Below are 144,179 nucleotides of genomic sequence, written 5' to 3'. Positions count from 1 at the left end.
TCATAAGGGACTGACATCTCTGACCTCATTCCTGACGTCATGCATCCCTATATAAGCCGAGGACATTTTCCTCTCCAGTAGGAGTTTTTGTAACTGCAAGACGCTGAACACTGTTGTAGCCTTTCTGAACACCCAAGAGTCAACTATGCCTGTATTCCTCTGCAACTCTACTGAGCGTAGGCTTTCTGCCCAATTATCAATCGGTAAGAGTTTTGACTGTTCTTGTGTGCTTTAACAGTAGCGCGGGGATTTTAGAAGCAATCTAGCGCTGGCGTCATTGTTCTTGTTTTCTTCCTTTTTCCATATTAAACATTGTATTATTTGCAAAAGTGTGCCTGTTACTGACTCGCTTCGAACCCGGAAATTTCGTAAAACATTTTGGCGTTGTCGGCAGGATAGTATTACTAGGACAGTATTACTAGGATAGTATTACTGGGATTGTGTTAATACTAAGTGAGCCGTAACAGAATAACGATGTTTAAGAAACTGCGAAGAACGATGTTTAAGAAGCTGCGAAAATTTATTGTGGAAGAATCCGAGGAGTCTATCGATGGAACGGTAGTAACTCCTGGTTGGGAAAAAGAACCGTGGAACGGAATCGCGTCGTGTTTGCGCGAATGCGGTGGTCGTCCCGAATCATGGAAGGATTCGCTAGGGGACAGTACTGCGCACGATGTTAAAAAGGTATTGTCGTCCGTAGGGATTCCGGCTAAAGCGTTGTTGGGTGGGGTCCAACGACGCATGTGGGTCTGCGCTACGGCGTGGAGGATTCAAACGGAGAAATTAGAGGACGCTGAACGAGAGGCGTCACAACTAAAAGTACAATTGGACAACTGTCAAAGTGAACAAGGCATTTTAGAGGAAAAAATTAAATTGCTAGAATGCCAACGAGATCGGTTACACCGTATGTGTGAACAAGCGGTTCAGTGCGTGGGGCGTTTACCAGCTCGAGAGCGCAAACTCTCTCGAAGGCGCGCTGATCCCGTTAAAGTACGGGCATTTGTGGCGTCCTCGTTAGAGAACACCAGTTCGTGGGATCCCGAAACGTGGGATGGGGATATTTGGAATGCGCAAAGCCATGGGAATTATCAGGAACGTCCCATATCCCGACGACGACAGGTGGAACATATTCTCCCACCGATTCGCGAGCAAATGGTTGATCAGGATGGCGCTCCGCTGCTAGACAGGGATGGTCAACCTCTTTATCAGGAAAGACAACGTGAACAGCCTGCTCCTGAGGTATATAAGTCTATCGAAGATTATACTTCCGAGGAGGTGATTCATTTGAGTTCCAAATTTCGTCAAAAACCTGACGAACCTTTGGACTTGTGGATTGTTAGATTATTGGAAGAAGGAGCATGGCAGGCTGATATTGACATACATGACGGACATCGATTTTCTGGAATGTCCCGCGATCCCGTGGTGAATTCCGAATTTCGGTTGTACGTTCGTGCACTGGGAGACGAGGTTCGTGCTGTGGGAAACGTGTATGCTCAAGCCGTGTCGATGCGCTATCCCTCTCCGTCGGATTGGCCCCCTCTCGACCGGGAGTGGCAGACCATAAGAGAAGGGAAACAGCGCATGTTGCGCATGTGTGTTCGCGAGGCTTTGAGGAATGGGGAGGTGGAGATAGTTCAAGATATCCCGGTCCCGAAGTCGGTGCGTGATGCTATGATCAAAACTGCGCCACTGGCTTATAAATCACTGGTTTTAACCCTGGTGAAGTGTCAAGTATGATGTCCGAATTAGGGAGTTTAGGGAACTGGGAGGTCATCCGGAAGGAGGCTCCTCGCCAGTCAACTAGTCCTCCTCCTCCCAGGCGAGACTATCGAGTCTCTCCAGCGGCCAGAGGGCCGTCTAGGAGAGACTTGTGGAACGCTCTTTTGAAGGCGGGAGTGCCGTTTAGAGAGATAGACTGTCTCCCCACTCCGGAACTGAGAAAACGGTGCAAGAAAAAGGGGATTAAGGTCAGTTGTTTAGAAGCATCCTTCGGAACATCACTGAAGGAAATGGAGGAGGTGCTGCGGTCGGTTTTAAGAGAGGAGGGGCGAGCAGTTCCGACAGCTCCACCCCCTCCACCCCTAGAGTCGGAAGACTCCTCCTCTACTTCTGAGGACGACGGATCAACAAGGGTGCGGTCAGTGAAAAAGAGCAAGCGAACCAAGGACAAACAACATCAACATAAGAGAAAGGAACAAAGGGGGGAGAAGGTTTCTTCCCTCTATCCTAGCCTCTTGGATTTGGAATAGGATGGAGGCCAAGCCCCACCTTTTTCCATCAGAGCTCATCATTCCAATTGGTCAGGTCATGACACGCGACCTCATGTGAAAATGAAGATTCATTGGAAGAATTCGGAACAAGAAGTCCAAGCTCTGGTGGACACAGGGGTGGAGGCCACACTAATTTCTAAGATCGCGGAAACCGCCGAATTACCAGTTCGAGCTACTCCAGGTTCGGCTGGTCTTGACTTACGAGCCCTTGAAACATGCACTTTAGTTCCCGCGATACCTAAAGTAGTTTCAACTGGACTAGGACTTAAATGTCCCAAGGGATACTACGGGCACATTTTGCCTAGGTCTGGGTTGTCACTTAAAGGGGTAACTATACTTGCGGGAGTCATCGATGCCGATTACCAGGGAGAATTGGGGGTTGTAATGTACAATTTGACCTCCGAGCCGTTCATTGTAAAATCTGGCGATAAAATCGCACAACTAGTTGTAAAACCGTGCAATTTCGACACAGTAGTCGAGATCAATCCGCCCAATGTAGTTGCATCCCGAGGGCGAGCGGGATTTGGCTCCACTGATCAACCTGGAGCCAAAGTATGGGTAAGACAGGAGAATGGGCCTCCGCGGCCCGCCGAAATAATAGCACAGGGGAAAGACGATGTAGTTACTGTGTTATATTCGGGGGAAACAAAATGGGTGAATGTTCCGATACAAAAATGACGCCTTTGCCTATCCTGGAGCATTTTGATCTGTTTTTTGTTTTTCAGCTTGGTGGTTGGTGTGGTGTGGAGGCAGGCGATTGTAGCGCCTGCTGGAAGATCGCAACGGTACTATGCTCCTCCGCGTCGCTGGTGGTGTCGGATCATGGGCCACCATCCTGTGTGTCCTTCTGTATGGTGGATGAAGAACGCAGAATCTTTCGGGAGTCCATCCCAGCTTCTGACGCTATATAATCAACCGTTTCGTGGTGGATGGTTCGTGAGGTGTCCTACCAGGGGGTGGTGCTACCTCAACTTCAACATCACTTCCCCCTGCCCGATAGCCAAGGGAACTGACACGGAGAACAGGGCTACTCCCATAGTAGTCGCGGGATGCCTCATCACTGTCACCTCTGAAACACCGGTCTGTATATGGAATCTCAACAATCGCACATGCCACTCACAATTTAATGGCACCAAGTGGATGGCCAAGGTCACCACTGACCTATGGCTCTCGAACAGCACTGATGTACGAGGGGTTGGGTGGTTTTTATGGTCTCCTGCTCCCCCGGACCCCTCTGTATTTCGTTAGACCTCAAGGAGAATGGTTTAGCCCACAAACCAATCTTACTTATGACTTAAAAGGCTGCGACACATCGGACAAAGGTATTGCATGTATGAAAGAAGTAATGTATCATGAAGCATGTTTTAATGCGACACAGGCATTATGCGATTGGCACGTGGAAAAACCTCGAGACCTGCTATATCAAATAGGACCCCACTCCGTTTGCCTAGCCACTATGAAACCACATCCACAGTTGCCTAAAACACCGTTTTCGGGTTGTCTGAATGATGTACACTTTTTCACTTGGAATAACCAAATCTACCAGTTAACTAATTTTTCTTGGGGCCAGCGATTGACTATGGCCCAGTGGGAAGCCTTAAGACTCCCTTGGACAATAACGCTGGAGCGCTTTAGAGGCGCCCTAAACCGTTCCACGTTGCTACAAAAAATGATTGAGAAACACATTTCTACCATTTCCAAGCTTAAAGTGTCTACATTTATAGCCCGTAATGAGGTGGTACATGCGGCCAAAGAGATAGAACAGGATTCTGCTCATCATTGGTGGGATATATTTACTGGCCTGTCTGCAACTGCAAGACAATATTTCGTACCTCCGATGTTCATATTAATCATTGTGCTCAGTGTACTCACTGCTATGAATATATGTATGTTTTGTTTTATTCGGAAGGTAAAACAGTCACTATCGAACAGGATGTTTAATCTAGCATATCAATGAGAATTTTGGGGATAATCGATATTGGTTAATTGAGGGGGTGGTGGATTCAATCCGGGTCAAGGGGTGGAATGATGGGATAAATATACCCGGAATATATGCCCCGGATTGAATTAGCATTATTGCATTGTTTCTCTTAGTTCCCTTGGTGACCGTACCGTATTAGAGCTTTAGCGCCTCTGTGATGCGTAATTACAAAGAATGACTTTGCTTCCTCGCCACTTTGATGTATCTGTGATGTGGGATTACAAAGACCTGTGTAACAAGGGGCGAGTAGCGCGTCCTCTTTGAGATAAGGGACTGACATCTCTTGTAACAAGGGGCGAGTGGCTCGTCATAAGGGACTGACATCTCTGACCTCATTCCTGACGTCATGCATCCCTATATAAGCCGAGGACATTTTCCTCTCCAGTAGGAGTTTTTGTAACTGCAAGACGCTGAACACTGTTGTAGCCTTTCTGAACACCCAAGAGTCAACTATGCCTGTATTCCTCTGCAACTCTACTGAGCGTAGGCTTTCTGCCCAATTATCAATCGGTAAGAGTTTTGACTGTTCTTGTGTGCTTTAACAGTAGCGCGGGGATTTTAGAAGCAATCTAGCGCTGGCGTCATTGTTCTTGTTTTCTTCCTTTTTCCATATTAAACATTGTATTATTTGCAAAAGTGTGCCTGTTACTGACTCGCTTCGAACCCGGAAATTTCGTAAAACACACCTACATCCCAGTATGTGACGTAATACAAAACACGATGTTTACTCACTTTCTCGTCAGTCCCATGGTCCCACAGTAGTTGGGCTTGTTTTGGCCAATATCAACTGGTGAATGGGAACCTTTTGAAACCCCAAAAAGGCTCACACGCCACTCCCAGCAAGATTTTTCTGCAGCCGTTTGGCTGGCGTGATGTGAAAAATAAAAGTATTAATCCGCAAAATCAGCTGACTCCTTTGTCCTTCTCATACAACAGTATGGTTGTATAGTGAAGAGGACTCCTTCTCCCGTACACGTCACAGCACCCTCTTCCTCAATGCAAGACCGAAGCTGGAAGTCTGTCATTTGCGTAGCGCGGGATTAAAAAAAATTGAATAAATGTTTCGATCGCTTTTTCACACATCCAAGTGGTCATTTTTAATGTTATGCGCATGCAAAATTTGCCAGAACACCGGCAATGTGCGGCGAAATGTGAAACGTCATTTTTGCACTGGTATTATTTGGGCGCTTGAGTAGAACAGGATGGACAGAAGGACTCAACATTAATTTGTCAAATTTGCGCCCCAACCCAACAAGCTCTAACACGAAAAAAAACCTCAGGAAAAAAAATGACATGAAAATACTGTTTCATAGCAGATCGTATTAAATAGTCATTTTCCCCTGGGCACAGATTAGATCAATTTCGCTGCCGTGAAGTCCAGCTAGTCTCTTGACAGCTTTCTTGCCCACCCCCTCGACGTCTCCGTAGCTCAGCCTTTGCTCGCCTTGTAGTTATTGGTGAAAGAAATTTAAACTACTGTAAATTAATACTATGTCATAGTTAGTCTCGAGTCTGTTGAGAAAAGTGCACTAAACCTTGCTCACTGGATTTGTGTGGTGATTTTGTGCATTTGAGTAGCATATGATTGGCTTCAGAGAATGAACCCTGACTAATACTCGCTTTCAGGGCACTCTGCCCTCGTTTCCGTGTGTGGCGGAAAACTCAGACGAAGACGCGACAGAAATTAAACAAGTCTCACCTCCTACAGCTTCTTCAAAGAGTAGGGGTACTAGAAGTGTTTTTCGGCCAGCATTCACCACTGCTGTAAAACAAGAATTCCCGTTGAGCTAGGAGTGCCATGTTTGTGTCCCTTCTCAGTTCTTTTAATTCCAGCACATTAGTTGGCCGGATGGGCGGGGCTGCACCACACACCTGTGCCGCATCAGGAGCGCTCATTATTTAAAGACTCCTGTCACCTTACACGAGTGTCGGACTATTGCATCGTTAATTGCTTACCGCTGTCTGCATCTCGAGTCTCCTACCCATACGTATGTATTTTTGTGGTACGCTTTGTTTTGTGACAGTAGTTTTATTTGGACTTTGACATTTTGTTTTTGTCTTTTCTGGCCTTCGATGCCTTCCCCTTATCTCGCTGACTTAGTTCGGGCCTCTTTTTGTTTGTATTTTTATCTCGCGTGTTCTGGCGTGCTCCCTTAGTTCCCTTTTAAGTAATAAATTCTACACATGACTTGTCTGTGTCGGATCCATATTTAACGGCTCGCCGTTCCCTATCAAGAAGACGCTAGAGGCCTGGGAGCATTAGGGAGGTCGTCGTCCACCAATCCCCTCCCGTTCCATGTCCCTCACCACCCCACCTGTTTTTCACTCAGACCTGAACCCCACCAGTCCTTCTCACAGTCTCCCTCCTCGCCCTACCTTCACCTCCCCACTGATCCTTCTACCAGTCTCCCCCATCTCTGCAGCACTTAGTTTATCACAAAAGGGAGTACACCTATCAGATTTCTGCAGATATTTAAGTATATGTTTTCATGGGACAATACTGACAAAATGACACTTTGACACAATGAAAAGTAGTCTGTGTGCAACTTACATAATAGTTAAGGTGACCCTCTAACTTAAATACATGTAGGCTCTAATAAACCACAATTGTACTAAAATATGTTGTTAGAAACAAAATGTTAAATCAATGGCAATATTTTATAATATTTAGTACATATTTTGACCGTTAGTTGGCGCCATGGTTTGCGGGCTCGCAGTGATGACGTAATTGGGATCTTTCCAAATGTGTAGCGTGTTCAGCAATTGCTTATTGCTGCCTAAACTCGTGAAGTAAATGTCACGATGTGCTGCTTTTGGATGCAATTTCCAGTCAAATGGAAACAAGGGGAGTGAAGTGAGTGGTCAAGGTGGAATTATTATTTTTAGTGAATAAATGTGCATAAGTGGAAGCTTCTCCCCTTTTTGGTCCCTGTATGCACGTATCCTACCCACCACGCGTTACAACTGGCGCCCGAACATTTTTCCTGGATCCTCAGTCAGGTAAGGGATCAGTCTATTTTCTGGATCCGATGGTCCCACCGCGTCTGCAACATTGGTTTCGGATCTGTCCATTTTTTTGATTCGTCGGTCCCACAGTGGCTTTTCGGATCAGTCTATTTTGTGGAATCGACGGTCTGATCGCGGCTGCAACATTGCTATAGGATCGGTCTAATTCCTGGATCTTCGAGTGGGTAAAAAAAATGCAGATTTGGTTTACTATTGCTATCTTTTTTGTTGACTATTCTTCGTGGGAGTTTTTTCCCAAATCATACTAAATAATTAAAGCACTGTGGCACGCTACAGTGACGACAGTGGCTCTGACGTGGACCTTAAAACAATGTTGGAGTTCGTCAGGGAACGCGTGTTTGCGTACTGCTGAGCTCCCGAGTGAAGAGTGGTCAAGGTGGAAATATTATTTTTTGTGAATAAATGTGCATAAGTGGAAGCTTCTCCCCTTTTTGGTACTTTTATACACGTATCCTACGTACCATGCGTTACAATGTACGAGACATGGATTACACAAGGTGTGCTCTTTGGCCTGTACTGTATGTAAAGCACATGACAGCTCTGGATGCTAACAGTCTACATAATTATATTGGGATAAGTTTGAAAACGCAATATGCTTACCTTGAATATCTGCTCATAAAACCGAAGTTACCAACAGCATACACTCTCGCTCCCAACCGGAGTTCCCAACAGCACTCTCTCGCTCTGTTGCCATTGAGACTCACTTGCAGCGAGTGCATCACCAGTTTTGCCCAACTTTTGTCTTATCAGGTATTTGCTGCACGTATTTTTCCCTGAAGCTTGTCTTTTGAACGACCGACCGTGCTGTCCTGCTCTTCACTTTTCAGATCTGGTTCAAATAGGAAGGGTAGAACTGACGACATGTTGGGAACTTGGGAAAGCTAACGAGTGACACGCTGGAATTCCGGCAACGTCACGCACAGCAACGTAACAAGAATGGCGACCTATCACTTAAAATAATTTTACCAACTTTATTAAAACAAAAACATTAAGGGGGGTTTTAATATCAAATTATTATAACTCATAATAACGTTTATTTTTAAGAATTACTTATTTTCCCCTTAAAATAACTAAAAAAAAAAAAGCCATTAATATCTAAATCCCTGGCAACAAAAGTGAGTACACCCCATAGAAACTACGTACATCCCTAAATGTCCATATTGAGTAATGCTTGTCATTTTCCCTCCAAAATGTCATGTGACTCGTAACAGGAGTGCTGTCAGCCAGGGACGTTACCAGGGGGGGTTGGCAGTGCCCACCTACGGACACGCTCTGCCCACCCAAAGAAAACTGGATGTAGGACTACTGTCAGTCTGGGCACAGCATTTGGTTTCCCTTTCATATAGTACTCAAGTGTTCTAAGTTTTAACCTTTGCGTTGTGACAAAAAAATGAAATGTTGGTTTTGTTCCTAGGGGGCGCTACACATATTTACGCATATAGATTTTTTATTTTTTTTAATTTACATTTTATCACAGATTTCACCAGTGTTCACCTGGCTGTTGAGTTTGTTGAGTTTTTTTAAGCATTCTGAGGGGGTCAGAGGAGGGCTCAAAGCGTCGGCGGGACAAAGAATGACTGCTAGAGGGCGCTACATAGTGTATTTGGAATTTGTCTTTACACGGTATCAAAGATTGCAACTGTCTTGACCTGCCTGCCAATTTTGGTGTAATTTGAAGCATTCTAGGGGGGTCAAATTGAGCTCAAAGGGGCTGCGGAACAAAGAATAACTATTATAATAATAATAAAACCAGGACAAAGTATGACTGCTAGGGGGGGCTACATAGTGGTGGTGTCGACAATAATCGATGCGGCGATGCATTCCGATGCGGGGCATGGACGATTCGATTCAATGCGGGCAACAAGCTGAATCGATTCAGCGCATTTTAAAATATATAACTACGTTCAAAAATCTTCCCTGCGCAATTCCGGTGATGCAACGGATTTGGTTTCCTCATTTGTATTATTATTCTCATGTTTAATTTTTTACACACGCATAACTCGTGGTGGTCAAGTTTCCCACCAACCTCGTAGAAGCCAAAACGTCTCCAGATGTCTGCTTTCAATGTCTTAGGTGCATCAACAATCTTTCTCGCTCCCTCTTTCTCTGCTTCAGCCATTGTTATGTTATGTCCTATCTCTTAGAGGTTAGATCTTGTGCCCAAACCGTTAAGCATTCACGTTCGGGTCGGGCCGCCGCGCCAACTAATAAAGTATAAAAAAAAATAAAAAAAAATAAAAAAAAAAAGGGATAAAACCGAGAGCAGTCTCTGTGTATTGTGCATTTGCTTGTGCACGCACATGAAAGCCGTGGCGCTGCCAGCTTTTTCTTCTTCTCCTCCCGCTGTGGCGCTTGCGATTCGTTACGAAAGACACTTTTATTTATGCACACAAAGGCAACAGAAATGTGATCCTTTTGAATCTTCTCTGTGTATCTGCAAAACCGTTTTTTTTTTTTTTTTATTAAACTTCCCCAGCATTATTTCGTTGTGTAAATGCTTTTATAATGATCATAAAAATAAGTAGACTATTTAAACATTAAGAAAACTTGCGTTTTTTTCTGCCAACTCAAAGATATGAAAATACATTGCTGCTGCGTTTTTTTCCCCCCGCGTCACTCCAACAAATAAAATAAAAAAATCCGGGTTTTTTGGGCTGGGCCTGACAATCTAGTTAATAGTGACGGGATCTGTCGTTCACTTGAGTAAACGAATCCATTCCGGATCGTTCAGTAAAAAGATTCGTTCAAACGAATCGTTCAACGAATCGTTCGCCCCCCTCATCTCCCTCCCCGCCCAAATGAATCGTTCGGTTAGTGAACGGGAAATGACGTTGCCGAACGAATCACCAAAGACCGCTTCGCAGTATAACTGAACGGGAAGTGACATTGCTTGGTCCCTCCTTCTCTTCCACATTGACCACTCGTCGTAGTTTCAGAAATGAGTGACAGGCGATATCATTCTGCTTTCACAGACAGCCTCGTCTCCCTCCCGCTGCTGCAAAAGCGAGGGAGAACTTCCGCGTCGTCTGTCCTAGTTCTATGGGCTCAAAGTCATGGCTCGTGCTTGCATTTCGATTGAGGACACGGTTAAACATTTTCCTTTTGTGGGGGGAGCGGGGGGTTGGGGTCGGGGGCGCACGGACTTTCTTTAGCATGTTCTTGATCACATTTACAATGCTGCTTGCTACCAGCCAACGCAGCATGCTTGCTGTCACGAAAATAAAAATAAATTGAAAGTTTAATTTCTAAATATGGAACGACCAACACATCATATTTACATCTCACTCTGTTGTATTTTTGTTTTTATGCTCATCACTATTATTTTTAGTCACTTTTGTTAAAACTATAAGTGTAAATAGCTAGTTGTCGAATGTGCTGCTCTGAAATAAAGACAATACTACATTTTGATATTTGCCAGTTTAATTGCCAATCAGTATTAAGATGATCGTATTGAATTTTTGCACTGGTATTAATAAATAAAATAATCCGGTCAACTCCCCTGTCGTCCCCGCATCTCAGCTCGTCAAATGCTGACGAGAAATGATTGCTTGCTCTTTACGATGTTGCCTTTCTACCCTCATTAGTCTGTTAAGAAAAATGTAGACATATTGCGACATCTCCCGTGTTTGCGTGCGTTGTTTTGGGGCGCTTGAGTAGCGCATGATCAGGACGGATTGACATAATTTGTCAAACCAACCAACACGCTCTGACACGAAAAAAAAAAAATAAAACACTCGGGAAAATTGACATGTATATACAGTTTCATTGCAAATCAGTATTATGGTGATCGTATTGAATTTTTGCACTGGTATTAATAAACAAAATAATCCGGTCAGCTCCCCTGTCGTCCCCGCATCTCAGATCGTCAAATGCCGACGAGAAAATTGTTTGCTCTTTACGATATCGCCTTTCTACTCTCATTAGTCTGATAAGAAAAATGTAGACATATTGCGACATCTCCCGTGTCCATGTGCGTTGTTTTGGGGCGCTTGAGTAGCACATGATGGACGGATTGACATAATTTGTCAAACCAACCAACACCTGACACGAAAAAAAAAAATAAAACACTTGAAAAAATGGACATGTATATACCGTTTCATTGCAAATCAGTATTATGGTGATCATACTATATATTCTTTTTTTCTGTGCACATATGAGGTAAATATCGCTGCCATGAAGCCTCCATATAGTGACGGTTCTTTGCCCCCTTCATTGCCGTCACGCGACCGCAGCTCAGCTTTTGCTTGCCTCGTAGCTACCCGTGTTTTAAATTACTGTAAATTTGATAGTATGTCGTAATAGGTAGTCCCGAGTCTGTTGAGAAAAGTAGTACACTAAACCAGGGGTTTTCAACCCAGTCCTCAAGGCACACTGTGGGTCCTGGTTTTTGTTCCAGCCGATCCAGCAGAGACAGTTGAACCAATGAGGCTTCTGCTAAAACAAGCCACACCTGACTGCAATCAACTGATTGCACTTGTAAAACACCAGATTGGGGAAAAAGTGTTGTCATCTTGTTTGGTAAGAATGAAATCCTGCACCCACAGTGTGCCTTAGTGGAATAGGTTGGGAACCCCTGCACTAAACCATGCTCGCTAGATTTGTGTGGTGTTTTTGTCTTTTTGAGCTGCATTTGATAGGCTCCACGTTAACAAATATGTGACAAAGTCCTTTCCTTTCATTTTTTGATTCGTTCACCGCATAGTCATTACTGGAAAGTCAAGTTAGCAGCAAGCTAGGTCAGGAGGCGGAGGACCGAGTCACTGAACGGGAAGTGACAAAACTCAGTCTTGCCCCCCTGCCTGCACGCTGGCTGCTCATTGGCCACACGTGGAAGTGAGTGACATACGCCCTGATTCTGTTTCCGGTCCCTCCCCTGCCCGCGATGAGGCTGGCGTCTGATTGGTCGTGTGCGATGTCAGAAGACGCTGCCGCTTGCTCAACGCCCTCCCACGCAGTGAACAAGCACCAACTTCATAGAACGAATCAGTGCAGATGGTGATTAGTTCGGTCTCGTTCACCCAAACAATTCGTTCAAAAAGAACGAATCGTTCGCGACCGATACAACACTAGTCCCTTCGCAAACCCGGAAGTGTGACGTAGGCAACAGAAGACTACCCACAGCGAGCATAGCAGCAACAACGATGTCAGTGATATTTCCACCAAAGGTAACCATTCAGGATCGCTCTTTCGTGACGCTACTGATGGCAAAGGCTCCCATGAAAGATGAACTACAATTAATCCCTACATGTTTGAACCTGAGGCGTCAGATGACGCCGATTTACTTGACACAGCAGATGGCGTCATGACGCCAATTGACAGCGCAACACTTCACGAGCAGGATAGTGAGTGGTAAGCCTAAATCCAGCATCGTGTTTTTTTTTTTTTTTATTAGAGAGAATGCGATTACATGGTAGTATATTTTTCCACGCTCTCCACATAGCTAAAACTGGATATTGGGTAATGGGACAGCTCCTACTGATCTAAATATGGTAAAGCTAGCCCAAATGTGGCTAAATGAATGATATGTTATTGATTTTTCAAAATAAATGACAAAATGATTTTATTTTCCAGGTGTTGCTGTAAACCGTCAAGTAATTACCCTTCCAAGAGTATACCTGTGTCATCAGGAGATCCCAGACGTGAGAGCCAAACTTGAGGAGGCTGAAGCACTGACAGGGGCATGAATTACATTTAAAAAATAAAACCATAAATTGTAAACAACATTGACACATTTTGTTGACTGTTTAATGTATTCTATTGGTATATATTTTAATTATATTACATTCTGAAAAAAATTCAATAGGCCACAATCAGTGTTGTTAATAACGGCGTTACAATATAACGGCGTTACTAACGGCGTTATTTTTTTCAGTAGTGGGTAATCTAATTAATTACTTTTCTCATCTTGGCAACGCCGTTACCGTTACTGAGGACGGAAAGGCATGCGTTACTATGCGTTACTATATTGGTCGAAAAGTCTGAGGGAGACTGACTCACCGAGACGACAGAGCAGAGCAGGAGTGTGGAGGAGGCAAGAAAGTTGTGACGCCGAACAAACGCGATGCTAGGTAGCTCCAATAACACAATACATGTGGTTGCCGATAGCCTTCAAACTACGCACGCATGTTATGGTAGATATGGTAGACATGGTAGATATCACATGTACTGTATATAGATATAACTAGATGCCAAATGACAGACACTAAATGCGTTAGTAGACAGCCGCCATCTTGAAGCAGTAGACTTTTTAGGATGGCTCTGTTGTAGAGAACCTTCCTAGCAAACCTAAGTAACTTTTTATATAAAATACTTCTAAATCGGCAAAATCTTGACTTGAATCTGTCTTTAAATGATGAAACAGTTTTAAAACGTTCATATGTCGAAAGTAGAGCGAAGGGAACTAATGCAATAATGGGAGCAATTCTAACAACTTTTAACACTTGATTCAGGGTAAAGAGTAAATTAGGGTAAAGAATTGGGCTCGGGCCAATTGTACCAAAAACCTTCACAAAAAACTTCACATAGTGTGGCCAATGTTTTTTTTTTTTGTTTTTTTTTAATTGAGGAAAAAAAAAAAAGTAATTATCACCGATTACTTTGCCAAGTAACTAATTACTCTTACATTCAGGTAATTGAGTTACTAACGCAATTACTTTTTGGGAGAAGTAATTTGTAACTATAATTAATTACTTTTTTTCAGTAAGATTAACAACACTGGCCACAATAATAAATGATACCAGATTTATGTTGAATCAGCATCAGCATTCGCTGTCAGATTGTGACAACATATAAGCTAAGTTACACCAAACACACAATGGCACACATCAAAGAACATAAATTTAGTAAGCAACACAAAGTTAGGATAGCAACGGACTAGCGCCACATTGAAAAATGATCGTGGCAGTGGGAAATATGTATTTACTCTTTTCTGTATTATTAAGTGTTCTCTATACAAAGATAATGCATTATCATTAAAATGTGAAGGTATTTTTTCTTTTAAAAATGTGTACTGTATATATGACTAGTTTATGATTTCATCTCATCAAAATTTGCTACATTTATTTCTCCTAAGTAATCATCATCTGATGTCGCAGACAGAAGAAATTCAGCATCTGGCAGGCCTCATAGGATCTCTTCAGTCGTCATCGCTGGACACAGCATCACTTGGGTCATCATATGACTCGACCCACTCTCTCTTGATTTTGGGAAACTGGGTGGCGACTGACTTGCAACGCTTTTTTCATCGTGTTGAGGGTTTCCACCGCTTAATTTTTAATGTTTGGCTTCCTGGAGAAAACAAAAACAAAAACAAAAAAATCACAGCAGCATGAAAATATTGGATGAATCCTAATTTTAATTTAATAATAATTTCTTGGTGATCATAATGCCCCAGTCAAAGCAGCATCTATTTGATGCTATTGTTCCCTCTTCAAACAGGAAGACCTTGATGTTGAAGTATAATAGTTATTGTTTTATTGAGATGTATTTGATACATTGGGCCTGGCAGAAGATTGTTTAATATATAGGCTTAATATTTACCCTGTGACAGGCCAAAAAACAACGAGCCAAGGACCTATTTGGTGCTGGGAACATTTGAATTTACATAATACCTATTGATATAGTCATAAAATCACATGAGTAGACCTGTCAGCAAACCTATCTACTTATGGCAGGGCAACAGCAACAAAAAAAAATGTCGCACTTCAACAAACAGGCAGTAGGAGTCCCCCTCGTTTATCAACAGAAATGCATTACATTTTAGAATCATAAAAGCCATTAAGGATCTCTACTTACGTATTTGTAAAACCAAGGTTGCCAAGGTTTTCAAAGCTGTTGTGGCTGAAATGATGAAAACAATGAGCCGATTGGGGACCCGTATGCATGCTCACAAAAACGGTCCAAACCTTTGCAGGAGAAGTTTTTTTGGACCACTCCTAGAGTCTTCCTGTGAGCAATTCATCGCTACTCATCGAGATGGCATGACAAATCCCGCGAGTAAAACCCAGAAAAGGTTTGCAATATATGGCGAGGATAGCGTGGTGCTATATTTCCGTGTTCAGAGTGGTGGTGACACTGACGAAGCTTCCTGGAAGTTACGTCATGAGGTAGCGGCCGGCAGGACGGCGCGTCCCTCGTTGCTATGGTGTTGCTATGGCCATAACTCAAAAACTACGCAGTCAATTATTATTTTTTCTTTTTAATGTGACTTTTTGAGACCGCGAATGATGCATTTAATACAATTCAACTGAGTAAAACACTCAAGAGCGAAATCCAAAAAGCTCTTCAGCTGCCCTTTAATGTATCACTTAAGCATGACAACCTATTTAGATATGTTTCAATGGCTTTTAAACAAGCAGTCAACTGAGTGTAAACTTTTTTTTGGGTCACCCTGTATATGTTTGTTGAAAGGGTGTTTTTACTATGAAACGACACCTACTATGAAAACAAAGTGAAACTTATTACAGCCCAACTCTGGTGATTTTCCACAGAAAAACATTTGGAGTTACGGCCTTGAGCACTAGCTCTAGCTGGTACAAGAGGGAGTCAAATCAGAAAAGGCAGTCACAGATACTCATTGTAAATTTTCAAAGGAATACAGTGGGGCAAATAAGTATTTAGTCAACCACTAATCGTGCAAGTTCTCCCACTTGAAAATATTAGGGAGGCCTGTATTTGTCAACATGGGTAAACCTCAACCATGAGAGACAGAATGTGGAAAAAAACCCCAGAAAACCACATTGTTTGATTTTTAAGGAATTTATTTGCAAATCATGGTGGAAAAAAAGTATTTGGTCAATACCAATGGTTCCATCTCAATACTTTGTTATGTACACTTTGTTGGCAATAACAGAGGCCAAATGTTTTTTGTAACTCTTCACAAGCTTTTCACACACTGTTGCTGGTATTTTGGCCCATTCCTCCATGCAGATCTCCTCTAGAGCAGTGATGTTTTGGGGCTGTCGTTGGGCAACGCGGACTTTCAACTCCCTCCACAGATTTTCTATGGGGTTGAGATCTGGAGACTGGCTAGGCCACTTCAGGACTGTGAAATGCTTCTTACGAAGCCACTCCTTTGTTGCCCTGGCTGCGTGTTTGGGATCATTGTCATGCTGAAAGACCCAGCCACGTCTCATCTTCAATGCCCTTGCTGATGGAAAGAGATTTTCACTCAAAATCTCTCGATACATGGCACCATTCATTCTTTCCTTTACACAGATCAGTCGTCCTGGTCCCTTTGCAGAAAAACAGCCCCAAAGCATGATGTTTCCACCACCATGCTTCACAGTGGGTATGGTGTTCTTCGGATGCAATTCAGTATTCTTTCTCCTCCAAACACGAGAACCTGTGTTTCTACGAAAAAGTTCTATTTTGGTTTGATCTGACCATAACACATTCTCCCAGTCCTCTTCTGGATCTTCCAAATGCTCTTTAGCAAAACCGCAGACTGGCCTGGACGTGTACTGGCTTCAGCAGGGGGACACGTCTGGGAGTGCAGGATTTGAGTCCTGGCAGCGCATTGTGTTACTGATAGTAGCCTTTGTTACTGTGGTCCCAGCTCTCTGTAGGTCATTCACTAGGTCCCCCCGTGTGGTTCTGGGATTTTTGCTCACCTTTCTTGTTATCATTTTGACGCCACAGGGTGAGATCTTGCATGGAGCCCCAGATCGAGGGAGATTATTAGTGGTCTTGTATGTCTTACATTTTCTAATAATTGCTCCTAGAGTTGATTTCTTTACACCAAGCGTTTTACCTATTGCAGATTCAGTCTTCCCAGCCTGGTGCAGGTCAACAATTTTGTCTCTGTGTCCTTCGACAGCTCTTTGGTCTTGGTCATAGTAGAGTTTGGAGTGTGACTGACTGAGGTTGTGGACAGGTGTCTTTTATACCGATAATGAGTTAAAACAGGTGCCATTAATACAGGTAACGAGTGGAGCCTTGTTAGACCTCGTTAGAAGAAGTTAGACCTCTTTGACAGCCAGAAATTTTGCTTGTTTGTAGGTGACCAAATACTTATTTTCCACTCTAATTTGGAAATAAATTCTTTAAAAATCAAACAATGTGATTTTCTGTTTTGTTCCCCCCCCCCCCACATTCTGTCTCTCCTGGTTGAGGTTTACCCATGTTAACAATTACAGGCCTCTCTGATCTTTTCAAGTAGGAGAACTTGCACAATTGGTGGTTGACTAAATACTTATTTGCCCCACTGTATAAGTAGCACACGAACATGGATACAGTCTCACATGCAAGCATAACAAACACATACAGTGGGGAGAACAAGTATTTGATACACTGCCAATGGGTTTTCCCATTGACTGTGTATCAAATACTTGTTCTCCCCACTGTGTAGTTTCACAGCAGCTAATGTTTGTGTTTTTATAAGCATGAATAAAACATTCTTTCACACCCATACATTCAGGACCTGCTTTTCAGACTTATAATACAAACTTTCAGCATAACATCAAGTTTATTTACTTTTAACAATGAAACCCCACGCCATTCGTTAAACCGTACGGCACCTCGCTTGAGTAGGTGGAAGCTCCCCGTCCACCAGGTTTCATTAGAAGATGCTGATCTTCTCTGATCACTTGAACTATGTAAATTTCATGCCACTCTAAGAAATTTACTTTCCACTCACGTTAGAAGTATCCACTAGTTGAGTCAAAGTTTGCAGGAACCTCTTGAACTATCTGGAGGAATCAAACGTTACGCGGTACACACATGCAAAAAAAGAAAAAGAATTAAAAAAAAAAAAAACTCAAATCTGGCGCGACTGTGCTTCTACTAGCCTAGTGCATCTGTGTATGTACATCTACACTGCTGGCCAAAAGTATTGGCACCCCTGCAATTCTGTCAGATAATGCTCAATTTCTCCCAGAAAATGAAGAATCATGTGATGTTGCTCTACTTTGTGTAATTAACTGTACTTGTTACTTACCTGTGGCACATAACAGGTGGTTGCAATAACTAAATCACACTTGCAGCCAGTTAAAATGGATTAAAGTGGACTCAATCTCTGTCCTGTGTCCTTGTGTATACCACATTGAGCATGGAGAAGGGAAAGACGACCAAAGAACTGTGTGAGGAAGCATGGGCAACCCCAAGGCTACAAGTCCGTCTCCAAAGAACTGAATGTTCCTGTGTCTACCGTGCGCAGTGTCATCAATAAATGTAATAAATGTAAAATGGTGCGCATTATAAACGGGTACAGGGATGGAGACAAAAATATAAAAAAAAAAATATATATATATATATATATATATATATATAAAGGCCGATTTTTTTTTAAATTGACACGGCCATGTTGTGTTGAAGAAACGTATGCGGCGATCCGTTGCCAACTATTACGGTACGGGACGTCACCATTTTGTTTCGGTTGTGGCGAGCTAGGGAAGGAGTCTGAGGCGGAGTATCAAACAACGGAGCTAATCCGCGTTGCTTTATTGACATTTAGGCTGCAACAAAATACGGTAGCAATGTGTCTCACATGCAACCCGCGGAATATAACTATCTTTCCGGCTGTTCCCTCGACAAAATACCCCCCCCCCCCCCCCCCCAACCTCCCCGGGAACTATCCAACGTGCCAACATAAGTTCCGCCGGTGAATTCTGTTATAACTCGCTACACGGTTGTTGTGTTCATGTAATATAAGAGTCCTATAGAGGGCGCTATCCCAAGTGCTGTGGCAGGATAGAACTAAGAGTCGGGGAGAAGAAGTGTTCAGTGCCTGCAATAATAAATAAAGCTGCGTCCTGTTCTGTTCAATCCTACTGTGTGGTAAATGTCTAATAACCCCACACAACAAAGTGGCGACGAGGCAAGTAGTGAGGACGAAATGGCTTTACTCTCCTTGCAACCTCCTGCGGTTTTCCTGGAGTGCCCGGGTGAACCAAAGATCGCATTCGAAGCGTGGAAAAAGTTGTACGACAACTATTTGCTTGCTATCGGGGGACATAACTTTCCCGCAGAGAGGAAGAGAGCCTTGATTATTCACTGCTTGGGAACAGAAGGACAACGAATCTACAGCACTTTGCCACTCGATACTGATGACTTCACAGGGACTGTGAGCGCTTTGGAAAAATACTTTTCTCCGAAAGTGAATGTTGTCGCCGAGAGGTACCGTTTTCGCCAGCGAGCACAAGCGGTGGGTGAGTCTACAGATCACTACGTTGCGGCATTGCGTGAGCTCGTTAAACATTGTGGATTTGGCAACATCGAGAATGAGATGCTGCGCGACCAGATTGTAGAAAAGACCAACAATCCGCGCATACGTGAAAGACTGCTAATGGAGGAGAATTTGACTCTAAAAAGAACACTGGACATAGCTCAGCGTATTGAAGCTGCTCTAGCCAATGCAAAGGCCATTACGGAGAGCGATACTTCAAAAGATGTTGCCGCGGTGCACGTGAAAAAGAAGGGCAATTTCAAAACAAAGTGGAGCAAGTCAAAGATGGACGGGAAAAGCAAGTCAAAGATGGACGGAAAAGGCAACACATGCTACCGTTGTGGGTCAGAAAACCATCTTGCTAATGATAAATCTTGTCCTGCTAAAGACTGCAAATGTAAAATGTGTGGAAAAATAGGGCATTATTCTCGCGTTTGTAAATCCTCTGCTAAGCCTGTAAATGAAGTGTCTAATGATAGTGATGACGTGATTGTGCCTGAAATTACTGTCTTGGCTGTGAACAGTGGTATCGACATTTCTAAGTTAATGTGTACTGCTACTATTACTGCACCTACTGCTCAGGCTTGTGATATTGAGATGCTTATTGATACAGGGTCAGGTGTTTCTATACTGCCTAGTGATGTGTACCGTAATCACTTTAGTTTGAGTAAGCTAAATGAACCCAAAGTGCAACTGGTTACATATTCTAAAGATAAATTGAATGTGTTAGGGTGTCTTAAAGCTGAAGTTACTTACCATAACAAGAGTGCTACTACTGATTTTTACATTGTCCAAACGGGAACACCTATACTTGGTATGGACCTTGTTGCTGCTCTTGAGTTGGAGATAAAAGGAGGACAGTTGCTATCTGACAGTGCTACGGTCTGTGCAACCCTTCATCAAACTGACGCCTCAACCAAACAAACAGTGAAAGCTCCAGTTGCGTTTGGATGTGCAAAAGACTTTGTTCACAAGGTAAAGATACGGCCAGAAGTCAAGCCAGTTCAACAAAAGCTCCGCCGATTACCTCTTTCAGTGCGTGATGCTGTGTCAAGTGAACTAAAAAACCTGGAAGAAAACGGAATTATCGAGAGAGTTGATGCATCTGAGTGGGTATCCCCAATCGTAGTCACCCAGAGGAAAACTGGTGGCATTCGTATGTGTGTGGACTTGAGGGAACCGAACAAATCTGTAGTTGTAGATGGGCATCCTCTGCCGTTGATTGAGGACATAATGTCTGAGCTGAGTGGTGCTGTAATGTTTTCTACCCTAGATCTCAAATCCGCGTATCATCAACTGAAGCTGCATGAAGATAGTAGAGGGCTAACTGCTTTTGTGACACACGACGGACTGTTCCAATATTGCAGAGTTCCATACGGTCTTAGCTCCGCCCCTGCCGCGTTTCAGAAGATGATGTCAATGATCCTCAGTGGACTTAAAGGTGTACAGTGCTACCTTGATGATGTCATCGTCTATGGAACTTCTGAAGCGGCGCATGATGAAAATTTGAAGGCTGTGCTACGTAAAATAAACAATGCAGGCCTGAGACTGAACATGGACAAATGCAAATTTCGTCAAACTACTCTGAGTTTTCTTGGCTGCAAGATTGGCCCGGATGGTCTGCTGCCAGATGATTCTCACGTAACTGCAATTCTGAATGCTCCGCCTCCTACTGACCTTGCTACACTGCGCTCATTCCTGGGGCTGACAACCTGGTACAATAAATTTGTTCCCAACTATGCTGATGTTGTGGAGCCCTTAAGAGCTTTATTGAGAAAGAACAGTACATTTAAATGGAATGATGACTGTCAAGTGAGTTTTGACCAAGTCATACGTCTGATTGTGAACAGCCCTGCACTAGCACTATTTGATCCCGACAAGTCTACCATAGTATCTACTGATGCTTCCGACTATGGACTTGGAGCCGTCCTTACTCAAATGGACAACAATGGTGAAGAACGTACTGTGGCTTTTGGCTCTCGCAGTCTGTCGGATGCTGAAAGAAAGTATTCCATTGTCGAGAAGGAAGCGCTAGCATGCGTTTGGTCTGTTGAAAAGTGGCGAACATGGCTCTGGGGAAGAAAATTCCTTCTGCGCACCGATCATCGAGCGTTAACTACACTCCTCACGACCAAAGGGGAACAACCGCGCTGGCCTAAGGATAGCCAGGTGGTCTGCTCGTTTGATGGAGTTTGACTATAATGTCGAATATAGAAAAGGATCACTGAACAATGTTGCTGACTGCCTATCGAGACTCCCACTACCAGAGACGGATGCCGCATATGCTGAGAATGTAGAGTCTGTTGCTACCATTCTCACTGACCTAAGTGCTGTTTCTGAGGATGACTTTCAGTCCGCCTGCCGCGCCTGCCCGGTGCTAACAAAGCTGCGCGCTCAGATAAAGAGGGGCTGGCCTTCAAAGAAGATAGCGCTTGATCCTGAATTACAGCCCTACTATCTGATTAGAGATGAGCTTGTGGTCATTGAGGACTGTGTCATCAGAGGTACTCATCGTTTACTTGTGCCTGAGTCCATGCAGAAAAGGCTCATTGATATCGCTCATGAGACACACCATGGCATTGTTAGGACAAAACAACGCCTCAGAGAACTGTATTGGTGGTACAAGATGGACTCACAAATACAGACATTTGTTAAAAACTGTACAACCTGCCGTCAGAACGACAAAACAACCATAACCCATGATGCTCCGCTTCATCCTGTACCTCTGCCAGCCGCTGCCTGGGAGAAGGTTTCAGTGGACATTGTGGGCCCGTTCGAGATAGCACCTGCTGACTGTAGGTTTGCTATAACACTAGTCGATTACTATAGCAAATGGCCTGAAGTGGCTTTCACTCCCCGTACTGACACCGCTACTGTGATTCAGTTCCTGACCAATATTTTCTGTCGAGAGGGGAATCCAAGAGAGCTGGTCAGTGATAACGGACCTCAGTTCGTCTCCACTGAGTTTGCCGAGTTCCTCAAGAAAAGGGAGATTATACACTTGAAATCATCGGTATACTACCCGAGAGCTAATGGTGAGGTAGAACGTTTTAACCGTGTTATCAAAGACTGTTTACAGTCCGCTACAATCCAAAAGCAACCATGGAAAACATTCCTGAGAACATTCCTGATGGACTACAGAGCAACACCTCATTCCACCACTGGAGTATCCCCTTCAGAACTGCTCCATGGACGTCGAATGAGAACAAAGCTGGTAATTAAAGAGATGCCTGTACCGTCCACAGATGAGCACACTATGCGTGAAAGAGTCAAACAAAAACAAATAAAATCAAAAGAATACACAGATGCTCACCGACATGCCAAAACAACAGCATTCCGGCCTGGTGACCAAGTTCGGGTAAGGAAGCCATGGAAAGTAAAGAAAGGAGACCGGAAGTTCACCAAACCAATGACTGTTGTGGCCAGGAAAAGTTCTAACAGTTACTTGCTAGATGATGGACGAGTCTGGAACACCTCACGCTTATCCAGATTGCCGGAGTTGAACCCAGAACCTAACTTGGACAATGCAATGGACTGTATTGAGCACGGGACTGACAAACCACCTGATCCTGAGTCTGGTTCTGCACCTAGGCCTACCAGGAATAGAAAACCACCAAGTTGGACCAAGGACTTTGTCATGTTTAAATGAGTGCAAAGGAATGCCTTATTTGTTTAACAGTTTAAGTTTGAGTTTTTGAGTTACATACTAAATACTGAGCAGTATACGTGAATGTTATTTTGATACATTGAGAGCTCATGGTATAAGAAGTATCCTTTGTTGATAAGGGGAAGATGTTGTGTTCATGTAATATAAGAGTCCTATAGAGGGCGCTATCCCAAGTGCTGTGGCAGGATAGAACTAAGAGTTGGGGAGAAGAAGTGTTCAGTGCCTGCAATAATAAATAAAGCTGCGTCCTGTTCTGTTCAATCCTACTGTGTGGTAAATGTCTAATAACCCCACACAACAACGGTAATACACTCTGATTGGTGGAATGATTTCGTCTGTGTTAAATTCTGCTTTTTTCAATCTTCATAAAGCACAGAATTTAGTTTCTTGAACTCATTTGAGTCAACGTTTATTGCAGCTCCGCAACTCGGACCGTAACAAACGTAACACAACACAGACTTTCTGTGTCCGTCAACTATACAGGGTGACCCCAAAAAAAGTTTACACTGCCATAATACAACTTAAATGCCATGTTTATTCATTAGGGCCCGAGCACTAAGCGTGCGAAGGCCCTATTGTTTTGCAAAGGATTATTATTATTATTATTATTATTATTATTATTATTATTATTAGGGCCCGAGCACTAAGCGTGCGAAGGCCCTATTGTTTTGCAAAGGATTATTATTATTATTATTATTATTAGGGCCCGAGCACTAGGCGTGCGAAGGCCCTATTGTAATGCAAAGGATTATTAGGGCCCGAGCACTAAGCGTGCGAAGGCCCTATTGTTTTGCAAAGGATTATTTTTTTTTTTATTATTATTATTTTTTTTTTTTTTCAGGGCAAATGAAAACGGCCAATTTGGAGGCCTGAACATGCACGAAAAGTCACCAAAATTTGCACATACGTCCGGAAAATTGTAAATTTCGATAATTTTGCAACGTTGCAAAAAAATATAACAAAATGGCTCAGTGGCGCCCCCTTGAAATTTTAAAATTGGCCTATAACATTAGGGTCTGTCAGCGTAGAGCAATGAAATTTGGGGGGTCTATACCTTGTCCAAAACCGCTCCAAAAAAGCATTTACACGCATATTCCAAACCCAACAGGAAATCGGTTATTTTGGATCAAATATGAAATTTTTATCGATTTACAGGGTGCACATTTGAGACCTTTTCGCCGAGGGAGTTAGTTGGATCATCTTCAAAATTGGTGAGACTGTTCAGGAGACATATGAAATCTTAAGTTTTGAAAATGGTGCGTTTTCATTCACGGGTCTGACCTGGGCGTGGTGCCAAAGTCGACCATTTTTTCGGCAAAATGACAAATTCAGTAAATGACTTATAGTTCCTTGACACAACGTTCAATCTTTTTCATATTTGGCATGTATGTGTGGTATCCCACCCTTAACACGAGTGCATTGAAATATTACCCATTAGGTCTAGCGCCCCCTAGTGAGAACAGGAAATGCCTTTTTTTACGAGACAGGTTCCTCCTCCAAGGGAAAAAAATCTGTTGACCTCAAACCTGCATCAGGGGAGCCTTAAGACCTGTGTTCAGGTGCCTGATGAAAAATATTGAGGTTTCGTTGAGGCGGAGGGGTCCAAACAGGAAAGTGAAAATGAACGTCAACAATTTGTCACGCAAAAAACTTTGAACAGTCATAACTCGGCAGATATACAACATATCTGCGCCAAACTTCCCGTGTTTGTTGAGAGTCATACCCTGAAGGTTCTTGTAGGGGTCATTTGCATCAACTCTACAGTGCCAACTAGTGGCGACAGAAAGAAGTTTTAAAAAAGGCCTTTCCTATTGGGTTTTTTCAACATAGAGCAAGGAAATTTGGGGAGTAGATACCTTATGCAAAACTGATCCAAAAAGTCTCTTGCACCCATATTCCAAATCCAACAGGAAATCGGGTATTTTGGATCGAATGTGAAATTTTCATGGGTTCACAGTAGGAGTTTACATTTGGAGGCTTGAATATGCACAAAAACTTGTACAAATTTGCACATACATGCGGCTTTAGATAACGTTCGATAATCTTGCAATGTTACGAAAAAATGTAGCAAAATGCCTCAGTGGCGCCCCCTTGAATTTTTCAAAAAGGCGTTTCCTATTAGGTTTTTTTAACAGAGAGTGATGAAATTTGGGGAGTCGATACCTTGTGCAAAACTGCTCCAAAAAGTCTCTTGCACCCGTATTCCAAATCCAACAGGAAATCGGGTATTTTGGATCGAATGTGAAATTTTTATCGGTTCACAGTAGGAGTTTACATTTGGAGGCTTGAACATGCACGAAAACTCACAAAAATTTGGACATACATGTGGCTTTGCATAACGTTCAATAATCTTGCAACGTTACGAAAACATGTAACAAAATGGCTCAGTGGCGCCCCCTTGAAATTTTCAAAAAGGCCTCTCCATTTAGGTTTTTTCAACGTAGAGGGATGAAATTCGGAGAGTCGATACCTTGTACAAAACTGCTCCAAAAAGTCTCTTGCATGCATATTCCAAACCCAACAGGAAATCGGGTATTTTGGATTGAATGTGAAATTTTTATCGATTTACAGTGTGCACATTTTACACCTTGGCACCTAGGGAATTAGTTTGATCATTCTCAAAATTGGCGAGACTGTTCATGAGGCATATGAAATCTTAAGTTATCAAAATGGTGTGTTTTCATTCACGGGCCTGACCTGGGCGGGGTGCCAAAGTCGGCCATTTTTTCGGCAAAATGACAAATTCAGTAAATGACTAATAGTTCCTTCACACAACGTTCCATCTTTTTCATATCTGGCATGTATGTGCGACATCCCACCCTTAACACGAGTGCATTGAAATATTACCCATTAGGCCTAGCGCCCCCTAGTGAGAACAGGAAATGCCTTTTTTTACGAGACAGGTTCCTCCTCCAAGGAAAAAAAATCTGTTGACCTCAAACCTGCATAAGGGAAGGCTTAAGACCTGTCTTCAGGTGCCTGATGAAAAATATTGAAGTTTCGTTGAAGCGGAGGGGTCCAAACAGGAAAGTGAAAATGACTGTCAACAATTTTTCTCTCCAAAAACTTTGAACAGTCATAACTCGGCAGATATACAACATATCTGCGCCAAACTTCCCGTGCTTGTTGAGAGTCATACCCTGAAGGGCCTTGTAGAGATCATTTGCATCAACCCTACAGCGCCAACTAGTGGCAATAGAAAGTCACTCGTTTTTCCAATACATGTCCAGTTCTTTTCAGGTTGGTCATTGTAATTTGAAGACCTATTGTAATACTTATTTACAGCCCATGTCCACGTGTCTCTGTCTGTTGCCGTGACGACCCTTTATTCGCCATTTAAAGGAAATATTTTTTTTCAAAGACTCAGGCAGCTTATATAGCCACAATATTTGGCACACTTCGTCGAATTGGCCCAGTTAGAAGATTAATTTTGGTTTTGAATAAGGGCTTGGCTGCACAGCTCAGTAGTGGCTCCTTTTTTGTAGTACTCTCTCCAATAGGGGTTTTTATCTCTTGGGTGTGGGAATGTAAATAGGCGACTTTCGAGCATGTTATGTTCTAATGAGATGATTAGAGAGGAGCATCTGCCAACACCCTGACCTGCACACAGTCCGAGTTGCGTGACGTCCGAGTTGCGCTAGATTGCGAGGGCCCGTTCAGTCCTGCTTGCAGGCCTAGTTAGGGCCCGAGCACTAAGCGTGCGAAGGCCCTATTGTTTTGCAAAGGATTATTATTATTATTATTATTATTATTATTATTATTAGGGCCCGAGCACTAGACGTGCGAAGGCCCTATTGTTTTGCAAAGGATTATTTTTTTTTTTATTATTATTATTTTTTTTTTTCAGGGCAAATGAAAACGGCCAATTTGGAGGCCTGAACATGCACGAAAAGTCACCAAAATTTGCACATACGTCCGGAAAATTGTAAATTTCGATAATTTTGCAACGTTGCAAAAAAATATAACAAAATGGCTCAGTGGCGCCCCCTTGAAATTTTAAAATTGGCCTAGAACATTAGGGTATGTCAGCGTAGAGCAATGAAATTTGGGGGGTCTATACCTTGTCCAAAACCGCTCCAAAAAAGCATTTACACGCATATTCCAAACCCAACAGGAAATCGGTTATTTTGGATCAAATATGAAATTTTTATCGATTCACAGGGTGCACATTTGAGACCTTTTCGCCGAGGGAGTTAGTTGGATCATCTTCAAAATTGGTGAGACTGTTCAGGAGACATATGAAATCTTAAGTTTTGAAAATGGTGCGTTTTCATTCACGGGTCTGACCTGGGCGTGGTGCCAAAGTCGACCATTTTTTCGGCAAAATGACAAATTCAGTAAATGACTAATAGTTCCTTGACACAACGTTCAATCTTTTTCATATTTGGCATGTATGTGTGGTATCCCACCCTTAACACGAGTGCATTGAAATATTACCCATTAGGTCTAGCGCCCCCTAGTGAGAACAGGAAATGCCTTTTTTTACGAGACAGGTTCCTCCTCCAAGGGAAAAAAATCTGTTGACCTCAAACCTGCATCAGGGGAGCCTTAAGACCTGTGTTCAGGTGCCTGATGAAAAATATTGAGGTTTCGTTGAGGCGGAGGGGTCCAAACAGGAAAGTGAAAATGAACGTCAACAATTTGTCACGCAAAAAACTTTGAACAGTCATAACTCGGCAGATATACAACATATCTGCGCCAAACTTCCCGTGTTTGTTGAGAGTCATACCCTGAAGGTTCTTGTAGGGGTCATTTGCATCAACTCTACAGTGCCAACTAGTGGCGACAGAAAGAAGTTTTAAAAAAGGCCTTTCCTATTGGGTTTTTTCAACATAGAGCAAGGAAATTTGGGGAGTAGATACCTTATGCAAAACTGCTCCAAAAAGTCTCTTGCACCCGTATTCCAAATCCAACAGGAAATCGGGTATTTTGGATCGAATGTGAAATTTTCATGGGTTCACAGTAGGAGTTTACATTTGGAGGCTTGAATATGCACAAAAACTCGTAAAAATTTGCACATACATGCGGCTTTGGATAACGTTCGATAATCTTGCAATGTTACGAAAAAATGTAACAAAATGCCTCAGTGGCGCCCCCTTGAATTTTTCAAAAAGGCGTTTCCTATTAGGTTTTTTTAACATAGAGTGATGAAATTTGGGGAGTCGATACCTTGTGCAAAACTGCTCCAAAAAGTCTCTTGCACCCGTATTCCAAATCCAACAGGAAATCGGGTATTTTAGATCGAATGTGAAATTTTTATCGGTTCACAGTAGGAGTTTACATTTGGAGGCTTGAACATGCACGAAAACTCACAAAAATTTGGACATACATGCGGCTTTGCATAACGTTCAATGATCTTGCAACGTTACGAAAACATGTAACAAAATGGCTCAGTGGCGCCCCCTTGAAATTTTCAAAAAGGCCTCTCTATTTAGGTTTTTTCAACGTAGAAGGATGAAATTCGGAGAGTCGATGCCTTGTACAAAACTGCTCCAAAAAGTCTCTTGCATGCGTATTCCAAACCCAACAGGAAATCAGGTATTTTGGATTGAATATGAAAATTGTATCGATTTACAGTGTGCACATTTTACACCTTGGCACCTAGGGAATTAGTTTGATCATTCTCAAAATTGGCGAGACTGTTCATGAGGCACATGAAATCTTAAGTTATCAAAATGGTGTGTTTTCATTCACGGGCCTGACATGGGCGGGGTGCCAAAGTCGGCCATTTTTTCGCCAAAACACCGAATTCGGAAAATGACTGATAACTCCCTCATACAACCTTAAAATTTTCAAAAAGGCCTCTCCTCTCAGGTTTTCAACGTAGAGCAATGAAATTTGGGGAGTAGATACCTTATGCCTAACTGTTCAAAAAAGCCTCTTGCACCCATATTCCAAATCCAACAGGAAATCGGATATTTTGGATCGAATGTGAAATTTTTTCGGTTCACAGTTGGAGTTCACATTTGGAGGCCTGAACATGCACGAAAACTCACCAAAATTTGCACATACATGCAACTTTGCGTAAATTTTGATAATCTACAAAAAAATTTAACAAAATGGCTCAGTGGCGCCCCCTTGAAATTTTCAAAAAGGCCTTTCCTATTAGGTTTTTTCAACGTAGAACGATGAAATTTGGCGAGTCGATACATTGTGCAAAACTGCTCCAAAAAGTCTCTTGCACCCATATTCCAAACCCAACAGGAAGCCGGAAATTTTGGATCAAATGTGAAATTTTATCGATTTACATTTGAGACCTTGTCGCTGAAGAAAATAGTTGGATCGTCTTCAAAATTGGTCAGACTATTCAGGAGACATATGAGATCTTAAGTTTTCAAAATGGTGAGTTTTCACTCAAGGGTCTGACCTGGGCGTGGTCCCAAAGTCGGCCATTTTTGGGCAAAATACCAAATTCAGAAAATGATTAAAAACTCTGTGATACAACGTTCAATCTTTTTCATTTCTAGCATGTATATGAGATATCCCAGCCTGAACACGACTGCATTGAAATATTACCCATTAGGCCTGGCGCCCCCTAGTGGGAACAGGAAATGGCCTTCTTTACGAGACAGGCTCCTCCTCCAAGGGAAAAAAATCTATTGACCTCAAACCTGTTTCAGGGGAGCCTCAAGACATGTGTTCAGGTCCCTGATGAAAAATATTGAGGTTTCGTTGAAGTGGAGAGGTCCAAACTGGAAGTGAAAATGACCGTCAACAATTTGTCTCGCCAAAAATTTTGAACAGTCATAACTCGGCAGATATGCAACATATCTGCGCCAAACTTTCCGTGTTTGTTGAGAGTCATACCCTGAAGGTTCTTGTAGGGGTCATTTGCATCAACTCTACAGTGCCAACTAGTGGCGACAGAAAGAAGTTTTAAAAAAGGCCTTTCCTATTGGGTTTTTTCAACATAGAGCAAGGAAATTTGGGGAGTAGATACCTTATGCAAAACTGCTCCAAAAAGTCTCTTGCACCCATATTCCAAATCCAACAGGAAATCGGGTATTTTGGGTCGAATGTGAAATTTTCATGGGTTCACAGTAAGAGTTTACATTTGGAGGCTTGAATATGCATAAAAACTCACCAAAATTTGCACATACATGCGGCTTTGGATAACGTTCGATAATCTTGCAACGTTACGAAAAATTTTAACAAAATGGCTCAGTGGCGCCCCCTTGAAATTTTCAAAAAGGCCTCTCCATTTAGGTTTTTCCAACATAGAGTGATGAAATTTGGAGAGTCAAAACTTTGTGCAAAACTGCTCCAAAAAGTCTCTTGCACACACATTCCAAATCCTACAGGAAATCGGGTATTTTGGATTGAATGTGAACTTTTTATCGATTTACAGTGTGCACATTTTACACCTTGGCACCTAGGGAATTAGTTTGATCATTCTCAAAATTGGCGAGACTGTTCATGAGGCATATGAAATCTTAAGTTATAAAAATGGTGTGTTTACATTCACGGGCCTGACCTGGGCGGGGCGCCAAATTCTTCCATTTTTTCGCCAAAACACCGAATTCGGAAAATGACTGATAACACCCTCATACAATGTTAAATCTATTTTAAATCTGGCATGTGTGTGAGGTATACCAGCCTGAGCAGGACTGGATTGAAAATTTACCATTTGTGCCTGGCGCCTCCTAGTGGAAACAGGAAATGCCCTTTTTTACGGGACACACTCCTCCTCTAAAGGGAAAAAACCAATCTACCTCAAACCTGCATAAGGGAAGCCTTAAGACCTGTCTTCAGGTGCCTGATGAAAAATATTGAAGTTTCGTTGAAGCGGAGGGGTCCAAACAGGAAAGTGAAAATGACTGTCAACAATTTTTCTCTCCAAAAACTTTAAACAGTCATAACTCGGCAGATATACAAGATATCTGCGCCAAACTTCCCGTGCTTGTTGAGAGTCATACCCTGAAGGGCCTTGTAGGGGTCATTTGCATCAACCCTACAGCGCCAACTAGTGGCGATAGAAAGTCACTCGTTTTTCCAAAACATGTCCAGTTCTTTTCATGTTGGTCATTGTAGTTTCAAGACCTATTAAAATACTTTTTTACGGCCCATGTCCACGTGTCTCTGTCTGTTGCCGTGACGACCCTTTGTTCGCCATTTAAAGGAAATATTTTTTTTCAGAGACTCAGGGAGCTTATAGAGCCACAATAGTTGGCACACTTGGTCGAATTGGCCCAGTTAGAAGATTAATTTTGGTTTTGAATAAGGGCTTGGCTGCACAGCTCAGTAGTGGCTCCTTTTTTGTAGTACTCTCTCCAATAGGGGTTTTTATCTCTTGGGTGTGGGAATGTAAATAGGCGACTTTCGAGCATGTTAGGTTCTAATGAGATGATTAGAGAGGAGGATCTGCCACCACCCTGACCTGCACACAGTCCGAGTTGCGTGACGTCCGAGTTGCGCTAGATTGCGAGGGCCCGTTCAGTCCTGCTTGCAGGCCTAGTTATTATTATTCTTCTTTTTTCAGGGCAAATGAAAATGGCCAATTTGGAGGCCTGAACATGCACGAAAAGTCACCAAAATTTGCACAAACGTGCGGCTTTGCGTAAATTTCGATAATCTTGTGTCGTTTTGAAAAAATGTCAAAAAATGGCTCAGTGGCGCCCCCTTGACCCTTAAAATTTTCAAAAAGGCCTCTCCTCTCAGGTTTTCAACGTAGAGCAATGAAATTTGGGGAGTAGATACCTTATGCCTAACTGTTCAAAAAAGCCTCTTGCACCCATATTCCAAATCCAACAGGAAATCGGATATTTTGGATCAAATGTGAAATTTTTATCGGTTCACAGTTTGAGTTTACATTTGGAGGCCTGAACATGCACGAAAACTCACCAAAATTTGCACATACATGCAACTTTGCGTAAATTTTGATAATCTACAAAAAAATTTAACAAAATGGCTCAGTGGCGCCCCCTTGAAATTTTCAAAAAGGCCTTTCCTATTAGGTTTTTTCAACGTAGAACGATGAAATTTGGCGAGTCGATACATTGTGCAAAACTGCTCCAAAAAGTCTCTTGCACCCATATTCCAAACCCAACTGGAAGCCGGAAATTTTGGATCAAATGTGAAATTTTATCGATTTACATTTGAGACCTTGTCGCTGAAGAAAATAGTTGGATCGTCTTCAAAATTGGTCAGACTATTCAGGAGACATATGAGATCTTAAGTTTTCAAAATGGTGAGTTTTCACTCAAGGGTCTGACCTGGGCGTGGTCCCAAAGTCGGCCATTTTTGGGCAAAATACCAAATTCAGAAAATGATTAAAAACTCCGTGATACAACGTTCAATCTTTTTCATTTCTAGCATGTATATGAGATATCCCAGCCTGAATACGACTGCATTGAAATATTACCCATTAGGCCTGGCGCCCCCTAGTGGGAACAGGAAATGGCCTTCTTTACGAGACAGGCTCCTCCTCCAAGGGAAAAAAATCTATTGACCTCAAACCTGTTTCAGGGGAGCCTCAAGACATGTGTTCAGGTCCCTGATGAAAAATATTGAGGTTTCGTTGAAGCGGAGAGGTCCAAACTGGAAGTGAAAATGACCGTCAACAATTTGTCTCGCCAAAAATTTTGAACAGTCATAACTCGGCAGATATGCAACATATCTGCGCCAAACTTTCCGTGTTTGTTGAGAGTCATACCCTGAAGGTTCTTGTAGGGGTCATTTGCATCAACTCTACAGTGCCAACTAGTGGCGACAGAAAGAAGTTTTAAAAAAGGCCTTTCCTATTGGGTTTTTTCAACATAGAGCAAGGAAATTTGGGGAGTAGATACCTTATGCAAAACTGCTCCAAAAAGTCTCTTGCACCCATATTCCAAATCCAACAGGAAATCGGGTATTTTGGGTCGAATGTGAAATTTTCATGGGTTCACAGTAAGAGTTTACATTTGGAGGCTTGAATATGCATAAAAACTCACCAAAATTTGCACATACATGCGGCTTTGGATAATGTTCGATAATCTTGCAACGTTACGAAACAATTTAACAAAATGGCTCAGTGGCGCCCTCTTGAAATTTTCAAAAAGGCCTCTCCATTTAGGTTTTTCTAACATAGAGTGATGAAATTTGGAGAGTCAAAACTTTGTGCAAAACTGCTCCAAAAAGTCTCTTGCACACACATTCCAAATCCTACAGGAAATCGGGTATTTTGGATTGAATGTGAACTTTTTATCGATTTACAGTGTGCACATTTTACACCTTGGCACCTAGGGAATTAGTTTGATCATTCTCAAAATTGGTGAGACTGTTCATGAGGCATATGAAATCTTAAGTTATAAAAATGGTGTGTTTTCATTCACGGGCCTGACCTGGGCGGGGCGCCAAATTCTTCCATTTTTTCGCCAAAACACCGAATTCGGAAAATGACTGATAACTCCCTCATACAACGTTCAATCTATTTTAAATCTGGCATGTGTGTGAGGTATACCAGCCTGAGCAGGACTGGATTGAAAATTTACCATTTGTGCCTGGCGCCTCCTAGTGGGAACAGGAAATGCCCTTTTTTACGGGACACACTCCTCCTCTAAAGGGAAAAAATCAATCTACTTCAAACCTGCATAAGGGAAACCTTAAGACCTGTCTTCAGGTGCCTGATGAAAAATATTGAAGTTTCGTTGAAGCGGAGGGGTCCAAACAGGAAAGTGAAAATGACTGTCAACAATTTTTCTCTCCAAAAACTTTGAACAGTCATAACTCGGCAGATATACAAGATATCTGCGCCAAACTTCCCGTGCTTGTTGAGAGTCATACCCTGAAGGGCCATGTAGGGGTCATTTGCATCAACCCTACAGCGCCAACTAGTGGCGATAAAAAGTCACTCGTTTTTCCAAAACATGTCCAGTTCTTTTCATGTTGGTCATTGTAGTTTCAAGACCTATTAAAATACTTTTTTACGGCCCATGTCCACGTGTCTCTGTCTGTTGCCGTGACGACCCTTTGTTCGCCATTTAAAGGAAATATTTTTTTTTCAGAGACTCAGGGAGCTTATAGAGCCACAATAGTTGGCACACTTGGTCGAATTGGCCCAGTTAGAAGATTAATTTTGGTTTTGAATAAGGGTTTGGCTGCACAGCTCAGGAGTGGCTCCTTTTTTGTAGTACTCTTTCCAATAGGGGTTTTTATCTCTTTGGTGTGGTAATGTAAGAGGCGACTTTCGAGCGTGTTAGGTTCTAATGAGATGATTAGAGAGGAGGATCTGCCACCACCCTGACCTGCACACAGTCCGAGTTGCGTGACGTCCGAGTTGCGCTAGATTGCGAGGGCCCGTTCAGTCCTGCTTGCAGGCCTAGTTATTAGGGCCCGAGCACTAAGCGTGCGAAGGCCCTATTGTTTTGCAAAGGATTATTTTTTTTTTTTTAATTTATTTTTTTTTTCAGGGCAAATGAAAACGGCCAATTTGGAGGCCTGAACATGCACGAAAAGTCACCAAAATTTGCACATACGTCCGGAAAATTGTAAATTTCGATAATTTTGCAACGTTGCAAAAAAATATAACAAAATGGCTCAGTGGCGCCCCCTTGAAATTTTAAAATTGGCCTATAACATTAGGGTCTTTCAGCGTAGAGCAATGAAATTTGGGGGGTCTATACCTTGTCCAAAACCGCTCCAAAAAAGCATTTACACCCATATTCCAAACCCAACAGGAAATCGGTTATTTTGGGTCAAATATGAAATTTTTGTCGATTTACAGGGTGCACATTTGAGACCTTTTCGCCGAGGGAGTTGGTTGGATCATCTTGAAAATTGGTGAGACTATTCAGGAGACATATGAAATCTTAAGTTTTGAAAATGGTGCGTTTTCATTCACGGGTCTGACCTGGGCGTGGTGCCAAAGTCGGCCATTTTTTCGGCAAAATGACAAATTCAGTAAATGACTAATAGTTCCTTGACACAACGTTCAATCTTTTTCATATTTGGCATGTATGTGTGGTATCCCACCCTTAACACGAGTGCATTGAAATATTACCCATTAGGTCTAGCGCCCCCTAGTGAGAACAGGAAATGCCTTTTTTTACGAGACAGGTTCCTCCTCCAAGGGAAAAAAATCTGTTGACCTCAAACCTGCATCAGGGGAGCCTTAAGACCTGTGTTCAGGTGCCTGATGAAAAATATTGAGGTTTCGTTGAGGCGGAGGGGTCCAAACAGGAAAGTGAAAATGAACGTAAACAATTTGTCACGCAAAAAGCTTTGAACAGTCATAACTCGGCAGATATGCAACATATCTGCGCCAAACTTCCCGTGTTTGTTGAGAGTCATACCCTGAAGGTTCTTGTAGGGGTCATTTGCATCAACTCTACAGTGCCAACTAGTGGCGACAGAAAGAAGTTTTAAAAAAGGCCTTTCCTATTGGGTTTTTTCAACATAGAGCAAGGAAATTTGGGGAGTAGATACCTTATGCAAAACTGCTCCAAAAAGTCTCTTGCACCCATATTCCAAATCCAACAGGAAATCGGGTATTTTGGATCGAATGTGAAATTTTCATGGGTTCACAGTAGGAGTTTACATTTGGAGGCTTGAATATGCACAAAAACTCGTAAAAATTTGCACATACATACGGCTTTGGATAACGTTCAATAATCTTGCAATGTTACGAAAAAATGTAACAAAATGCCTCAGTGGCGCCCCCTTGAATTTTTCAAAAAGGTGTTTCCTATTAGGTTTTTTTAACATAGAGTGATGAAATTTGGGGAGTCGATACCTTGTGCAAAACTGCTCCAAAAAGTCTCTTACACCCGTATTCCAAATCCAACAGGAAATCGGGTATTTTGGATCGAATGTGAAATTTTTATCGGTTCACAGTAGGAGTTTACATTTGGAGGCTTGAACATGCACGAAAACTCACAAAAATTTGGACATACATGTGGCTTTGGATAACGTTCAATAATCTTGCAACGTTACAAAAACATGTAACAAAATGGCTCAGTGGCGCCCCCTTGAATTTTTCAAAAAGGCCTCTCCATTTAGGTTTTTTCAACGTAGAGGGATGAAATTCGGAGAGTCGATACCTTGTACAAAACTGCTCCAAAAAGTCTCTTGCATGCGTATTCCAAACCCAACAGGAAATCAGGTATTTTGGATTGAATGTGAACTTTTTATCGATTTACAGTGTGCACATTTTACACCTTGGCACCTAGGGAATTAGTTTGATCATTCTCAAAATTGGCGAGACTGTTCATGAGGCATATGAAATCTTAAGTTATCAAAATGGTGTGTTTTCATTCACGGGCCTGACCTGGGCGTGGTCCCAAAGTCGGCCATTTTTGGGCAAAATACCAAATTCAGAAAATGATTAAAAACTCAGTGATACAACGTTCAATCTTTTTCATTTCTAGCATGTATATGAGATATCCCAGCCTGAACACGACTGCATTGAAATATTACCCATTAGGCCTGGCGCCCCCTAGTGGGAACAGGAAATGGCCTTCTTTACGAGACAGGCTCCTCCTCCAAGGGAAAAAAAATCTATTGACCTCAAACCTGTTTCAGGGGAGCCTCAAGACATGTGTTCAGGTCCCTGATGAAAAATATTGAGGTTCGTTGAAGCGGAGAGGTCCAAACTGGAAGTGAAAATGACCGTCAACAATTTGTCTCGCCAAAAATTTTGAACAGTCATAACTCGGCAGATATGCAACATATCTGCGCCAAACTTTCCGTGTTTGTTGAGAGTCATACCCTGAAGGTTCTTGTAGGGGTCATTTGCATCAACTCTACAGTGCCAACTAGTGGCGACAGAAAGAAGTTTTAAAAAAGGCCTTTCCTATTGGGTTTTTTCAACATAGAGCAAGGAAATTTGGGGAGTAGATACCTTATGCAAAACTGCTCCAAAAAGTCTCTTGCACCCATATTCCAAATCCAACAGGAAATCGGGTATTTTGGATCGAATGTGAAATTTTCATGGGTTCACAGTAAGAGTTTACATTTGGAGGCTTGAATATGCATAAAAACTCACCAAAATTTGCACATACATGCGGCTTTGGATAACGTTCGATAATCTTGCAACGTTACGAAACAATTTAACAAAATGGCTCAGTGGCGCCCCCTTGAAATTTTCAAAAAGGCCTCTCCATTTAGGTTTTTCTAACATAGAGTGATGAAATTTGGAGAGTCAAAACTTTGTGCAAAACTGCTCCAAAAAGTCTCTTGCACACACATTCCAAATCCTACAGGAAATCGGGTATTTTGGATTGAATGTGAACTTTTTATCGATTTACAGTGTGCACATTTTACACCTTGGCACCTAGGGAATTAGTTTGATCATTCTCAAAATTGGGGAGACTGTTCATGAGGCATATGAAATCTTAAGTTATAAAAATGGTGTGTTTTCATTCACGGGCCTGACCTGGGCGGGGCGCCAAATTCTTCCATTTTTTCGCCAAAACACCGAATTCGGAAAATGACTGATAACTCCCTCATACAACGTTCAATCTATTTTAAATCTGGCATGTGTGTGAGGTATACCAGCCTGAGCAGGACTGGATTGAAAATGTACCATTTGTGCCTGGCGCCTCCTAGTGGGAACAGGAAATGCCCTTTTTTACTGGACACACTCCTCTTCTAAAGGGAAAAAATCAATCTACCTCAAACCTGCATAAGGGAAACCTTAAGACCTGTCTTCAGGTGCCTGATGAAAAATATTGAAGTTTCGTTGAAGCGGAGGGGTCCAAACAGGAAAGTGAAAATGACTGTCAACAATTTTTCTCTCCAAAAACTTTGAACAGTCATAACTCGGCAGATATACAAGATATCTGCGCCAAACTTCCCGTGCTTGTTGAGAGTCATACCCTGAAGGGCCTTGTAGGGGTCATTTGCATCAACCCTACAGCGCCAACTAGTGGCGATAGAAAGTCACTCGTTTTTCCAAAACATGTCCGGTTGTTTTCATGTTGGTCATTGTAGTTTCAAGACCTATTAAAATACTTTTTTACGGCCCATGTCCACGTGTCTCTGTCTGTTGCCGTGACGACCCTTTGTTCGCCATTTAAAGGAAATATTTTTTTTCAGAGACTCAGGGAGCTTATAGAGCCACAATAGTTGGCACACTTGGTCGAATTGGCCCAGTTAGAAGATTAATTTTGGTTTTGAATAAGGGCTTGGCTGCACAGCTCAGTAGTGGCTCCTTTTTTGTAGTACTCTCTCCAATAGGGGTTTTTATCTCTTGGGTGTGGGAATGTAAATAGGCGACTTTCGAGCATGTTAGGTTCTAATGAGATGATTAGAGAGGAGGATCTGCCACCACCCTGACCTGCACACAGTCCGAGTTGCGTGACGTCCGAGTTGCGCTAGATTGCGAGGGCCCGTTCAGTCCTGCTTGCAGGCCTAGTTATTATTCTTCTTTTTTCAGGGCAAATGAAAATGGCCAATTTGGAGGCCTGAACATGCACGAAAAGTCACCAAAATTTGCACAAACGTGCGGCTTTGCGTAAATTTCGATAATCTTGTGTCGTTTTGAAAAAATGTCAAAAAATGGCTCAGTGGCGCCCCCTTGACCCTTAAAATTTTCAAAAAGGCCTCTCCTCTCAGGTTTTCAACGTAGAGCAATGAAATTTGGGGAGTAGATACCTTATGCCTAACTGTTCAAAAAAGCCTCTTGCACCCATATTCCAAATCCAACAGGAAATCGGATATTTTGGATCGAATGTGAAATTTTTATCGGTTCACAGTTTGAGTTTACATTTGGAGGCCTGAACATGCACGAAAACTCACCAAAATTTGCACATACATGCAACTTTGCGTAAATTTTGATAATCTCCAAAAAAATTTAACAAAATGGCTCAGTGGCGCCCCCTTGAAATTTTCAAAAAGGCCTTTCCTATTAGGTTTTTTCAACGTAGAACGATGAAATTTGGCGAGTCGATACATTGTGCAAAACTGCTCCAAAAAGTCTCTTGCACCCATATTCCAAACCCAACTGGAAGCCAGAAATTTTGGATCAAATGTGAAATTTTATCGATTTACATTTGAGACCTTGTCGCTGAAGAAAATAGTTGGATCGTCTTCAAAATTGGTCAGACTATTCAGGAGACATATGAGATCTTAAGTTTTCAAAATGGTGAGTTTTCACTCAAGGGTCTGACCTGGGCGTGGTCCCAAAGTCGGCCATTTTTGGGCAAAATACCAAATTCAGAAAATGATTAAAAACTCCGTGATACAACGTTCAATCTTTTTCATTTCTAGCATGTATATGAGATATCCCAGCCTGAACACGACTGCATTGAAATATTACCCATTAGGCCTGGCGCCCCCTAGTGGGAACAGGAAATGGCCTTCTTTACGAGACAGGCTCCTCCTCCAAGGGAAAAAAATCTATTGACCTCAAACCTGTTTCAGGGGAGCCTCAAGACATGTGTTCAGGTCCCTGATGAAAAATATTGAGGTTTCGTTGAAGCGGAGAGGTCCAAACTGGAAGTGAAAATGACCGTCAACAATTTGTCTCGCCAAAAATTTTGAACAGTCATAACTCGGCAGATATGCAACATATCTGCGCCAAACTTTCCGTGTTTGTTGAGAGTCATACCCTGAAGGTTCTTGTAGGGGTCATTTGCATCAACTCTACAGTGCCAACTAGTGGCGACAGAAAGAAGTTTTAAAAAAGGCCTTTCCTATTGGGTTTTTTCAACATAGAGCAAGGAAATTTGGGGAGTAGATACCTTATGCAAAACTGCTCCAAAAAGTCTCTTGCACCCATATTCCAAATCCAACAGGAAATCGGGTATTTTGGATCGAATGTGAAATTTTCATGGGTTCACAGTAAGAGTTTACATTTGGAGGCTTGAATATGCATAAAAACTCACCAAAATTTGCACATACATGCGGCTTTGGATAACGTTCGATAATCTTGCAACGTTACGAAACAATTTAACAAAATGGCTCAGTGGCGCCCCCTTGAAATTTTCAAAAAGGCCTCTCCATTTAGGTTTTTCTAACATAGAGTGATGAAATTTGGAGAGTCAAAACTTTGTGCAAAACTGCTCCAAAAAGTCTCTTGCACACACATTCCAAATCCTACAGGAAATCGGGTATTTTGGAGTGAATGTGAACTTTTTATCGATTTACAGTGTGCACATTTTACACCTTGGCACCTAGGGAATTAGTTTGATCATTCTCAAAATTGGTGAGACTGTTCATGAGGCATATGAAATCTTAAGTTATAAAAATGGTGTGTTTTCATTCACGGGCCTGACCTGGGCGGGGCGCCAAATTCTTCCATTTTTTCGCCAAAACACCGAATTCGGAAAATGACTGATAACTCCCTCATACAACGTTCAATCTATTTTAAATCTGGCATGTGTGTGAGGTATACCAGCCTGAGCAGGACTGGATTGAAAATTTACCATTTGTGCCTGGCGCCTCCTAGTGGGAACAGGAAATGCCCTTTTTTACGGGACACACTCCTCCTCTAAAGGGAAAAAATCAATCTACTTCAAACCTGCATAAGGGAAACCTTAAGACCTGTCTTCAGGTGCCTGATGAAAAATATTGAAGTTTCGTTGAAGCGGAGGGGTCCAAACAGGAAAGTGAAAATGACTGTCAACAATTTTTCTCTCCAAAAACTTTGAACAGTCATAACTCGGCAGATATACAAGATATCTGCGCCAAACTTCCCGTGCTTGTTGAGAGTCATACCCTGAAGGGCCATGTAGGGGTCATTTGCATCAACCCTACAGCGCCAACTAGTGGCGATATAAAGTCACTCGTTTTTCCAAAACATGTCCAGTTCTTTTCATGTTGGTCATTGTAGTTTCAAGACCTATTAAAATACTTTTTTACGGCCCATGTCCACGTGTCTCTGTCTGTTGCCGTGACGACCCTTTGTTCGCCATTTAAAGGAAATATTTTTTTTCAGAGACTCAGGGAGCTTATAGAGCCACAATAGTTGGCACACTTGGTCGAATTGGCCCAGTTAGAAGATTAATTTAGGTTTTGAATAAGGGTTTGGCTGCACAGCTCAGTAGTGGCTCCTTTTTTGTAGTACTCTCTCCAATAGGGGTTTTTATCTCTTGGGTGTGGGAATGTAAATAGGCGACTTTCGAGCATGTTAGGTTCTAATGAGATGATTAGAGAGGAGGATCTGCCACCACCCTGACCTGCACACAGTCCGAGTTGCGTGACGTCCGAGTTGCGCTAGATTGCGAGGGCCCGTTCAGTCCTGCTTGCAGGCCTAGTCTTAGAATTAGAATTTAATCACAAATTATACATTATTGTAAAGAACATGTACAGTACACTCTATTTTTCAATGTGTCCTCCCTTTAGTGTCACAACAGCCTCCAGGCGCCTGCGGAACGCTTCTTTATGTAGGATGCTGTCATCTTTTCCCAAGATCTAACAATGGACCTCTCCAAGGCTGCCACAGAAGTTTGTGGCTTCTTACAGGCACTATCCTCCACAGTTGCCCATATGCTATAATCCAGGGGATTGAGATCTGGACTCTGGGGTGGCCACATATCACCTTGTCAATCAACTTTTTGGTCCGCACAGATCGGCACTTCCAGACCCAGGTTTTCGTGAGGCTGTTCCAGTACCTTTCAGCTTCTTTTTAACTTTGTAGACTGCACATCTGGATATTCTCAGATTTGCTGCAATCGCAGTAGGTGTCAGACCGGCACGCAGCAATTCAGGTACAGCTAAAGTTTTCTTCATTTTCAGCAGAAGCACAGGAATTGTAGAGACGAGAGATTACCAGCTGCATTGAGTGACCTTAATGTATCACTTAAGCATGACAACCTATTTAGATATGTTTCAATGGCTTTTAAACAAGCAGTCAACTGAGTGAAAACTTTTTTTTGGGTCACCCTGTATTTGTCCCTCGGGAAACTCAAATCCAAATAACAATAGTTCCTATTGTTACATTCTAGTCAACAGCGATGCGCTCTTCTAATTTCCGACCTTATTTTACTGTATCAATCCATGGAAGAAACATTTATTCATCATGATGAAACGAGCAAGTTATACACCAGCCTTTTAAAGAAAAGTCACATCTGTTTTGTTTTATCCTGGATTCTGGTAAATTGAAGAACTTGTCAGATCATATTACCGTACATATTGTCAGTTTACGGTAATGTTTTAAACTACCAATGTGCTATGCTTGTGCTGTTTTTCACCAGTCAGTAAAATGAAATTTCTGTATCTGTACACGAGCTCTGTTTTCTTGTATTCTTCTATTTATTTGTGCTAAAATTAGGGTGCGCGTTATACACGGGTACAATAATTTCCCCTAGATTTTACAAGTAAATTTGGGGTATGCGTTATACACGGGTGCGCTTTATATTCGGGAAATTACGGTAAATGAAAAGGGACTCTATAGTAGGATACCTAGAAAGACCCCACTTCTGACCCAGAGACATGAAAAAGCCAGGCTGGAGTTTGCCTAAACCTACCTGAGAAAGCCAAAAACGTTTGGAAGAATGTTCTCTGGTCAGATGAGACAAAAGTAGAGCTTTTTGGGAAAAGGCATCAACATAGAGTTTACAGGAAAAAAAATGAGGCCTTCAAAGAAAAGAACACGGTCCCCACAGTCAAACATGGCGGAGGTTCCGTGATGTTTTGTGGCTGCTTTGCTAACTCTGGCACTGGACTGCTTGACCGTGTGCATGGCATTATGAAGTCTGAAGATGGGTCTTCCAGCCAGGCCCGGCCCAGGACATTTGGGGGCCTAAAGCAAAATAATGCCAAAGGGGCCCATATTTTTGGCCCACCATTTCGTCACAGTGTACTTTGAAACCCATAGATGCAATCCAACCCATATGTCCATATTTTGTATATTAATCAGATTTTGTTGCATTGCATACTTCAGACTTCTCACCCCAAATGATTGTCAGTACTTACAGTAGGTGGCGCCAAACCTTTTTCTGATCGGCATACTACTTGATAATAATGTCCGATATAAATTAATTGACTATATCTACGCTCTCCAGTCCAAATGCATATTATGCCAATATTTCGTTTTACCACAATCAGCGGAAGCCGTACATTTGCCGTTGTCAACGGGCAACAATTGCTAGGCTTTACTCTATTCGCACCGGGCCTTCGCCCTGCGGCTAATGACAATTCCCATTACGAAATATTGACAAGCTCAGCTGACAACAACGTTCAAGTTGGCGTGTATTGCACAACAACAACATCAACAACATGCTCTATTACTTTGAAACTGTTGTTTCTTTTCTTCTCAGATTTTCTTCTTTCGTTTCTCTGCTCCAGAAGGATAAATTCTCTTCGACATATTCGTGCATCTATTTTCCAAGCAAGTTTGAGCACCAATCATCGCAAGGCAGGTTCAACGTCACTCCCCAGGTTGCCAGGTTGTAATGACAAGAAAATGGATGTTTGCATAGATAAACGGCAATGCGCGCCACATTATTCACGATGCTCTATTAACAACATATAAAATGAGGTTTCCGGATTGGGGGCCCCCTAGTGGTCAGGGGCCCAAAGCAGCTGCACAGTCTGCATATAGGCTGGGCAGGCCTTGCTTCCAGCAAGATAATGACCCAAAACACACTTCAAAAAGCACTAGAAAATAGTTTGAAAGAAAGCACTGGAGACTCTAAAGTAGCCAGCAATGAGTCCAGACCTGAATCCCATAGAATACCTGTTGAGAGATCTGAAAATGTCAGTTTGGAGATGGCACCCTTCAAATCTCAGACTTGGAGCAGTTGGCCAAAGAACAATGGTTTAAAATTCCAGCAGAGCATTATAAGAAACTCATTGATGGATACCCGGAGCGGTTGTTCGCTGTTATTTTGTATGAGGCTGAGTATTAGGCTGAGGGGGTTAATATTTTTGTCCAGCCCATTTTTGGAGATTTGTATAAAATGATAATGATTTAATTTTGGTTTTCATTGTCTTTTGTGTTTTTTCATTGCAATCAAAATAAATGAAGACATTACTACCAAAGCATTTGTAGTTGCAATCATTTTCTGGGAGAAATTGAGCATTATCTGACAGAATAGCAGGGCTGCCAATACTTTTGGCTAGCACTGTATGTAAATGCTTTTCAGACCCAGAATCAAAACGATAAAGTGATGGGTGCAAAAACAAACCTAACCACAAGATGTCCTCCAAACACTTTGTTACATGGTATATTTTTGTATGATAGTTAAACTTTTATGCAATATTTTTTATAGTTGTTCGACTGTGTTTTGACCACAGTATGCATAAAGCCCCATAATGTATATGACCATACCTGCTGTTTCTGTTGAATTACCAAATATAAAACTATTCAGTCTATTTTTTTTCTGTTGAATGCTCATATTTACAATTTGAATTTTATAAATCTTCAAAACTGTTCGTTGAGCATGTTTGGTAGCCAATAGGACATCAATATTACAAATTTTGACCAACATATTTGAGATACTTTTGCCCAAAATTTTAATTATAATTGGTCGGAGTAAGAAAACAACAGTTTGCACATGCGTGTTGTTCTGAAAAAAGGGAGCCAGCCAGCAGACCCGGTGGTATGGGCGGGCATTAGGGGGCCGGGACCGCCCTGAGAGACTGCTGTGCCCGCCCTAGCTCGATTAGACTGTACTGTGTAATTTTTTTTTTTTTTTTAAACCTTCCACAAACACACACACACACACACACACACACACACACACACACACACACACACACACACACACACACACACACACACGGACAGGACGAGCCCTCTATTCATCCTATCTTGTATCTGTTGTCATTCAATTCAACCAATCTGAGCAGCAAATGAAGGCAATTTCTAGCCAATCACATACCTGTCAAGTTGTACGGTTTCGGCGTAATTTGTTCAAGTGAGCACAAATTTTTAAATGTGCACGCCGTACGTTCAAAACCTGTACGATTTTCGTGCATTACGTTTTTTTTTTTTTTTTCTACGTTCGGATTTTGTCACCGTTTCAGCAATGAGACAATTTGCAATTCTATGGGTTACTACGTTGGTTGAATGGCGCGAGAAAAGTCAGAGCCACGGTGAGGGAAGTGTTTGTTGTGACGCTGTTGCAAACGCGATGCTAGGCTAGGTGGCTCCAATATTTCCTGACTGTAGCCGACAGCCTACAATCTGCGCCTAGATATCTCATGCATATAGACCCTACCCACGTGACGTCACAACTCCGCTCTCCTGACTGGTGCCGCCCACTTGTCCGGCAACACATCGTGTTGACCTGTTACGGCTACGTACATTCCTCCTATTTACGACGTGTTTTTCTGCTCGTTAACATTAATAATCAAAATGGTGAAGGCGTGTGTGGCGGTCGGTTGCAATAACAGAGAAGATAGACGGAGAGACTTGAAGTTCTAACGGATTCCGAGAGACCGAGATGGGCTGCTGCAATTCGACGAGAAAACTGGGCTCCAAACGATTACCACAGATTATGTAGTAGTCATTTTATATCTGGTAAGATGCATTTAATATATATTTAGAGGGTTTTGGGCTGACAACCACAACTAAGATCATTGCTAGGCTAATCGCCGACAACATACACGTATGTATGTATTGAGAGTGCTATCGCTAATCCATATAAACATTAAAAGCCCTAGCTCCATTGACAAATGACATGAAATACATTAGACTTGACAGTGGATGTTAGCAAGAACAAAAGATTTTGAATTGAAAATTTCGTAACTCACCTTCCGAGCACAAGATTCCTGCCGAATTTTCGTGTACGAGGACCTGTTTCACCCAACCAGCAACGTAGCATTTATAAGCCTCCAAGCTCTTAAAGTTTTTCAAACTTTCGTGAGAATAGGCTGATTTTGTGTGGACAAGATAGTTGTAAATATCAGGGTCAGGCAGAGACGGTGAAGGCAGCCGGTCAAAAATCATCGATTTAGGCATCAAATATGGATCTGGCGACTGTATAGAACGAAGCTTTTCCACATAACGCCTTTTATGCAACACATCCAGTGAGTTTACGGCATCAGAAAGCACCGGGTCTTCCATGAAATGCATTTTAAATTCCTCGATCAATTGAAACCAATGCTAATACAGAGACAAAATGACGGACAAGTGGGCGGAACCATACAGCGAACACGTGGTTTTATGACGTCGGTGGGTAGGCTCTATAGAACTACATGCGAAATGATAGACTCGGTGGCATTAGTAAACAGCCGCCATTTTAGAGCAGTACACTTTTCAGAAAGGCTCTGTTGTAGTGAACCTTCCTAGCGAACCTAAGTAACTTTTTTCTAAAATACTCCTAAATCGGAAAAATCTTGATTTGAATCTATCTTTAAATGATGAAACAGTTTTAAACCTTTCACGTCAAATTGTAATAATAAATAAATGACTTCCAAACATAGCAAAGGTTACTATGTTTTTTGTTTTAAATGACAGGGAAAAAAACATGAAAAGTAACACCAGTTACTTTTCCAAGTAACTAATTACTCTTACATTCAGGTAACTGAGTTACTAACTCAATTACTTTTTGGGAGAAGTAATTTGTAACTAATTAATTACTTTTTAAAAGTAATATTAACAACACTGGTCATAAAGACAAAGTCTGCAGAATGAAAAGTGACGAAAGCGGAGATTTTATTCTGCCAATTTGTTGCCGAACACAATTTGCCCGCAACTATTGCTGATCACTTCTCAGAATTAGAATAAGAAATGTTCCCTGATTCAAAGATTGCATCGGTGAGTTAATTTTATCAATTGACCTTTTTAATTTATAATTGGACACACTAACGAACTACCTTCAAGTCAAACTGAATTGCGAGCTGAAGTGCCATGAAGTGCACCCATCAACACATGATAGAAATTGCCAAAAATGCTACATACAACTATAACAAAAGTCACTTTTAATTTTAGTAATCATGATGTAGCTGTAGATATTGATTGTTCTTTGATTGCTCCAGGTTATATGTTACAATATTACCAATAAATTCATATTATTTTAAAAATTGAGTTTTATTGTTGTTTCATATTGCACGCTATATACACCGTTGTAAGATTAGTCACCAATTTGGAAGGGCATATGTCACTACTTGTAAGATTGCCAACGGCCTCGGGTTGACTGGTATGCGAATCACAGATAAGGGGGGCGGGCCGAGTAGCCGGCCATTGGGTACTGCGATTGGATTGGGATTGCTTCGGTTACAGAAATGGCAATTGAGCGGCTCCTCCGTTGCTAATTCAAATTGGAATGGACATCCGTGTTTATTTGTGCTCCAAAGTTTTTTTAACCAGTGAAATTTATACTGGGGCACGTGCCCTAGTGAAATATGTCTGGCGACGCCCATGGTGACAATCCTAGTGTAAAGTTGTTGTTTTTTAAATATCCACTGAAAAATATAATCAAGCTAAAAAATACAAGGTGATGAAGTGAGACGAGCGATGGGCTGTTTCATGCTTCTTGAGAATTACCATTAAATTAGCGGCTGGACCACAGTAAGTACTTCCAGATGTTTGAGCACTATCTATGATGGATAATTTACAACCCTCCACCCTGAATCACTTACTCTTTGCTCCCATTGCAATGTCCAGGTTAATGCTTAATCCAAACAATGACTAAGGATAGAAGGGCCAAGCCCAATTTATGAGTGGGTGGTCACTTGGATGCAGATAAGTTTTTGCAGATCAGAGGGATACAAGTACAGGGACCCATCAGACTTAGCTCAGCCGGGTAAGCAAAACAGAAAAAGATCCCCGGGTAGAGTGGCCACCATGCCGAAGACTGCGATATCCAAGGCCATCGGCGCCGCTTTTGGCATCCTGACTGTGTCTGTACTTGGCAGCATTGTCACGATGGTCATTTTTTACAAGATTGAGATTTCGCAAGTGAACGTGACATATCCTCCTACTGATCCGTCCACCACTGTGGGACCACCACCTGTCATGCGGTTGCCGACAAATCTTATGCCATGGAAGTACAAAATCTTCCTTCAGCCTTACCTCTACTCAAAAATCATCGAGGAAGTCAATGTTACATCTCCCAACCAGACTATGCTTTTTACTGGTAACTCAACAGTATATTTTCATTGCGTTGAGCCGACAAAGAGCATCTACCTCCATAGCCAAGAGCTGAGGGTTTTTGACCCATTGGTGAAGAATGAAACCATAAAAAAGGACATCAGGATTATTCATATGGAGTATCATGGAGATGAAAGTGATTTCCTGGAGATCCAGTTGAAGGATACACTGAAGAAAGGAATGAACTACAGCTTATTTCTGGCATTTGAGGGAGAGATATCACAAAATCTACAAGCCTTGTATGTAAGCACGTATCATGAAGGTATTCCACATTCTGAAAATACCAAGAGGTAAGTGTGAAAAAAGATTTATCATTGTTTTAATATAATCTGATTCATTTTGGAAAGTGTGGTACTAAACAGATAATATTAAACATAGCCTGTAGCCTAGGAAAATCAGTCATAAATGACTGATCTCATCTTAATGACGTAACCAGAATATATTTTAACGGCAAATTGACTTGTCAACTTTAATTTTTAGGGAAAAAAAACATTGATAATGAGAGTTCAAATGTGCAAGCACGTGACGTGATTCAATTGATTAATTTTAGGAACTTCCTTGTACCAAAGAATCTACATGGCGGAAAACACAGACAAGGCTGAAAAAGCAGTTTCTGGTCTTGTAACCCTCTTTAAAATAAACTGCTGTATTTTAAGTCAAAAGAGCTGTTGTGTTGGATACAACAATATGTCTATATGCTGCCATAGCAGATTCATGGCGCATTAAGTCCCCGAACAATTTTTAATTTGTTCGTTTTACCCTGGAAACCCCCATTTACAGACGTTGCGCAACCGCTTTTGTTTCAACCTAGCCATAAAAAGAAGGTAAGTAATCATATTTATTATTCAAGATTTAGTTTAGAATCATTAATTGATGTCTAATATTTAGTTTAAAAAAAACTTTAAAAAATTCACTCGTATATTTTAAACTTATAAACAAGTTACGTCACAATGAAAAAATTAGCGGCTGTAAAAAAGTAACGGATGTCTACCTCATAACTATCGCTTAATTGTATTTTTTTGTTGCTGTCGCATTTCCTCCAATATTTTAGATGATAAATAATCGATCCAAACAAAGAAAAATTGGGGGGGGGGGGTCGTTTAAAAGGGTAAATATATGAAAATCTCGACCACTCGTTGATGTCTGCGATTTCTGCATTGCGACCCATGTTATACTACTATGTTTCACCCATAAAATCCCCCCAAAATCCGGCTATGGCCATTCACAGCTGTGTCGTGACACTCGGTGATACATGCTACATGGAGTTTTTTGGATTGAAAAGAGGTAAGTACGTGATAATATCTCGTTAAAATCATGGCGTCTTTGAATATGCTCTCGCGTGCTCTCACTTCCAGTTAGGAATTTGCTGTTTAAAAAAAAAAAAAAATTTTTTTAATGCCACATATACAGTATTACCTTTTTCCATGTTCTGGTGGCAACAGAAATAACAAAATACAACATTTTAATTGAGAAGGTCATATTGTATTTACAGAGGTGGGTAGTAACGTGTTACATTTACTTGAGTAAAATTTTGAGAAAAATGTAATTCTAAGAGTAGTTTTACAAAGCCACACTTTTTACTTTTACTTGAGTAGATTTTTGAAGAAGAAAGAGTACGCTTACTCCGTTACTTTGGGCTACACTATTCATTACATTTTTTGTCTTAATTCTACATGTTAGATTTCAGGTATGTTTTAGTTTCATAATATATGTGATATAAGAAAGATGTTTTCTCCACTAAAGGGTACTCATGCTCTTTGGACGAACCATGTTTAATTTATGTAGATTTTTTTTTTTATCATGCTGGAATTCAATGTTATTTTGTTGTTTTATTTCTTTGTCTTGATGTAGTTATATGTTATAGTACAATATAATGAAAACAGCTCATAAAGATAACAAAATACCATTGTTTAAAAAAAAAAAAAAAATCTTAAACAGTTACTCACAATGGTTGAAATCATTAAATTTTTCTACACATTTGATTTTTACTTAATTTTTGCCAGATATGCCCACAGTAGCTTAACCGGTTTCACCAATTAGACGTCACAACAATAATGACGTGACTCCATTACACCAATCAGACGCAATCATACAGTAACTTGACCAGATACAAGTTTGCCATCGGAAGTCCTATGATCACACCGGCCTGTTCACTCATGTGGCATCTTTAACGCAGTGTAAAAAACTGTTTAACATAAAGTGCTGCTGTCAAAATTACTGGAAAGCACAGATTTCAACCTCTCTCCCAGTTTTTATCTGCCACTGATAGATATGATCGCTTTAATTTCATGGTAGAAAATACTTTTTCTCCACTGGAGGGCGCTTATTTTCTTTGGACAGGTGATGTTTTAGTTCTGTGGATTTTTCCAGTTATAATTCGATGACTTTTGTTTATATTTTTGGCATAATATGGTCCTGTAATTTTATATACAGTGGTACCTCTATATACGAAGTTAATTCGTTCTGGGACCTTGTTTGTAAGTCGAAATGGTTGTATGTCGAGCAGGATTTTCCCATAAGAATACATTATATTTCCATTGATTCGTTCCACAGCCCGAAAACCTACGCTAAATTCTCAATAAATATTGATGTTACTATTGAAAATATCAATTACAAAGAACAAAACAAATACATTATGAATAAAAATCTGAATAATAATATAATAATAGCAAAAATAATAATAATAATTAGAGATGTCCCGATGCTGATCCGATCAATCGGGTCCGATCACAACATTTTCAAAGTATCGGAATCGGCAAAAAAAATATCAGACATGCCTTTTTTTAAATATGCATATATATATATATATATATATATTAGGGCTGTCAAACGATTAAATTTTTTAATCGAGTTAATTACAGCTTAAAAATTAATTAATCGTAATTAATCGCAATTCAAACCATGTCTAAAATATGCCATATTTTTTTGTAAATTATTGTTGGAATGGAAAGATAAGACACAAGACGGATATATACATACAACATACTGTACATAAGTGCTGTATTTGTTTATTATAACAATAAATCCTCAAATGGCATTATTAACATTCTTTCTATTTCAGTGATCCACGGATAGTAAGACTTGTAGTTCATAAAAGATAAATGTTATAGTTACAAGTTATAGTAATTTTATATTAAAACCCCTCTACATATTTTCGTTTTAATAAAATTTGTACAATTTTCAATAAAAAAGTAGAGTTAATATAATAATAATAAGAATAAAAATAACAATAATACGAACTGAGTGACCAAACTCTGAGTAATGCCAGTTCACTTTGCATTGTTGTTTAGCTGTGTGAGAATAGGGCCTCATTACTACAGACTGAAGTGCACATTATTTTTTTTTAGAGATAGCAATATTATTTTTGTTGTGCTTTCACTAAATGATACTTTTGTTCGTTGTGAAGGAGTTGCAGAAGCTTATGCCAATAAACGGCGCAGCCCAAAGAACGCCTGTGTCCACTCGCCTTTATAAAAGATATACCTCTGTGCATATCTTACCCAAAATACAACAAGAGACACATAATTGCCACTAAAAGAAAGCAAACTTACCGAAATATGTGTGGAGCACAAAGCAACAGCATAAAATTCTCACAACTACTAATTCTCCCACTATTAGAAGCAATAACATTAATATGGAACGGTGCTGCGCTGCCCCCAAGCGGCCGGTGGCATTCTCTTCACTCTTAATGTCCATAAACGGCGTCATTGAAATCTGTTTGAGGCAATGCGAGAGCGGCTCATTCAGTGCATGCGTTAATTGCGTCAAATATTTTAACGTGATTAATTAAAAATATTAATTAACGACCGTTAACGCGATAATTTTGACAGCCCTAATATATATAGTTTAATTAATTTGTTTTCTAATTATATTTAAGGTTACAGACATAATATGTTACACTCATCCACAGTCTTTAGTTTAGGCTTAAGGTAGGGTTATCAAATTTATCACGTTAAAATTAACACAATTAACGCATGCGCTGCACGACCCTCTCACACATTGTCGCGTTCAGTCTGTAATGGCACCGTTTTACCTATATATAGAGCTATAAGGAAGTGTAAAATGAGTAGAGTGATTTTTGGCAGCCATTGGAGCCTTTTTTAAATTGGCTATAACCTTGCAATCCCTCTCCCTACGTTTAGAAATATAGCGGGAAGCAATGTGGGGAAGAAAGATAGTAATTGTTCTTTTACTTAACATCCTATGTTATTTCCCAACGCAGAGAAGATATATCAATTGGTACCACTACACACAGTCATGGTTGCACTTCCCATCATGCATGGGCAGAAGTTAAATGGCTACAGTAGCATTTATTGAAAGCTCAACAAATACACTAAATAGCAATTATGGCAACATTATACAAAGTCACATTTATACTTTAAGAATTACAAGTCTTTCTTTACGTGGATCCCTCTCACAGAAAGAATGTTAATAATGTAAATGCCATCTTGAGGATTTATTGTCATAATAAACAAATACAGTACTTTATGTACTGTATGTTGAATGTATATATTCGTCCGAGTTTTATTCATTTTTTTCTTAATGCATTGCCGAAATGTATATGATCGTGAAAAATTATCGGGAATGATTGGAATTGAATCGGGAGCAAAAAAAAAAAGCAATCGGATTGGGAAATATTGGGATCGGCAGATACTAGAACTAAAACGATCGGGATCGAATCGGGAGCAAAAAAACATGATCGGGACAACCCTAATAATAATAATAATACTTGTAATAATGTAACAAACAGGGTTCTAATGTGGAGAATGTGTTTGCCTGGTGTACCTGAACGCATCGCGTGGCTGAGTGAGCCTGTTTAGTTTCACTTTCACTTTATTTACTTGCTGTGGGGGACACTAGGCACAAGTTGATGAAATACATGATTTGAAACCTGAAGAAGCTGGTGATTTCTTTGGCGATGTTACCAAAATAATAATTGCCACCTTAACTTATAAAGACTGGAGAACGGAGGAGGACCGTCATAGACCGTCTAGGGCTGTATTGTTGAGCGAGCCATATCACGGATGCGCACCCCACACTCATATTTTTCTATCATATCTATCTTCATGTCAATGGTAACGGTAAGCATAACCTTTTTCCTTTTTTTCACCACCTGCACTAGCATTGTTAGAACCAATGTTGATTCCTCTCATAAGAAAATCTGGCGTCCGTCTGGCGGGAAAACAAAGAAACTATGGTGCTGATATAGATCATCGTATTTAAAGCATGTCGTCGGATGTAGAAACAAATGGCGAGTCAAATATTACGTCGGATGTCGAAAAGATCGTGTGTCGAAGCGATCGTATGTCGAGGTACCACTGTAGCTTTTATACTTACAATACAAAATACCATTGTTTACAAAAAAAAATTAGACACCTTAGCAATGTTTTTGGAAGCCCTTTTAATTGTCGTCCTACTCTTTTGGACCATAAAACTTGTTAGTCTTCGTCACATTTTAGTCATCTATGATCTGTGTTTGTCTTCGTCTAGTTTTTGTTGACAAAAACTCAAAACTAATTTTGTCTAGTTTCAGTCGACGTTGACTGAAATAAAGGTTACCAAATATTTTGGATGAACATTGACACATTGACGAGCACATATTGCAGCGTCTATCTACAAGGACAACACCAACTTTGTGGTAATACACACTCAGCAGGAAAAACGTACATTATTTCCTATTACCGGTAATTATACCCACCTGGACGCATCCCCCTGTCAGTAAAAAATTAAAAATAAAACTTGTTCAAGAGTTTAAGAGGAGTTACATTTAGTATGTGATGATCACTGAGCACAGACCCTTAAATGCTAATCCAACATCGCGTATTCTCTCTGGCCAAGAAATTTTACCGTGTGTGCAAGCCTGAAAACCACTGGTGAGTCGGGGGTGGGGGGCGCAGCACTTCACATGAGTGACACAAACAGCCACAATGCAGGCTAACTACACATAAAATGTGGCACATTGTGAACACGCGACGGAAACGTTTTTGTATCAAACATTTTTGTCTTGTAAGACGAAAACTGGCATTCATCTTATGTTTCAGTCTTCTAAAACACGTTTTTATCTTGTTATCGTCTCGTCATTGTCATGAAAAATTTATTGACGAAATATTTTAATTGTCGTCACCGTTGACAAAAACAAGACTGCACTGTAGGAAGTTACTCAGTATTTGAGGATTGTTTTCACAGAATACTTTGTTATTTGTAAATGTTAAGTACAAGTCTCTCTATGAATGACAACTTTTGTGTGTGTAAAGAATACATTAATTATTAACATTAGTTAGCTGCAAAATGATTTCCTTTGATTCCAACAATATACCTTATTGGGATATTCTTCTGTTAGAACCACAAGAAAAAATGCTATTTGCTGTGGTGAACTGTCAGTTTGCCTCTCGTGTTTTAAAGCTCCTGTTCTCCATCTTTGATCTGGCCAATGTCAGGACAGGAACGTGTAAATTTCCCGAAGGTATAAGTTAGTGAAATTATTCAACTTTATTTGTTCATAGATTTATTGCCAGTACACATCTGGAACCAACAGACGCCAGAAGAGTGTTTCCTTGTTTCGATGAGCCGGAAATGAAAGCAGTGTTTGATGTGACTATCATTCATAGAAAAGAAACGAGGGTACTTGCAAATGAATATCAGGCAGGTAAGTAAATGAAATTTAGCGATAATGTCATGAAAAGAATGTGATAAACATGTTTAACAAACAAAGAAAAATGTACACTATAATACGATCTGCCCCTCCTTCTTCTTTCAGAGAATTATAGATTAGATCCTGACTGGCAAGTCACTCGCTTTTACCAGACACGACGAATGTCCACATACTTGTTTGCATTCACAGTTTCAGAGCTGGAATACTTGGAGTTGAACTATGACCACCGTGTAGAAATTAAAGTAAGTTTGCTCAAACGTCACATCATGTTGACTTGTTTTGTAGTAGTACCTTATGCTTGTCTTTACACTTGCATTTCTCTCAGAACTTGCACAAGTAAAGTTGCTGGTACCGTTGAAGAAGAAAAAAAACAATAGAGGCTGAAATAATTCAAAATTATTAACAAGGCAATCAAGTAATTAAAAAAAAAAAAAGATTGAAAATCAGGCTTTTTTACATTTCTTGTGCAAAAGAATTTCCATAAAAATGATAGCTCTAAATTAATATTTTGCTCTGCAAACTTCTGATGCCATCCCTGCAATCAAACATTTCATATGATTCTCACTCAGACTGCCAACAGGTGTTAAATACACAGCTAAATATATCCCGTAAGATTGAAGAACAATGAAGTTGCCTATTCTTGGTTTTAGTTGAGTGCATGAAAATAGGTGAGAGCACTGAATCTCCCCAAAAATAAAAAAAAAACAAAAGCAGTGAGTATTTTGTGGCTAACTCTTCCCAATAGCAGAGGTGCTGGCGTAGTGATATCATGCTGTTCGGTGGATGTAAACAAGTCACAGCCGAGGAAACTTTGATAAATGGCTTGAAATAACTTGAAAAATGGCTCTCACGCCTCCAATTGCTAAGCTAAATGATACCTCAATGTACGTTTCTGTGAAACTGTAGTTCACAAGCACAGCAAAAAAAATTCAACTGTCACCGAAACTAGTGAAGCTCTTCACAGCACTCTCCTTCACATTAAAATAAGATACTGTACGTGGGTGTTTTTTTTTGTGTGTGCAACAAGTGGAGTCAGTCGGGAGCCAGTTGAGTAGGCCCATTTTTGGAGTTTTGTGCAAAATGATAATTGATTTTTTTTTTTTTTTCATTTCTCGTTTGTGTTTTTTCATTGCAAGCAAAATAAATGAAGATATTACTACCAAAGCATTTGCAATTGTAATCATTTTCTGGGAGAAATTGAGCATTATCTGACAGAATTGCAGGGTTGCCAATACTTTTGGCCAGCAGTGTATATAACTGAACTCATTATATAATGCAAACAAGGTTGCTTAAAAGTTGGTCGGGAAAATTTGAGCATCCTGAAAAGTTGGTAGTGTTATATCCCTACCATCCCTATGCAAACCTACACCCTTAATTTCATTGTTCCTTTAAGCTCAATATTACTGTTTGTTATATAGATATGGAATTATCTGTTTACATACACAAGCTTTCAGGAGTATTAATCAATTAGCATATTCCTTTTACAAATGCAAAGTGTAGTAACTTTGTGTTGGCCTTCTCTTCTTGAAATAAACTTTTTCATCGTTGGCATTTCTCTCTGTAAAGGAAGCTTTCCAACAGTTTTGTCCATATCTGAACGTTTAAAATGAAACAGGACCTTATATGTGTTGCCCGCTCTGATTTTCTCACGCAGATATTTGCTCGGCCAGACGCTACTGATGCTGGACACACGCAGTATGCATTAGATGTTACTGTAAAGATTCTCAAATTCTACGAGGACTACCTTGGAATCGAGTACCCTCTGAGGAAGCTTGGTAAAAATTTATATTTATTGATTATTGATGGATACAATTTAATGTGTGTTTAATGTTTTTATGATAATAATGACCTGTCATGATAGGTAATCTTAAAATGCAACTAAGCTGTTTGTTTATTGAGCTTTAAAGTTTAACTAATCGAAATGTCTGACAAAATTGATTTAAAGGGATAACAAATTAACTGATAAAGTCAAGGCTGCTGAGATGGGTCAAAATCTGTTTTATTATTATTTCAGGAATGGAAAATTAATCAAAATGTTGTCTTATTACTGGTAGGGGCACATGCAACAAATTATTTTTCAAAAATTGTTGTTTTCACATTATAACATTGTGTACACGTGTAACTTTGACCGATGTTGCTCTGCTGTAAATTTTTTATCTGTCTCAAGCTCCTTTGACGTCACCTACATTAGTCAAGGTATCATAAAATCCTTTTTGATAGACGGAGCAGTAAAAGATAATATGTAAATGCGATTTTTTTTTTAAAGTAGCAGCTAATGCCAGTTATTTTAACTCTGAATCTCAGTAGTATTACAAATACCATATATACTGTAAGAGTAGTATTTCTATTGTACTTTGTTAAATTAAAATATATATTTTTAAATCTCTTCAAATGCCCCCCCCCCCCCCCCCCCCCAAAAAAAAAAAAAAAAAAAGAGGAAAAAAAAATCCTAAAATATAGTTCTACGAGTAAAGGCCGGAACTACAACCACTAGCAAAAAAAATCTTGAAAAAATAATGCATTAGTTCAAAAGTGCAACTCCTTGGCATCCAGAAACACTAAAAGAAATTAATAAAAAACATTGTGGTGGTCAGTAAATGTGACTTTTATAGAGCAAGTGCAGGGAAATAAATATAGAATCACTCCATTGTGAAGAAAAAAATATGGAATCACTCAATTTTGAGTAGAAAATACAGACACACCCAGTCAGTTTCCTTTCTTTAATTCGGCCCCTGCCTCAGATTAGATCTGCTCGCTAGTCAGTAGTTGAAAACAGTGCAGTTATCACACCTTGAAGGGATGCTGGACCAAGTGGATTCACAAGAATCATGGGTCCAACAGGAGAGATGTCTCTTGAGACCAAGGAGAGGATTATTAATCTTCTTGAAGAAGGTAATACTACACGTATGGTTGCCAAAGATGTGGGCTGTTCACAGTCAGCTGTATCAAAAATCTGGACCAAGTACAAACAGCATGGCAAGGTTGTTAAAGTTAAGCGTATTGGGAGACCGAGGAAGACATCCAAACGTCATGACAAACAACTAAAGGCCATATGTCTTGAAAACAGAAGATGTACAACAACACAAATGAAGAAGAAATGGGAGGAAGCTGGAGTCAAGGTATGTGACAGAACTGTGCAAAATCACCTAATAAAAATGGGATTTTCATACAAGAAAACTAAAAGGAAACCATCATTGACACTTAAACAGAAAACAACAAGACTGCAATGGGCTAAGGAGAGGCAGTCATGAACTGTGAATGACTCGATGAAGGTTATTTTTAGTGATGAGTCAAGAATCTGCGTTGGACAAGGTGATGATGCTGGAACTTTGGTTTGGTGCCTTTCCAGTGAGATTTACAAAGATGACTGCCTGAAAAAAACATCAAAATTCCCTCAGCCCTTAATGATATGGGGCTGCATGTCAGGCAAAGGCACTGGGGAAATGGCTGTGGTTAAATCTTCAATAAATGCACAAATTTACATTAAAATTTTAGACAGCTTTCTTATCCCCATCAATTAAAAATATGTTCTGGGATAATGAAATCATTTTCCAAGATGACAATGCACCATGCCACAGAGCTAACACTGTTAAAGCATTTCTTGGAGAAAGACTTATCCAGTCAATGTCATGGCCTGCAAATATCCCAGATCAAAAAGCTGTGGTGGAAATTGAAAAAAATGGTCCACAGCAAGGCTCCGACCTGCAAGGATGATCTGGCAACTGCAATCAAAGACAGTTGGCACCAAATTGATGAAGAATACGGTTTGTCACTCATCAAGTCCATGCCTCAGAGACTGCAAGCTGTCATATAAGACAGAGGTGGTGTAACTAAATATTAGAGATGTGTTTTGTTATTTCTTTGTTTGTTTCTCATGATTCCATAAATTATTCCTCAAAATGGAATGATTCTATATTTATTTCCCTGCACTTGCTCTATAAAAGAAAGATTTACTGACCACCACAATGTTTTTTATTTATTTATTTTACTGTTTCTGAATGCTTTCAAGCTTTTTATCATAGTTTGTTCTACATGATGAAATGTCTGAGTGAGTGCTCATCCGAGTCTGGTGATTCCCTACTTTTTGCTAGGAGTTGTACTTGTGCCAGGTTGTTGGGACCAAGGTTTGTTAAATCAACCAGTGGTGGATGAAGTACTCACTTTTTTTTTTTTTTTTTTTTTTAAACTTAAGTACAAGTACAGATACAGGCGCAAAAAAATTACTTCAGTAAAACTACAAGTGTCTAAGAAAAAATGTACACAAGTAAAAGTACAAAAGTACTGTGCCGTTTGCCCTTTCTCTACCTTCTTGTAATGTTAACTGGCGTTCATCTACGCTTCCCAACTTGAAAGCAACGCTCAAAACTAACAAAGTAACGCTGGCGTTACGTCAAACAAGTCCAAGTGCAACAAAGGAAAGCGGACCGCACGTATAGTATAATGAAATACCAGATGTTGTGAGGTGATCAGGAAATGTCCAGGACCCAATTGCAGAGGTGGTTAAGTGTTTATTCAAAAAAGCAAATTTTCAACAAAAAATCACCCACAAGGGGAAAAAAGCACTACAAAAGACTATTCATGAAACGTGGTCTTCTCAGGAGAGAGGCTTCTAGCGTTTGTGCTGGAATCTTCTGGCAACTGGTTTGTGTTTGGCCTGCGCTTAAAAAGGCTCAATCAATAAGCCACAGGTGTTGCCACTTAGCCTCGCCCCTGAGGAGACCGGTCCCTCTCGCACCCGTACAGCCTGCAAACAGGGAGAAAGGCGTGAGCATTGAACAAAAGGCAGGATCATAACACCAGATATGCATAGCAATTAGAGATCAACCATTTAAATTTAATAAAGAATGACAAATAATATACTGTACTTACCATCAATGGTGAGAACTGGCGGACAAGACACTGTTACGCGACTTAAGAAAAAAAAAAATGAGACAAAACGGTTGACGAGACTCCGGCCTCGTAAAGTCAAAATCACCTAAGTTGGGTACCTGCACTTATAAATATATATGATTTAACACACAACACGCTATGTCCCCGACTTCAAATATCTATATTGTTTTCCCCCAGCTTGAATGAATGAGAAGATTGTTTTCTGAATACTTATGATAATATTCATTGTGCTTCATCACTACAACAGATGAAATTGCACTGCCAGATTTACCTTCGAGAGCAATGGAAAACTGGGGACTGATCACATATAAGGAGGGAGGATTACTGTACGAAGAGGGAGTGTCATCCCTCTTGCACAAGGAAACAATCTCTCTTCTCATTGCACATGAACTGGCACACCAGGTTAGTAATAAAAAAGAAAAGAAAAAAATTGAGTTGCAACCTTTTCATTAAGATGTTTCAGGTTTCCTTCCTAATGCTGACACTCAAAAATGTGCTCCACACTTAACCTGAATAATCAATGTGACTCAGATTGACAGAATTATGGCTTAGGTTGGGTTCTTGTTTTAAATCTTGTCTCAGGTCTTTCTATTAATTGGTTTATTCCTTTCTGACGCATGCCAATGTTATCATGCACAGGGAATGTCATGTCACAACGTGGGGTGATTTCTGCATTTAGCTGAACCCTGTGCATAGACTTCAATATGTATTGACGGGGCGCTGAAATACCTGAATTTCTTATAGATATGGACGTAAAACAGTCTCGATCCTTGGTTAAAAGAAAAAAAAAAAAAAGTTTTACAGTATGAGCATTTATTTTACGTAAATATTGCGTATTATTAGGCTAGTCAGAAAGGAAATTAGTGGCCGCCATATGTAAACAAAGAGCTTTTTCCGTTGAAGATTCTTGTGAATAGATGCTTAAATTCCTGTATTCTTTATAGACATGGACGTAAAACAGTCTCGATTTTTGGTTAAAAAGCAAAAAAACGGTGCAGGTAGCATTTACTTTACGTAAATATTGCAAACTATGAGGCTAGTCAGTAAGGAAATTAGCGCCCGCCATATGCAAACAAAGAGCTTTTTCTGTTGAAAATTTTTGTGAATAAATGCTTAAACCCCTGAATTCTTGACAGATAAGGACGTAAAAAAGGTCTCGATTTTTGGTTAAAAGCACACACAAAAAAACTTGCAGTTAGCAGTTATTTTACATAAATATTGTGAAGTATAATGCCAATGCTGTAGCTCATTTATCCCATTGATTTTTTTCGTTCACAACGTTTCAAAATGCATGCATGGTACGGAAAATATAAAAATTACCTTAAATCCTCGAACAAATCACTCCTAAGACAATCCTTCCTGTTTGTATGAGATACAGCTTTCGTACTTTTTCAACCTAAATGTACATTTACAACCTTGGCCTGGACCTTCCTGGCCAGGTAGCCGTCGTTCGTCGGCGGGTCCGGCTAGCTCCCTGGAAAGCTCGGGCAAGCTCTCCTCCTCATCCTCTTTCTCCTATAACTTGGCGCGCTCCAGGTCGGCCAACATGTCCCCGGGGAAGAACTCGACAAGCTGTAGCTAGTGCAGGCGCTGGGGTAGCCTATTGCTGACCAAAAGCATAAAAAGGGGGGAAAAAAAGGCCAGTTATAATTTATTATACGTAAATATTTCGAAGTAACAAAACAAAGAGCGTTTTAAATTAAAAAACCTTGTGAATAAAAGCGTAAATCCCTGAATTTTTTTGTAAAGATATGAACGTAAAACAGTCTAGATTGGAAAGGAGAGCTAATGCGGATTGAGATCCCTCCATGGGTATGTGGAATAAAGCCAGTGACGGTATGATGTTGTGAATCTGATCAGAGATTCAAAGAGGCTGTTCAGGATATATTTTTGGTTTACTTCAGAGAATGATGAGGATGTGTGTGTGTGTGGTTTTCTGCAGTACAGTACAACCATATACAACATGTCAGTTATATAATATACACGAGCATATGCTGTATAAAGGGCGTAGGTTTGGTCTCAACATTGGTAGGGACGATATAACTGAATAACCAGCATGTACACTTTTTGCTGGGGATGGGACATTAATAAGACCAAACAGATTGGGTAACCGGGGCAAAGGGCCATATTTCTCATGAATATGAACCTAATTAATTGATGGGCTAAATAAATCATTAGTGACTGATAATAACTGTTACGTGCATTGGTTCAGGTGATTCAAACCTTTGTTTTCAAATCCTACTAAAGAAACATTTTGAAAACTTCCAGAATAAATGTCTAGTTTTTTTTTTTACTAGCAAACATAAACATAATGAAAATAATTCAATTAATAATGGTAGTGTCAGTTTTAAACTTACAACATATGGCAAGACAATCTAAATTCCCTATAGGCTATAACTGAACTCATTATATATAATGCAAATAAGGTTGGTTAAAAGTTGATGGGGTCAATTTTAGCATCCTGAAAAGTTGGTAGTGTTATGTCCCTACCGTCCCTATGCAAACCTACGCCCTTGATATATGAACGTATCTACCTAAATTAACACGATCAACATTAAATATAAAGGAAATATACCACTCACATAATGCATATAATTGCTCATCATGGACAATAATCAGCAAACACATTAAGCAGGAAATTAGAATAACAACCTGACAAGTGAATTAGAAACATGACAAACTGTAAGCCTCATCAATGTAGTGAAATTAGCGTTAGCAATTAGCACAGGGTGGCTAGTGAATGCAATAGATTATTAGCTGAGGAACTGTCATCAACCAAACATGTTTATACATTGTTAAGGCGCACTTTAACTTACTTCTCCTCTTTACACACAACTTTCGGATGGTAAGTAAACAGGAGGGTAGCTTGGGGAACGAGCTACAGTGTTGTTAACCCATTGTATTTACGTTTCAAAATGCATGTATGGTGCGAAAAAATATAATAATTACCTTGAATCCTCGCCCAAATCACTCTTGAGACTTCCGTGCCTGCTTGTAGGCTTAAGTTTCGTTCTGTTTCAACCTAAATCCGAACGCAGAGTATGAGAATTGCTCTCCATGCCAGTGGCCCGGGCTGGTGTGGGATGGGACAGCCCTCGATCGTCAGGCGTTGCTCGGAGTGAGGGCGATGTGACCTGTCAAGGAAATCATGATGTCTATGAAAACCTATAAATGTTTGGGTTGTTTTAGTTAAAGCAGACACAGTTTTTTCATCTGTGTGATTTTGACAAAGATCAGATCACATTTGATGGTGATTTTATGCAAAAATGTGAGAAATTCCAAAAAGTTCAGATACTTTTTCATACCACTGCATTTCTACCGCCGATTAAAATGTAATGGTAAAATATTTTACTACATTAAAGAATTCTTGCGTTTACTCCTCTCTCCAAAGCCAAAATATACGTGTAATAATTCTGTCCCCTTTTGCTTGCAGTGGTTTGGAAATCTAGTTACAATGAAATGGTGGAGTGAAATCTGGCTAAATGAAGGCTTTGCTACATACATGTCAACCGTGGCACTGGATAAAGTTGAACCTGCGTTTCAAGTTGTAAGTTCATATTTACATATACATTGTAAAGTTTGCCAAATATTTGAAAGAACAGATTGACCGGGTGTGTATTGCAAGAGTAATTTGAGAAAGAATCAGATTATCTTAGACCCACTTTGTCAGTCTTCTTATTGCATGGAAGCATTTTTATGTAAATTACTGTCTCCCTCAGAAAGAAATACACATTACGAATCAACTCCATACAGCACTTGAGCAGGATGCATTGGCCTCTTCACATCCTCTTAGTGTCCCAGAAAATGATGTCCAGTCTACTTCAGAGATTGTTGGGATGTTTGATGCTATATCCTATTTCAAGGTATGTATGAGTATTAGCGCTGTCAAACGATTAAAATTTTTAATCGAGTTAATCACAGCTTAAAAATTAATCGTAATTAATCACAATTCAAACCATCTATAAAATATGCCATATTTTTCTGTAAATTATTGTTGGAACGGAAAGATAAGACACAAGACAGATACTGTATATACATTCAACATACTGTACATAAGTACTATATTTGTTTATTATAACAATAAATCAACAACATGGCATTAACATTATTAACATTCTGTTAACGCGATCCATGGATAGAAAGACTTGTAGTTCTTAAAAGATAAATGTTAGTACAAGTTACAGAAATGTTATATTAAAACCCCTCTTAATGTTTTCGTTTTAATAAAATTTGTAAAATTTTCAATCAAAAAATAAACTAGTAGCTCGCCATTGTTGATGTCAATAATTACACAATGCTCATGGTGCTCAAACCCATAAAATCAGTCGCACCCGAGCGCCAGCAGAGGCGCCACGAAACACCAAAAAACACAAGTAACAAGTGGAAATGACACTGTGCTGTCATTTTAATCTGTTTGAGCGGGGCATGTGCATTAAATGCGTCAAATATTTTAACGTGATTAATTAAAAACAGTAATTACCGCCCGTTAACGCGATAATTTTGACAGGCTGACAGCACTAATGAGTATAAAACCAGTGAAAGTGTTACAGTACTTGTATTCATCCCGTACCGTCACGGTTCAGTGCACAAAGTCAGACAGCGAATACGTTCTTGTTAAAGAAAAAAAAAAAATACTAGTCGTCCTTTACTCCAGGGGGCAGTAAAGGTAATCTGCCTAAACCAACAATCGAAATTATAGGATGAAGACAAACCAAAACAAAGGCGTTATCATTGATCACTACTGGTAATGTTTTTACGAATGTACAGAGTGGGAACTATTAAATGCAGTATTACTAACGCATTGAGTTTTGGATTTGGGTCATTTTTTTTAATAAGGTGCCATTGTTAGATGCTATACAAGGTGTTACTCTTGTATAGCACCTCTCCACCTTTAAGACCCTAAAAGCGTTTTACACTATATCCTCACCTAACTACTGTTGACACAGCACCAGGAGCAACGTGGGGTTCAGTATCTTGCCTACGCACTTGCACAAAAAAATACTTTTAATGACTATTTGTCGAACTTTAGTGAAAATACAGCTTGATTTATAATGTTGAGACAAATGGCACCCTATTAAAAAAAGATCCATTTAGAGGTAATGAAAGGAGGGAAAATGATATTAGGGGATGCAGGTTAGGGGTTACTGGTATTTTTGTTAACTGAAATTTTGCAAATAATTGAAATCTTTCACTGGTTATAAGAGGTTTGACCCCCTGAAAAAAAAAAAAAAATTCTATCTACTCACCAACGTTTATGTAAGGTAGTTCTAGCATGAAATTCTAGCTATTCTGGACATTAATATCACATTTATTTCTTTGCTTTACAATAATAAGTGCACTTTGGAAATAAACACTCCTGTTACTTGTTTTTTGCTCTAGGGGGCAATTGTGCTGAGAATGCTGGCAGACGTTGTGGGGCAAAGTGATTTCGACAAAGGGATTAAAGTAAGTGTTTCGAAACACTGTTTTAATTGCATACAAATTTTTGTAGTATGTCTGTGGTATGCACGTTCTTCTCACTCAAACTTGACCACTAAAAAGACCAGCTGGAACTTATTTACACTGGTAACCCCTTTTTTCCACTCTCATACAGGTCCACTAATTAAATCAGAAACAACAATAATCCATTCCATTGTTAAAATATTGTGATCATAAAAACATTTGTGAACTGCACGTTGCTTTAAGTATTGTTTTAACATCCTTTAGTTGCAGTGAAATATATTTTAATTCACTGTAAATAGTAATTATTTTTTAATAAACAATTCATGAAAAATGCTGTTAAACATTGCTCCCTTTAGCTCATTCCTTTTTAAATAGTGCCTAAAAAGCTGTGACATCGAGGAACATACTTTTTTGCCATACTAGATTAAAGTGTAATTGCACATCCACTCAGTGGGTGGCAGTGGTGCTGTCATTTTCAGAGTGTGCATAGTATTTTTTAACCAAACAAGAGAGCACAGCAAAAAGCAGGATATATGAGGAAATATGACAAAGCCTATAGCGTTTGGCTTCAATTTTAATACAGCGGGTTATGGGGAAAGACCAGTATGTTTACTGTGTCTAAAAATGTTGGCAGCATGAAGCCAAATCAATTAAGACGTCACTTAAAGACATCAGACCCCAATCACATTGATAAACTGCATCAGTTTTTTCAGCAGAAACGTCAGAATATCACCAAAAATCGTTCCATTTTGTGGGTGTTACATCGGTAAACCAGCAAGCACTGTTACGGTCATATAAGGTGGCAAACCAAGTTGCTCAGTGCAAAAGAACCGTACACCATAGCAAAGGAGCTGATACTGCCAGCAGCAAAAATGTCATTTTTGTTCTATTTTTTTTTTTCCCCGTCAGATTTTTGGCATATGGTACTCTTAAGTTGATGTTGCTAATCGATTTGAATTCATTATTATTTATTGATTTTAATAAATTTTATTTTTCAGTAACAAATGGTCAAAAAATTAACCTTGAGTGTATGTTTCCAGCCTTGGATGTGATTGGATGTTTTTTTTTTTTTTTTTTTTTTTTTTTTTTAATAATTCAGGCAAAGTGATCCACTTTAAGTCCTTTCTGTTACAGACAAAACAATGTTAATAAAGATATACTTTTTTGTAACTCAAAATATGATCACCTTAGAATAAAGCAGAGCCAGCAAGTGTAGTCATTTGTTTTGATGCTTCTGCGCAGGCGGGTCAATTAGCTCAACTCCTGTCGGACTGCGAGTTAATGCGCATGCGCAATAGTTGAACATGCTCAATGGACAAAGGCAGTCTGAATGGGCACGCCAAAAAACATATGATAAAAAATCGGAATTGTGCATTAAGACCTGCGGTATGAACCTAGCCTTAGTGCATGTGTGTTACTCTATGACAGCATTCCGTTCAAATGTATTCTCTTAAACTAAGATTAGGCTAATGCCGGAGGCTAATTAGCGAGGGGTCTTGCCCGTATAGACAAGAACATTCGTAAAGCTAAATATCAAAGTTTTAATTACTGTTATCGAATATTATAATGCTAGGATGTCATCACTATAATGTCTTAGTTGACTAAAGTTCGTTAACTTCATATCTCTGTTTGCTAACATTGCAGCGATGCTTCCTCTTTCTGACTAAACATAGCATCCTGATAAGTGCCTTGAACTTTTTTTTTTTGGAAAGTAGTTTGGAATCAAGCGAACAATATACAAAAAAAGTAGTATTTAAAAGCATACATGTGCATTTGCTGTGGCTTAGTACAATATGTTTATAGTACGCCTACTTCCTCTTTTTGTCCCATTTTTTCCCTGTGACTTTCACATCCCCTCTGCCAGGCGCTTTTTAATCCGGCCGGGAGTGACTTTGCTTGGCTTCATTGCCGCTAGAACTCACTCGCCCACTCGCCTGGCTCTGATTCGATTCCACTTGTTGCACAAGAAAGAATACACCGAGTCTTATTTTAAGGAGTAGGAGAGATTGTCTTGTAAACAACTTCAATAGTTTTGGGAAGAACAGATTTTTTGTTGTTGTTGTGAACTACAATTCTTCACAAATGTAAGTCGAAATCTCATTTAGCTTAGCAATTAGAGGCATGGGACACATTTTTCTTCCAAGAAAGCTCATTAGGTTTCATCGGCCATGACGTGTGTCTTCGTCTACCAAACAGAATGCTATGACTGCCAGCACCTTTGCTATAGGACGTATTCAGAGTTCACCACAAAATGCTCACTGCCGTCAGAAACGCACCCTCCCATAGGGTTTCAGAATCAGCACCTTTCAAACTAAATTTCTCGAGGTTGTAGAACCAATGCCAAGGCAAAGAGCATTAAACGTAAAATAATGACATGAAATTAATTATATGCATGTGTATTTTTCATTTTTTCAGCCAAGTGTTTCCAATATTTGGTTTTGGTTTTTCGTACCTAGTCAAATATGGTCGCAAGGGTAATTTGGAGTGTTCATTTTGTTTCTATTTGTATAAGTATTATTCCATTTGAAATGTAGCTCTTGTTTGGATGTTGTGCCACATTAGCCACCAGCGCCAATGAATTATTGGGGGTTATCCTCATTTACAGTAGCCTACAAGTATATTTGCAGATTTTCACTTCAATTTACATTAAAAATTATTCACAAAATTCCTTCAAAAAGTGAGGGACAACTAGCAGTTAGAGTGTATAACATACCATTTGAGACACACCTTGCGAATCTTGGCGTAGGAACATTACACTATTGTTGTACTGTATACCGCCCACCAGGTCTACTGAAACTATAGTAAATTAAGTACGTCAATTCACATCAATATAATTAATTTACATTCATTCACTCTTTCATCTTCTTTACTGTTCATCCTTACGGTCAAGTGTGAGTACACTCTCAACTGGTTGCCAGCCATTCGCAAGGCACAATGTGACCAACAACCATTCACGCTCACACTCATGCCTACGGACAGTTTGGAGTGTGTAATCATGCATGTTTTTGTGATATGAGATTGAACCCTTTATCACATCTGTTTCAAATTTTTGTCATCATTTTGAAAAGTTCGACTCACAGTACATTCTGAGTTTAAAAAAAAAAAGTTTAAGAGTGGTGTGAAATCCATCCCTTTTGAGATTCCTGTTTGCTGCCTCCTTTGTTTTTGTTTCTTCCCTCAGTGACCTTGGGAGTTGTATTTTAAAATTGCTCTTGTCAAGCCAATTTCACACACCCATGAAACAATATTCCAGATCTGCTTCAGATGTTAAGAAGAAAAAAAACGTGTGATTAATTTGCTGAGTTTGTCTGTTCAACAACAGAGAGTGAGGGATAGTCGATAGTCCATCTTTATACCTGCTTTAAAACTTCAGTCCATTTGATCTATTTCTGAGCAAGAAATATTCACTCATGCATTTGTCTCTTTACATGATGTTTTTTGCTCCACATTTATCTCAACAACACATCCTAAAAACTAAATGTGTCCCTGATCCGCTCACTTGATTGGAAATTGGGCCCAATTGTATCATCTATCTAGGATCTGAATCAGGTGAAAGAAATTGACTTTTATATTGTGTTCATTTTTATTTTTAGAAGTTTCAGTTTTACCTACACTGTGTAAAATTGATTAAGTATTTAAAATCTTTTTTGTTTGGACAATTACTGGAATTTCCAATAGTTTTCTATAAGATTGTTTAGTAAAGCAGATTATTCAAAATTAGTTTATTGTGTGTTGCATAACCTATATGGCAAGCTTCTGGTTGAATCTTTGACCACTCCTCTTGACAGAATTGGTGCAGTTCAGTTGAATTTGAAGGCTTTCTGACATGGACTTGTTTCTTCAGCATTGTCCACAAGTTCTCAATGGGGTTTAAGTCAGGACTTTGGGAAGGCCATTCGAAAACCTTAATTCTAGCCTTATTTAGCCATTCCATTACCACTTTTGATGTGTGTTTGGGGTCATTGTCCTGTTGGAACACCCAACTGCGCCCAAGACCCAATCTTCGGGCTGATGACTGATGAATTTGAAGATAATCCTCCTTCTTCATTATCCCATTTACTCTCTGTAAAGCACCAGTTCCATTGGCAGCAAAACAGCCCCACAGCATAATACTACCACCACCGTGCTTGACGGTAGGCATGGTGTACTTGGGGTTAAAGGCCTCACCTTTTCTCCTCCAAACATATTGCTGAGCATTGTGGCCAAACAGCTCGATTTTTGTTTCGTCTGACCACAGAACTTTCCTCCAGAAGGTCTTATCTTTGTCCATGTGATCAGCAGCGAACTTCAGTTGAGCCTTAAAGAGCATACGACACGAGAAAAAAAGTCTTAAATGGCATTATTATGTGAATTAGAATCATATTTTGAGACGATTCGACTATATACAACAATTTAGCAAAGCACAGATGACGAGAAATTAGTCTTTTAATCTGCCGGTTAGCCACGCCTACAATTATAGGGCTTTAGCGTCCCCAACAGGTGGATGACGACAGCGGTAGACTGGGTTCATCGGTTTTACTATTCAGCCCATTGAGGGGGAATTATTCAGAACGAGGAAAACGCGACGAAGAAAGCCACAAAATGTCATTGTTTCAGTCTCTCTACTCCAATATTTTTACAGGATATTCTTTTTATCCAAGTATTTTTCCCCAATAGCTATATAAATGGCTTGAGAAGGACCAGTCAGCCCGTCGAGGGGGAACTATTCACAACGAGGAAAACGCAACGAAGAGAGCGACAAAATGTCATTGTTTCTGTCTCTTTACTCCAATATTTTTACAGGATATTTTTGTTATGCAAGTATTTTCCCCAATTGCTAAATAAATGGCATGGTCATGACAAATAACAGTCTTGTGCTGAATGGAATATGAAATAATAAAAATGCATTTATTCAGGACGACATGGCAAAATTACTCCATAATGGTCAAAACTGTCAACTTCACCTTTACTGTCGCACCTCCCGAACGATATTTTATGACACCTAAATTGGACATATGTCATTTCCCTTCCCCGGCTTCGAAGAATGTAAACAAACCAGAAGGCGTGACAGCTAGCCGACATGCTAACCCGAACCGAGTGATGTTTCAAAGTCTTCGAAGTGGAAAATCACACATAACTAGCCTGGATTATTTGACATGACGACCCGGTTGTCGATTGTCTTCGCGGACAGGCAAACCGCCCGGCGGAGAGCAATTTACAGTTCGTTCCCCGGAGGAGGGTGGCTGGAGTTGTTGTGCAGCTAACGTGCTGCTGCTAATGAGCATTAGGAGAGCTTTTTACATGCCTATCAATGATCAAACTAAGTAGTCCTTCATTTAAAGGAAGTTTGTAGTGTTTACTTTGTAATCGCTGTATTTGTATTTGACATAATACAAAACAAGATGTTTACTCACTTCCTCGTAAGTCCAATGGTCCCACAGTAAATATCCACGGTGAATGGGAACCTTTTGAAACTCCAAAAAGGCGCATACGCCTCTCCCTCATACAGAATGATTTTCCTGCATCCGTTTGGCTGGCGTGATGCGAAAAATAAACGTATTAATCCGCAAAATCAGCTGAATCCTTCGTCCTCATACACAACAGTACACTGTAGCGTGAAGAGGACGTCTTCTACCGTACACGTCACAGCGCCCTCCTCCTCAATGCAAGACCGAAGCCGGAAGTCACTCATTTTCATGGCGCGGGATTCAAAAAACTAAATAAAAATAGCGATCGCTTCCACACACATCCAAGCGGCCCACGTCATTCAGGGGCATAAAATACTGCGTGTATTATGAAATAAACATGCTTTTTCGTGTCACGTGCACTTTAAGGTGCCGCTTTTGGAGCAAGGGCTTCATTCTTGCACGGCAGCCTCTCAGTCCATGGAGATGCAAAACACGCTTGACTGTGGACACTGACACCTGTGTTCCAGCAGCTTCTAATTCTTGGCAGATCTGCTTTTTGGTGATTCTCGGTTGAATCTTCACCCTCCTGACCAATTTTCTCTCAGCAGCAGGTGATAGCTTGCGTTTTCTTCCTGATCGTGGCAGTGACAAAACAGTGCCATGCACCTTTATACTTACAAACAATTGTTTGCACTGTTGCTCTTGGGACCTGCAGCTGCTTTGAAATGGCTCCAAGTGACTTTCCTGACTTGTTCAAGTCAATGATTCGCTTTTTCAGATCCATGTATGTATATTTTTGACCAAGCAGATTTGATCACTATTTCTGTTAACCCATAATAAAGTCATAAAAGAACTAAACTTCATGAATGTTTTTTGTAACAAAGAAGTATCTGTTCCAATCACTCTATCGGAGAAAAATCAGAGTTGTAGAAATAACTGGAAACTCAAGAGAGCCATGACATTATGTTCTTCACAAGTGTATGTAAACTTTGACCACAACTGTACCTTTGGAAACGTCACTGACTGCGACAAACTTTGTTTTTACGTCATACATGAGACCAATGTTTACATTTGGAGTAAACATGCACCTTCGCAGTGGGTTTAGATCTGATTATGAGACAGGTGCTTTTTGCTTCCATTTATTTACTAACTCTTCATATCGCTTCATATTGAAGAACACATGCAAAGAAAGGGGGTATTATGGAATATTATTTTTCGCGCATTGTTATGAATGTACTTAAAAGCGAATTAATGTAGTTGACGGTGGAAGCTTTTTTTTCTAGTGTGATGGTGTAGACGCAATTTTCCCCCGGACGTACTAGGGTAGGATCCTCGGTTTTAAAAAACCCTGCTAGGTGTAGACATTGCCAGAGTTGAGTATTTATTTTTGCAGTATTTCAAGTGAGGCTTTTTCTGTTTTGAAATTTTAGTCAATATAAAACTAAAACTTGTACTGCTACTCTCAACATGACCTCGTGCACAAATTGAGAATCACAGCCAGCTAAAATCCTCTGCATCTCCTCCTACAAGGAACAGGCAGGTGTTTTGACAGGTTTTAATGCAAAGAATTGTGAAACTGAAACGATAGAATGTACAAAAGCTCTTACTAAATGTCATAATAAGCAATACAAATTTAAAAAACAAAGACATCAATGAAATACCACATTTTTTACACGCCACAGTTAGCGAAAAACAAACAAATATCGCTAAAACAGACATTGCAGAATCATCATAAATAACATAAAAAATATTTACAAAACTGTCGCAATAACTACTGGCATAGATTCCATACAATCTTATCAACATTTAAATTCACTTATATTTCCTCTCAGAGGTTTTGTTTTGTCAGCGGAATTCCCGGTGGCCTCGCTCTCCTGGCAGTTTAAACTCATCCCATAGCTGCTTGTACTTGAAATACCTGATAACTGGGTCCATTTTCTTGATTGTCTGCTCGTTAATGATGAAGGATTTGTGTTTCGTCCGTAAGTCGCTCTCCCTACATTTTCGTGTAGAGTGGCTGCTGGAGGATCCAAAGCTGATGAGGGAGATTCCCGCCATCATGTCACTTAGCATTCTGGCTTTGTCATTTTTGGAGTCATGTATGTGCAGCTCTGACAGGCTATTAAAACTGGAGTAATCAGATACTTGTGCGCTGGAAAAGCCGCTATTTTGAATCAACTGTTCCTGATCAGAATATTGCTTGGAGTAGGATTCATCACAGACTACTGACTGTCCTTTAATATTCCACAAGACTTTTCTCGTGACGAAGCGTCTGCCGCGGGTGTCGGGCACCAATGTGTGAGGTGTCTCGTTGCACTTGTGGTGCTGCTGAATGCATCCATCTTTTTGGGCACTTGGACTTAGAACTTGTATGTTACGGTCGGCTGTTATGCGAGTCACTCCCTGATTTCCCAGCGGAGTTCCTGGTTGTCTCGCTCTCCTGGCAGTTTAAACTCATTCCAAAGCTGCCTGTACTGGAAATACCTGGTTACTGGGTCAATTTTCTTGGTTTTCTGCTGGTTCATGACCGGTTGAATGAAGGATTTGGGTTTTGTCTGTAAGTCGCTCTCACTACTTGCTCGTGTAGAGCGGCTGCTGGAGGATCCAGAGCTGCTGAGGGAGATTGCCACCATCTTGTCACTTAGCATTCTGGCTTTGTCATTTTCGGAGTCACATATGTGTAGCTTGGACAGGCTATTCTGCAGCAAACTGGAGTAATCAGATACTGGCCTGTAGATGATTCATCGCAGACTACCAACTGTCCTTCAATCTTCCTCAAGACTTTTCTCGCGACGAAGCATCTGCCGCAGGTGTCGGGCACCAATGTATGAGGTTTCTCCTTGCCCAAAAAGCTCACAGGAGATGTGCCGATGTCATTTGGGCAAACTATCTCCTTGGTGAAGGCAGGTGGTCTGGGATTCACCTTGGCGTCCGAAGAAGCACTAGGCGCGCTGGGAAAGGCGCTACTTTGAATCAACTGTTCCTGATCAGAATCTTGCTTGTATTAGGATTCATCGCAGACTATTGACTGTCCTTCACTCTTCCTGAAGACTTTTCTCGTGACGAAGCGTCTGCCACGGGTGTCGGGCACCAATGTGTGAGGTGTCTCGTTGCCCTTGTGATGCTGCTACTGGAAATACCTAGTTATCGGGTCCATTTTCTTGATTGTCCGCTGGTTCATGACCAGTCGATTGAAAGATTTGGGTTTTGTCCATAAGTCGCGTTCGCAACTTGTTTGTGTAGAGCGGGTGCTAGAGGGACCAAAGCTGCTGAGGGAGATTCCCACCATTGCATCTCTTAGCATGCTGGCTTTGGCATTTTCTGAGTCATGTATGTGCAGCTCTGTCTGACTATTCTGCAGCAAACTGGAGCAATCAGAATACCAACTGTCCTTCTATCTTCCTCAAGACTTGAGATGTGGTGTCTGCCTCGGGTATCGGGCACCAACGTGTGAGGTGTCTCGTTACCCTAAAAGCTCCCAGGAGACGTGCCGATGTCACTTGGGCAAACTATCTCCTTGGTGAAGGCGGGTGGTCTGGGATTCACCTTGTTGTCAGCAGAAGCAGTAGGCGCGCTGGGAAAGCCGCTATTTTGAATAAACCGTTACTGATCAGAATCTTGCTTGTAGTAGGATTCATCGCAGACTCCCGACTGTCCTTCAATTTTCCTCAAGACTTGACGAAGCATCTGCCGCGGGTGTCGAGCTCCAATGTGTGAGGTGTCTCGTTGCCCTTGTGGTGCTGCTGCATGCTTCCATATATTTGGGCATTTGGACTTAGAACTTGAGTGTTACGGCCCTTGTTCTGTTGAAAATAGCTCCCAGGTGACATCGGCAAATTTTTTCCTTGGTGAAGACGGGTGGTCAGGGTTTCACCTTGGTGTCATCCAAAGTAGTAGACGCGCTGGGCAAGCCGACATTTTGAATCAACTCTTCCAGATCTTGCTTGAATTCTCGCACTTAGATACTGGAGTTGTCATGCATGTGCAGCTCGGACAGACTATTTTGCAGCAAACTGGAGCAATCAGAATATTGCCTGTAGTAGGATTCATTGCAGACTACTGATTGTTCTTCAATCTTCCTCAAAACCTTTCTTGTGACAAAGCGTCTGCCGCTGGTGTTGGGCACCAATGTGTGAGTTGTCTCATTGCCCATGTGTTGCTGCTGCATCCCTCCATATTGTTGGGCACTTGGACTTAGAACTTGAGTGTTACAGCCCTTGTCCTGTAGAAAATAGCTCCCAGGAGACGTGCCGATGTCACGCGGCCCAACTTTTTCCTTGGTGAAGACGGGTGGTCTGAGTTTCACCTTGGTGTCATCCGAAGTAGTAGACGCGCTGGGCAAGCTGCCGTTTTGAATCAACTCTTCCAGATCTTGCTCGAACTCTCGCACTTAGGATGCTGGCTTTGTCATTTTCGGAGTCATGTATGTGCAGGTCGGACAGATTATTTTGCAGCAAACTGGAGCAATCGGAATCTTGCCTGTAGTAGGATTCATAGCCGACTACCGACTGTCCTTCTAGCTTCCTCAAGAATTCTTCTGATGAGGCGTCTACTGCGGGTGTCGGGCACCAATGTGTGAAGTGTGTCGTTGCCCTAAAAGTAGTAGACACGCTGGGTAAGCTGCCATTTTAAATCAACTCTTTCAGATCTTGCTTGAACTCTTGCAGTCTGTTTTTCGGGACGTCTGTGTATCCCAGTTGCACCAGTTGCTAATTTCCTCTTCATAGAAATTCAGGTTGTCCGTAGAATCGTAAAAGTGTCTGAAGTTCTCTATATAAGTGGCTGTCACATCAACGTTTTGCCAAGCTTCTTGCTGCCCGCTGCGCTCTTCGCGGGGTAAAACATGCTTGGGTGGAGGCGGTGCTGGACCTGGGTGAAGAGCTGCGAGATGTCTTTCACTGTCACATTCGTCACACTATCGCAATCTGGAAATCTTTGGCTGGATGACCTGTAGAGGCGAAATAGCGATGGTAAATATTATTGTCTTTAATGAATCTTTTTCTGTCTTATAACAGCATTGTTCTTAAATCCCTGCATCTTTTTAATGGGTGTGGTTTGTGATGGATGGGGCATTCTTTATTGACGACTATGATTGTTACTTTTAACTTTATCTCCAACACATCTGTCTTTTGTACTGTAACTGAATGTCTTTGATTGTAACTAGCTGTTTGTTTATACTTTGTGTGACTTACTCTTGGGTGGAACGATGGGTTGTTCGCTGTGGTGAAGCTTGGGTCATTCCTGGCCTTAGCTTGGCCTTTCACAAAGTTCACAAAGAAGGAAAAAGGTGGAAAACTTACACTTAGCTTGACCTTTCACAAAGTTCCCAAAAAAGGACATAGGTGGAAAACTTACATTGTGATCTTCTTTATACTTTGAGCCCAGCATTGTCCATTTTCTGTTGATGGTGCTCAGGAAAACAGCTTTCCTACTAAGGTAACTCTCCGGCTTGTCATCCAATTTAGTAAGGCCTCCAGTTACAAGTTAACTTTTGGCTAGAAATCTGGCAAGATCACTAGCGGTGTTGTCAGCTCTTAGTAAATGTCAAAATAAGCAATATAAATTAAAACATACAAACATGAATGAAATACCACATTTTGTACAAGCCGCAGCTAGCTAAAAGCAAACAAATATCGCTAAAACAAACATCACCGAATCATCATAAATAACATCAAAAATATCTACAAAACTGCTGCAATAACTACAGGCATAGATACCACACAATCTTATCAACATTTAAACTCACTTATATTCCCCTCAGAGGACTTGTGTGTAGTGAGAGGATGGCTGGCGATTGTCCACAAAACAACGTTGCGCCCCAAAATGGCTTCTTTCCTGGCCTTTTTCTTCTCGCCATTAATTGGCAGAGCCCAACCCCGTTTGCGTAACTAGCGTCCTCTAACGAACGGGATGTATACTTCTTTTCATTTGGAACCACATAAATATTGGCCACCTTAGTCCTGTGAGGTTTGGGGGCTGCCGGCTGGTACGCGAGTCTCTCCCTGTTTTCTAAGTGGAATTCCCGATCACCAGGATTACAGTACAGTAAGAGCTTTGCCTCTTCCACAGGGGCCGCTAAACGAGATCAAAAACTCTCATTCGCCGCCACTCCTTTTGGCCTGTCTTCAAGTTACAAACATTGCGAAACACACGGAACAGGAAATACACCAAAATAAAAGCCTAACCGGAAGTAATGGCGAATTACAAAATAAAAGACATTCGGTAAACAGAATAATTAGGATTTGGTTATTTACAGTCACCCTGCTTATCAATGTACGTAGTCTATCGCTGCACAAGCATTATGATACCCTCAGAAAAAAAGTTTTCGGTTGAACAATGAGCCACGTATGAACCACTTTTTTAACCTATTGAAAACAGCCTTAGTAGAGCTCAGTTACCCTGGAACAGGCGTTACAGGGCTCTAAGATCAAGGACAAACAGATTCAAACAATTTTATCCTAAAGCTGTTGCAGCATTCAACTCATACTCATCCTAATTATTCAAATTACTCATTTTTATTGTGCACCAGTAGGCAGCAGATTACAACAAAGTGCAATAATTTATCTACCGTTCAATTACTTTTTAATCGATGGCCATATACTCATTTTTATTTCATATTGTGTGCTTTTTATTAGATTATCATCATTTTGCATCAGGGAAACCACAATCCCATTGTGTGTTAATATTACAATGATCTTTTCTATTCTATTTGTGGTCTGCCAAGGCGCTAAGTTGTAGCAATAGCTGGATCTTCTCTTGAGGGGAAGGCAGGGCACGGGGGACGGGTGTTGTGCAGCAGTACAGTAAAATCGTCAGAGCAGACGAGGCGCTACACATAAAAGGCAGAGCTAGAGTGGGTAGAACTGAGCGTTTCAGAAGCTCCAACCGGCAGACAGAGATTTGACGATTTCTCAAACATATGTGAATGGTTCAGAAAATAACTCCGGATGTGTTTTTGACCACACCAATGACCACATAACATCAATAAAAGCTCACTAAAATATTTTATACATCAACCGCCGTTAAGCTGTTTCTTTTCCTTTTTCATCCTTCCAGGACTACCTCAAAGTTTTTAGTTATGGAAACACTAACCAATATGACCTTTGGCATTACATACAAAAGGTAAGTTGACAAAATCACACACACACACACACACACACACACACACACACACACACACACACACACACACACACACACACCAAAAATACAATCAAAAGTTAGAATACAACATTAACAAACCTTCACAAAAATGTATAACACTGACATTCCATGGTTTCAGGCTCATAGGCCTGACTTTGATGTTGCTAAGATGATGGAAACATGGACCAATCAAAGGGGCTATCCTGTCATTACCGTCAACACTACAAATGGCCAGGTCACTCAAAGCCACTTTCTGTTCAACAGTTCTTTGGAATCGAAGTGAGTAGTGTTTTATTTGTGGTCTCAAAAGAAATCATAAATATGGAACTCAGGGCAATATAGTGGTTAACTGTTAGTATAACCACATCACATTTCAGAGGTCCTGGGTTTGTATCCGGGCTCTGGCCAAAAACAAAAGTTCATCGTGAAAAAACATTTCCTCAGAGGCAACAAATATGGTCTGTTTAGCCACTGTGGAATTAAATCTTCCTGAAAATACACCAGAATTTTTGATGTGCAAAGGTTTCCTTGTAAACATCATACAAACAGTTTTAGTTGTGTTTGGTAGAAGGCAAGATTTGTTCCATTAGTATCTCTGGCAAGAATAAAGTAATAAATTTATTATTATTATTTGAAGTGAAGAAGAAGACCACTGCAGAAAAATCGCTCCCTGACAGCTGATTGATACTGCAAAGTTAAATATAGAGAAACTTTTGGATTTTCCTCAGCCTTCTTCTTCTTCATTTTTTAAAATATAAAATAAAAGAAAAAGTCTGCAGACATTGTTCCTGTCAATCAAACCTGAGCATTATTATCTTTGTAAAGATTGAATTTGAAATACAGCATTGCTATTGAGTGCTTCATTCGATTGTATCCAGTGAAGTCTAATGGACATCATATGATGTATTGTTTTTGTTTTTCCAGTCTCACGTGGTATATCCCAATTCAAGTGATGTCAAATACAACAGCAAGTTCACTCAGTTGGTTAAGGAGCAAAACTTCAAGTAAGATCAACTTGTTACATATTTTAATGAACCAGCTTTCTTTCTTTTTTTTTGGCATATGCATTAACTCGAAACAATGTTTCCTTCGACACAGTAATGACGCCATTCATTTCTAAGCATGGAGAGTGGATCCTTGCAAATGTCAATTGTAATGGATATTACAGAGTCAATTACAACCCGGAGAACTGGGAACGACTTCTCATACAGTTGGACTCTAACCCAGATGTGAGTGTGAAGCCAAATGGGCAAGCAATAGAACCACATATTGCATATATACTTTTTTAAATACCATTTGAAAATGAGTTAAGAGTATGTGGGACACAAGGTATGTGTCGCATTATCAATAAAATGGCCAGCAATATAAATATTCTCCTTTGAACTGACAATGGATGCATAAAGGTTTCATGCAGCTTATTTAAGTTCTCGGTTCATTTGACACTCATTAATTGCCACTGACAGTGCTAGACACCAAATCCATTTGAACTGGGATGGTAGGCACTGAGTGCCATTAAGGGGTTCGTGTGAACTACCGTACCACACAAACGTAAATCAATATACAGTATCATTTAGCTTAGCAATTGGAGGTGTAAGCGCCATTTTTCGAATGTTAAAGAAAGCGCATTTGTCAAGGTTTCCACAGCTGTGTCTCTGTCTACCGAACCCCATGCTATCAATACAGTAGCACCTCTGCTATTGGACAGAGTTTGCCACAAAATGCTATTGGAAACGCACCTTTCCAGGGGGATTCAAAATCTGCACCTTTCAAACCAAGGGGCCATTTACATGGTGACGCTCCGAGAATACGACACATTTCACGTTTGCATTTCCATGGTTCCATTTCGGTCACTGTCAATGACAGCCAATGAGTTAAACTGGCCACCACTTAAAGCGGAAGTTCGGGATTTTTGACATTTGGCTTCATCTTAGAGTTAGCGGGGGTTTAGTTAGTTGGTGGAGTTGATTTCAACAAATTCGGTTTCGTTTGCAAGTTAGTTGTTAGTTTCAGGGGTCTGGATGGGCTAAGCTAGCGTGGGTCAATGGCACCATTATAGCATGCCAATAAAAAACAACATGCAGACATGAAAATCATCGATGACCCATGCAATCAATAATGTTGGCTACGTTTACAGGATAAAGTTATTAAAACTTAACAGTGCATCTCAATATTTGCAGTATGAACAGCAACATTTGTAATCCAGAAGCTCTGCAGAGGAGCACGGCGGAGTTAGCTTTTTTTTCACCGCTGATTTTTTTATGTCGTAGCCAGCAGCAAGTGACCAGTTTATATTTTTCCTCGTTCTTCTTAGGCAATTTGTGGAAACTTTCCTTTGCCCATTTCTTCTGTATGTTTCCACAGCCTCTAAATGCACATTCTGCCATGTTGCCGGCCGTCAGTTAACTCAGCAGACTGATGCTGCATTCGAGGAAGGTGAGAAGTCAGAGTTTCCAACCTCCGACTTGGAAAAATATCATTAGCACGCCTCCACCATTTGATCGCTCATGAGAAGTCAGGTTTGCTGGAGGTCAAAATGTCTTTTGAAGGCCAAAATAAAAAACAACTTGTGGCGATCAGCCATCTTTTCTGTTTACATTTGCCTAGAATGCTTTAAGGTCGCAACTGGTACTCTCCGAGTGGGATAAGTCTGACTTCCCACCTTCCTCGAATGCAGCGTGAGAACGAGTGACCGAAGCACTCCTCTTTATTGGGATCGTATTACGCATCTAAAAAAATTATCCTGCAGAATAAAATGAACTAGGCCTGCAAGCAGGACTGAACGGGCCCTCGCAATCTAGCGCAACTCGGACGTCACGCAACTCGGACTGTGTGCAGGTCAGGGTGGTGGCAGATCCTCCTCTCTAATCATCTCATTAGAACCTAACATGCTCGAAAGTCGCCTATATACAATCCCACACCCAAGAGATAAAAACCCCTATTGGAGCGAGTACTACAAAAAAGGAGCCACTACTGAGCTGTGCAGCCAAGCCCTTATTCAAAACCCAAAATTAATCTTCTAAGTGGGCCAATTCGACCAAGTGTGCCAAATATTGTGGCTCTATAAGCTGCCTGAGTCTCTGGAAAAAAATATTTCCTTTAAATGGCGAACAAAGGGTCGTCACGGCAACAGACAGAGACACTTGGACATGGGCCGTAAATAAGTATTTTAATAGCTGTTGAAACTACAATGACCAACCTGAAAAGAACTGAACATGTATTGGAAAAACGAGTGACTTTCAATTGCCACTAGTTGGCGCTGTAGGTTTGATGCAAATGACCCCTACAAGGCCCTTCAGGGTATGACTCTCAACAAGCACGGGAAGTTTGGCGCAGATATGTTGTATATCTGCCGAGTTATGACTGTTCAAAGTTTTTGGAGAGAAAAATTGTTGACAGTCATTTTCACTTTCCTGTTTGGACCCCTCCGCTTCAACGAAACTTCAATATTTTTCATCAGGCACCTGAAGACAGGTCTTAAGGCTTCCCTTATGCAGGTTTGAGGTAGATTGATTTTTTTCCCTTGGAGAAGGAGTGTGTCCTGTAAAAAAGGGCATTTCCTGTTCCCACTAGGAGGCGCCAGGCACAAATGGTAAAATTTCAATCCAGTCGTGCTCAGGCTTGTATACCTCACACACAGGCCAGATTTAAAATAGATTGAACGTTGTATGAGGGAGTTATCAGTCATTTTCCGAATTCGGTGTTTTGGCGAAAAAATGGCCGACTTTGGCACCCCGGCCAGGTCAGGCCCGTGAATGAAAACACACCATTTTGATAACTTAAGATTTCATATGCCTCATGAACAGTCTCGCCAATTTTGAGAATGATCAAACTAATTCCCTAGGTGCCAAGGTGTAAAATGTGCACACTGTAAATCGATAAAAAATTCACATTCAATCCAAAATACCCGATTTCCTGTTGGGTTTGGAATACGCATGCAAGAGACTTTTTGGAGCAGTTTTGTACAAGGTATTGACTCTCCGAATTTCATCCCTCTACGTTGAAAAAACCTAAATGGAGAGGCCTTTTTGAAAATTTCAAGGGGGCGCCACTGAGCCATTTTGTTACATGTTTTCGTAACGTTGCAAGATTATTGAACGTTATGCAAAGTCGCATGTATGTCGAAATTTTTGAGAGTTTTCGTGCATGTTCAAGCCTCCAAATGTAAACTCCTACTGTGAACCGATAAAAATATCACTTTTGATCCAAAATACCCGATTTCCTGTTGGATTTGGAATATGGGTGCAAGAGACTTTTTGGAGCAGTTTTGCATAAGGTATCTACTCCCCAAATTTCCTTGCTCTATGTTGAAAAAACCCAATAGGAAAGGCCTTTTTTAAAACTTCTTTCTGTCGCCACTAGTTGGCACTGTAGAGTTGATGCAAATGACCCCTACAAGAACCTTCAGAGTATGACTCTCAACAAACACGGAAAGTTTGGCGCAGATATGTTGCATATCTGCCGAGTTATGACTGTTCAAAGTTTTTGGCGAGACAAATTGTTGACGGTCATTTTCACTTCCAGTTTGGACCTCTCCGCTTCAACGAAACCTCAATATTTTTCATCAGGCACCTGAACACATGTCTTGAGGCTCCCCTGAAACAGGTTTGAGGTCAACAGATTTTTTTCCCTTGGAGGAGGAGCCTGTCTCGTAAAGAAGTCCATTTCCTGTTCCCACTAGGGGGCGCCAGGCCTAATGGGTAATATTTCAATGCAGTCGTGTTCAGGCTAGGATATCTCATATACATGCTAGAAATGAAAAAGATTGAACGTTGTATCACGGAGTTTTTAATCATTTTCTGAATTTGGTGTTTTGCCCAAAAATGGCCGACTTTGGAACCACGCCCAGGTCAGACCCTTGAGTGAAAACTCACCATTTTGAAAACTTAAGATCTCATATGTCTCCTGAATAGTCTGACCAATTTTGAAGATGATCCAACTATTTTCTTCAGCGACAAGGTCTCAAATGTAAATCGATAAAATTTCACATTTGATCCAAAATTTCCGGCTTCCTGTTTGGTTTGGAATATGGGTGCAAGAGACTTTTTGGAGCAGTTTTGCACAATGTATCGACTCGCCAAATTTCATTGTTCTACGTTGAAAAAACCTAATAGGAGAGGCCTTTTTGAAAATTTCAAGGGGGCGCCACTGAGCGATTTTGTTAAAATTTTTTGTAGATTATCAAAATTTACGCCAAGTTGCATGTATGTGCAAATTTTGGTGAGTTTTTATGCATGTTCAAGCCTCCAAATGTAAACTCCTACTGTGAACCGATAAAAATTTCACATTCGATCAAAAATACCCGATTTCCTGTTGGATTTGGAATACGGGTGCAAGAGACTTTTTGGAGCAGTTTTGCACAAGGTATCGACTCCCCAAATTTCATCACTCTCTGTTAAAAAAACCTAATAGGAAACGCCTTTTTGAAAAATTCAAGGGGGCGCCACTGAGGCATTTTGCTACATTTTTTCGTAACATTGCAAGATTATTGAACGTTATCTAAAGCCGCATGTATGTGCAAATTTTTAAGAGTTTTTGTGCATATTCAAGCCTCCAAATGTAAACTCCTACTGTGAACCCATGAAAATTTCACATTCGATCCAAAATACCCGATTTCCTGTTGGATTTGGAATATGGGTGCAAGAGACTTTTTGGAGCAGTTTTGCATAAGGTATCTACTCCCCAAATTTCCTTGCTCTATGTTGAAAAAACCCAATAGGAAAGGCCTTTTTTAAAACTTCTTTCTGTCGCCACTAGTTGGCACTGTAGAGTTGATGCAAATGACCCCTACAAGAACCTTCAGGGTATGACTCTCAACAAACACGGGAAGTTTGGCGCAGATATGTTGTATATCTGCCGAGTTATGACTGTTCAAAGTTTTTTGCGTGACAAATTGTTGACGTTCATTTTCACTTTCCTGTTTGGACCCCTCCGCCTCAACGAAACCTCAATATTTTTCATCAGGCATCTGAACACAGGTCTTAAGGCTCCCCTGATGCAGGTTTGAGGTCAACAGATTTTTTTCCCTTGGAGGAGGAACCTGTCTCGTAAAAAAAGGCATTTCCTGTTCTCACTAGGGGGCGCTAGACCTAATGGGTAATATTTCAATGCACTCGTGTTAAGGGTGGGATACCGCATATACATGGCAGATATGAAAAAGATTGAAAGTTGTGTCAAGGAATTATTAGCCATTTACTGAATTCGGTGTTTTGCCGAAAAAATGGCCGACTTTGGCACCACGCCCAGGTCAGACCCGTGAATGAAAACACACCATTTTAGAAACTTAAGATCTCATATGTCTCCTGAACAGTCTCACCAATTTTGAAGATGATCCAACTAACTCCCTCAGCGAAAAGGTCTCAAATGTGCACCCTGTAAATCGATAAAAATTTCATATTTGATCCAAAATAACCGATTTCCTGTTGGGTTTGGAATATGCGTGTCAATGCTTTTTTGGAGCGGTTTTGGACAAGGTATAGACCCCCCAAATTTCATTGCTCTACGCTGACAGACCCTAATGTTATAGGCCAATTTTAAAATTTCAAGGGGGCGCCACTGAGCCATTTTGTTATATTTTTTTGCAACGTTGCAAAATTATCGAAATTTACAATTTTCCGGACGTATGTGCAAATTTTGGTGACTTTTCGTGCATGTTCAGGCCTCCAAATTGGCCGTTTTCATTTGCCCTGAAAAAAAAAAAAAAAAAAAAAAAAAAAAAAAAAAAAAAATCCTTTGCAAAACAATAGGGCCTTCGCACGCTTAGTGCTCGGGCCCTAATTACGGCAGTTTGGTGTGACAATGTTTTGGCTGCATGGGTGTTTTGAAACTATGATCTTTGTTTTGAATTTATTAGACTATGTTGGATCTCTTCGTAGATCTGTATCGTTTTTTTATTGGCAGGCTATAATGGTGCCATTGACTCGTGCTAGCTTAGCCACTCCGGAGTCCTGAAACAAATAACTTGCAAACGAAACGGAGTTTGTTGAAATCAACTCCACCGACTAACTAAACCTCTGCTAACTTGAAGATTACGTCTAATGTCAAAAATCCTGAACTTCCCCTTCAAGACTGAATTGAAATAACAATGTTTTAAATATATGTCTCATTTTGTGTTATGCTGTCTAGCGCATTCCAGTGATGAACAGAGGACAGCTGATTGATGATGCATTTAATTTGGCAAGGTATTACTGGTGTTATCATATTCTCATGCATACATCTGTAATCAAAGTATCTACAGGGGTTGGACAAAATAATGGAAACACGTAACATTTTGGCATCATAATCATTAAACATAATTGTTCATGAATGGCATGAGGAACATTCAAATGAAGTTGAGCATCTCGTATGGCCGGCACAATCCCCCGACCTCAACATTATTGAGTATTTATGGTCAGTTTTAGAGATTAAATTAAGACGTCGATTTTCACCGCTATCATCTCTAAAAGAGTTAGAAGGTACTCCCATACACTTCATAATGTATTGACGGGACACGTGTTGGGGGGCCGATAAATAAGGGGCCTGCATTGTTGGCGAGGCCATCAAAGCTGACCGAATGGAATCACGGACAAAGAGCTTTTTTCGTTTAAAATTCTTGTGAATAAATGCTTAAATCCATGAATTCTTCATAGATATGGACGTAAAACAATCTTGATTCTTGGTTTAAAGCAAAAAAATGTGCAGTTAGCATTTATTTTACGTAAATATGTCGAAGTACAATGCTAGTCTTTTAGTGAATGTAGCTAGCGGCCGCCTTATGTAAACAGAGCTTTTCCGTTGAAAATTCTTGTGAATAAATGCTTAATTCCCAAATTCTTCATAGATATGGACGTAAAACAGTCTCGATTCTTGGTTAAAAGCAAAAAAAAAAAAAAAAGTGCAGTAAGCATTTATTTTACGTAAATATGTCGAAGTACAATGCTACTCTTTTAGTGAATGTAGCTAGCAGCCGCCTTCATTAAACAAAGCTTTTCCGGGAAAATTCTTGTGAATAAATGCTTAAATTCCCGAATTCTTTATGGTTATGGACGTAAAACAGTCGCATTTCTTGGTTAAAAGTAAAAAAACAAAACAAAAAAAAAACGTGCAGTTCGCATTTATTTTACGTAAATATGTCGAAGTACAATGCTAGTCTGTTAGTGAATGTAGCTAGCGGCCGTCTTAAGTGAACAGAACTTTTCCGCGAAAATTCTTGTGAATAAGTGCTTAAATCCCTGAATTCTTTATAGATATGGACGTAAAACAGTCTCGATTCTTGGATAAAAGAAAAAAAAAAACGTTCAGTTAGCATTTATTTTACGTAAATATTGCGAATTATTATGCCAGTGCAGTGGCGGCTAATTTCTCCCATTGATTTTTTTCACGTTTCAAAATGCATGCATGGTACGAAAAATATAATAATTACCTTGAATCCTCGAACAAATCACTCCTGGGACAATCCTTCCTGTTTGTATGCGGTACAGCTTGCATACATTTACAACCTAAATCCGGCGTTAGATCGATGGTGCATGTTTGAGAATAACTCCTCTTGATGATGGCAGGCCCCCTACTTGGAGTACCGCAGTGTATTACAGATGTGACCCGCCGATATAACTATGAAGTGTATAGTATTCCAACTTAAGAATGGCTTAAAATTCCTTCGGAAACAATTCACAAGTTGTACGGATCAATACCTCGGAGAATTGGGGCTGCAATTGCCGCAAAAGGTGGACCTACACCATATTAAATGAGTCTTTGTTGATATTTTTTAAGGTGTTTCCGTTTTTTGTCCAACCCCTGTATGTATATAACTGGGATCCAGTCAATCAAATTTTGTTTTTTCACTCTGTTATACTTTTTTGTAGGGCCAAAATGATTGATGTGACTCTGGCTCTAAATACAACGGTGTTCCTTCATAAGGAGACTGCTTACATACCCTGGGAGTCCGCAGTTCGGAATCTTGACTACTTTATCCAAATGTTTGACCGTTCTGACGTGTATGGATCGATGCAGGCAGGTTCAATTAATAGCAGTTCAATTGCATTTCATTATAATATTTTTTGAGCCTGTATTGACTTTGTAACCAAACGTAAAAATCTGCTGGTTATAATATCAAAGTAAATGTTAGCTGTGCTTTGAGAAATATTCCATAAAAGATGCATGAATTTCATAAAAATGTTGTTCTTTCTTCAAGACCTATCTTCGGAATCAAGTTGAAAACTTGTTTATGTCCTTCAAAAACTTTACGGACAACCCTGAAGTTCTAGACCATTCGTCACAGTAAGGAAACATCTTTCCCTTGCACTAAAGTTGTATTTGCATTTTTATCTGTTTGATGTGGGATATAGATTTCCATTTTGTTTATACAGTGGACCCTCATGAAACAAGCACAATCCGTTCCACGGCCAAGCTCGTAATGTGAATGTGCTTGGATCATGAATTGATTATTTTCAATAAGAAATAATTCAATTACAGTTTTTGTGTGCAACCCTTTCCGTTGAACTTTGAAGCATCTCACCAGGCTGTAGCTTGCCATCGCTTTGGTACAGGCTATATACAGTGAGGAGCAGAAGTATTTGCACTCCTTGTGATTTTACAAGTTCACTCACTTAGAAAATAGGTAGAGGTCTGAAATTTCAATCATAGATGAATTTCCACTTAGAAAGACATAATCTAAAAAAAAATAATCCGGATTAATTTGTATTTTACTGGGGTTCATAAGTATTTGTACCCCTGAGAAAATTATTGCTAATATTTAGTATGGGAGTTAAAAAAAAAATCGAGTATTAGATGCATCGCGATTCGAAAAATGATGATTCGATTACGATTCATAAAGATTCAAAAACAATGATTTTCCCTAATAACTTTATGACAGCCGCTCGCAGTGGAATTAAATTCAAGACACGTCTGCCGCCCAGACACCTTGAATGGACGCGCAACGTTATGATGGATGCAGCTGAACTTACTGAGCGAGAGATTTACTCCTTTTTAAAAGACTGGACAATAAATTTGTGTATGAGACAGGCAGAGACCCGGCACTTCTGTTAATTTTTAGAGCGCGAGGGGAAGAGAGATTGTTTGTGGCTCCTTGTCTTTCAGATGTCCAGCAGTAGTTTCAAGTCATGTCAATTGAAAAATGTTCTGAGTGTGTTGCTAAGACCCATGTGCGTCGATAAGAGGCTAGTACTTGAACCTTCTTTTACTGTTTAGCTTTTATTGTTGTTGTTTTTGAGATGTTAACAGCGCCGAGCGTAAGCTAATTCGCTAACGTGCATTTCATATTCAGAACGTGTAAAACCATGATTAAGGAAAGCGGTAACACTACAAAGATATGAAATAGTACAGAAATCTGTGAAAACAAAGTATATTGGTTAAAAGGAGTCTTATTTCTAAAGACGCTTTGTTTCCAGAAAATGTGGAATTCATTCCACTTGTGTAAATTTTATCGTATTGTTGAGAGAAATAAGTACTGCCTTTGTTTTTGCTCTTTCTTGTAAAAAAAAAAAAAAGAAAAAAAAAAAGAAAAAACAGCTTAAGGACAGCTTTTTATTGTATGGGCATGTTTCCATCGTTCCTGTTGAATCATTGGGATATTTTAAATAAATAATGGACATAAATTTGGGTACTTTATTAATGAGTAATGTACGATGCATCGATAATCGTGATAACCACGATCATTGTCAATACCGTGATCATCGTTCAATAATCGAATCTTAGCACTCTGAATCGTAATCGAATCGAATCGTGGGGTGCCCAAGATGGCACACCCCTAAATGTAGTGCAGAAGCCTTTGTTTGCAATTACAGAGGTCAAACGCTTTCTGTAGTTCTTCACCAGGTTTTCACATATGGAAACAGGGATTTTGGCCAATTCCTCCACACAAATCTTCTTTAGATCTGTCAGGTTTGGGGGCTGTCATTGAGAAACACGAAGTTTCAGCTCCATCCAAAGATTTTCTTTTGTATTGATATTTAGAGACTGACTAGGCCACTCCAGAACATTGATATGCATTTTACGCAGCCACTCCTTGGTCAGTTTGGCTGTGTGCTTTGGATCATTGTCATGTTGGAAGATCCATCCACAACTCATCTTCAAGTCTCTGACTGAGCAAAGGAGGTTGTGGCTCAAAATCTGACCATACATTTCACCATTTATCTTCTCCTTTATACATATGCCCGAACCGTGACGGTACGGGACGAATACAATTACCATTACACTCTTACCATTGAAAAAAACGGATCCGTACTTTGACATGTTCAGTTTTTTTCCCAGCTTCTTAATTCTCAGCAACAAAAAAATGTGTCAGTTATATGCTCTTTTTCCGCTGGCAAATCAAACTAACAAACACGATTTACCGATTACTAGATCAAACCAATAACGATGGGTTTCATTTAAAGGCAAAATCAGATTATAGCCATCGACGTGGCTTGTTCCAATGGACTCCCAGAATGCACAGAAATGGCGACAAGGATGTTTGACAACTGGATGAATAGCGACGAAAACAACACAAAGAGGTATTGACACACTTGTCTAAGTAAAATATTATAACATGTACTTGTGAAAGAAATTTTTGTGGTCATGTCTTGATTTGAAAAGCATGATGTCATGTGTGATGTCACACATGATTTCCATCTGACCGTAAACTTTTAAGGCATATTTACCTGAGGTACAAACATTGGGACACAATACAATACAATTCAATACACAATTCACAATACAAATTGTGAATAAAAACTGAATGCAACAATGTGAAAGTGCCAAATGTCAATATTTTATGTAGAATATCTTTATATTTTTTAGGTGTGTCAAACAATTAAAATTTTTAATTGAGTTAATTACAGCTTAAAAATGAATTAATCGTAATTAATCGCAATTAATCACAATTCAAACCATCTATAAAATATGCCATATTTTTCTGTAAATTATTGTTGTAATGGAAAGATAAGACACAAGATGGATATATAAATTCAACTAGAGCTGAAACGAATACTTGAGCAACTCGAGTAACTCCAGTTTAAAAACTGATCCGAGTAATTTTATTCACCTCGAGTAATCGTTTATTTTGACAGCTCTAAGCATCACGTTTTGTTCGAACTACTTTTAATGCGGGACAACGCGCTGATGTCACGTGCGTAGAGGAAGAAGCAAAAAAAAAAAAAAAACTTACATCAGCCGACAGACGCGACGTTGCTAAATACTAGCCCGCACGATGCTACGTTGATAGCAGGTAGCGTCTGATGAGTCTCATAGAGATCACATGTATGTTCAACTAGATGCAAAATGACAGACTTGGCCGCGTCTGGGCAGCGTTAGTAAACAGCCGCCATCTTAAAGCAGTAGAGCGCTAAGCGCTAATAAAGAGCGCTAAGCGCTAAAAAATAAGATTAACCTTACTGTCACTAGCTCACGCAACGTTAGACCTGGGGAGGGCTAGGTTTCTGCTAATTATGACCACTGTCGATGCGTGGCTAACGTATCTTACAGACAGGCTTTAACATAACATGGCGTTGTGGAGTGATGAGGGTGTAAAATAAAAACTCAATAATGCTAACTATCAATTTTAGCTCACTAGTCATTGCTGGATAAAACACCAAGTAGCACTGGTCCCTAATGTGCTCCAATACAGCCTGTATCATACATTTATTTTGAACACTGCAAAAGCTCAAAATCCTATCCGGACTTACAGTTTAGACTAATTTAAAACTTAAAAATGGCTTGACACAAATAGAAATTCAATTGAAACATGTGGGAAAAAATCCTAACTTTTAAGTGATGTGTGTTATCAAGCGTAACGGCATTTTTAGGTATATACTGTACATATATATTTTTAATTTTTATTTTTAATAAGATCTAAAGGTTTTTTGAGTGAAAGCAGTGAATTAGTCTTTTTTTTTAATTTTTATTCTAGTTACATCTGAGATGCAATTGTTGGCTGTTTTCAACAATATACATCGAAAATAAAGACATTGATTGACTGAAAATGGTACAAGATTAGATGAAATGTCTTGTTTTCTCATGTATATTTATAATTGCTCTTCACCTAAAAATATATATGTTTTATCCGATTACTCGATTAATCGATAGAATTTTCAGTCGATTACTCGATTACTAAAATATTCGATAGCTGCAGCCCTAAATTCAACATACGGTACATAAGTACTGTATTTCTTTATTATGACAATAAATCAACAAGATGGCATTACCATTATTAACATTCTGTTAAAGCGATCCATGGATAGAAAGACTTGTAGTTCTTAAAAGATAAATGTTAGTACAAGTTATAGAAATTTTATATTAAAACCCCTCTTCATGTTTTCGTTTCAATAACATTTGTAAAATTTTCAATCAAAAAATAAACTAGTAGCCCGCCATTGTTGATGTCATTAATTACTTACACAATGCTCATGGGTGCTGAAGCCTATAAAATCAGTCGCACCCAAGCGCCAGCAGAGGGCAGCAAAACTCCGAAAAACACAACAAGTACACCTTTGACTGTGCTGTCATTTTAATCTGTTTGAGCGGGGCATTTGTGTGTTAATTAATCCCGTTAAAATATTTGACGCAATTAAAAAAATTAATTACCGCTCGTTAACGCGATAATTTTGACAGCCCTAATATTTTTATTTAAAACTGTGCAGAATGGAAAAAACGAGCAATACAATGCACTGCACTGTAAACAGAAGCTTAACAAGCTCAAAAACTCCAAAACTTAGCTGAATGGCAGATTGCAAGCAACTATCAGGTGCATACCGCCACCTACTGTACAAGAGTGTGGTGGTTTTTATTGATCAATATCTTGTTCACCTGCCCAATCTTGCTTGTACCAGTGTTGCTGGATCTAGAGAGGTTGAAATCCACTTTTCAGTCATATTGATGGCAGCAATCCATGTAAAACATTTTATTTTTTTCGGCGCTTTCAAGAAGCCATGTGATTGAACTGGACGGCACGATCATCGGACTTCCAACTGCAAGCTTGCGTGTGGCCACGCGACTTTATTGTTATGTCTGATTGGTATAACTGAGTCATGGGATTAATGTTCTGTCAAGTTCAAATATGAATCCTCTGGTAGACATTTATAATATTACCCAATATAAGGAGAGAAGGCACTCAATTTAGTTGAAAAGCTTGCAAGGAGGAAGCTATCAATGGACTACAAAATACAGCTTCCTTAGTCGTTCTAACTAGCACTTCCTTCACCATGCTTTTTATTTGGGATGGCCCTAGCAACAGTCTGGTGTCTTGTCCTAGAAGGGAAAATTGGGGAAGCAAGCTGGCGACACCCCTTGTCTTTATTTGGCTATGTGTGTGCATGTAGGTGGAATTATATACATATGTGTCAGCACATTTCAGCAAAGCAAAGCGTCGTCTTCTGCCCTTAACCAGGCAAAAGGCTTCTTCAAGGCAAAACATTCTTTCTTTGTGAACAATAATAATAATCAAAAGCATTTCTCCATTGCGGGCAGCAATAAGCAAAAGCATTTCTTCATTGCGAGCAGCAATTGATTAGAGAAAATATATAATAACAACTTAATAAATATCTCATCAAATACATTTCATGAAGCAATAGCATTTGGCAAGTAATAAAATGCAACAATACCATTTCTTAAATGTCCCAGATAGTTTTAGTTCCTCATTGTCTGTGGCTTGTATTGAAGTTGACCTGTGGAACTGAGGCTGGTTTAAACCGGTCAGAATGACAAGGCAGTTCTATCAAGAGCTAAACATGTTTATATCAATCACAAAAGTGTACTGCAATCAATCATGGAACATCCGATTATAGCAATCAATACTTTATTGTGAGTATTCATTGGTAAAAGCAAATATTTTATAACCATTTAATAATTATCATGTTCCCTCTAAGCTGCGCGCGTGCGCAATCGCGCACTGCTTGCATAACTCAGCGCACAAGAAAGTCGATGCAGCACACAAAATAAAATTCAACAGAAACGTATTGTAGCGTCACTAAGACTCCTATTAGTTCCTTCAATACGGCAATGCAACGCTCCCATTGGTGCGTTAAATACGCCAACACGACGCTCTTAATGGTGCGTTCGATACACCAACGCAACGCTTCCAGTGGTGGGTTACAACACCACGATTATAAACAGTTGTGAGGTGCATAAGCTGGGTGCGTGCGGAGAAAAATAAAGAGTAAAAAGGGAGCTAGACCCCTGTGCTGACTTACGGAAGCAGCATTCCACTGCCGATTTTTGCAGGTGCTACAGTATTAATAATATCTAATTTTAGAACTGATATAATCTAGTTCAGGGGTGTCCAAACTTTTTGCAAAGGGGGCCAGATTTGGTGTGGTGAAAATGTGGGGGGCCGACCTTGGCTGACGTCCTTTAAGTAAAACAATATATTTAAGCAAATTTTAGCAAGCCATTCAGTGTGTCACATTTGCTTAATTATTTTTTTCTCTTTCGACTCTCGGGCTCTTACGAAATACTGCTGCTGTGACATTAAACTAGCTTCAAGTTGCTTCAATTTCTTGCAGCGTATCTTTCCTGTAATCTTGTCGTACATGTTAGCGTGCCCTGTTTGGTAATATCGCCTCACATTGAAATCTTTAAAAACAGCGACATCTCTTTGCAAATGAGGCAGACTCAGTTTATGCATATTTTAGTGAAGAAATAGTCTAATTTCCACCTATCCTTGAAGCGTTGGCCGTCACAGTCATGGAAGTAATGGGTCACACGGAGTAATGTTGCTTAGCCCTTAAATAACTCCAACATGAAGCAATTATCAGAGAATCCCTAAATTTTGAAAAATAAGATCCTAATGAAACCTTTTTTTCAAATTTGTAAAAAGAAAAGTCAAAATGAATATGTGTAATAAGTGCTCTATATCTATAACCCATGCTAAATCGTGTGTTTTTTTTCTCATGGAGCTTGTAGATGCATGTGTTGACTTGCATCCATCACTTTTTTTTCAAAAAGAAATGTCAAAATTCTAAATTAGTCTCAAAATCATGACATTTTAGTTGTATCAAATGTGATACATTTGGCAATAAAGGGTTAAAGTGCTACTGCCTTTTAGTGGGTAAATGTGGGGCAGCATTTTGTGTGTAAGCTACTTCATATGCTGTTTGCAGAACTGCTGACCAATTCATTAAGTCTGTGTTCGGGCCAGACGTTATTGATTTTATGACAGAGGCTGGGAGCCGGATGAAATTTGACCACGGGCCGCATTTGCCCCCCCGGCCGGACTTTGGACATGTCTGATCTAGTTAATTAGACCAACAAAACTGTTTTCTGTACCATTTTGTAACGTAACTCAATTAGCAACAGGTGTCTAGCCAATAATGTGACACAGTTCACGCTACGCAGCCCATAAGTGCTTTGCAGGTTAGTTAGCCAACAACAGCGCAGCGGAGTTGAGACGCAAATGCTAACCCCTTATCATGGCGAAAGGAAAGGGCAGCGATACTACACTAATCAAGCCAAAGTAAAAAAGAAATGCGGTTCTTTTAAGATGGAATAGCTGTCAGAATACAATATGTTTAAATAGAACAAACGGTGAAACTGAGTGAGATTTTTTTTCCATATAACATAGTCACATCTCCTAAACAATGAGACTTTTGTCGTTTCGGGCCAAATCAACCATATTAAAAGTAAACTAATGCAAATTGCTGCTGTATTTTCATTCTTGTAACAAGCAATGTAACTTGCTATGATCTGAGGATTTGAACAGGCGTGATACTGGTGTGTGGCCACAACGTACACATCTGATGTTGCTCACAGTGGTCCTCAGTTTGCTCAGGGAGCTTGACACATGAAAAATTAGAGGGAACATTGCATGGGATTATTGTTACGACAACTGGTAGAGCCACTGTGGGCGTCGCTGGTGAAAACATCTAAAATGTAGAAAAGGAAAAAAATCTAACGACTGGTGGAACGCAAAGTGGCAGAGTAACAAGAGTGTTTTTTCGTCACAAATATACTCAAGTAAAATGTACAGCGTGTTAAAACTACTCTTAGATGTACATTTATCTAAAAAAATGTAATGTGTTGTTACCAACCTCTGAATATACATTTCGGCATTGACAGTGCGTTTCCAGATGTGCAAGCTGCCCATGCTACTGTCATTTTCATTTTTAATTTCATGGTGTCAACAAATCTATAAAAGTGGTGACAGAAAACAATAAAAGGCTGAAAAAGTCAATTGCTTTCCATAAATATTGATGATTTCTGTTTTGTGTTTGTGACTCAGTATTCACCAAAACTTGCGGTCAGTCATCTACTGCCAAGGTGTGGCTGCTGGGGGGAAAGACGAATGGGAGTTTGCTTGGAAGACGTTCCAGGAGACCACTGAAACCTCTGAGAAAGATCAGCTTCGTAAAGCGCTAGCATGCACCAAACAGATCTGGCTTCTTAGCAGGTGACGTTAGCGATCACGTTCAAACTCGCCCATATGTCATAATTAATTTGGTAATAGGTTTTATGACATAACATTATATTTTATTATTGTCAAACCTTCTGATAAGGGAAATTCCAAACTACAAGACTAGCTAAATAGAGTCTCTGTTATCTTGCAGATACCTGGATTACACTTTGGACCCTAAGAAGATACGTCTGATGGATGTTACTTCTACAATCAACTACATTGCCACAAATGTGGTGGGACATGGAATGGCCTGGGATTTTATGAGAGCAAACTGGGACTACGTCAGTCAGGGGTTGGTTCTTGTTTCTCTCTTAAATACAGTGAACCGTATATCACATCATGGAATGGTGTTGGACCACTAAATACACATGCAGGCAAAGAAAATTGTTGTTAAATTTATATTCAGAGATAGATTAGAGGTCGACGGATATGGGATTTTTAAATGCCGATAAAGATATCTAAAACAATTCGAAATCTGATTTTGTAAGCCGATATACTTGTTTTTATACCATACTTTTTTACAAGCACATAGAGATATAAACAAGTTAGAGTTTAAGAGAATGATAAAGATGGAGGATGCTAATGCTAACGGGAATGATATGCTAATGCTACGAGTTACATTTAAAGTGCAAGGATCACAACACCTATAACAGATATATATGAATAAAAATTATGTCGTGCAAGATAAAAAAAATCTTACATTATTTACAAAACAATAACCTAAGTGACTGACCTATAGTCAAGTAAGTAAGTCATGTAAGTGAACTAAAGCTTCCTGTACCAGCCTGCTTTCAAGCTGCTGCAGGATTCTTCCCGGGTCCTACAGTCAGCGGCAGCCAGAGTTGCCTACACAGATGCCTGATGAAAATCTTTTTTTTTTATCAACTTATTTTTTAATCGGCAGATATATAGGTTGACCTCATTATAATGATAATTTAAAAACAAACAAAAAAACATTTATTAGTTTTCCAACCTAATAACAGTTTGGTTTGTGTTTATTAGCATTCAAAACAAAACTGATAGCACATTTGTTCATTCATGCACTATATTCCCAAACAGTTGAACTATCAAATAGCAACTATTAAGGTCGTAACAGTCAAATGTCATTAGTAGTTGATTGAGCTATAAAGTTTTGAGCTCATAGATAATAGATAAGATTCATCCATCTTTAATTGAATCGAGCAAAATATTTTATACTTTATTTGTCTGGTACGAGAATTAGGAACCGTACACTACGTCACTAAAATATTGTTGTTTATGTCATATAACTAGAAAATGCAAGAAATGGTGATGGTAGGTCTGCTGTGGCCACGTACTGATGATTTGGGGTCATTTTTTGATTATTTCTTGTTGTTCCATGTCCTACCTATTTGAAGACACCAAAGGTAGATTTTCTTTCTGGTGTATTGTTGATGAATTTAAGGTCGATTTTATCTATGATGGCACTATGGATATGCAGTAATGTCTCACGCTTGGGCTAGTGATTCACTAGAATCATCTCCACGATCTAAATCCGCTTTTCCTAGCTGGGCACTATTATAAAAGAATTATCATAAATATCTTCATTTTCTACGTTGAATTAAATTTGACAAAAGAAAAAAGTCAATTCGTTTTTGCGCCATGTTAACGCCTTCTCTGTCAACAGTTACCTTATCCATTTCAATAGCGCCTCATTTAATGTGACCATGTTTTTAACAAAAAAAATATATGTAATTTTTTCAACATTAGGCGGAAAACACAGACAAGACTGAAAAAGCAGTTTCTGCTTTTGCACTCCTATTTAAGAACCTGCTGTATTTTAAGCCAAAACAACTGTTGTGTTTGATAGAACAATATGTCTATATGCTGCCATAGCAGATTCCTGGCGAATCAAGCCCCCGAACTATTTTTAATTTGTCTGTTTAACCCTGGAAACCCCCGTTTACAGACGTCGTGCAACCGCTTTTGTTTCAACCTAGCCCTAAAAAGAAGGTAAGTAATCGATTTATTTCATTTTTAGCTTAGAATCATTAATTGATGTCTAATATTTAGTTTAAAAAAAAAAAGGAACAACTTTACAGTATGCGGGTGAATAATTTTTTTTTAACTTTTAAAGAAATTACGTCACAATGAAAAAATTGGCGTCTGTAAAAAAGCCACAAAATCCCTACCTCAAAACTATCGGTTAAATGTATTTTTTTTTGTTACTGTCGCTTTTTTTACAAAATGTTAGATGATAAATAATTGGTCCAAACAAAGATTTAAAAAAAAACAATTTTTAAGTTGAAAAGGGTAAATATATGAAAAAGAAAAGCTCGACCACTTCTTGATGTCTGCGATTTCTGCATCGCGACCCTTGTTATATTACCATGTTTCACCGATAAAATCCCTCAAAAATCCAGCTGTGGCCATTCACAGCTGTGTCTTGACACTCAGTGATACATGCTACATGGGTTTTTTGGATCGAAACAAGGTAAGTACGTGATAAAATCTTGTTAAAGTCATGGCATCTTTAATTATGCTCTTTCATGCTCTCACCTACAGATGGGGTTTGCTGTTTAAATTTTTTTATAAAATGCCCTTCTGTTAAAAAATTTTCTTCCCCCAGAAAATTTAGATTTTAAGCTTTCCAATGATGTATCACACATGCATATCGGACAATTTCGAAATTTGGCAAAATTGCGGGTCTCAGAGCGTAACTTCAAGTCACCTGCGTGTTTTCCGGCATATATATTTAATCCCCAAAGTTACTATTGTTTCAACGTTTTATTTACTTTATTCTTTTTTTTTTAATAAAAAGGAAAAGAATGTACCAAAACACTTTTTTCTTTCTGCTGAACACACATACGAGGTGCTGCAGCACCCCACCTCCCGCGCCACTGTCGGTGTGTCAAACTGTTTTGGCTGGACAGTTAGTGATTCATATGTTGTTCCATATGAATCTTTTGGTCTGAGATCACTGATGTGAACAAGCTAGTCTCTGTTGCGTTTGCTACCGAAGTGAGCAATTCTTTAAATAAACACGGGCCATAAAGATTATTATCCTTTCAACTGGCTTGTTCAAATTTGTTGTCATAATCGAGTCCAAAGGTGATCAATTGTAATCAGTGCTTATCTTGAGTTCTTTCTCATAAAGGCTTCAATGTTTGTTGTTACCAGGAAGTGCTGCTGATTTTTTTGTTCCAATGTATGTAATGTGATCTAAATGACGATAGTGGGCTTATTCGAGCTTTCCAATTTGCAGTACAAATATTTTCACATTAAAATGATGATGATTCTAATATACTGATATTGTCTATCACAGGGATGCAGTCCAGCTGATAGAGACGGTGACCAAGAGGTTTTCGACGCCGTTTGAATTGGAGGAGGTAATTCATCCTTGTCATAACAAAGATAACACATCGGTACATGCAAGATGAGTCATTGGATTCTTACTCATTCTCAGCTTTTTAACTTCCTTGGAGTAATGACACAAAGTTTTTTTTTTTTTAACATGCTCGATTTGGTGGCAAGCTAGATGATAACCATGTCATTTAGTTGGTTCTTAAAAAAAAATACAAGCAGGAACGGGTGTGCAGGGATCCATGTTTTCGGCGATGTGGCAATTAGGTTATTTTAGTAGACTTTAGAGTGCCTATGGCAGCATTAAAAATCTTAAATAGCATTAGTATGTGAATTAAAATCATTTTGAGACAATTTGACTATATACAACAATGTGGCAAAGCGCAGATGACAAGAAATTAGTCATTTAATCTGCGGTTTAGCCCCGCCTGTCATTATAATAATAATAATACATTTTATTTCTAGAGCGCTTTTCAAGCCACACAAAGACGCTTCACAAGAGAGATGGAATCACAGTACGATCAAAACAATCATAAAAAGATATAAAAAAGATAAAAGATTAAAAGCACAATAAAGAAAAGTAAAGCTATAACAGAGCTAGGGGTCATGGTGGGTAAGAAAGAGTGAACAGGTGTGTTTTGAGTCTGGATTTGAAAAGTGAAAGGGTAGATATACTGCGAAGATAAGGGGGTAGGGAGTTCCAGAGCTGGGGGGGCACACTGACTAAAAGCTCTGAAACCAAAGGTGGAGAGGTGGACACGGGGGACGGAAAGGGGAAGAGCAAAGTGGACGGGGTGGATTGTTTAAAACAGGGGTGCCCAAGTCCGGTCCTTGAGAGCCCCTATTCAGCTTGTTTTCCATGTCTCCCTCCTCCAACACACCTGAATCAAATGATCAGCTCATCAGCAAGCTCTGCAGGAGCATGATAACGATCCTGATTATTTGATTCAGGTGTGTTGGAGGAGGGAGACATGGAAAACAAGCTGGATAGGGGCTCTCGAGGGCCGGACTTGGGCACCCCTGGTTCAAACTAGAGCTGAAACGAATACTCGAGCAACTCGAGTAACTCGAGTTTAAAAACTGATCCGAGTAGTTTTATTCACCTCGAGTAATCGTTTATTTTGACAGCTCTAAGCATCACGTTTTGCTCGGACTACTTTTAATGCGGGACAACGTGCTGATGTCACGTGCGTAGAGGAAGAAGCAAAAAAAAAAACTTACTGCAGCCGACAACCGCTACAAACGACGCCGACGTTGCTAAATACTAGCCCGCACATGCTACATTAGTTGCAGCTAGCGTCTGGTAAGTCTCATAGAGATCACATGTATGTTGAACTAGATGCGCAATGACAGACTAGGCCGCGTCTGGGCAGCGTTAGCAAACAGCCGCCATCTTAAAGCAGTAGAGCGCTAAGCGCTAATAAAAAGCGCTAAGCGCTAATATATAAGGTTAACGTTACTGTCACTACTAGCTCATCTTACGTTAGCCCTGCGGAGGGCTAGGTTTCAATCAATTAAAACCACTTTCGATGCGTGGCTAACGTGTCTTACATACAGGCTTTAACATAACATAGCGTTGTGGAGTGATAAGGGTGTCAAATAAAAACTCAATAATGCTAACTATCAATTTTAGCTCAGTAGTCATTGCTGGATAAAACACCAAGTAGCACTAGTCCCTAATGTGCTCCAATACAGCCTGTATCATACATTTATTTTGAACAGTGCAAAAACTCAAAATCCTATCAGGACCTTAACTAGAACTTAAAAATGGCTTGACACAAATAGAAATTCAATTGAAAAACGTGGGGGAAAATCCTAACTTTTAAGTGATGTGTGTTATCAAGCGTAAAGGCATTTTTAGGTGTGTGTATATATATATACATACTGGACTGTCTCAGGAAATTAGAATACACAATATTCTAATTTTTTGAGACAGTCCTGTGTATATATACAGGACTGTCTCAGGAAAATTAGAATACACAATATTATTATTATTAATATTATTATTATTATTCTAATTTCCTGACTGTCTCAGGAAATTAGAATATTGTGTATTCTAATTTCCTGAGACAGTCCTGTATATATACACAGGACTGTCTCAAAAAATTAGAATATTGTGTATTCTAATTTTCTGAGACAGTCCAGTATATATATATATATTGTAAATAAGATCTAAAGGTTTTTTGAGTGAAAGCAGTGAATTAGTCTTTTTTTTTTTTTAAATTCTAGTTACATCTGAGATGCAATTGTTCGCTGTTTTCAACAATATACATAAAAAATAAAGACATTGATTGACTGAAAATGATAAAATGTCTTGTTTTCTCATGTAAATCTATAATTGCTCTTCACCTAAAAATATATTTGTTTTATCCGATTACTCGATTAATCGATAGAATTTTCAGTCGATTACTCGATTACTAAAATATTCGATAGCTGCAGCCCTAGTTCAAACAGAGTAGACTGCAAAGGTGGGGAGGGGCCAAGCCATGGAGTGTTTTGAAGGTGATGATGAGGATCTTGTAATTGATTCTTTGTTTGACAGGAAGCCAGTGAAGTTAACGGAAGATGGGGGTTATGTGGTGTGTGGCGGGGGTCTGAGTGATGAGGCGTGCTGCTGAGTTCTGGAGGAGCTGGAGTTTTTGGAGGGACTTGTTAGGGAGACCAAAGAGCAGTGAGTTGCAGTAATCGAGCCGGGAGGTTATTAGACTACAGACAAGGGTGGAAGTCGTATGGCGGATGAGAGAAGGGAGGAGACGAGAAATATTGCGAAGGTGGAAATAGGCTGATCTGGTGATGCTTTTGATATGTGACCGGAAGGAGATTGTGCTGTCGAGGATGACACCCAGACTCTTAACCTGAGTAGAAGGAAAGATCGGTACATTGTTGATGGTAATAGAGAACTTATGGACATGAGAGCATTGCGGTGGTTCCAACTAGGAGTACTTCTGATTTTGAACTGTATAGGAGGAAGTTAGAGGAGAACCAAGAGTCAATGTCATATAGCGCTCTAGCGGCCCCAGCTGGATGATGACGTCAGCAGGATCACGATTTAAGCTGATTTAGAATTCAGCCTATTGAGGGGGAATTATTCAGAACCTGGAAAATGCCACCAAGAGAGCAGCAAAATGTCATTATTTCAAACTCTTTACTCCCAATATTTTTACAGGATATTCTTCCCCAAAACTATTCTTCTCCAATTGCTAAATAAATGGTATGGTCATGACAAATAATAGTCTTGTGCTAAATGGAACATGAAATATTAAAAATGCAATTTATTAATTGTTGAATAAATAAATTAAATAAATAAATTATTAATTTTTTTATTTAATCAGCCGTTTAGCCCCGCCTGTCATCATAGCGCTCTAGCGTCCACAGCTGGATGATGATGTCGGCAGGATCACGATTTCAGCTGATTTAGAATTCAGCCCATCGAGGGGGAAGATTCAGAACGAGGATTTAATATCTCTACGCCAATATTTTTACAGGATATTGTTTTTATCTAAATGTCTTCCTCAATTGCTAAATTAATGGTACAGTCATGACAAAAACCAATCTTGTGCTATATGGAATATGTAATATTAAAAATGCATTTATTCAGTACGACAGGGCAAAATTACTGCTAATAGACAGGTGTTCAAATACTTATTTGGAGCAGAATAATACGAATAAATTGTTTAAAAAATCATAGACTGTGATTTATGGATTTTTTTTTCTTTAGATTGTCTCTCATAGTGGACAGGCGCCTACCATGAAAATTTCAAACCCGCCCATTATACCTAAGTGGGAGAGCTTGCAAAATCGCAGGGTGTTCAAATACTAATTTTCCTCACTGTGAATATCAAAGACAGTGTGAAACAAAGAGTCGTTACAAATAGAATGTGTTGCCAAAGGATGTTCGATGTTTGTTTTATTTTAAGCTTTTCACCAGTTTTGGATGATTGTAGGAAGCTTTATATTAAGAAAAAAATGTGTCTGTGAACCTCTGCAGTTGGAGATATTTGCTGTAAACTATGATCTTGGTACTGCTTATTGGGCTGTGGAACAGGCCATTGAGCAAGTCAAAGTCAACATCCAGTGGGTCAGCGAGAACAAGGATGCCGTATCAGAGTGGTTTGCAACAGAAGAAGACGATTTCTAGTGGTTTTTTTTTGTTTTGTTTTGTATAATAAAAGGTTTTAAAGCCTTTTCTCTGCTACAAAATGCAAAATCGGAAGATAATTCCAACAATATGGACAAAAAATGGACTGGTGCATTTATGTGAAACTAAATCTCTGAGATGACAACACAATGTGAATAAATGGAACAAGATCATAGTACCATATTAAATGTGCTCTATTTTGTGGATATTAATTTATTTATTATGTTTTTTTTTTTCTAATGCAAGTAGACAAGATGAATGCTGTCAATATCCAAGTCCAGTTTCAAGACATAGAGCCAAAGAACAGAACAGAAGTAATGAAATCCAGGTTTAATGTATAGATATATATTTTTTTTAACAGTGCACTTATACATTCAACTCATTTTGCACTCATTTAAGTTGCACTACATTTTAAAAGATTTCAGATTAATTTGAACAAGTTTTCTTCAACATAATAAAAGTGTTTTTGAAAAGAAATTTTGCTGCACATGAACCCTGATCAAAACAGAGTTCAAGATGCCTTTATTAGAAAACAAAGGTGTTTATTTTAATTAAAGATTGTGTAATTTGTGTGTGAGCTTTTTTGTTGTTTAAGTTCAGTCTACATACTGTATGTATCCATTCTCTACTACTGTTAAAAATATAAATAAATACTTAGTGTTCAAAAACACAAAGAAAATGAAAACAGTTTGTCTTATTTAAATCAATTTGACAGAAAATATGGACAAAATGCGTTTGCAGTGTTAGGGAAATGAACACGACATTGAAGGGGGAATCAATTTGCTTATACCGTATATGTTCAAAAGTGGCCTTTTAGGCATCTTATTTTATGTAAAAGCACATACTGTAATTTATCCTAAAGACAAAGACTGGTTTTTACACAGCAACCAGAGCAGCTATGCCACTTTTATTATCAACGTGTACACTGATCCTCGCTACTTTGTGCTTCAAACTTCATGCCCTCAGTCCATCACGGATTTTTTTCAATTATTAAAAAAAAAAACACCAAAAAAACAGTATTTTATTAAAAAATGTTTATGGTAAATGGTGTTACACTTATATAGCGCTTTTCCACCTTTCAAGGCGCTCAAAGCGCTTTACACTATCGCGCCATTCACCTACTGGTGACGCAGCACCAGGAGCAACATGGGGTTCAGTATCTTGCTCAAGGATACTTAGGCGACTAGGCGTTTATATGCATGTATAGATGTACAAATAATTGTTTTCTTTTAGATATATCTCATAATTATTACATTTGCAATGCTTAAAAACCATTTATAAAAGGGACAAAACATTCATTCCTGTGTTACGTGGTTTGGTCATAACTTGGTAGCAGAAGGCCTGAATGGACCTATCGCAAAGCCCCGCTCCCCTTGTAAAAGGCTCTGTCAAATTCTATCAGTGAGTGATTGAGTAAACGAACTATTTACGGATGATGTCGGGAGTTCAAATTTCTGAATTTGCACTACCACGCCTGGCAATGGACCAGTTAGTTTATTTAAAAAAAAAAAAAAAATTCTGTGTTTTTTTAAAAAGAAATTTCATCGACAAGCTGACAAAGAGGGTTGCAGTATGCAGTGGAGTGGTATGTCCATGGTACTAAACTAGAAAGAGGAGACCTTTATCATAGTAGAGGCGAAATGCAATGGACCAGGAGTGCAAAAATTAAGTAAATTAAAGGTGTCATTGAAATGCTTCTATTTTAATATTTATGTCAACATTTATTTAATTTGTATTTATAATTTTCACTTTTTATTTATTCCAACTTAATATAAATTGAAATAAATATATTTCAATTTTTATTTACTTATTTCAACATTTATTTAGTTCATTCTTTCACTCTTGTTCCCTGTGTGGCTGCATGAAATAATTTTATCTGTCATGATTATCTTCCATGAGCTCTCTCTCGCGATAAACCACTGTTTTTTAAGCCACGTGCTCAGGGTCCGAATTTCCTGCGTCAACGTGTTCTGCTAAGTCTAACATGTCCATTATTAAATCCCAAGAAAGCTGATGCAGAACTGCAGCAATCGTTGCCATGTTGGGAAGGAGCATTATCTTGACTCCAGAGCCATGTAGCTTGACTCGCTCAACATAAACCGCGCCTAGTTCACGCCAGCCCACTGAGTTTAATGAGCCAATGACAGATAAAATGATTTCATGCAGCCACACGGGGAACAAGAGTGCAAGAATGAAATAAAAAATGAAATAAATAAATGTTGAAATAAATAAATGAGATAAATAAAAATTGAAATATATATTGAAATAAATAAATATGGAATTAAAAATTGAAATAAATAAAAAATTGAATATAAATTGGAATAAATAGAACGTGAAAAATTTTAAGATTGAAATATAAATTGAAATAAATGTTGACATAAATATTGAAATAAATAAATATTGAAATAGAAGCATTTTAATGACACTTTACAATATTATCCAGAGTTGCTAAATAAGCAACTTACATCATAAACATACATGTGAAACATGAATACGATGTAAATAAATGCTCAACGTTAGAGCGGCGGGCATTCGAGTTGACTGCAGCCAAATGCTAGCTGTGTGCGTGAGAACTTTCATTCATGTGCGTCCGTGACCAAACGTAAGTGCATCTAGATTTTTTAATAGAAATTTTGTTGTATTTACTTTGGACTTTCAGTGATGTAGTCTTGACGGCTTAGTTATATTTTATTCTATCTGTGTAGTGACAAGCTAGTAAACAAGTAGACAGTCAAATGCTTGCAGACTAATGTTAATATTTAAGTCTACGTTTTTACTAAATGCTATTAAAATATATATATATATATTTTTTTTTTTACAAATCGATCACTAACATACATCTGACCAATCATACGTTGATGATTATTGAATGGTTATCAAATATTGGCTTTCACCAATGAAGGCTCACAATAAAGTATCAATTGCTATAATAGTATGTTCCATGATTGATAACTATAGACATGCTTAGCTCTTGATAAAACTGCCTCGTCATTCTGACCTGTTTAAACCGGTCTAGGTTCCACAGGTCAACTTCAATACATTTAAGGAATCATATCGTTGCATTTTATTACTTACCAAATGCTGTTGCTTCATGAAATGTATTTGATGAGTTATTAAGTTGTTATTATATATTTGCTCTTAATTTCAATTGCTGCCCGCAATGAAGAAATGCTTTTGCTTATTGCTGCCCGCAATGAAGAAATGATTTTGCTTATTATTATTGTTCACAAAGAAAGAATGTTTTGTCTTGAAGACACCCTAACCCTCTAGCCTGGTCAAGGGCAGAAGAGGCCACTTTGCTTTGCTGAAATGTGCTGACACACATGTATATAATTCCACCTACATGCACACACATAGCCAAACAAAGATAAGAGGTGTCACCAGCTTGCGTCCCCTTTTAGTGCAAGACACCCGTCTGTTGCTAGGGCCATCCCAAATAAAAAGCGAGGTGAAGGAGGAGCTAATTAGAACGATTGTGGAAGCTGGATAGTTTCTCCTCTTTCTCCTTGCAAGCTTTTCAACCAAATTGGGTGCCTTCTCTTCTGATTTTGGGTAAAATTTCAAATGGCTACCTAAGGATTCGTATTTGACCTTGACATATGAGTCCTTGGGTGACTGTCTTGATATTCAGTTGTTTATGTGACCCTTCTACAACAGCACCTGTCCCTCCCGCCGCCTACGTTCTACCGACTCCAATCTCCTCACACCCATCACTCGCACTAAGCTCCGAACCTTGGGGGACCAAGCCTTCACTGCTGCTGCTCCCGCACTCTGGAACTCACTCCCAAAACCCATTAGGAACTCTGACTCATTACAAAACTTCAAACCACTCCTTAAAACCCACCTGTTCAAACTAGCTTTTCCCACCTCTTAATTCTGTCTTTGTGTTATGTTATGTAAAGCGTCTTTGAGTGACCAAAAAAGCGCTATACAAGTTTGAGGTATTATTATTATTATTATGTGGTCGACGACAGAGCCTAATCCACAGCGTGCAATTGGAGTTGGACTTTTTTCAAAGCCTAAGACACAAAAAAAATCCTCCTGCCAATCTTTCAGGGTACCTGGTGTCGGAATTACAGGTACACCAGGCAAAGCATTAAACCATTGGGTTTTTGCTATTTTAAAGTTAGAAAAAATACGGTTTAAGTCATGACCACACAGTATTCCTATGCAACTCTACAGCTTTTGTGATTTGTGGGTGCGGTTTTGCGATAGGTCCATTGATCCTTTACATCTCGTTTTTACTCACGGTAGTAGTTTGGAAAGACCTGCTTCTGATTTAGTGCCATTATGGACCTGGTTTTGCTTATCGTTGGCATACTTTTCAAAACATATGCTGTGTAATACTACCGATAAACAACGTTGTTCAAAACTTTTTTTTAAGACTGTTTTCTTCGAGACTGTGGTTCCAGCTCTCTTCAGGTCATTGACCAGGTCTTGCTGTGTAGTTCTGGGCTGATCCCTTACCTTCCTCATGATCAGTGATGCCCCACTAGGTGAGATCTTGCATGGAGCCCCAGAACGAGGCAGATTGACCGTCATCTTGAACTTCTTCCATTTTCTAATAATCGCTCCAACAGTTGTTACCTTCTCACCAAGCTGCTTGCTTATTTTCCTGTAGCCCATCCCAGCCTTGTGCAGGTCTATTATTTTATCCCTGATGTCCTTACACAGCTCTTTGGTCTTGGCCATTGTGGAGAGGTTGGAGTTTGTCTGTTTGAGCATGTGAACAGGTGTCTTTTATACAGGTAACAAGTTCAAACAGGTGCAGTTACTTCCGGTAATGAGTGGAGAACAGGAGGGGTTCTTAAAAAAGAACTAAGAGCTGAAATATTTACTAGTTGGTAATGTATCAAATACTTATTTCATGCAGTTAAATACAAATGTATTATTTAAAAATTATACAATGTTATTTTCTGGATTTTTGTATTAGATTCCGTCCCTCACAGTTGAAGAGAACTTATGATACAAATTACAGACCTCTACATGGCTTGCAAGTGGGAAAACCAGCAAAATCGGCAGTGTATCAAATACTTGTTCTCCCACTGTATTACTTTAAAATATGACTAATAAGTCTAGTAAGGCGTAATTTGAAAGGACTGCCAAAAACAACACGCTTTACAAGATTTTTAATGTCTTTTTGGAATGTCTTGTGGGAAACTGAGCGAATCTGATCCTCTACATCAAGTTGATGTTCCATCTGGTAATGGGCCAAGAACTGCAATGGGCTGATGTCTTTTCTTTAGTCATTCTAAGAGAGAAACAGAAAAGGGAACTTGTTAATACCTTTTGCAACACAGCACTTCATATTATTTATCAACAAATGCATTATGATTTGGAAAACGGATTATACTTCAGTGAACAAGTTAACTTTAAATACAAAGCCCAAATCCAGTGACGTAACAATGTTGAGTAAAATGTAAATAAAATCAGAAGTTTGTGGTTTGCAAACAATTTTCAATCTGTATTAATTTGAAAATACTACAAAGATATTTAATTCATCCCCCCCAGGAATCAGTGGCAAAAAGTGTAGATTTGGCGTAGAACAAACCGGAATTCTGAATTGTTGATTCAGCATCTTGACTGTTGTTTTTCTGCCTTAAAAAAACTGAATTGACAAATTAAAAAGCAAATTAGTGCTCCACAGATTAATCGATTAACTCAGGTAATTTGATAAGAAAAAAGCTTCGAATCACATTTTGCTGCGTCGAGGATTCCTTTAATTAAAAGTGGCGTTGTAATAGTCTGCTTTGAAAGTGTTGGCATTTAATTTTATTGATTTGGGAGGATATACTTCCTTCTAGTGGCAACAGTGAATATCAAATACCGTAATTTTTGGACTATAAAATGCTACTTTTTTCCCTCAGTTAGAATCCTGCAGCTTATAGTGCAGTGTGGCTTATTTGTTGATATGTTATATGGGTTAATAGGCAACACTTTATTTGACAGTGGCATCATTACACTGCCATAAGACCGTCATAACTATGACATGAAACTATCATGGGCATAAATGAATGCATGACGGATGTCATGAAGTGTCATCCGGCAAATTATGTCACTTACTCCATTTATGTGCAGCTTAGATCTTTTACATCCATTTAAAAGTGACATAATTTGCCGGATGACACAAAATGGCATCTGTCATTAGCATTCATTAAGGGTCATGGCAGAGTCATGTCATAATTATGATGGTCTTATGACAGTCATACGGTGCCACTGTCAAAGTGTTACTAAATACCATAAATAGCAATTAATGAAACAACTTGAACAGTAACTGAAGAAATAATAAGGATAGTGTCATGGAACGCGGGCAGGCAGGTGGTGTGTGGACCCAAGTGCAGGGAAAGGGAAGCGAGGCAGTTCGGCGGTGCAAAATGATTTAATTAAGGCAAACAAAAAACAAAGTAGCAACCAATACTGTGGAGATCCCAAAAATAACACAGATGTGATGTGATTGGGCACGCTTGGGTGGGGGGTCCCGGTGCCAGGATTGGCGATGGGGGCGGCGTGGGGTCGGTTGCTGACGGGCTTACACTAACAAGGGATTCACACGATTACTGGGTTGTAGATCACAGGGCTGATTTGTGTACACTCTAACCACTTAGCTTATAGACTCCTCCACCCCCCCTCCCCTTCTTTCCCTGGTCAACAGGCCCCCCACATGGTGTCAACCGGAAATACATCTAGCTGACGATAGCACCAACACATTAATAGTTAGTGTAGGCGTTCAATGTATTTCTTGTTGTTGTTTGTGTTTCTTTTCTTTCTTTTCGTGTGTTTCTTTTATTTTCTTCTGTTCCCCCCTAACCCCTTCCTGTTTGTTGCTTTGTCATTATAAACCAGGTATGTTGAATGATCACAATAGAAGTATGTCATACTCTCGATGTGAAATATTTTAAAACTGTTCAGACCAACCCGACACTTAGACTTCCATTCTCCGTGTCAAACAGCTGAACAGGACAGGTTTAAAAAAATACATAAATAACACAGAAGCAACAAAAAGTCAGGTATCAAAAACTTACTTAGGGGAACACAAGGGCTTGGATGTAGAAAACTGACGAGGACAGATCCGTACGTGCACATGGACAATGACGCAACAAGGAGTGAACAGAAACTTGGACTTGATATACACACAGACAAGGGGTAACGAGACAATGAGGAACAGGGAACAGGTGGGTGATACAGGAGGATGCAGGTTGGAGGATACACTAGGACAGTACTTCTCAAATAGTGGGGCGCGCCCCCCCAGGGGGGCGCAGAGCGATGGGTGGCGCATGTGACCTCGGGGAACATCCTTTTATTTATTTTTTTTTTTTTTTTGCTGTACTAAAATAAAATGTACTTGCACATCCACTCAGTGGGTGGCAGTGACGCTCTCACTTTCAGAGTGCGCGCAGTATTTTTTAACTAAGCAAGAGCACACAGGAAAGAGATATGAAGAGCTGTGCGCCGTTTTCGAAAGCCGTATTCCGGCCGGACTCACGGCTGCGAGCCACAGTCTTCTCCGGTTCTCACGTGTCCGCCCGAGAAGTGCCATTTTCGGCATGGGATTGTCACGACGACCGCCCTCACCTACGGTTCTCCCTCGGCCGCCGAGAATGCGCTTTTTTCGGGCCGTTTGCCTTTGACTTTTAATACTGTGGGAGATGGGGAAAGACCACTGTTTTCTGTGTCTAAAAATGATTATAGTGGACAGCCAGAAGCTAAATCAATTGAGAGGCCACTTAAAGACATTAGACCCCAATCTCATTGATAAGCCGCGTGATTTGTTTTTCAGCGAAAACGTGCCGAATATTGACAACAATTGTCCCGCTTTGTCAGTGTTATATCAGTAAACCAGTGAGCACTGTTAGCATGCTCAGTGAAAAATAACCCCACACCATTGCAAAGGCCGATTCTGTGAGCAGCAAAAAAAAAAAAAAAAACTGTCCTTCTGTCCAAAGACACTTTTTTTTTTCTTCTATTCATTTTTTTTTCGGTCAAATTTTTTTGCATATTGTCCTCATGAGTTTTTGAATGTTATTATTTACTGATTTTATTACATTTTATTTTTCAGTATCAAATGGTGAAAAATGTACCTTGAGTGTATTTTTACAGTTTGGATGTGACTTTTTAAAAAAAAATTTAGGCAAATTGATGCACGTTAAGTCTTTTCTGGTACAAACAAAACAATGTTAATAAAGTTATACTTTATTATAAGTTGATCTCCGTTATTTTTTTTCTTTAATAGAAAAAAAGGACACAATGTTAGGCAGAGGCATACTTATAATAGTACTTTTATAGGCAGTACTATTTATAGTGGCGGCAGAGAGTTTGGGGGGGCGCGAAACATTTACGCCTTCCTTGGGGGGGGCGTAACAGAAAATAATTGAGAAGCACTGCACCAGGAGCAGGTACAACAGGTAAAATCAATGGGCAATCACCGGGACACAATAGGAGGGAACCAACACAAAACCTAACAAATAGAATATGAATTTTGATTGGTATTTACATCTGTAGTGCTGCAATGCATGCTTGGAGGAATGTTGGACGACAACATTGTCGACAGCAGGTGGCAGCAGTGGTTGAATGTCTTCTCCAAGGGAGCAGTGATGGCCAAATAAAGCTTCTTGAAACAGTGAAGCTTTGCAGCCAATTGGTTCAAAGCTTCATGGTTGTTCATTTAGTCTTATGACAGTCTTATGATGCCACTGTCAAATAAAGTGCTATCGGTTAATATCTTTTGCTGTAAAATACCCATAAAACAGTAAGGACAGCTGTAGCTTATAGTCCACTGTGGCTTATCTATATACAAATGCCATTTTCTTGTTATATTTGGTAGGTGGCGGCTTATAGTCCGAAAATTAGGGTAACTTATTAAACATAGCTGAATCCAGCTGCTGCAAGTTAAAACCAACATAATGTTTTTGTTTGAGCTAATGTTTATTTATGCATTTGTTATTTAGTTTAGAAGTATAGACATTTTTTTGTGGGAATATGTGTTTGAACGATTTGTTAAGAGCTTTGTAAATAAATAAGTATATGAATAAATAAAACACGTTACATTTAAGCTAGCTTACTTTTGCAATGCAAGTTAGCCAATTGTTCTTTTGTTGTACTTAGATCTGCATTAAGTTATTTTTTTTATACCGTTTGAGGCTAAACCCAGGTATTTTAATTTATTTCAAAATGCTTTTTCTTGTGAAATAGTCATTTGAAGAAACACTCAGGTATTTGATTTTGTATTTGCATGTAATGCTATTTTGAAAATGCAGTCTTGGCAAATCAAAATAAATGTAGCATAAACACTTTTTCTTTTGTTTTACAGCTTCTAAAATTTATTCTGCAATGGATTAAATGTTTGTAATCTGATAACTAGATAATACGAACTAACTAACCAATGGATTAATCGATTAACCAAAACAATCTATAGCTGCAGCCCTGAAGCAAATTCATCTAATAATGATCAAAGAATTGTTATGAAATTACTTGCAAACCATAAACACTACGAAACACTGTAGTTCTAAATGAACAAACATCAACATGATTGTCTTTTGTCACACTTATTAAGTCATTCACTACCAAAGATGTACAAACAATGTTGTTTATAATGTTAAACTGCTTACAACTACGAATAAAAAAAGAAATAAACTTTTTTAAATGACGAAAGATGTGAATCAAATCTGTCCTTTGTAAGTTCTGTGTTCCTATAGCCATAGAACACAATATTTTGCAGCGCTCGAAGTAAAAAATCATCGCAAATGGCTGGGAGTGAATGAGTATGAATATGTATTCATTTGTTTGTTTACTTATATAGCACAAAACAATTTATCAAAAGAAGGCAGAAGAGATATGGCAGGAAAGTTTCAACAAAGTGCAGCAGAAAAACAATGCAGAACATTGAACAAAATGAAATAATTAAAAACTCAAGTCGCAAATGTGTAACTCTAGCCACGAATGCGTAACTATAGTCATGAATGTGTACTTTATGGGCTTCTCGAGTGAATGTGACTTTAGACGCGAGTTTTGCTAGTCCTGCTGCGGACAAGTCAAAAATACGTGTTGAGAATTGTGTGTCGCACCTGTTCTTTGTTATTATACCACTAGGGGGCGCAACCGCGCAAGCACCAACATCAGTGGTTTGACCAGACAGACCATTCCCGCCCCCATAATTTTGACAATGGTGTCTAGATGGCACGAGGTAGGTCAATAATCGTAATTTTTTTGTAATTTATATTGCAATAAATGTTACTACTAAAGAAAAAAATACATTCAAAGTTCATATCTGTTAACATGTTACGTTTGCTCAGATTGTCTTGCCTAACCTACCATGATGTCTAGTTTCAGCTACACTGCTGGTCAAAAGTATTGGCACCCCTGCAATTCTGTCAGATAATGCTAAATTTCTCCCAGAAAATGATTGTAATTACAAATGCTTGTGTAGTAATATCTTCATTGATTTTGCTTGCAATGAAAACACACTAAAGAGAATGGAAAAAATAAATAAATTGTTATAATTTTACACAAAACTCAAAAAAATGGGCCGGACAAAAGTATTAGCGCCCTTTGAAAAATCATGTAATGCTTTGTGTAATTAACAGCACCTGTTACTTACCTGTGGTACATAACAGGTGGTGGCAATAACTAAATCACACTTGCAGCAAGTTAAAATGGATTAAAGTTGACTCAATCTTGTGTGTACCACATTGAGCATGGAAAAAAGAAAGAAGACCAAAGAACTGTTTGAGGACTTGTGAAGCAAAATTGTGAGGAAGCATGGGCAATCTCAACGCTACAAGTCCATCTTCAAAGACCTGAATGTTACTCTGTGTACCGTGCGCAGTGTCATCAATAAGTGTAAAGCCCATGGCACTGTGGCTAACCTCCCTAAATGTGGACGGAAAAGAAAAATTGACGAGCGATTTCAACGAAACATTGTGCGGATGGTGGATAAAGAACCTCGCCTAACATCCAAACAAGTTCAAGCTGTCCTGCAGTCCGAGGGTACAACAGTGTTAACCTGTACTATCCATTGGCATCTGAATGAAAAGGGACTCTATATACCTCATTCACGTGACGTCACAACACCGCCCCCCCGACTTGTGCCGCCATATTGTCCGTCAGCTCATCGTGTTTACATACAGTATTACCGCTACGTACATTCCACCTATTACTGCGTGTTTTTCTGCTTGTCTAAGGAATCACCTCCTAGTAAACGAACCCAAAAACCTTCCTGACAATCGTTAACATTGATTAATCAAAATGGTGAAGGCATGTGTGGCGGTTGGTTGCAGTAACACAGAAGATAAACCGTCATTTTAGTAGTTGCTGTGTGCCCATTGTTAAAAGGGCAAATCTCGAAAGCAGCACGGTTTGTTTATCTCGGCCCATGATGCATTTGTGTCGACAGCCGTCAGACAGCGGCGAAAACATCAATACACACATACAACACACCCAACACAATTGCAGACATCATCAGACGGAGACTACAAAGCTCGTCGCCACGGTCGCGCAGCAAGAAGGTGAGTGCAACAACAGGTGTTGTGCCGAAAAATAGCCGCCCTGCGTGAAATGTCCCCGCTGACGTGAGCGCCCACACAGAAACGAGTTTCTTGTACCGTGAATATGTATTATTTTACTCTGCTTGAACTAATAAATGTCATACCTGTGTGATTGTCATTGGGATATGGTCGTGAAAACCTGCAGACTAATACATTTCTGTTCAAAGATGGTTATGTGGCCCAGTCCACGATTTGTGTCTAAAATACAGTACTAATATTTTGTGTAATTTAATTATTTAAAACTGATCTTACAGTCGTAAATCCATTACTGTAATGCGCCCATTAAAACATTTGATGTTTTCACGTCAATAAAGCGTTATAAATAAGCGCTCCCGTCAGGGGGGACATTTCAAGCGGGGCAGCTGTTTTTCGGCACACACCGGCCCGTTGTCGATCAAGTTTCATTTTACAATCGTGACAACGGTGACGCTCAGCTGACCAAATGTCGGTTCATATTCGGGCCGGTGCCGATTTTGGGTACCCGACTCCTCATCATGACATAAACTGGAGTATGATTGGAAATTTTGTGGTCTCAGGACGAGCTCTGACGCATCGGACGGGAGAAAACATCGGTTTGGGCATCAAATATGGATCTGGCGACTGGATCGACCGAAGCTTTTCCAAATAACGGCTTTTATGCAACTCATTCCAATGAGTTTACAGCGTCTGAAAGCACCCGGGCTTCCATAATTTGCAGTGAATCCACCTTTAGAAACTACGATCAATGACAATACGGACACACAATGACGGACAATATGGTGGCACAATACAGCGATCACATGATTGTGTTACGTTAGTGATTGGGGTCTATAGGTGTGCAAACACCCTAGTAATGGCGGCCAACCACTAGAGGGAAACGTACGCAAATCTCTACTCTGATTAGTCAGGAGGCCCGGCCGGATTGCGGTCATTAACATCTCATTGGTGAAACAGGTAGTGATACTGTCGGCATCTTTGGCAAAAATAAAGTCAATATCTAGAATAAAGAGGAAAAATGTAATTAACGACTGTAGTGTATCCCAAAGCAGCGGAGTAAGAATAGTGTTGCTTCTTTAAAAATCTATTGAGTAAAAGTAAAAAGCATTTTGTGGTAAAACTACTCCAGAAGTCCATTTTTCTCAAAAAGTTACTCAAGTAAATGCAACCCATTACTACTCATCTCTAATTTCTAGCATTATTTTACTGATGCTATGCGGTTTGCAAGCTAACTACACTGCTGGCCAAAACTATTGGCACCCCTGCAATTCTGTCAGTTAATGCTCAATTTCTCCTAGAAAATGATTGCAATTACAATTGCTTTGATAGTAATATCTTCATTTATTTTGCTTGCAATGAAAAAACACAAAAAAGAATGGGAACAATTTTTAAAATCATTATCATTTTACATAAAACTCCCAAAATGGGCCAAACAAAAGTATTTGCACCCACAGCCTCATACATGGTAGCTTAACCTTTAGACAAAATAACTGCGAACAACCTGAAGGGTACCTTCTCCAAACTGTCATTTTCAGATCTCTCCACGGTTGTTCTATGGGATTCAGGTCTGGACTAATTGCTGGCCACTACCATTCTTCTTTGGCCAACTGCTCCAGGTCTCTGAGATTTGAAGGGTACCTTCTCCAAACTGCCATTTTCAGATCTCTCCACGGTTGTTCTATGGGATCAGGTCTGGACTAATTGCTGGCCACTTTAAAAATCTCCAGTGCTTTCTCTCAAACCATTTTCTACTGTGTGTTTTGAGTCATTGTCCTACTGGAAGACACATGATCTCTGAGGTAGACTCAGCTTTCTCACACTGGGCCCTACTTTATGCTGCAAAATTTGTTGGTCGTCTTCAGACTTCATAATGCCATGCACACGGTCAATCAGTCCAGTGCCAGAAGAAGCAAAGCAACCCCAAAACATCAGGGAACAGCCGCCATGTTTGACTGTGGGGACTGTGTTCTTTTCTTTAAAAGCCTCGTTTTTTCCCCCTGTAAACTCTATGTTGATATCTTTTGCCAAAAAGCTCTACTAATGTCTCATCTGACCAGAGAACATTCTTCCAAAACGTTTTTTGTTTTCTCTGGTAAGTTTTGGCAAACTCTAGCCTGGCTTTTATATGTCTCTGGGTCAGAAATGGGGTCTTCCTGGGTATCCTACGATAGACCCCATTCACCAACGTCACACAATCACGTGATCGCTGTATTGTGCCGCCATATTGTCCGTCATTGTGTGTCCGTATTGTCAATGATCGTAGTTTCTAAAGGTGGATTCACTTGCAAATTATGGAAGCCCCGGTGCTTTCAGATGCTGTAAACTCATTGGATGAGTTGCATAAATGCCGTTATTTGGAAAGGCTTCGGTCGATCAAGTCGCCAGATCCATGTTTGATGCCCAAATCGATGTTTCCTCCCGTCCGGTCCCGTCCCATGCGTCAGAGCTTATTCTGAGACCACAAAATTTCCAGTCATACTCCAGTTTATGTCACGATAAGGAGTCGGGTACCCAAAATCCGCACCAGCCCGAATATAAACCGACATTTGGGCAGCTGAGCATCACCGTTGTCACGATTGTAAAATGAAACCTGATTAGCGGTTAGACAACGGGCCGGTGTGTGCCGAAAAATAGCCACCCCGCGTGAAATGTCCCACCTGACGGAAGCGATTATTTATAACGCCTTGTTGAAGTGAAAACATCAAATGTTTTCATGGACGCATTACAGTAATGGATTTACGACTGTAAAATTAGTTTTAAATAAATAAATTACACAAAATAGTAGTAATGTATTTTAGTAACAAATCGTGGACTGGGCCACATAACCATCTTTGAACAGAAATGTATTAGTCTACAGGTTTTCACAACCATATCCCAATGACAATCACACAGGTATGACATTTATTAGTTCAAGCAGAGTAAAATAATACATATTCACAGGACAAGATTTATTAGTTCAAGCAGAGTAAAATAATACACCACTGGCGGCACCAGTCAGGGGGACGGAGTTGTGACGTCACGTGATTGGGGTCTATAACAGCCCAGTGTCAGTCAATGTAAATGATAAAGTTAGCTGCTGTTGGCTTCGTGCTGCCTTAAAAAGCAAACAAACGAGGCAACAAAAGCAAATGCACTGAGAGCATCATACTTCATGGTGAAGCGTATTGCTAAAGCCAAGAAACCTTTCAGGATTGGAGAATTTTCTGCGACCAAGGATATTTGTCGTCAGGTTTTAGGAGAGGCTGCTGTTGACTCAGCGTATGGTGAGTTACATTTTCCCTGCACTTAATCTTTGTTTTTAGCTCCAGCGTGTTATTTTAGATTTACTGTACAGTAATTTTCTGCAACACATTGCCGACCCATGTATAAAAGGCCTATATCACACCGGTCCGAGGTGCAAAAAAGGTTGGGCACCACTGGGCTATACAGTGCTGCTCGAAAGTTTGTGAACCCCACAGCGATGGTCAGATTTTTTGTAAAAAAAACTAAAATAACCTTATTAAATGTTAAGTTATACCCAAATCCACAATACTGACATTCCAAATAATGGACTGAAACAAAAGAAATAGTTATATTGTCATTCTTTATTTAACAAAAGTGGTTGATTTAAGAAAAACTCAGATATCATGTGTGCAAAAGTATGTGAACCCCTTCAGTTAATAGGATATTGCGCCTCCTTTTGCAGAGATTACCTCAACCAAACGGTTTCTGTAGTGACTAATCAGCCTCTCACATCTACTTAGGGGGATTTTTGCCCATTCTTCCTTGCAGAACGCAGTCAGTTGAGAGAGGTTTGATGGGCGTCTGGCATGAACTGCTCGCTTCAGGTCCCGCCACAGCATTTCAATGGGATTTAGGTCAGGACTTTGACTGGGCCAGTCCAGAACACGAATCTTCTTCTTTTTCAGCCATTCCTTGGTTGTATTGCTGGAATGCTTTGGATCATTATCATGTAGCATGATCCACCTTCTGCCAAGCTTTAACTTCAAAACAGATGGCGTCAGGTTATGTTCTAGGATTTGACAATATTCCTCAGAATTCATGATTCCCTGGACTATGTGGAGTTGTCCAGGTCCTGAGGATGAAAAGCAAGCCCAGATCTTGACATTCCCACCTCCATGCTTCACTGTTGGGAGAAGGTTCTTTTGGTGGTATGCAGTGTTGACTTTTCGCCAGACATGGCGGTTTTGGTTGTGACCAAACAGTTCAATTTTGCACCTACATCAGTTGATGAAAACTCTTTTTAATTTAGTCTCGACAACACAACTGTTAAAAAAAACAAAAAAAAACTACTGAATTGATTGATTAGGAAATCAGGTTGAAATAATAGAAAATTCCAAAATGTTGAGGGGGTTCACAAACTTTTGAGCAGCACTGTAGTACAGTATAATTATAATAGTTCATATCGATGAAGTTGTGGGGGGAAAGAAATATAACATTTTTTAGAAAAATCCGACATTGTAAGCAGTTACTCATAATTTTATTCATTACTAGAGTATTCTTTTCAAAGAATACTTTTTCACTTGTACTTGAGTACATTTTTTGATGACTACTTGTATTTAGTAATATTATTTAGTAACACTAGTCTCACTTTAGTACATTTTTTTGGCTACTCTACCCACCTCTGCTAATAATTAGCATCGCTGAAAATCGATTTAAATTTTTTTTTAAACACTGTAAGTATTAATGTGTACTCTGGCTACATATTTCTGAATTCGAATACACATCTGCAGATAGTTTTGCTATAATAATGACCAAATACTCAGAAGGTGTACAAGCAAGACTTGTAGGTACGCCTTCCGAGTGGCACCCGCCACGCTACACAGTTGATGAATTTATGACCTGCGTGAGTGTTTTGTTAACATACACACAAAACAGTGAGCCCGACTTGATTTGCCTACTAAAGGGAAGTTAAACTTCTTTGTTAAATCTCGAAACTGCCAGAAAAAATTAGAATCAAATATTCATTTAAAATATAAAACACTTATACAATAGAGTCACATCGGAGGGTTCAAAAGCTGCCGACTGCCGACCTGTGGTCTAGGACCTTGACCAAATTGCGGAAAATCCCTTGGTGAATAAAATTAATATGTTAAAAAACATTTAATGTTTACTTGTGTTATCTCTCTCTGACATTTACATTCGTTAACTATCTTAAACAGTAGTATGGGATCACTATGCAAACAAATAAGAATTTGAGATGGGAGAAAATACTTTTTTAACAGCATTATACTAGTATGTATATATGAAGTAGTTTACCCATTCATCGTCCTGTGATCCTTCTCCTTCACCACAAGGCTTCTGGATGTTATTTGCTCCAGATTTGTTGGCCATAATCTTGTCTGTCCAAGATGCGCCAGTCTTCTCATCTCCGGCAAAGTTGCATTTGGACACTGTCCTTCCCTCTATTTTAGCTAAGGAGACTATAAATGAAAAGAAACTGTTAAAAATTGTGGTTTGAATTAATCTTTAAATATACTGTATATACAGTCATGTGAAAAAATTAGGACACCCCATTAATTATTCAGTTCCTTATTGAGAAATGTTCACATATCAATGTCTAATCTTGTTTTTCTTTATCACTGGAAAATAAATTGATTTAATTGTAGGTAAACAACAAAAATTAACATTGTTTTACTCATTAAACAAAATATATCAACAAAAATACATATTCTAACTGAGGAAAAAGTTAGGACACCCTACCACCTAATAGCTAGTGTTACCCCCTTTGGCTGAAATAACTTCAATGAAACGCTTTTTTTTAGCCATCTACCTGTCTTTGACATCATTCTGAAGAAAGTTTGCCCGACTCCTAAACGCAGAATACATTCAGATGTGAGATGTTTGAGGCATTTCTTGCATGTACAGCCCGTTTCAAGTCACCCCAAAACATCCCAATGGGATTAAGATCTGGGCTTTGACTCGGCCATTCCAGGACTCTCTATTTCTTCCTTTTCAGCCAGTCCTTGGTGGATTTACTAGTATGTTTTGGGTCACCGTCATGTTGACGACACAGTGAGAGAGAATGTATTAGAGTTTTTACTTTCACTTTTCCGTGTTCTGTTGTTGGGCGTCAGCTGCGGGGAGCAGTAGGCATTTTGTGAAGGCAAGTTCTTAAATAAATTATTAAAAATCTGACGAAACTGGCGATCTCTTTGTCGATGGTTGTAACCTTTACTTATTAAGACTGGCAAACGGAGGTCGGAGGAGTACTGTCAAGCAGTTCATGGACGCGCACTCCACACTCATATTTTTCCATAGGTAAACCTCACCTTTATTGTTTTTTTTTCACTACCTGCACTAACATTGTTGGAACCCATGTTGATTTCTCTCTCAAGAAAATCCACCGTGCGTCCGTCTTGTGGGAAAACAAAGACAATGCCGGGCTGTCATAAATCGTCGTATTTCGAGCAAGTCCTCGGATGTAGAAACAAGTGGCGAGTCAAATTTTACGTAGGATGTCGAAAAGATTGTGTGTCGAAGCGATCATATGTTGAGGTACCACTGTATTAGTAATACAGCATTTGGTAGTTCCCACTCTGTACATTCACCATAACTTTCCTAATACTGATCAATGATAACTTCTTTATCTGTTTTGGTTTGTCTTCCTTTTCCAGTAATGTCGGTTTTTGGTTTAGGCGCATTACCTCCACCACTCCCAGGAACGGAGGAGGACTAATTCCAAGATGGATTTTTTTTTTTTTTTTTTAACTCAAAGGTTTTCACCATCTGACTGCGTACACCAAATCGTGATGCCCGTACCATGACAGTACGGGAAAAATACAAATGGTAAATGGATGGAGTTATCCTTGAATAGCGCCTTTTCACCTTTCAGGCACTCAAAGCGCTTTTATACTATATACTCAGCAACGTAGGGCTTAGTATCTTGCTCAAGGATACTTAGACGAAGTTATCAGGACATAGAATCGAAAACGACTACTCTACCACTGAGCCACACCGTCCCCAGATACCGTGACATTCTTAGTTTACACCCCTAATTAAATCAGTGGCAGAACATTTCAAAACAAAGACTCACATATAAAGGGGCTGTTTCCTCTGGTCTTTAGTCGAATGTCTGTTTCGGTCTCCAGTTCTGTTTTTTCCATCTCACACTCAGGGTACCAGAAGGCCCATGTCCCGTCAGATCTGTGCTTGTCAGTTATCTTCACCAAATCGGCTTTACGAATCAATGCTGACAGCTGCTCCTCTGACAGGCTGTCTGACTCCCCTTTAGCCTCCACCTCTACATGGAAATACGTATATGGAAACAAAGGCATGTACATTTACATATTAGAGAAGGTTACGGTATCATGTTTGCTCCTTCTCCATCGTTTTTACTAGTCAAGATGGCTCACTAGTGGCTGCCTAAGTGTTATACGAAAGTACCCTGGTCAGTGTATTGATTCAAAATTATTTCCGGATGTAGTATATATTCATCATAATCAAGTAATTTACTTACTGTAGGAGGACATCAGGAAGCCTGTGTTGACCTTTCTGGTGTCGCTGAAGTTTGGCTCAATCTCCTTCCCGTTAGCATCATACTTCCTCCGATGGATGCGTCTTGGTTTGATGTACAGCACATGGTAACGGAACTGCCAATTGAAAAATATTTGATGATTTCCGTTGAATTATGTCAAGTTCCGTACATTGAATTGGTATACAGTGATCCCTCGCAACTTTGTGCTTCAAACTTTGCGGCCTCAGTCCATGACAGATTTTTTTCTATTAAAAAAGATAAATACTGTATTTTATTTTAAAATGTTAAGGTATTTTCAGGTATATATGTACAAATTATTGTTTTCTTTAATGTCTTCTATGGAGGAAGCCATGTTTGCGACACCAATATGATGTGCACCGGGTCCAGGCTGTGACAACATTACAAAGACTGTTCTGTCCCAGCAAAAGCCGGGGCCTTATGGAGTACAGTATGTATGCTCAACAATCCCAGTGGTGATAAACAACAAAAAAAGGGCTAGGCTGGTGAGAAATAAAAAACGTTCAATCAACTCTGCCAACCTGTTAAGTAGAGGTGTGCAAAATTTCCGATTCTTAGATTATTCGCGATTCGGCCCTGGAAGATTCGAGAACGATTCACAAACATCCAAATTCCGATTATTGAAATATGCCAAGTAAAGCGGAAGTACAACACACTCAGCGCGCCGCGCGGTCAATGAGCAACGGAGCGAGAGTAGCTAAACATCATGCTTCTCATTACCCGGCCCCTCGGGTAATGCCAATGCTCAACTCACGGCTCTAGCTCAACTCATGCCACGAGATAAAAAAACACAACAACATACCTGAAGCTGCTACAAAAGTACGTCATCCACATAATGTTACGGTAGATATCATTTATATAAGACTAGATGCACTACGGTAGCGGTAGCGTTTGCAGCACATCTACAAAAAGCTAGATGCGGCCGTAGTAAACGGCCGCCATCTTAAAGCAGTACACTTCTCTGCAAGGCTGTTGTAGCGAACCTTCCAAGCAAACCTAATTAACTTTTTATCTAAAATACTCCTAAATCGGTAAAATATTGACTTGAATCTATCTTTAAAATAGTTTTAAAACTTTCACATGTCGAAAGTTGACAAAAGGGAAATTATGGATTAACGGGAGCAATTTTAACAACTTTAACGGTTGATTCACAACATTAAATTAATTGAATGTAGTTTAAAGCTGCTGATACAGAATGGGGAGTGGAGTTTTTTATTTACTGTTATTTTTGTATATTTGTTTACTGCTATATGTTAACTTGATACTGAAATAGTAGTTTGGTTTAGCCTGAGAGTATTTTTGAACAAATGTACAAAATATTAAAAAAAAAAAAAAAAAAAAAAAAAAAAAAAAAAAAAAAGGGGGGGGGTGCATCAATAATCGTTTTAGAAACGAATCGGACCATCTGAATCGTAATCGTAATCGAATCGTTAGGTGCCCAAAGATTCCCAGCTCTACTGTTAAGCATAGTATGTCATTCCCAAAACTCACCAGTGAATCCAGTCTGGCATTTCCAATTGGCTCTGCTAAATATTAGATCTTTAGCTGGCAAATCTTTCTTAATTAATGATTTTATCAGCAAACATAACCTTGACATGTTGTTCCTAACAGAAACTTGGTTAGATCAAGATAAGAGTTCGGCAGTTCTGATTGAGGCAACCCCCACAAACTTCAATTTCTTTAGTGCGCCAAGAACCCATAAGAAAGGAGGTGGGGTTGCCAGTCTGATCAGGGACAGTTTTCAATGCACGAATATTTCATGTGGTCAGTTTGATTCCTTTGAATATATTGTCATTCAGCTAAAAAGCCCTTGCAGAGCCACCTTGGTAACAATTTACAGACCACCGAAGTATAACACAATGTTTTTTGATGAGCTTACCAAAATACTGTCTTCCGTCTGCATGGACTTTGATTGTGTTGTTTTAGGGCAGGGGTCCCCAAACTTTTTCCTGTGAGGGCCACATAACCCTTCTCTTCTCTGATGAGGGGCCGGGGTCAGTTTGTAACAGAAAAAGTGTGACGATTGCAGGAGTGCCTAAATGTAAAAATGTATTGTTTTTCAGAAAGCCACAATCAAATAACCCTTTCTGGATTCTTCACGGAACCAAAGTAAATAAAATAAAAATGATATAATATAATATAATATAGTATAATATAATATAATATAATATAATTAGGGCTTTCAAACGATTAAAATTTTTAAGCGAGTTAATCACAGCTTAAAAATTAATCGTAATTAATCGCAATTCAAACATCTCTAAAATATGCCTTATTTTTCTGTAAATTATTGTTGGAATGGAAAGATAAGACTCAAGACGGATATATACATTCAACATACTGTACATAAGTACTGTATTTGTTTATTATAACAATAAATCAACAAGATGGCATTAACATTAATATTCTGTCAAAGCAATCCCTGGATAGAAAGACTTGTAGTTCTTAAAAGATAGATTTTAGTACAAATTATAGAAATTTTATGTTAAAACCCCTCTTAATGTTTTCGTTTTAATAAAATTGGTAAAATTTTCAATCAAAAAAATTAACTAGTAGCTCACCATTGTTGATGTCAAGAATTACACAATGCTCATGGTGCATAAAATCAGTCGCACCCAAGCGTCAGCAGAGGGAGACAAAAAACACAAGTAACAAGTGGACATGACACTGCTGTCATTTTAATCTGTTTGAGCGGGGCATATGCGTTAATTGCGTCAAATATTTTAACGTGATTAATGAAAAAAATTAATTACCGCCCGTTAACGCGATAACTTTGACAGCCCTTAATATAATATAATATAATATAATATAATATAATCTAGAGCTGAAACGAATACTCGAGCAACTCGAGTAACTCGAGTTTAAAAACTGATCCGAGTAATTTTATTCACCTCGAGTAATCGTTTATTTTGACAGCTCTAAGCATCACGTTTCGCTTGGACTACTTTTAATGCGGGACAACGCGCTGACGTCACGTGCGTAGAGGAAGAAGCAATAAAAAAATATAAAAAACATTTCCGCAGCCGACAGCCGCTCCAAACTACGCCGACGTTGCTAAAAACTAGCCCAAATGATGTTAAGTTGGTAGCAGGTAGCATCTGAGGAGTCTCACAGAGATCACATGTATGTTGAACTAGATGCAATGTGATAGACTCGGCCGCGTCTGGGCAGCGTTGATAAAGAGCGGCCATCTTAAAGCAGTAGAGCGCTAAGCGCTAATAAAGAGCGCTAAGCGCTAAAAAATAAGATTAACGTTACTGTCTGAGTCACTAGCTCACGTAACGTTAGCCCTGCGGAGGGCTAGGTTTCTATTAATTATGACCACTTTCGATGCGTGGCTAACGTGTCTTACATACAGGTTTTAACATAACATAGCTTTGTGGAGTGATAAGGGTGTAAAATAAAAACTCAATAATGCTAACTATCAATTTTAGCTTAGTAGTCATTGCTGGATAAAACGCCAAGTAGCACTGGTCCATAATGTGCTCCAATACAGCCTGTATCATACATTTATCTTGAACACTGCAAAAACACAAAATCCTATCAGGACTTACAGTTTAGAGTAGCAAAAAACTTAACTAGAACTTAAAAATGGCTTGACACAAATAGAAATTCAATTGAAACAGGTGGGAAAAAATCTTAACTTTTAAGTGATGTGTGTTATCAAGCGTAATGGCATTTTTAGGTATAAATATATATATATTTTAATAAGATCTAAAGGTTTTTTGAGTGAAAGCAGTGAATTTGTCTTTTTTTATTTCTAGTTACATCTGAGATGCAATTGTTGGCTGTTTTCAACAATATACATCGAAAATAAAGACATTGATTGACTGAAAATTGTTCAAGATTAGATGAAATGTCTTGTTTTCTCATGTATATTTATAATTGCTCTTCACCTAAAAATATATTTGTTTTATCCGATTACTCGATTAATCGATAGAATTTTCAGTCGATTACTCGATTACTAAAATATTCGATAGCTGCAGCCCTAATATAATCAGGGGTGCACATAATTCTTTTGCCCAGGTTCTCAGAGGAGGACCTGGAGATGTGACTTGGTCCTCATTGAGCTTGAGAGCCGACCCACCTGATGCGATAAATTTATGACAAGCTTTACTTAGAGCCAATTAACTTTGATTAATTATATTAACAGTTAATGCTTGATTAACATCAACTGGCACAACAAAATTGCCATTACTTTGAAGTGAAATGTAAAGAAATAAACATAAAAGCACCAATTCAAAATAAAGGGCATTATGCGGCTCCCACATTAACTCCAAGCCTTTTTAAAAGTGGGATGTCCTCCTCATAAGACCTCATTGAACGTGCATGTTTAGCTTTGTAAAATGCGAGCAAAAACACGTTTGTCAGTGCATGTCGCTGTTCATTACCTTTATTCCGCCCTATTCCGCCGCATGTCCATAGGGCGAGTGGGGTCCTGTTTCACATCGATAGTTTGCTTAATTGCCACATGTTCTCTGTTTTTTTCGTGCTTTTCAAAGTTTGGATGGCTGAAATTCTTTGACCCTACATAAAATGCGTTGCTCTAATCGGCGACATTGGGATTCTCACGGCACATTTTGTACCGCATTTCCGTGCGAGCATCATTCGCTTCTAGCCATGCTACCTCCTGTAGCCACTTTTCAGCAAAAGTCCTTTTTTTTGGTAGCTCCGGTGACGTCTCTGTCGTCTGTCTGTCTTTTGACGGGGGTGGGGGAACACGGAAGTAATTACTCAGTGTGGCCTGCCTCATCGACATTTTGAGAAGTTATTTTCTCGTGTCCGCCGCAAATAGAGTGGTCAGCCATCGGTACGCAAAAGCGTATGGAAGCCGTTGAGGGCCAGCGCGTTTGTCTACGTCCAGTACACATGTGTGGATCACTTATGTGCACCCCTGAATATAATATAATATAATATAATATCATGTAATATAATATAATATAATAATACTGTATTAATTAAATAGATAATAACCAAATAACCATTGCTCAGTTCTTCACAGAAAAAAAGCCAGGACATAAATAACTCTATTGAAAAAAAAAAAAAAAAAAAAATTTTTTTTTTTTTTTTTTACAATTTTTTTTTTTTTTTTTTTTTTTTTTTTTGTTCAGGGGGCCGGACCAAATGTGGCTGCGGACCGTATCCGGCCCGCGGGCCGTAGTTTGGGGACCCCTGTTTTAGGGGGTGATTAACATTCATGTTGATAATCCTGAAGAAGGATGTGCTAGAGAGCTTTTAAATATTTTGGATACATTTGGTTTATCTCAGCATGTCACAGTTCCAACACATAACAGAGGGCACATACTGGACTTAATAATATCCAAAGGTCTTAACATCTATGAGGTCACAGTGAATGATGTTGCTCTGTCTGATCACTACTGCATTATGTTTAAAATGACCACCCCTGTCCATCCTCTGAAAAGGGAAACAGAGGTAATTAGGAAGCGTTACATAAGTGATAACACATGTGCGTTATTCACACAGGCCTATGCCTCATCATTAACCCCTACAATAGCTCCAGTGGAAGAACTTGTAAATAGTTTCAGTTCCAGTGTGATGACTGTAATGGACACTATTGCCCCGATTAAGACAAAAACTTTGTCAAGAAAGAAGAGGTCACCCTGGAGAAATGCCATACTAGCTATAAAACAAAAGCAAGTTTGTAGACGAGCAGAACGCAGATGGCGAAAAAACAAACTCCTAGTTTTTTATGATATCTACAAAGAGATTCTTCGCAAATACAACCAGGAACTGAAAAATGCTAGACAATCATATTTTTCAGAGATCATTAGTAGAAACACCAACAATACTCGCACACTATTTTCTGTTGTTGACAAACTGACAAACCCACAAGCATCAATACCTCAGGAATTGGCATCTGAGGTGTCCTGTAATAATTTCGCAGCATTCTTTACACACAAAGTACTAAAGATTAGACAGACTGTGTGCAACTCCGGATTAACAAATGTTACACTAAACGCCTCCCAAAATGTCCCCCACGTCAATCTTAGACAGTTTAGCCTCCTGGACTATGCCACTTTAACAGAAATTGTGTCGAAATTAAAGCCCACAACATGCTGCCTTGACATCCTTCCTTCAAACTTTTTCAAAACTGTTTTTCATTGCATAGCCCCAGACATACTTCAGATTATAAATACTTCCCTCCAAACAGGAGAGTTTCCTCAGACTTTAAAAACTGCAGTAATAAAACCTCTCCTAAAAAAACCTAATCTGGATGCCTCAACCATTAGTAATTACAGGCCAATATCAAATCTGACATTCCTGGGGAAAATTATCGAAAGGGTTGTGTTTTAACAGATTCAGACTTTCATGATGCAAAACAATCTTTTTAACTCATTGCAGTCTGAATTTCGGCCACAACACAGCACCGAGACCGTGCTTATCAAAGTCCTAAATGATATTCGTCGGAATACCGATGCAGGCAAATCATCTGTTCTGCTACTATTGGATATCAGCGCCGCATTTGACACGGTTGATCACAACATACTACTCAGCAGATTGGAACAGTGGGTAGGGCTTACTGACACTATTCTTCAGTGGTTTACATCCTATTTACATGATAGAGATTTCTTTGTGTCAATTGGAAACTATCAGTCAGAACGAACCAAATTCACGTGTGGAGTCCCTCAAGGGTCAATTCTTGGACCACTCTTATTTAACATCTATATGCTTCCGTTAGCTCAGATTATGGAACAGTATGACATCTCCTATCACGCCTATGCAGACGACACACAACTGTACATTTCTGTGTCCCCACATGATTATAGTCCCTTAGTCTCCCTGAGTAAATGCATTCGTCAAATCAATGAATGGATGTGCCAGAATTTTCTCCAGTTAAATGTGGAGAAGACAGAGGTGATCATTTTTGGGCCAAAAAAGGAAAGGTCAAAGATAAGCAGCCAACTTAGCACAATGTCACTTACAGCTACAAATCAAGTCAGAAACCTTGGCGTAATTATTAACTCAGACCTAAAATTTGATAGCCATCTAAAGTCCGTCACTAAATCCGCTTATTACCACCTAAAAAATATAACCAGAATTAAGGGGCTTCTGACTCAACAAGACATGGAAAAACTTATGCATGCATTCATTTTCAGCAGATTGGACTACTGCAACGGTATATTTACAGGTCTTGATAAAAAATCAGTCAGGAAGCTGCAGCTAGTACAGAATGCTGCAGCCAGAGTCCTCACAAATACAAGGAAGCTGGACCACATTACACCGGTTTTGAAATCGCTACACTGGCTTCCAGTGAGTCAAAGGATAGACTATAAAATACTACTGCTCGTCTACAAAACACTTAATGGCCTTGGACCAAAATACATGCTTGACTTGTTAAGATTCCTATGAGACATCTAGACCCCTAAGGTCGTCTGGAACGGGTCTTCTGCATGTTCCAAGAACAAGAACCAAGCAGGGTGAGGCAGCATTTAGTTATTATGCTCCTCACCTCTGGAACAAGTTACCCGAACGTCTGAAGTATGCTCAAACTGTTAGTTCCTTTAAATCAGGGCTAAAAACGCTTTTGTTTGGCACTGCATATCCATAACTGTCTATATATTTCAACCTACCTGCCTTCTATTCCTCTTGTGCTTATCTCCATTGCTGATTTCAATGATTATTATTAGTAGTAGTTTTTGCTTTATTTTTATTTTTGTTTTATTTATTTATTTTTATTCTGTGATTAAATGCGATCATTTGTCTTGGTTTTTACGTTGTGTTGATTTAAATGTGATTTTTATGGTCTTCATGTGATGTAAAGCACTTTGAATTGCCTTGTGTTGAATTGTGCTATATAAATAAATTTGCCTTGCCTTGCCTTGCCTAATGTATATTTCATTTATATCTTAATTATTACATTTGTAGTGCTTAAAACAATTTATAAAAATAAATATATAGTTTTTTTTTTTTTTTTTTTAATTATACTTTGGGGGAAAAAATGTGAAAAAAAACCATTTCTTATATGTATCTCTTTCCAATGCTGTTAAATCTGAATAAATACATTGAACACACCAAATGTGCAGGTATTCAGTACCTGTACAAATAATTGTTTTCCTTTGTATATATCTAATCTATATCATAATTATAACATTTGCAGTGCTTAAAAAATTTTATGAATGTGTGCCTAGGGATGTGAATTTTGACTAATTTCCCTGCCGACTAATCTCAGATTTTATTAGCAACCAGTTAACTAGTCTATAAGTAAGAAAACTTGCACTTTAATACGGATATTAAATAAAAGTTCAAAATGAAAATGTTTTGTGTATTTAGGAGGTATTTCAGCCCAAATATTCATGACAAGTTGGTTATTTAAATTCTACAGATGTAACAAAAAAAAAAAAAAAAACAACTGTCCTTACTGCTAAATCATAGGTGGAGAAACTCTTTACGCAGGTAGTATTTATCGCTGCTTTTAAATTGAGACATATGTATAAATTTGGTTAAAAAAAAATTCCCCAATTAATATATACTACTAGTCCCTGTTGGTGTGTCAGTATTATTTCTACAAAATAAATATCATCTGAAAGTGGTGAAAATGTCTTCATATAATATTTTGTCTCATATAATCTTCTCTTGCTCTTAGGCTTGTCGCGGTAATACATTTTTGTAGGCGATATATTATCGCATAAATTGATGCCGATATGCAATACATTGTCAATTTTTTTAACCAATTCAAACACTCATGTAGTAACCATCCTAATAAATCCCCCATACACACATGATAAATTGTTATTCTTGAATAAAACACAGATATAAAACATAAAATATATAAAATGACTGTCATCTTGTCCTGTAAAGTGCACAAGTGAGCAACTTTGAAGCCAAATTATTCATTGTCGATCAGATTTTTCATAATATCGTGGCGAAAAAAGAGCCAGTTTTAACAAATTTTTTCACCGTCTCTGTTTTCTACAACTTTTCCTTAAGAATGATGGGGAAAGTGAAAAAGTGCGAATTCTACGTTTGTGGCCCCATCGTGTAGAAACCGATAACCGAAGCGTTAACTGTGGAAACGTCACTGACTGCGACAAACTTTGTCCCTACGTCATAATCGGGACCAATGTTTACATTTGAAGTAAATTAGACAGGCACTTTTTTTTCCCTACAAACTCTTGCTATGCTTATTGAAGAATGGGTATTATAGACTATTTTTATGAATGTACTTAAAAATGAATGAAAGCGGGTGGCAGTTTGTTTTTTTTGTGTTTTTTTTTTAACAAACGTGCAGGTGTGGACACAATTATTTTTTCCCGACGTATTAGGGCAGGATCCTCGGTTTTTAAAAAAAAAAAAAACTGCTAGGTGTAGACATGGCCTAGATGGCGCTGGCAGTGCACAGAGATGTTGCTGGTGAGTTTGTAGAACTCTCCCATCTCAATTAAAACCAAATAATGAATGATCAGGCTGCTGATGTAAGAGTCTTTATGAGTTTAGTAGTTGGACAGCTACATGCTGATGATTGTTAATTTATGTATTGAGACAGCCTGTCATATGTTTGCAATCGATCACAGTGATCTGAGAGGGTGCACTTTGTTTGTGTTTTCTGTTAGACTTTGAATCTTTTTAGCTAAAAAAGTTACAAAGATCTTTAATGTAATATGCTGATTAAATAATCAATTAATTGAAGTTGAGTTTAACAAGTTTGGAATTAAGTTCATAACACCAATATTTTTGACCGATTGAATTTCAATACTTCATTGTAAAATGTACTTAACCTGTAAGAACTATGCATATAAAGTGTCATACTTCGCAAGTTTGTAGAAAATGGTTTTCCCTCATTATTCACTCTGTGCTTGTCCTGTCTATTAAAAGGTTGACATTTTCCTTTTTTTTTTTTAAAAACCTGTCCTGTTCAGCTGTTTGACACAGAGAATGGAAGTCTAAGTGCCCGGATTCTGAACAGTTTTAATGTTTCACATTGAGAGTCTGACATACTCCCATTGTGATCATTCAAAATACCTTTTTATTATGACAAAGCAGCGAACAGGAAGGGATTATGGGGGGACAGAAGAAAAGAAATACAAGAGAAGAAAGAAAAGAAACACATACACAAACAACAACAAGAAATACATTGAACATCTAAACTAGTTACTAATATGCTGGTGCTATCGTCAGCGAGATGTATTTCCGGTTTACACCATGTGGGGGCCTATTGGCCAGTGAAAGAGGAGAATGGGGGTGGGGGTGTCTATAAGACTATAAGCTAAGTGATTGAAAGGGATAGAGTGTACACAAATCAGTTCTGTGATCTAGAACCCAGTAATCGTGTGAATCTCTTATGAGTGTAAGCCCGTTGGCGACCAACCCTACGCCGCCGCATCGCCAATCCCGGCACCGGAACCCCCAACCCGAGCATGCCCTACCACATCCAGCAGCACGCAAGCCCCACCGGGCGCGCGACAGCCACGCAGACGGGCGGAGAAACCGCGCGGGCGCCAACCCAGGGCCACGGCCCCCACCCAGCCAGCCCGGGGAGGGAGGGCGGGCGGGGGGATGGGGGGGCCATGCGCAGCCCATCCCTCCTCCCGCCGCCCAGCAAAGGAGCCACCGTCCCCCCCCCGGGACCCAGGGTGGGCCCCCGGGCCACCCGCGTGCCCATCAACCGGCCTTCAGGGATGGCAGGAGGGGACGCATCACCAACCCCAAGCCTACACCCACCCGGGCCACGAGCCACAGCCCCCCAACCGGCACGGCACGCCACGGGACCCCCAGCGGCCTACCAAGCCCCAGGCAAGGCAGGGTCCCCCGCCGGTGCAGGCGACACCCTGCTGATACACTGAAAAGGTTGACATTTTCCATTCACAGTGGGAGGAGTAGTGATCAAGGATGAGGTGGAAATCGTGGACGGCTACAAATACCTAGGCGTGTGGTGTGCTGGGGAGGCAGCATAGCTAAGAGGGACTCCCACAGGCTGGACGAACTGATCAGGCGCGCGGACTCTCTGGTAACCATCGTGGTGAGGAGATCTGAGGAAACTCCTGGCTGTTGTGCCTCTACACTCTGTCATCAGTGCACAGAAGAGCACGTTCAGCAACAGGTTGCTCCTCCCCAGGTGCAGAACCTTTGTCCCACAAGCTATCAAGCTCCTCAACTCTACGTGGGAGGAGGAGGGATCGTAATGGTGCACTATTAGCACTAGAGGTGTGCAAAATTTCCGATTCTTAGATTATTCGCGATTCGGCCGTGGAAGATTCGAGAACGATTCACAAACATCCAAATTCCGATTATTGAAATATGCCAAGTAAAGCGGAAGTACAACACACTCAGCGCGCCGTGCGGTCTTTGGGACAATGAGGAACGGAGCGAGAGTAGCTAAACATCATGCTTCTCATTACCCGGCCCCTCGGGTAATGCCAATGCTCAACTCATGGCTCTAGCTCAACTCATGCCACAAGATAAAAAAACACAACAACATACCTGACTACTGCCGAAAAGCTGCTACAAAGTACATCCACATAATGTTACAGTAGATATCATTTACCGTAATTTCCCGAATATAAGGCGCACCCGTGTATAATGCGCACCCCAAATTTACTTGTAAAATCTGGGGAAAATTATTGTACCCGTTTATAACGCGCACCCTAATTTTAGCACCAATAAATAGAAGAATACAAGAAAACAGAGCTCGTGTACAGATACAGAGATGTCATTTTACTGACTGGTGAAACAGAGCACAAGCATAGCACATTGGTAGTTCAAAACATTACCGTAAACTGACAATATTTACGGTAATAATATGATTTGACAACTTCTCCAACTTACCAGAATCTAGGAGAAAACAAAACAGATGTGACTTTTCTTTTAAAGGCTGCTGTATAACTTGCTCGTTTCCTCATGATGAATAAATGTTTCTTTCAAGGATTGATACGGTAAAACTACTGAACTATTGTTATTTGGGTTTGAGTTTCCCGAGGGACCGATATAGTTGACGGACACAGGAAGTGTGTGTCCTTACATTTGTTATGGTCCGAATTGTGGAGCTGCAATAAACGTCGACTCAAATGAGTTCAAGAAACTAAATTCTGTGCTTTATGAAGAGTGAAAAACGCAGAATTTAACACAGACGAAATCATTCGGCCGATAAGAGTGAAGTATTACCGAAACAAAATGGTGACGTCACGTACCGTAATGGTCGGCAACGGGTCGCCGCATACGTTTCTTCAACACAACGTGGCCGTGTCAATGAAAAAAAATCGGTTTATATATATATATGTAATACATATATATTTCTGTCTCCATCCATGTACCCGTTTATAATGCGCACCATGAGTTTACAAGTTGATTTTGGGGAAAAAAAGTGCGCGTTATATTCGGGAAATTACGATATATAGGACTAGATGCATGATAGATTTGGTAGCGTTAGCAGCACATCTGCAAAAAGGTAGATGCGGGCGTTAGTAAACGGCCGCCATCTTAAAGCAGTACACTTCCCTGCAAGGCTGTTGTAGCGAACCTTCCAAGCAAACCTAATTAACTCTTTATCTAAAATACTCCTAAATCGGTAAAATATTGACTTGAATCTATCTTTAAAATAGTTTTAAAATTATGGAATAACTGGAGCAATTTTAACAACTTTAACGGTTGATTCACAACATTAAATTAATTGAATGTAGTTTAAAGCTGCTGATACAGAATGGGGACTGGAGTTTTTTATTTACTGTTATTTTTGTATATTTTTTTACTGCTATATGTTAACTTGATACTGAAATAGTACTTTGGTTTAGCCTGAAAGTATTTTTGAACAATTTTGGAACTAATGTACAAAACATTTAAAAAAAAAAAAAAAAAAAAAAAAAAGGAGAGGGGTGCATCAATAATCGTTTTATAATCGAATCGGAGCCTCTGAATCGTAATCGAATCATTAGGTGCCCAAAGATTCCCAGCTCTAATTAGCACTTTAGCACCTCTGCTGCTATTTGGCAGTGGTTCTCCTGCTACTGTCTGCCTGGTGTGTATTATTTCTATTATTGCATTTCTTAAAAGCGTATTGTACTGAATTGTATTTATTCCATTTTTTTATTTTTTCAATAATCCTTTTTACTCTAGCACATTTTTACTATATTGCACTTGTGTTTTGGGCGCTGGAAAATTAATTTCCCTGAGGGAACCCTCCCAAGAAATTAATAAACTGTGTTGAATTGAAATTAACTGACAACTTCCCTTATCCCTATTATACACATTATAACTTAAATTACGATTCTTTTTGCAAGTGTTGTTCGGAATGATTACAAATTAGAGCGGCAACAAAAAATTATTTTTACAATCGAATAATCGGACAGTTAAACGATTAATCGGATAAATGTCACTTCTTTCGATTACCTTTACAATTTAACAGACCCAAATGGGACTGCTCATAGCTGCCGGCTAAAACTGATTTACAAAATTTGGGAACTAATTTATTCATTGATTTTAATCGATTAGATTTCAGCCTTATCACATATTCTCATCTAGCTGTCCACTGTAGTAACAGCTGCCCCTGAAATTAATATAACAGTTTTAAACTTATTTTAGCTATGCATAAATGATTTAGTTTATTGTGCCATATTTTGTATTCATGTGATCAGAAAGGTGATCAAAATACTGTCGTACCTTTTGATTGTTGACATCAGTCAGGGCATGTCTAGAAACGTCAACAAGCGTTCCTTCCAGAATCACTCCAGGACCACTGAAAGAAATAAAAAGTTAAGTAACTAGAACAATGTATCTTTTTTTAAACAATGGTATTTCTTTTCTCAGCAAGTCATCTATATGAACTTATTATTATACTGTACTATCAACTATTACATGCCCAAATAGGCAAAAAAATACACAAAAATCATCGTATTCAGACTATAAGAATCTGCAGAAGTGAAACATCACCCAACCAAAGAGCATGAATGCCCTCTAGTAGAAAAAACATCTTCCTACCAAGAAATTAAATCGGTCATATCTCTTATTTTCCGTGGTTTATTGGTGGCCCCCAAAAATCCTGGGAGAGTTTGAAATCCGCGCTTTTGAGTAATGTTGACGGCAGCGTTTCATGTCAAATATTTTAGTTTTAAGGCGCTTAAAGAAGCCACATGATTGGTGATGATAGGACTTTCAACTGCAAGCTCGCATGTGACATCTGACTGTATTGTTACATCTGATTGGTATAACGGAGTCACGTGACTGTTGCTACGACATTTCATTTGTGAAACTGGTCAAGCCACTGTGGGAATCTCAGGAAAAAAAACAAAGCAAAATCTAATATGTAGTATAAAAAGGAAATAATGTCACAACCAGTGTAGCTACTCAAATCTACTCACGGAAAAAGTATGGCGTAGTAAAAACTACTTTCTCTAAAAGGTTACCCAAGTATATGTAACAGTTACCTACCAATATATACATGTATTTCATTAATTTTCAATAATGTATTCTCACTAGTGTCACGGGGTTCTGGAGCCAATCCCAGCCAACTATGGGCAGTAGGCAGTAGGCCTGAACGATATTGGAAAAAACTATTGTTGCGATTTTTTTTAGGTTTGCAATATATTGCGATATTATATTGCGATATTAAAAAAAAAAAAAGATCTATCTTTTTTAAAGAAATTTTCACTAAATGACTTGAATAGCTGTTTGGAAATACTTTACATAACACACCGTGACCACAGTGTATTCATATAATACCGTTTAATTTGTGAATGATGAAGATTTCTGTATGAAGGTATCCAGGAAGTCATGTCTGCAAAAAATAGATCATTTATTGAATACAATATTTTACACTTCAACAGCAGCAAATACATTAAATGATAAATAAAAGAGCAGGTGCATTAGTCCCCTAAGTTTTTGACAAAATATAACAATAAATAAAAACTTCTGTAAAATAACAACAAAGTTGTCAACATATTTGAACAAAAATATTAAATATGACAAATAAAAGTTTTTCACAAACTATAACAATAAATAAAAACCTCAGTAAAACAACAAAGTTGTCAACATATTTGAACAAAAATATTAAATATGACAAAAGAGTTCACAAACTATAACAATACATAAAAACCTCAGTTAAACAACAAAGTTGTCAATTTGAACTTAAAAATTAAATCTGACTAATAAAAGTGCAAGTGCATTAGTCCCCTGAGTTGTTTACACAAAATATAACAATATAAAACTGCAAAACGGCAACAAAGTTGTAAAAATATTTCAACAAAAATATTAAGTATCAAAACTTTATGTGCAGCTGTACTATATATAGTTATTTGAAAAATACGGTTTACAATAAATTTAAATATAAAAGAAACAAACTCAATTGAACTTGTAAATAATTGAACTGAATAACTGCAAATAACTGTGATGAATAACAGAACCATTTTAACTCCCAAATTTCCTGCCTTCCTGATAGCTGTCACATCAATAAAAAGAAGAAAAGACATTCCTTCAGCTGTGTTATGTATTTGTCTGCATATCGTCCACCTTCCTTGCTCAGCAATTCTCAACTGGGTCTCATAGGTTTTTGGCCAAGACTACTAGTTTATCCACTATAGCAGGCTTGAGACAAGAACGTTGGCATTTAACAATGTTCCCACCTGTGCTAAAAAGTCTCTGATGGGGAGCTCGTAGCAGGAATGCATAGATACCTGCGTTTTAAATGGTCCCACATGTTTGACAGATTACTTCTTGTTGAGGCAACCATGGCGAGGCACTGTCAACAGGGCTGTTTTTTGTCCCTTATAGTCTTGTTCTTGCCAAAATACTTCCAAAACTCCTTTTGGATACAGTCTTCCTTGCTCCTCCAACGTGTTGATTGCTTGCTTTCACTTTGAGAACGGGCCCTCCTCCCTCGCTCTGCTGTTCGGCCCCTCCTCCCTCCACTCCGCTGTTGCAGGGGGAGGGGGAGGAGCCGATGACTTGCTGGAGAGAAAGAGAAACTGCGCTTTTTTCCCCTCTCCTTCCTCAAAACAAACGTTTGTGGATTAAAAAAAATGAAATTAAAAAACTATCGCACGTCCTTGCGATGGGACTATTGCACATGCGCACATCGCGATGGCGATGTTTAAACGATATATCGTTCAGGCCTAGTAGGCAGGGTACACCCTAAATGCGTTGCCAGCCAATCGCAGGGCACAAGGAGTCGGACAGCCATTCATGCACACACTCCCACATCAGGGCAATTTACAGTGTTCGATCAGTAAACTGCATGTTTACAGTGTGTGTGTGTGTGGGGGGGGCTTTAGTACCCGGAGAAAACCCACATTTGCACAGGCAAACAATGCAAATTTCACCCAGAAAGAGGTGGGTAGTAGTGGGTTACATGTACTTCATTACATTTACTTTTGTAACTTTGAGAAAAATGTACTTCTAAGAGCAGTTTTACAAAGCCATACCTTTTACTTGAGTATATTTGTGAAGAACAACGCTACTCTTAGTCCGCTACTTTGGGCTACACAAGAGTCATTACATCTTTCCTCTTTATTCTATATATTAATTTTTTTTTTACTAGCAATGCTAAGAATAGCTCTACCAATTTCACCAATGAGAGGTCGCAACAATAATCACATGTCTCTATTACACTAATCTGACGCAGGATTGCCGTCCTATGATCACGCCAGCCTATTCAGTCACGTGGTGTCTTTAAGGCGCCATAAAAAATGAAGTATTTCACATAGAAGCCTGCCCTCAACATGATTCGAAAGCGTAAATTTAAACCTCTCTCCCAGTTTTTATTTGGGACCGATTGACCACAGAAAACTGGAGATTTGGGCCTTTTAATTTCATAAGAGTAACTATGAAGGAACTATTCACTATTCAAATTTGGAACTATTTTCTCCACTAGAGGGAGGTGCTCTTTGGACGAATAATGTTTCATTTTATTTTCTCTCGCCGGAATTCAATAATTTTTTGGCTTAATGTGGTTATGCAATGGGTTGTTGTACAGTATCAATATAACAATCGTTCATATAGATAAGTTTGCGCTGTGAGAAAAAAAAAATACCATTGTTTAAAAAAAAAAGTTACTCACAATGTTACTTATTATTTGAGTATTGTTTTCACAGGATATTTTTTTTACTTGTACAGTGGCGTCGTTAGGCCTATTTAAGGGGGGCTTCAGCCCCCCTAAAAGTCTTAAGCCCCCCCTAAATAATAATTTGTTTTATTAAAAAAAAAAAAAAAGCTGACATTTTCACAATGAAGTTGCCAGGATATTAGGTTATATCATGATTGATTTAAACTATCATTATTAACTTAAACGTCATAAATCTGTCAGTTTCCCCTCACTTCATGGATAAGGTGGAAAGCCCCTTCAGTGCGTCATTATCCAATCCATTCTACTTGTTCATATAGAAAACGCCCACATCACTGAAAATACAGTCCGCGTTTTCCTTGTCACCTTGCTCACAGTCGGTACCGGACTACCTGCATGTGTGTGTTTACCTCTGATGCACACAGAGCAGAGCGTGACTAGATGGATGAAGGATGTATATGAGAAGGTTTTCCAAGAAAGGGAGTATTTATCACTGCTGATAGTAACAGTTAGCTCCAGCCCACGACTAACAGCAGAAAGTTGAATGTGATTAATAAACCAACTGCTCCGTGTTTGACAAATATGAAGCTGGATTGCACACTACAGACAATCTCTGCGCACGTCTTACCTTTGTTGTTTTGCAGCCAAAAGTTACATCACATCTGTAAAATAACGCTGCTACTTAGCTACTGCTAGCTAGTTAGTCTGAAATGCATTGTGAAGATCCTGGTTGTTTATAGATTTAAGTGTGAACTCTTTTTTTTTACCACTATCTTTGGGGTGACTTCCGTCTGGAGTATCAGCTGTGTTTCTCACTTTACGCATAGATGAGTTCAGGAGCTGAGCTCATTCACCTGTGATTATCATCAGTGGATAGCAGAGGTGGGAATCTTGGGGCGCCTAACGATTTGATTACGATTCAGAGGCTCCGATTTGATTATAAATCGATTATTGATGTATCCCACCCCCCCCCAACCTCCCACTTTTAACGTTTTGTACATTCGTTCCAAAATTGTTCAAAAATCCTTTCAGGCTAAACCAAACCAATATTTCAGTATGAAGTTAACAGTTAAAAATAGTAAATAAAATACTGAAGTCCCCATTCATTATCAGCAGCTTTAAACTATGTTCAATTAGTTTAATGCTGTGAATCAACCGTTAAAGTTGTTAAAATTGCTCCCGTTATTCCATAATTTCAGTTTTGTCTACTTTCGACATGTCAAAGTTTTAAAACTGTTTCATCATTTAAAGATAGATTCAAGTCAAAATTTTGACGATTCAGGAGTATTTCAGATAAAATGTTAATTAGGTTCGCTACAACAGAGCCTTCTAGAGAAGTCTACTGCTTTAAGATGGCGGCTGTTTACTAAAGCCGGCAAATCTGTCATTTCACATCTAGTTCTACATATATGTGATATCTACCGTAGCCCTATGTGGCTGTATGTTTGTAGCAACTAGCAATTGGGCGTTGTTTGTAGCAGCTGTCGGCCGCAATCAGGTATTATTGTTTTTTTTATCTAGCGGCATGAGTTGAACATGATATTTACTCTTGGTCCGTTCCTCATTGCTCCCCGACGACCGCGCTGACTGTGTTTTAGTTCCGCTTTACCTGGTATAATTAAATAATCGGAATTTGCATGTTTGTGAATCGTTCTTGAATCTTCCACGGCCGAATCGCGAATAATCTAAGAATTGGAAATTTCGGACGCCTCTAGTGGATTGTCATAATAATACACTAATAATAATCACTCCACCACCTTTATTGACCTGTAGGAGTCAGAGCAGAGTGATAGAACGATTTGCCACCCTTTAAAACAGACGGCATTCTTTGATGTTTCCATCAACCCAGTAACTTGCAATTGTAGCCATTTTTTCCCTGTATAAAAAAATAGACTGTAACAACAACAATAATAATAATGAATACAGTATATGATCAGTCTTTGTTATCTGTTTGTGAAGTTTTGTGCTTGTACGCTACGTTCACTTACATCCTGTGCATCTCCTGGGGGCTAAGCCCCCTCTGTTCTTAAAACCTAGTGACGCCACGGCTTGTACTTAAGTATTTTTTAAATGACTACTTTTACTTGAGTAATATTATTTTGAAGTAAAATTTTTGGCTACTCTAATGACCTCTGGCAAAAACACAAATTTCATTTTTTTGTCTCATTATTTGAAGGCAAGTCACCCTAAACCGTCCCTGGTTTGAGTTAGTCAGGATAACTGTAATATAGGATAACCATAGGCGGAGTTTGACTTTTGGGGCAGGGGGGCACAAGATGTTGATGACCCCAAAATGCAGTGTCAGCAATAAAATTAACTTTTTACATTTGGAGGGTGGTCTCTAGCGTTTCATGGTCAACATTTAAATCCTTGGTTCTTGCTCAGTAGTTTTTGTCGCTTTTGAAAGCTTTGAAAAAAATTACGTATATGGCGGAAAACACAGACAAGACTGGAAAAGCAGTTTCTGCTCTTGCACCCCTCTTTAAAATAAACTGCTGTATTTTAAGCCAAACGAACTGTTGTGTTTGATAGAATGATATGTCTATATGCTGCCATAGACGATTCATGGCGCATTAAGCCCCCTGAACTATTTTTAATTTGTCTGTTTTACCCTGGAAACCCCCGTTTACAGACGTCACTCAACCGCTTTTGTTTCAACTCAGCCATAAAAAAAAAAAAGTAAGTATATTTTTCAAAATGTCTGTCATTTTTAACTTACTGTAGAATCATTCATTGATGTCTAATATTTAGTAAAAAAAAACCAACAACAACAAAATGACTTAAAAAATTATTCACTCACATACTTTAAACTTTTAAACAAACTACGTCACAATGAAAAATTTAGCGTCTGTAAATAAGTCACGGATATCCACCTCATAACTATCGCTTAATTGTATTTTTTGTTGTTGTTGTTGTTACTTCCGCACGTTCCCCAATATGTGAGATGATAAGTAATCGATCCAAACAAAGAAAAATTGAAAAATAACATTTAAAAGGGTAAATATATGAAAAAGAAAACCTCTGCATTGCGACCCTTGTTACGTCACCATGTTTCACACATAAAATCCCCCCAAAATCCGGCTGTGGCCATTCACACTTGTGTCTTGACCCTCTGTCATACGTGCTACATGGAGTTTTTTGGATCGAAACAAGGTAAGTACGCACTAATATCTAGTTAAAATTGTGGCGTCTTTAATTCTGCTCTCGTGTGCTCTCGCCACCAGTTAGAAAATTGAGATTTTAAGCTTTCCATGATGTATCACACATGCATATAGGACAATTTTGAAATTTGGCCAAATTGGGGGTCTCAGAGCGAAACTACAAGTCACCTGAGTGTTTTCCGCCATATCCATCTTGCCTTTTCGGTCCTCGGGTGGTTTTGGCCAAGCAAAGCAAATGACCGTCTAAGGTGCTAGTCACATAATCTGTTTGAAAAATAATTTTGACCCAATATAAAAATATCTTTTTTTGTTCATTTCACTCATGTTTGTTTTTTCGTTTTATTGCTTTTATAGACATTTTACCTGAAAATTCTTAATTTTAAAATCATATACTTTATAGGAAAGTCAATTACATGCATCGACACTTTTCGGCTAAAATCCGCTTATGAGGATAACTGTAATTATTAATTTTTGTTAAATGCCACAATAATGAGAGGGAAAATTTCCACTAAGTCTGAGTCTATGCTTTAAAAAAAAAAAAAAAATGTAAAACGTAAAACATTGACGTCACAACACCGTCATGTAATTGTTATGCACGCGTGCCATCTAGAGGCAAAGCGCACTGCATTCACATAAAATCATTTATTTGCAATCATCTTTGCCTGTCTTTGATTTCCTCTCCTTCGCCGTTTGAAAGTCAAAATCTCTATTAACCAGAAGAATAAAATAAAAAATAGACAACGTTACATTGGTTGAAAAACAAAATGCAGACTCTTCAGGCCAAAATATCAAAAAGTACAGTCGCGCAATATTTCTAAGTATTCGCCACACTAACTCGGCAAATCCCTACCTTTCCTGTGAGCTGGGTGACCACACACTGTCATATTTCTCGTTGTGTACTGGTTTGTTTTTTAAAGATGTGTTATGGTAGATTCGACTCATTTTCCCAAAATAAGTCCCCCGAAATTCCGTCGGTGTTTTCCTGAAACAGACATTTCCGGTTCCGCCCATATGAAAGGTACGCTTGGTTTTTACACTGTTCGCACCGGTGTAGTTACGTAATCGGTTCATGAACTGAAAGTACTCGACGTTGTCATCTCTTTAGTTCCTGTTAGTAAATAATACATATTTACTTAGTATGAAACTGTCGTTAAAAATATGTCCTTGGTGGAACTACAACGTTATGTAAAAATCTGGCAGGTCAGGATCCGATTTAAATGAAGTTATCTCCGTGAATTTTTTTTTTTTTTTTTAAATGTATCTTTTAGTAGTTATTTTAATGGAATAGTTGAATTGCTTTAACGAGTTTAAGAACTGTTGTCTACTTGCACATTTGATTAACAATAAAATAAATGAACATTGGTAGAATTTGTTGTTTTTGTGATGTAATACCTTAGAATATATATTATTTGATTTGATATTGTTCATTTTAAACAATGGAAATCCGTACATGTTTTGTTGTTGTTTGTTTGTTTGGTTTTGCTTTACTACAGCTTTCCCTGTGTTTTTAAAATAGATTGTTTCTTCAACTATCCTCCTGAAAATGAAAAAAAAAAAAAAAAAACTGTTTGAAATTACAAACCTAACTGAATTTTATATGACATTTTCATAACAGCCGGAGCCCCATGTAATAATAATAATTGGGGAATAATTTTCACACACGCTACATTAAAAAAATATTATATATATACAGTATGTGATAATCTATGTAGATAGAGGGTTTGATCAGACAGTTTTTTGTAAATTAATTCCTTCCCAACAGACACACAACAAAAATAAGTGAAAGACAAATAAATGATTATACATGAACCCTTTCTCGAACCAACTGGCTGAAGTTGTTCAATGCCCCGTGCGGCTTCATCTCACCAGAGGTGGGTAGAGTAGCCAAAATTTTTACTCAAGTAAGAGTAATGTTCCTTTTAAATAATATGACTCAAGTAAAAGTAGTCATCCAAATATTTCCTCAAGTACAAGTAAAAAAGTAATCGTTGAATATTCAAGTAACGAGTAACATTGTGAGCAGCTGCTCACAATTTGTGATTTTTTTTTTAAAAGATAATGGTATATATATATATATATATATATTTTTTTTTTTGTTGGCACAACTTCATCTATATGTTATTATTATACTGTGCTATCGCACTGTGGTCCCCAACCTTTTATTTGCAACACTGACTGGTGTGTTATAGGCCTTGTTTTCACAGACCGGCAATGTGTGGCAGAAAATTACAGTAAATATAAAATAACGACAGGGCTAAAAACGAACATTAAGTGCAGGGAAAATGTAAAGGCCAAATTATAACGGACACGTCTTCGGTACGAATCCGCCAATCTCCATGTTGACTGCGTGCTCCAAAGTACGTAAAAAATAGAACAAAACATACCGACTGCGCATAACTGCGGTTCGGCAGCCCCATGCTGTTGTGAGCCCTCGCGTGATCGCGTGCGATGATGTGGCATTAAAAACAATGACAAACACATGGAGTGTGTACTCAACAGAGAAGCAGAGAGAGAGGTGGTCTTGATTTGAACATTTTTTCCCGAATTTTTTTTGCTTTTACCATGAGTTTGTGACACTAACTACTGTTTTAAATGACATAACTTGCA

The 144,179-nt window shown here is 39.4% G+C and overlaps 2 protein-coding genes and 1 long non-coding RNA gene across 5 annotated transcripts; 1 reads left to right on the top strand and 2 right to left on the bottom strand.

Annotated features, from left to right (window-relative positions):
* Window positions 1-47,704: 47,704 nt before the first annotated feature.
* On the top strand, window positions 47,705-103,055 carry anpeplb (alanyl (membrane) aminopeptidase-like b). Its single transcript, XM_057836447.1, has 20 exons — window positions 47,705-48,356; window positions 54,570-54,712; window positions 54,824-54,960; window positions 56,373-56,493; window positions 59,856-60,010; window positions 63,042-63,155; window positions 63,328-63,471; window positions 64,988-65,053; window positions 77,494-77,559; window positions 77,720-77,859; window positions 78,505-78,584; window positions 78,679-78,809; window positions 84,703-84,758; window positions 86,418-86,565; window positions 86,747-86,832; window positions 88,950-89,066; window positions 94,766-94,933; window positions 95,091-95,231; window positions 98,223-98,286; window positions 102,249-103,055. The coding sequence occupies exons 1-20, from the start codon at window positions 47,761-47,763 to the stop codon at window positions 102,396-102,398; spliced, it is 2,823 nt and encodes a 940-aa protein (XP_057692430.1). The 5' UTR covers window positions 47,705-47,760; the 3' UTR covers window positions 102,399-103,055.
* Window positions 72,091-77,705, bottom strand: LOC130916066 (uncharacterized). Its single transcript, XR_009063222.1, has 4 exons — window positions 77,680-77,705; window positions 75,793-75,970; window positions 75,630-75,694; window positions 72,091-75,385 (listed from the first exon to the last, which is right to left on the bottom strand). It is a non-coding gene; the product is annotated as an uncharacterized LOC130916066 (long non-coding RNA).
* On the bottom strand, window positions 102,727-142,570 carry arpin (actin related protein 2/3 complex inhibitor). 3 transcript variants are annotated; one of them, XM_057836449.1, is made up of 7 exons: window positions 142,423-142,570; window positions 135,018-135,093; window positions 123,289-123,444; window positions 121,374-121,506; window positions 120,951-121,157; window positions 119,174-119,337; window positions 102,727-107,649 (listed from the first exon to the last, which is right to left on the bottom strand). In XM_057836449.1, the coding sequence occupies exons 1-7, from the start codon at window positions 142,512-142,514 to the stop codon at window positions 107,641-107,643; spliced, it is 837 nt and encodes a 278-aa protein (XP_057692432.1). In that variant the 5' UTR covers window positions 142,515-142,570; the 3' UTR covers window positions 102,727-107,640. The 3 variants fall into 3 exon arrangements, with proteins under 3 accessions (XP_057692432.1, XP_057692431.1, XP_057692433.1); XM_057836448.1 differs by lacking the exon at window positions 102,727-107,649 and adding an exon at window positions 110,910-111,088; XM_057836450.1 differs by lacking the exons at window positions 102,727-107,649; window positions 123,289-123,444 and adding an exon at window positions 110,922-111,088.
* Window positions 142,571-144,179: the final 1,609 nt, after the last annotated feature.

This window comes from Corythoichthys intestinalis, chromosome 5 (assembly GCF_030265065.1).
Source record: "Corythoichthys intestinalis isolate RoL2023-P3 chromosome 5, ASM3026506v1, whole genome shotgun sequence".
Classification (NCBI taxonomy): domain Eukaryota; kingdom Metazoa; phylum Chordata; class Actinopteri; order Syngnathiformes; family Syngnathidae; genus Corythoichthys; species Corythoichthys intestinalis.
This window is presented reverse-complemented; position numbering and strand designations above follow the sequence as displayed.

Excerpts from the sequence above, each read along its gene's own strand:
- anpeplb (XM_057836447.1), top strand. The coding sequence starts at position 47,761 with ATGCCGAAGACTGCGATATCCAAGGCCATCGGCGCCGCTTTTGGCATC. Across the intron at positions 77,560-77,719 it reads TTTGGCATTACATACAAAAG|GCTCATAGGCCTGACTTTGA; the intron begins GTAAGTTGACAA and ends CCATGGTTTCAG. Across the intron at positions 77,860-78,504 it reads AACAGTTCTTTGGAATCGAA|TCTCACGTGGTATATCCCAA; the intron begins GTGAGTAGTGTT and ends TTGTTTTTCCAG.
- arpin (XM_057836448.1), bottom strand. The coding sequence starts at position 142,514 with ATGAGTCGAATCTACCATAACACATCTTTAAAAAACAAACCAGTACAC. Across the intron at positions 121,507-123,288 it reads AGACGGAAGACAGTATTTTG|TTCCGTTACCATGTGCTGTA; the intron begins GTAAGCTCATCA and ends TTCAATTGGCAG. Across the intron at positions 119,338-120,950 it reads AGGAAACAGCCCCTTTATAT|TCTCCTTAGCTAAAATAGAG; the intron begins GTGAGTCTTTGT and ends TTTCATTTATAG.